This window comes from Aulonocara stuartgranti, assembly GCF_965226115.1.
Source record: "Aulonocara stuartgranti genome assembly, chromosome: 4".
In the NCBI taxonomy this organism is placed as follows: Eukaryota; Metazoa; Chordata; class Actinopteri; order Cichliformes; family Cichlidae; genus Aulonocara; species Aulonocara stuartgranti.
In genome coordinates this window covers 31,244,947-31,366,842 of record NC_138942.1, presented here as the reverse complement: position 1 = coordinate 31,366,842, position 121,896 = coordinate 31,244,947, and the positions used below count along the sequence as shown (strand labels likewise).

General features: G+C 40.8%; 6 protein-coding genes across 12 annotated transcripts; 4 read left to right on the top strand and 2 right to left on the bottom strand.

Moving 5' to 3' along the window:
• Positions 1-1,299: 1,299 nt before the first annotated feature.
• Positions 1,300-9,804, bottom strand: scpep1 (serine carboxypeptidase 1). Its single transcript, XM_082530750.1, has 13 exons — positions 9,670-9,804; positions 9,325-9,464; positions 8,088-8,177; positions 7,845-8,000; positions 7,634-7,708; positions 5,620-5,692; positions 5,405-5,442; positions 4,856-4,984; positions 4,069-4,153; positions 3,788-3,901; positions 3,535-3,672; positions 1,646-1,809; positions 1,300-1,536 (listed from the first exon to the last, which is right to left on the bottom strand). Exons 1-13 carry the CDS (start codon positions 9,728-9,730, stop codon positions 1,474-1,476), a joined length of 1,326 nt encoding a protein of 441 aa, XP_082386876.1. The 5' UTR covers positions 9,731-9,804; the 3' UTR covers positions 1,300-1,473.
• Positions 9,805-9,864: 60 nt separating this feature from the next.
• Positions 9,865-18,909, top strand: coil (coilin p80). Of its 2 annotated transcripts, XM_082530749.1 has the most exons (8): positions 9,865-10,923; positions 11,022-11,341; positions 12,319-13,300; positions 13,397-13,486; positions 16,363-16,410; positions 16,546-16,615; positions 16,921-17,009; positions 18,357-18,909. In XM_082530749.1, the coding sequence occupies exons 2-8, from the start codon at positions 11,091-11,093 to the stop codon at positions 18,402-18,404; spliced, it is 1,578 nt and encodes a 525-aa protein (XP_082386875.1). In that variant the 5' UTR covers positions 9,865-10,923; positions 11,022-11,090; the 3' UTR covers positions 18,405-18,909. The 2 variants fall into 2 exon arrangements, with proteins under 2 accessions (XP_082386875.1, XP_082386874.1); XM_082530748.1 differs by having other exon boundaries at positions 9,865-11,341.
• A 530-nt stretch (positions 18,910-19,439) lies between these two features.
• Positions 19,440-37,255, top strand: rab11fip4a (RAB11 family interacting protein 4 (class II) a). Of its 3 annotated transcripts, XM_082530745.1 has the most exons (15): positions 19,440-19,879; positions 25,366-25,453; positions 25,906-25,994; positions 28,597-28,742; positions 28,852-29,013; positions 29,728-29,862; positions 30,742-30,777; positions 31,023-31,131; positions 31,465-31,568; positions 31,813-31,953; positions 32,641-32,722; positions 32,953-33,090; positions 33,220-33,366; positions 35,158-35,301; positions 35,382-37,255. In XM_082530745.1, the coding sequence occupies exons 1-15, from the start codon at positions 19,727-19,729 to the stop codon at positions 35,496-35,498; spliced, it is 1,791 nt and encodes a 596-aa protein (XP_082386871.1). In that variant the 5' UTR covers positions 19,440-19,726; the 3' UTR covers positions 35,499-37,255. The 3 variants fall into 3 exon arrangements, with proteins under 3 accessions (XP_082386871.1, XP_082386872.1, XP_082386873.1); XM_082530746.1 differs by lacking the exons at positions 19,440-19,879; positions 25,366-25,453; positions 25,906-25,994 and adding an exon at positions 26,608-26,803; XM_082530747.1 differs by lacking the exons at positions 19,440-19,879; positions 25,366-25,453; positions 25,906-25,994 and adding an exon at positions 28,105-28,210.
• An 861-nt stretch (positions 37,256-38,116) lies between these two features.
• LOC309705308 (uncharacterized protein) lies at positions 38,117-51,413 on the top strand. 4 transcript variants are annotated; one of them, XM_082531046.1, is made up of 7 exons: positions 38,117-38,401; positions 40,658-40,953; positions 41,048-41,294; positions 43,265-43,354; positions 45,940-46,146; positions 46,235-46,369; positions 49,777-51,413. In XM_082531046.1, exons 1-7 carry the CDS (start codon positions 38,267-38,269, stop codon positions 49,942-49,944), a joined length of 1,278 nt encoding a protein of 425 aa, XP_082387172.1. In that variant the 5' UTR covers positions 38,117-38,266; the 3' UTR covers positions 49,945-51,413. The 4 variants fall into 4 exon arrangements, with proteins under 4 accessions (XP_082387172.1, XP_082387171.1, XP_082387170.1 ...); XM_082531045.1 differs by having other exon boundaries at positions 38,119-38,401; positions 46,238-46,417; XM_082531044.1 differs by having other exon boundaries at positions 38,119-38,401; positions 46,235-46,417.
• A 7,639-nt stretch (positions 51,414-59,052) lies between these two features.
• On the top strand, positions 59,053-111,298 carry igf2bp1 (insulin-like growth factor 2 mRNA binding protein 1). The gene is made up of 15 exons (XM_082530967.1): positions 59,053-62,083; positions 63,217-63,277; positions 96,867-96,915; positions 98,579-98,630; positions 100,927-100,990; positions 101,305-101,598; positions 101,920-102,054; positions 102,170-102,292; positions 102,457-102,592; positions 102,827-102,949; positions 103,062-103,178; positions 103,375-103,449; positions 103,559-103,690; positions 103,805-103,918; positions 104,683-111,298. The coding sequence occupies exons 1-15, from the start codon at positions 61,909-61,911 to the stop codon at positions 104,836-104,838; spliced, it is 1,806 nt and encodes a 601-aa protein (XP_082387093.1). The 5' UTR covers positions 59,053-61,908; the 3' UTR covers positions 104,839-111,298.
• Positions 111,299-116,055: 4,757 nt separating this feature from the next.
• Positions 116,056-116,406, bottom strand: prr15la (proline rich 15 like a; the record flags this gene model as incomplete). The annotated part of the gene is made up of 1 exon (XM_082529282.1): positions 116,056-116,406. The coding sequence occupies one exon, from the start codon at positions 116,404-116,406 to the stop codon at positions 116,056-116,058; it is 351 nt and encodes a 116-aa protein (XP_082385408.1).
• Between the last annotated feature and the right edge of the window lie 5,490 nt (positions 116,407-121,896).

Here is a 121,896-nt window from a genome sequence, read left to right as displayed (position 1 = left end):
TGCAACATCACTGGAGTGCCCAAAAGCACAAGGTGTGCAATACTCAGAGACATGGCCAAGGTAAGAAAGGCTGAAAGACGACCACCACTGAACAAGACACACAAGCTGAAACGTCAAGACTGGGCCAAGAAATATCTCAAGACTGGTTTTTCTAAGGTTTTATGGACTGATGAAATGAGAGTGAGTCTTGATGGGCCAGATGGATGGGCCCGTGGCTGGATTGGTAAAGGGCAGAGAGCTCCAGTCCGACTCAGACGCCAGCAAGGTGGAGGTGGAGTACTGGTTTGGGCTGGTATCATCAAAGATGAGCTTGTGGGGCCTTTTCGGGTTGAGGATGGAGTCAAGCGCAACTCCCAGTCCTACTGCCAGTTTCTGGAAGACACCTTCTTCAAGCAGTGGTACAGGAAGAAGTCTGCATCCTTCAAGAAAAACATGATTTTCATGCAGGACAATGCTCCATCACACGCGTCCAAGTACTCCACAGCGTGGCTGGCAAGAAAGGGTATAAAAGAAGAAAAACTAATGACATGGCCTCCTTGTTCACCTGATCTGAACCCCATTGAGAACCTGTGGTCCATCATCAAATGTGAGATTTACAAGGAGGGAAAACAGTACACCTCTCTGAACAGTGTCTGGGAGGCTGTGGTTGCTGCTGCACGCAATGTTGATGGTGAACAGATCAAAACACTGACAGAATCCATGGATGGCAGGCTTTTGAGTGTCCTTGCAAAGAAAGGTGGCTATATTGGTCGCTGATTTGTTTTTTTGTCTTTGAATGTCAGAAATGTATATTTGTGAATGTGGAGATGTTATATTGGTTTCTCTGGTAAAAATAAATTGAAATGGGTATATATTTGTTTTTTGTTAAGTTGCCTAATAATTATGCACAGTAATAGTCACCTGCACACACAGATATCCCCCTAAAATAGCTAAAACTAAAAACAAACTAAAAACTACTTCCAAAAACATTCAGCTTTGATATTAATGAGTTTTTTGGGTTCATTGAGAACATGGTTGTTGTTCAATAATAAAATTATTCCTCAAAAATACAACTTGCCTAATAATTCTGCACTCCCTGTACTTAAAGAACTTTCATGAATGCTTACCTAACAGAGTTCAGACTGTTGAAGAATAAACTGTTTTTGCTTTATATGCAGCATTTCCATTTGTTTACACGTTTCAATAAATCACTGCATCCGTTTCCCCATTTCATAAAATGAGGGGTGGCTCAGGACTCTGTACTGTACAACTGTTATTTGACACTCTGTACAACATTTAAATAAAGACAACAAAGTAGCCTTTATGAAACAAATGTGTCTTTATTGCTTTTTATTGGGTTAAAATGTTACACAGTATTGTAATCAACTGCACTTTGGAGTTTGTTTAGCAGGGAGTGAAATTTATATATTTTTTAAAAATAATGTGATCATTATGATTGTCAGTGCACTTCCAGCTTGGATCAGAGAAAGGTGTTCAGGCCTGCTGGGTGATCATCTTCAGCATCTGCAAGGCCATAGGTCCCTGATCTGAAGGAATCTGTGAGGACAGATAAAAAGGATGACATTTTATGTTAAATATTAATATTAATAAAAAGAAATGAGGTTGTGTTTATCTACATTTCATCAACTGACTCATTCTAGCTTACCATGTGACCAGCTTTGAGAATCCAATAAAAGGCAAAGTTCTTAAAAGTCTTGCAGAAAGCTCCAGTAACGCCCGGGGTGGCAGGATCATCGAGGGGAGTCCACTTAAGCTCGTTAAAATTACGAATCCCCTCCCACTTTAGCTGCTTCACCCACAGCTCCTGACCTGTGAGAAGACAAAGATCCAGGTGATTAGACTCAACAGGGACATATACAGGGTGGGCCATTTATATAGATACACCGTAATAAAATGGGACTTGTCTGGTGATATTAAAGTCCTGTTTGTGGCACATTAGTATATGTGAGGGGGCAAACTCCTGAATATGGGTGGTGACCATGGTGGCCATTTAGAAGTCGGCCATCTTGGATACAACTTTTGTTTTTTCCAATAGGAAGAGGGCCATGTGACACATCAAACTTATTGGTAATGTCACAAGAAAAACAATGGTGTGCTTGGTTTCAACATAACTTTATTCTTTCATGAGTTATTTACAAGTTTCTTTGTTCACAGCCATTGACATGTCAGAAAGGTTAGGAGTGGATCGAAATTGTGTTGATATCTGGTGAACGCAGTAACCGGGTCATTGCAGCAGATTTCAATGCAAGACATCCTACGAGACCACCCATCTCCCATGCTACAGTTAGCAAACTGCTTGCTAAGTTTTGTGAAACTGGTTTAGTGTTGGATTTGCCAAAATGTGGACGCAAGAAAACTGTCACTAATGAAGAAACATCAGTGGCTGTCCTAGCTTCATTCAGCAAGAACCCACAGCGTAGCACTCACTGCATGTCACTGGAGAGTGGCATTAGTCAAACATCCCTTCGGCGGATATTAGCTACTCACAAATGGCACCCTTACAAACTCCAGCTACTGCAGCATCTCAACAAGGATGACCCAGATCGGCGCACAGAATTTGCAGAATGGGCAAAACAAAAATAGGAACAGGACCCTCAGTTAACGCAGAAGATTTTGTTCAGTGATGAGGCAAACTTTTATGTGAATGGTGAAGTTAACAAACAAAACCACCGCTATTGGTCTGACACTAACCCACATTGGATGGATCCCTCCAAGACTGTTGGAACAACAAAAGTGATGGTTTGGTGTGGTATATGGGGTACAACGATAGTGGGTCCATTCTTCATCAATAGAAACGTCAAGGCCACTGGATATTTGAAATTGCTACATGATGATGTGTTTCCCTCTTTATGCACTGAAGCTGGCACGTTCCCTGAGTTTTTCCAGCAAGATGGTGCACCACCACATTATGGGTGCCAGGTCCGAGCATTCCTAGATGAACAGTTTCCTGGAAAGTGGATTAGTCGTCGTGGGCCAGTTGAATGGCCCCCGAGGTCTCCCGATCTGACCCCCTTAGACTTTTATCTTTGGGGTCATCTGAAGGCCATTGTCTATGGTGTGAAGATACGAGATGTGCAGCACCTGAAACTACGGATACTGGATGCCTGTGCTGGCATTTCTCCTGCGGTGTTGCTATCAGTGTGTGTATCAGTGTGTGAAGACAAGAGGGTTGCATTGACAATCCAACACAATGGGCAGCACATTGAACACATTTTATAAGTGGTCAGAAACTTGTAAATAACTCATGAAAGAATAAAGTTACGTTGAAACCAAGCACACCATTGTTTTTCTTGTGACATTGCCAATAAGTTTGATGTGTCACATGGCCCTCTTCCTATTGGAAAAAACAAAAGTTGTATCCAAGATGGCCGACTTCTAAATGACCACCATGGTCACCACCCATCTTGAGGAGTTTGCCCCCTCACATATACTAATGTGCCACAAACAGGACTTTAATATCACGGTGTATCCATATAAATGGCCCTCCCTGTACTTGGTGCGTCACCCATCTTCGTGATTTACTGAGTAACTAACCCATAGTGTCCACAATGAGATCAAGCTGTCCATTGTAGACTGTGACTTTAACTCCAGCAGTCAGCAGCTGGTCAACTATGTCCACCACTGGCTTCATAAAGTCTCCTGCCATGTTAGTGAAGACCTCATCAGCCTGACCTGAGGTCACAGCAAAAACAGGAGAGGGAACAAGGTTTTATGATGTTTAGTATTTTCAAGCATCTAAAATGAAAGGACAAACAGTTCCTTGATCTTTCACTTCAAGAAATCGTACCTCCCCATGTGACATTGTCAGGAATGATACCCAGCTTCTTCCTTATTGGTCCATTCATCAGCTGACTCAGGGACTGGCTGTGGAGGGGGCGAATGTGACGATGTTTCTGCAGACCTGGTATAAAGTAGGAAGAGCATCAGTAGATAGTCATCGAAATTTTTTTTTTACTTTTTACTTTTACTTTACATTTAGACTTAAGTAGGACAGGTTTATTTTAAAATCACCAAACCCATGTGGTCTAGTTTACTAACTAGATGGAATCATTTAGATCAGAGTCTTACTGATAAAGTCCAGCCCTGCAGAAGAGGTGAGCTTCTCATCTGAACTCTGAGTTAGGATGTTGTAGAAGTTGACTCCATTGGTATTCTTAAGGAAAACCAAAAATAAGACAAAACAATACATAAATATGGCAAAAACTACTTTATTAACATTTTGTTTACACAAAAATATAACATATCTTCAGTGTGTATGCTCCTAGCCAAAGGTGACCATATTAATATATAGTTGTACTAATAGTCAGCTCAGTTAAACAGGTTATGCATGTATAACAGAATAAAAGCTAAAAGCAACAGCGATTCCATACACACACTATCTTATAACACTGTTGAAGAGATCATATCAGTTTCCACTATCAGTCAGATATGTACATCAGAAGTTTATGATGTACATAGGCAAACATGGCTTCTCAGCTTGACAGGCTGAAGCCATTTTTATTGGGACACAGATTTGCCCATGAAAACATTGGCCGATGCAGATTCCAAAGAATGGAGTCAAGCAGAGTTAATTCTGCTTCCAGAGCCATGAACAAACTATGGCCACAAGATGGCAGTAACTTCAAGAACAATGCAAACAGGTGAGAAGTTTTACGACAAGGTTGTTTGAGATGAAAGGAGAGATGCTTTCTCTTTTGTATGTTTAAATTAATGTCTGTTGGTAGATTTTACTAGACAAGCACTGCTTGCCCTGATTGCCCCGATGGAACACCACTTCCATAAAGCAATTTAAGATTAGACAATGCATTAAATATCCAGCAAGCATTTTCTCCAAATTATGTAGTGTTGTACAAACCCGCTCTACGGCAGACTCCGTCATAGACCACAGCTCAGTCGCTTTAAGAAACTGGCCCTGCTCCACGGCTTGCTTCACTGCCTCTGCTGCCTTACTGACATCTGCCAGGCCATAATCATCCAGGAGGGACTGCAGACAGAATCATATGGAAGCTCAACACAATGGACAAAAAGACTCTGTGTTACATACACTGTATATGAAAGATCATCGTAGCTTCATAATCTCAACAGTGTCATCATTTTTTGTAAATGATGACACTGTTGAGATTAGATGCTAATTTCAGGTCATAGTGAATGCAAAATGGAGTTCATTTAGTAAGTTATGATCACTATTAGAGACAGAAAGGAGGATAAACTGATTATGCTAAAGGAAAAAGAACCCAATGATAAGTGGTAGCCAATGAGCTCGCAACGTTTTTCAGTCAGATCCATGTTTCACTCATCACATCCGGTTTTAAAACCCCAAGATCCCAATGGTGAAAATGCAGGATTGTACCAACTGGTGACATCAAGACAGGTTCATATATGCAGTCTATGGTGTGTTACTTACAGTGGTGTAGAGATATGGTCCCCATGTCATAACAGAGTCTGTGGATGAAACAAAAGTGTATCAACAGAAATTCACTCAGCCTTGCTTGAAGTTTTACATAAAAGAATTCTCAGTTTTTAACGCCAACAGCAAAAACCTGCCATTTGTTCTCATCCTATGGTTAAAATGAAGTCTTTCTTGGCACATGGTGTTGATACTTAATATCTGATACTGACCCAGTGGTGAAATCCATGAGTCTCCAAGTGCCACACCAGAAAAGTTGCATTTGACTGTCCCTTGGGTTATGGCCTATAAAAAGATGAGAGACACAAATGAATGGTTTTATTTATTTTTTACTAATTTCTACATTGTAGATACATACTGACGACACCAAATATATGAAGCAAGATACATGGAATGATGTAACAAAGAAAAATATTGATAAATAAATATGTTTTATATTTCAGATTCTTCAAAGTAACCACCCCTTTGCTTTGTTGACAGGGCTGCAAACCCTTGGCCTTCTCTCAGTGAGCTTCATGATGTAGTCACCTGAAATGGTTTCACGTCACAGGTGTGCTGTGTCAGGGTTCATTTGTGGAATTTTGTGCCTTCTTATTGGGGTTGAGACTGAGAGACTGTGTTGGACAGAAGTCGTGTTAGTACACAGCTGACAGTCCCATTTGATAACTGCTAGAATTCATATTAGTGCGAGAACCAATCAGCTAAGTAAAGAGAAACAGCCCATCATTACTTTAAGAACTGAAGGTCAGTCAGTCCAGAACATTGCTAACTTTGAATGTGTCCCCAAGTGCAGTCGCAAAACCATCAAGTGCCTTAATGAAACTGGCTCACATGAGGACGCCCCAGGAAAGGAAGACCAAGAGTCACCTCTGCTGCTCAGGATAAATTCATCCGAGTCACCAGCCTCACAAATCTCAAGTTAACAGATTAGAGCTCAGATAAATGTCACACAGAGTTCCAGTAGCAGACACATCTCTACATCAACTGTTCAGAGGACACTGTGTGAATCCGGCCTTTATGGTCAAATAGCTGCTAAGAAACCACGACTAAGAAAAAGCAACAAGCAGAAGAGATTTGTTTTGGGCAGAGAAACACAAAGAATGGACATTAGACCAGTGGACATCTGTGCTTTGGTCTGATGAGTCCAAATTGGAGATCTTTGGTTCCACCCACCATTTCTTTGTGCAAAGCAGAAAAGGTGAAAGGAAGTTCCTACTGTGAAGCATGGAGGAGGAGGTGTGATGGTGTGGGGGTGCTTTGCTGGTGACACAGTTGGGGGTTTGTTCAAAATTGAAGGCACACTGAACCAGCATGGCTACCACAGCATCCTGCAGCGGCATGCCATCTCATCAGGTTTGTGTTTCATTGGACCATCATTTATTCTTCAACAACAATGACACCAAACACACCTCCAGGCTGTGTAAGGACTGTTTGATCAAAAAGGAGAGTGATGGAGGCCTGGCCTCCACAGTCACCTGACCTAAACCCAGTGGAGATGGTTTGGGACGAGATGGACCGCAGAGTGAAGGCAAAAGAACCAACAAGTGCTCAGGATCTCTGGGAACTCCTTCAAGACTGTTGAAAAACCATTATAAGTGACGACCTCATGAAGCTCATCCAGAGAATGCAAAGAGTGTGCAAAGCAGTAATCAAAGCGAAGGGTGGATATTTGGAAGAATCTAAAATATAAAACATCCTTCGAGTTGTTTACTATATAATTCCATATGTGTTCATTCATAGTTTTGATGCCTTCAGGGAGAATCTACAATGTAAACAGTCATGAAAATAAAGAAAACCCATTAAATGAGAAGGTGTGTCCAAACTTTTGACTGGTGGTACAAATGGCCATCATCTGATTTCATACAGCATACCTATCAATTTAACATTGCGAATGTCAGCTATATTTATAAAGCACATTTCATGTTACTTAACTCAATTAATGTGCTTTAAACAGAATATAAATCATTAACAGCTCTAAATATCTCTCTCTCATAAAATATAAAAAAATATGTGACCAGCTAAAAAAATAAAACAAACTACAATAAAAGTTATTGCTTAGTTCTCCAGAAGAACAGGCTTTTTTTTCTTTAAACGTCACATTGTCTCTACTTCCCTTTTCTATCACATGACATCTTTATTACTGGGACTTTCCAATAGCAGGGAGCTCACACTGAACTGAATGCTGTGCAAAGAACAACAGAAAGATCCCAAAATAAGTCACCTCACCTTGCTGAGCTCTAAGGAGATAGCAGCTGCCATCTTCCCTCCATATGACTCAGAGAAAATGTAGAAGGGGATGCTCTGAAAAGAACAGAACAGTACACTTTAGGTCCTTTAATACTAATGTGTTTTGGAGTCACTTTAGACAACGTTTGATGAGCCCATCTTTCTGACAAACAGGCAAAAATAAAAATAAAAAATGCAATAATGGACATACCTGGAACTCAGGCTTTTCTGAGAAGAAGTGTTTGAGCAGCACCAGCATGTCTGAGGCTACAGTGGACACATTGGTAGCATAGGCATCTGGCCTGTCTGTGTAGCTAAAGCCAGTGCCCACAGGGTTATCTACAAATAACAAATTGGCTGCCTGGACCTAAAGGTGACACACACACACGTCAGCATGCTAATCTATTCATTCATACTTTCTTTGAAGCACTCTTCAGTTACAGTAAATCTTTACCCAGCTTGTTTTTCTGGGCTCTAGATCTCTGTTCAAGGGTCCAATTTCCTCAAAGTTGCCAAAGCCAGTTCCAGATCCTCCTGGGCCACCCTAAAACAACACACACACACACACACACACACACACACACACACACACACACACACACACACACACACACACACACACTTGCCATTTAACTCAGCACAAGCCACATTCGTATTAAATGAGCCATTAACGTACACGTCTCTATTACTGTTTGTTTGTTTTCGGTGGCAGGGGGTGGGATCAGAAAAATAATGCAATACAAGGTCATAAAGTGGAAAGTTTAAAATTAGACCATAATTGTTCCTCTTTTGTAGTTAGGAATAAAAACAACACTGCCATTACTCACTCTTACCACCTCTCAGTCTGAGCCCCATTCCATTTTTAACCAAAGGCCTGATCATTTGATCAGATGGGGACACAATCTCTGAACATCACAACTTCCTGCAGACATCACTGTACAGGAAGATGGAATGGTAGCATGATGCTGCACATGTTTGAGAATGCAACCATGCATGTGCTCGATTTGTCACAGACCTGATTGTTAAGCGATTAATGATGCTCAGCAAACAGCTTCAGGGGATTTCTTAGCTTCCTGTGGACTTTATTATTTATTCAATCAGTATTTGCATACAACGGGCAAGACAGACAGTTGATATGGGATGAGAATCACTAAATAAGACAAATACTTGAAGCATTATTAGTCTTGTGGACTTTTGTTCCCCCTCAGAAACATACAGACAAGACTGACCCCCACTTTCCAGTCTTACTCCAACTAATAGTTGAACGCTTGAGTGTCTGGGGATGGATCACTCTCTGTGTCCAGTACAAAAAAAACTTTTGCATGCTTCAACTGAATGAACTACAAAAATATATGATACCCTACAGACAGTGCAGGTATTGTAGGTGCAGACTGTAGACAGCCTACTGCCTAAATGAAAAATAACTTTTTAAGCTGTCAGCATAAGGTCGTGGGGGAAGTTGCAGGCAAAGTTAGGAATTCAAAGTTTAAATTGCTATATAGGTTATTTATTTATTCGTGTAAAAAGAAAATCTCATTGACAATTTATTTGGTCTAAACGTAATGGGACTGATACTAAGCGACTAAACACGCGTAAAATGTTCGTAAATGGGACGAATCGGGAGTTTGATTGAAATGCTGACAACGCTGGAAGCCCAGTTAAGGTGGAAAACAAAAATCATGAAGTCCTACCTGCAGCCACATGACCAGAGGCAGGTCCTTGTACTGGGCTTGTACACTGTCAGCATAATAGAGCCACCAAAACATGTGGGCCCCGTCTCTCACCTCCACATAGTTCCAGGCTTCTTTGCTCCGCAGAGCAGAGGGGAGCCCTGCGCAGAATTCAATCACATCCACTTTGTTAACTTGGTGTTCGGTTACAGTGTGACAGTGTTACATCGTCATTCTACCAGAAACAATAAACCAGTCTGTGATGAGCGATCAAAACGTTACTTTCGTTTTGAAGTCAAAGTGGGAGGTAAAAAAAACCCCGAGAAGAAGTCTGTAAGAGCCTCGTCCACAGTGCGGATATCTTACCTTTAGACAGCACAACGCTGAGTAAGAAACACAAAGTAAAGTCTACTCGGAAGGAACCCATCGTTAAAGTGTCTAGCTGTAAAGGCTCCGCATAATTTCAACTGCAACGAGAAATCACATGACCAAACCCGTGGTCAGCTGACCGACACGTTTTTTTAAATATTGCGTCACAAAGTAAAGTTGGAATAACCTCAGAGCACTGAAGGGAGTAAAGTGACCTACGGACTCTGAAAAACCTCAATGAACATCAAAAGAAAAGAAGAAAAGACGATGAGTTTGATCTAACATTCATTTCAAATCCCAGACACACTTAATTTATCCCCAAGGGGCAATTAACAATTAAAACAGGCACAGAGAGCACTGCACCTCGTAAGACAGACATAAAGCATCAATATAAATGCGCACAGTTCAGACAAAGTGAGCAGTTCAGTTATAAAAGAAACGGCAAGGAGGCAGGAAAGGCTCAGAGTTTAGGTGCAGAACTGCTGTATTGGGATAAAAGTGACTCTCCTACTGTGTCCTACAGAGACATACACGCTGATAATAGCTAGAACCATTTTAGATTTGACTTGTTTCCCCTCATTTTCAATCCAGTTTTTGTGTACTATGACATACTGCAGCCTTAGGAATGGCCTGTTTACAGCGACCTTTTCATTCAGACCATTTCCGACACGACTTTGGCCAAGAGTAGATGGATCAAGGTCTTAATATATCTCTTTTTTTATTTTTCCAGGTCTTGCTGGATTTTTCCTATTTCTAGCAGACATGGATTCCAGAAACTGGTCATCTGATGTAAGACAGTGCATCTAGGCTTGCCACTTTTTCTTTGGTCCTAATGTTTTTCTTTTTCGTTTTTTAAGGAAAATCTGATAACCATGCTGATATAAGTTGTCTATTATGTGTAGACAGACAGACCAGTGGTTCAACTGTGCATTTTTAATGCTTGAATGAGTCATAAAGTCAGTTTTAAGGACTTTAACAAAAAATCCCAAGAAGAATGAAGATAAGCTTTTATTCAAGTCATTTTTCAGTTCAGTTTGAGCTTAGTTTAAAGTTACGACAAGAGCCTCTGGTGAATATTTGGCTGCGATGGAGCTCTGTAATAATTCAGTACTTCCTCCACGCCGGCAGAGGTCAATATTGTAAACGAGGGTATTGACAGCGCCAAACACGTGCGCCTCACTTCCGTTGAAAAGTGATAATTTAAAATAAAAGTCTGAGACTACAAACGAATACGTGATAAGTTGATATGATGTGAGTATAGCTGTCATTACAGAGTTATTATTACTATAATAATCTTTTCTTTGAATAGGGAAATGAAATACATTTGAGTTTGCACTCTTATTTTGAAGAGCGGAAGTGTCGTCTTTGAGCTCGCAGAGGGAGTACAGCAGCCGGTGTGTTTTGGTGCTGTAGCCGTCATGGCTGCCCACAGTAACAACTTTATCCGACTGCGCCTGTACTTTGACTACCCGCCGCCGGCTGTCGTCGGTTGCCGCATGTGCTGGCTGCTCGTAGACCTAAACGTGTGTCGCGTGGTGGCCGACCTGGAGAGCGTCATCAGGGAGAAGTTTGAATTCAGCGGCGGGAGCATCCTCAGCCTGTTCATAGAAGACTGCTACCTGCCGCACACGGAGAGCATCTACGTGGTGCGGGACAACGACAGCGTCAGGTGCGCGTGCTTTGTTAGTTGTAACTTTCAAAGCGCTGACAGATCCTGGCATATTTAATACGAGTTATTTAGTTACAACATGTCTCTAAACACTCAGCTCAGTACCATGTGGACGCTGCTTGCTTGCCTAGCTCTGGGTGGTATGAACAAAAACCTGGATCGTGGCACGGTATATCATGATTTTTTAGACACTTTGTCGTCATAAAGGGGAAAAACGTTAATAAAATACAACTAAAAACATCCTTTCAGTGTTATCTATTCTTAGGCTCTGTTTGCAAAAATGAAATACGCGTATTTGGCACAGGGCTATTGAGTGAAGTGTGGATTTGAAACAAACTTCATGTAGACTTAATTTTCCAAAATTTGTGGCACCATTTATTCTCCTGTCACCCCAGAGTCGAGTCTGTACTAATCTAATTTGAAGTATGCACCAATGTAACATACTTCAAATGACCAACACACCTCAAGTTTGTTAAGTTTAAGTCTTAACATAAGCGACACAATATTTAAATTCACACGTATTCATTTTGTTAGTTCAAAAGCTACAACAAACTAAATGCTGTATGCTTTACAACAGTCAGTTTTTCAGTATTCTGCACTGCCATCTGGGGTTCAGATCTGTGTGGGTTTCCTCTCACAACACAGAGATCTGCATGTTGGACAGACTGCTGATTCTAAATCATGTGTAGGTTTAAATGTGCTTTTGTGGTTGCCTGCTGTTTCTCAGTGTTAGCCCTGTGTCATCAAGAGTGTGTCTTAAGGTTCCAACTTCCCTGTAAGGGTTGGATAACTAGTAACTAAGTAAACAGGTTTGACGTTCATTTCGGTCATCTGTCCGTCCGTGAGAAGCAGGGTACACCCTGGATAGTTTGCCACTGACCTTTTTATTTGTGTCAAGGAAATTTGACATAATAAATCCATTGTATAATGTATAATGTTCAACTATTCCTTTAAGATGTGTTCTGTTTTTGTGTCAGGGTGAAGGTGGGCTGGATGAATGAGTTGAATGGATACAGCAGTCATCCAGATGCAGCAAGTGAAAGCGGCAGAAAGAGACGGCGAGCCACAGAAGACACTGTGCCAGAAGAAAATGGAGTGAGTGTCGAATGGAAGAAGAAAAAGAGGAAGAAAAATAACGAGGACAGAATGACAGACGGTGCCAACCTAGTGGCAAGTGATGACCAGAATGAGAATGTACAGGGAAACCCCACAGAGAAGAAAGAGAAGAAGAAAAAGAAGCCAAAGGAAAAAGGTGCTCCTGCTTCTCCCAAACCAGCTGATCTCCCGAAGATTCCAGCTGCTGTCAGCCGGCTGAGTAAAAGCACCAAGAAGCTCCAAGCATCAAAACCACAAAAAGCCTCCTCTTCAGATTCCAGTAGTAGCAGCAGTGATGAAGATGTCGTACCCAAAAAAACAACAAAAACACCCACCTCCACTCCTGCTCCCTCCAAGGTCCCATCAAACACAAAACCTGCCCCCAAAAAACCTCCACAGTCATCGTCATCCTCTTCAGAAACAGAGTCTTCTCCTGATGAGGCTGCCAGTGTGAAAATCCAGCCCAGAAACAAACCTTTAAAAACCACGGCTACCAGCTCAGAATCAAGTCAGGCTCCTTCAGCCCCGCAGCCTACAAACGATAATCCAGAACAGACCGCCAGCATAGCCGAGCCACCTCATACAGCAGCAAAGGGTTCCAACTCGGACAGTGAAGACGAGATCCAGCTGGTGATACGAAGGCCGCTGCAGCAGCCCAGAGGTGGCATAGGTATTCAGTCTCCTTGGCAAGGTCGCGGCAGAGGGAAAGCCAGATGTGGCGGTGGTCAGGGAGCAAGTGTTACGGGTGGGGGTAGAGGAGGAGCAAGCAGAGGGAACAGTAGCAGCTTTGGGTCCAGCTATAATGGAGCCACAGAGCCGTCTTACCAGAATGATTCACTGACCAACACGTCAGTGATCCTGCAGGTTTGTCTGCATCTGAAGCCTAAAATTTAAGTGTAATATCTGCTCTCAAGTAAAATGAATTAAAAGGCATTCTTGACTTTCTGTCTCCATTTATAGAAGGAAGCTGTGAGTGTACCCAAGCAGGACTACAACTCCATGCCCCTGTTAGCTGCTCCTCCACAGGTGGGGCAGAGGATTGCCTTTAAGGTGGGTGTTGTAAGCTGCAGTCATCTCCAGGTTAAAAATGAAAGCTATCAGCCCTCGTACTGTTGTTCTGAAGGAGTTTTAGGGCTACACTAAGAAAAAAAAATACTATTGATGATTTTGAGAATAATGTCATACTTTTATTTTGAAAAAAAAAGTCTAAATCTGCTGTACCCTCTGCCTTCTGTAGATGAGGTAGTGAAACAGGCTGATCAGCCCTCTTACAATACAGCATACTCCCTCTTTAATGCACAAGGATGTAGACATCGATGACCTTGCATCTGTCCACTGCAAGCCATTTCAATTTGTACAAATCAGGTCAACTCTTCCAAGTTTGCTTTTCTGTGCCTTGTTTTTTCAACATCCTTATCAGCTGTAGTACACTGTTGTAGCTAATATACTGTAGAACACTCAAAATTAGCTTAACTTTGGGGCGGGGGGGACAGTTATCAAAGATTTTCTGTTCAGGTGTAAACTTATGTGAAAAATCAAAATGCTTCACAGACATAAGCCATGAGTTTATCTTACAGTGCAGTATTTTATGTAATGTTTAAATCCAGTGTTCTCTAAGCAAATACACTGTTAGTGAGCCTCTGGGATTTTTTTCTCCTCTGCAACTCTTTATAGAGAAGTCGAAAAAGTGACTGAATAGCAGCAGTTTGCCCTGCCTAGCTAGAGGCTAGCTCGTTAGCTACAGTGGTTCAGAAGCTAACCACTATGGGTAGCAGTCGCTAAGAATTAGGAACCATGTTTTACAAAGATTTTTGTGAACCCATTATTAGCAGCTTTTTATGTTGTTTAAAACTGCATCCACAGTGGAAGCAGTTAGTTTGTTGCCCATGTCTTTGAAGCTGATGGCAGGTCACCTTTGAGTATTTCAGTTGCCTAGGTAACCCACTAATATATTTAAGTAGCTCATAAGTCAATCACCAATTTTCAGCTTTTCTCATAGGTAGTCCTTTAATTGTTCACCTGGAAACAGAGGATTGTTTATCCTGTCCACTTTGGATCACCAGTCAGGGCTCCAGAGTGCGACCAAATTTTTCAGTGGTGCGACTAAAAAAATAATTGGTCGCACCACTGCGACCAACTGTTCGGGTAACAAAAAAAAAAAAGAAATCTCTGCAACTCTCCGTGTGATCAACAACAGACACACATTATGCCCCTATTGTGGACTAAACCAATCAGAGATAGTCAGGGGCGGGACCTCTCAAATTGGCCGTGGTCCAGTTGAAAGTGCAGGTGGAAGTGGGAGGTGAGTAGCTTGAATAAAGTGATATTGATTCATTAAATCCTGAATCGACTTTTAAATATAACTGTGTTTTACCAGAAACGCCAGATTCTCAGATTAAAGCTCACAAAACTATTTCTACAACCACCAAACAGCAAATGAGAGCAGGTACACGGATTCCACACAAAGACGTAAACACAGACCTGACCCGACGCATCAGAATCAGCTTTCTCTTTCTCGGCTTTCTCACCCGACGGCCCATAGACGGATATGTTGTCGGAGCTCAACAATCCTGATGCGTCCGGTCCGCTCTGTGTTTACGTCTTTTTGCGCTGATTCTGAGCTGCAGGTTTTGTCTCTCTCCAACCAAACTTCACCGAGCCAGCAGCAAAAGAAGCAGCAAACTACGCTTCACATTTGATCAATGTCGTCATGAATTCCCTCTGACTTTTGCTGTTTTGCTTCCACCACGATAAAAATCACACTTCATGCACAGCTCTCTCTCTCTCTCTCTCTCTCTCTCTCTCAGTTACTTTCACACAAAGGCATCTGCTGTGATGTTCACAATTCTGATGAAGTCTCACATGTATCAGTACTGATAAATGATCAGAATTATAATATTTCTGACTGTCTGAGGCTAAATTGAATAGAATCAGGACTTTGAGAACCGGAATCGAATGGATTATAGAAATCAGTGATGATACCCAGCCCTAATGAGCAGCCTAGGCCTGACAGAAGTGGATGTAGCTGTGGGTAATAAGAAAAGATGAAAAGAAAGCACTTTAAGCACAAGATTGTTAGTTAATAGTTTAGAAATGAATGTTGTCAGTATGGACTGCAATTTCCCCCCCAAAAAAGTGCACATGTAAAACTGCGGTGTTAAGCGATGCGGTTGAAAAATTTGAGTGCGCCTAACTTTTTAAAGGTGCGCACCGGTGCACCCATGGCAAAAAGTTAGTCTAGAGCCCTGCCAGTGGTTATTTTGCCCATAATTGCCTGCAGTTGCTTGTAGCACACACACCTCCCACCTCAGGTCTCAGCACGTCTTTTATCGGGGAGCCATGGCTAGATGATGGAGCTCAGGTGTGTGTCAAACTCCCCTGACAGGCACCCTGAACCCGCTGCTCCACCCCTCCCCTGCGGCTGAGCCACAAACCACACCCTGCCGCACTCACATTTTTTCAGCTTATTGAAACCAAAGATTTCGGCCATTTCTGCTTCAATTCTATTTTTAAAGATAATAAAATACATCATTTTAGTATGTAATGCTTAAAGGTCAAAGGTCAGACATCAGTGTGTTGTTATAAAAGCAGGGTAATATTATAATTATGAGGGCATATTGTAATAAAATAAAATAAATACATGGCTGGCTGCTTCATGTCAAATTTCCTTGGGGAAGATACTAAGTTGCTCTCTGATGCATTGTAATAAAAACATAAAGCATCACAGATGTATTACAGCCCTCGCTCTTCGAGGGGAGTTGCGCTGTCAGAGTGCTTTTGTTTCCTCTGTGTTATTGTAGCGCCTCTGCCTTACAGAATAAAGCCCCCTTAAAGCGACTGCTGTTGTGATTTGAAGCTATATAAATAATGTGTGAATAAAAAAAGTGAATTGCATTCATTTCCTAATTCTATGTGTTTAAATGCAGCTGCTGGAGCTAACTGAAAACTACACACCAGAGGTATCTGAATACAAGGTGAGGGCAGTCAGTTGTGATGACCTAATCACAACCTTGGAATGATGTTACTAATAAAAGCTTATTTAATAATATCTAATATGGTATAAACTGTCATTCGTACTCTATGACCAACTGTGGTTCTGTTTATATTAGGAGGGAAAGATTGTGAGCTTTGACCCAATCAACAGACAAATTGAACTTGAACTCCTTAATGTCTCTCAAGGTAGGAGATCAGTTCACTGCTGGCATACAATATCATAACTGTGTATAATCATGCCTTTTTAAAAAATAATGTATCATGTAAGTAATTATATCAAAATTTAAAAGACGACTCCTGATGTCTTTGAATTGTCAGCACCTAATTAAACTGGTCATGTCACTGGTAATGATATATAATACGTTACAGCGAAAACCTTTTCATTTTCAGAGAACTGAACACTTTCTCAGAAGAAGTTAAGAAATTTAAGAATTAACCTTCCTAATTTATTTCTGTTTCTAATGATTCCTAACTTGTTGCTTCTTCCAAAGCTTCCGTAGAACCTGGAAAATTTGATCTAGTCTATCAAAATCCAGATGGCTCCGAGAGGGTGGAGTATGCTGTGTCCAGAGGGTCTTGGGTAAGACTTTATGTGCTGTTAATAACCCTCTGAAGCCACAGGTAGTGTAAAAGTAAAGCCAGTGTGGGTGTGCTTTAAATCTGCTGTTTTTTAATGGAGCTGGTCACAAAGTGCACAGCAGATTTATCAGAGCTACTTGAGTCAATCTGCTGCTGCTGAATGTGACACTGATAAGAGCAAAATAAAACCATGAGATAAGAGGCTAAATATATATGTATGGATGCTGATTAGGGTGATAATTCTGTGGGTGTGACCCTTTATCAACCTTTTTACATTACATACATTAGTCAGGGGTGTCAAACTCAAATACACAGTGGGCCAAAATTCAAAACTGGAACAAAGTCGCGGGCTAACGTTAATATTTATTGAAATATATTTATTCCTCCAGATATAAGAATGAATCTTTTCTTATGGACTCAAACACGCTTTGCTGAAAAACTGAATATGGAACAAGCAAAGCTTAATACTAAACAATATATATATTAGCTGTATAATACCAGTAGGCCAGCTCTGATAGTAATTTGGTATGGCTTCACGGGCCAAATGTAATTAGGCTGCGGGCCAAATTTGGCCCGCGGGCCAGAGTCTGACACCGATGCATTAGGTCATGTTACTTTATTATTTATTATTTAATAAATAAATGATTATCCCCCCCCCCCCCCCCCCCCCATAAGGTGTGATTGTTTTAGACATTTCTCTTTTTTCATGAGTTAACAGGACCACATATCACTCGTCTTAGCTGCCAGTCAGTTTGAGATTGATTTTAAGGTTTTACTGTTTGTTTTTAAGCCTTTGAATGGGTAAGTGCTGTTTCGGTTTTTGTAAAGCCTTTACACTCCGAATAGATCAAAATCAGAATACTTTATTAATCCCTGTGAAAATTATGTGGTTACAAGTTTTATTTTCGACCCTCTGGATTGAAACGTGGGTCGCTGGTTTCCTGGTCCTCCTCAAGTCCACAATCATTTCCTTGGTCTTTGTCACGTTGAGCTGCAGATGATTCTGCAGCTCCACAGCCCAGTACTCTGTCTCATTGCCCCCACTGATGCATCCAGCTAGCATCCTACAACCATCATCTGAAGATGGCAGGTCTCTGTGCCGTGGCTGAAGTCTGTGGTGTAGAAGGGGAATAGGAAAGCAGAGAGCACAGTCCCTTGTGGTGCTCCAGTGTTGTCAGACTCGGACACAGTGCTTGCCCGCTGGTCTACATCATCGTAGACACGATTGAATTTATTGTCTTGCATTGTTCTGTTCTCTTAGCTGCACAGCTCTTATTTTTAATTGTGCTGTATAAATAAATCTGACTTGACTAGTCCTTAAATTAACATGTTCACTTTCTTCTCATAGGTGACAGAACGGTGGGAGTCTCTGCTGGAGCCAAGACTCATCATTTAAGTTTGAGAGAAATAGTGAATTCATACGCCCACATAGTTATTTTTTTAATGACCTGGACTTATCTTTTAAAAGCTAAAACATCCAATGGTTTTGATTCTGGTCCATTTAAACTTTCTTATCTGTGCTTCTCTGTTAGCACATTTTTAACAGCTCTGTTTAAACTGGGTTTAGAGATGAAATGGTTTTTATGCTTAAATCAGCTGAAGGGATGAGTAATGATTTTGAGCACTGGGCCACACTGTAATGGTTTTATTTTTTGTACAGAGATGTGACTGTGATAAGTCTTGTATAAACTGTTTTTTCCAATAAAAAAAACTGCATCCTCAGCCACATCCTCAGGGCAAAATTTTAGTGTGTTATCCACAAAATAATATTTTGCATATTCATTATCTGACTGTTTTATTTTGTAACAAAAAGACCTTGCTCAGAATTGATTTTGAAAAAGTGTTTAACCTAAAATGTAATTATGCTGATAATTAACAAAACACACACTTTTCAACTTTAACTGTTGTGATTTTCTTTTTTCCCTCAAATCCAGCACTTAAACGATTATTGTGTTTTCACTGACTGTTGTCATTTTGTTCTCAACAAATTACCTAATGTACGTCAGTGAAGGTTTTCAAGGTGAACATTTCATTCATCTAGATCCAACCGGTGATTTATGTGTTCCTTTAATTTTTTGAGCAGTATTTGTCCGCTTGAAATATTACCGTTTCCAAATAATACATTAATTCTTAAGTTTTCTTATTCAGTTTTCTGGAAGTCAGTCATATACTAAAAATTCTTTTTACGACGTGGTTAGTTCAGAGTTCAGTTATAGTAGCTAACATTTATGTTAATTTGTACTATTTATACTAATTTTGTTTAAATTAAGTCGACTTTTTTGTTTCCCAATGTTAATTAAATATTCTTATTGCTTAGTTTTCATGTGGTAGGCTAAATAGTCTTACATGGTATGATTGAGTATTTCAATCTTGTGTGTCATATAGTTCTTTTATTATTGGCCAAACTGGGCTTCCATACATTTTATACATTGTCGTCAAAAGCGGGAGGAAAGTGACAGCACACCTGGATTATGAATTAGCAACTGGCCTGTGACGTAATGCCTCGTGACGAACTCGTAAGTCGTCGCGTATTTCCGACACTCCTCGCGCCTCTTGAGCGTGCCGTGCTGCTTGTATAACAGTAGCGGTACCAGTCGGTCCGGCGGAGCTGAAGGCTGGGATGGTGATGGCGACCGTCGGAGTCGGTGTCTTGCAGTCCGTTTGATTGAGGAAAACCAGAATATAAGCTGTGTGTGTGTGCAGCGCGAAGCCTGTATAATGGAAGGACGTGCCTTTCCCGAACAAGAACAGCTCCTACAGTTTTTGAGGAGGCTCAAGGAGGTTTTCGACGTCTGTGACGAGGATGCTGACGGCTTCATCCGGGTGGAGCACTTGATGGACCTCGGTCTTCAATTCGGTCAAGGAGACGAGGTGAGAGGCTGGAAGGGACTGGGTAACAAAGGACAAATAGCACATCTGCATTCATATTCGTATAATGTTTCCAATATGGTGAATCTGTAATACGTGGAGCTTTTAACAACAGACAACCTGTCCTGCTTATTAACAGTCACAGGTGTGTTAGAGGTGCCAGCAGCTTATTTGCTGCGGTATGACATAGGACAGGCTACAGGAGACTTGACATCCTCGGTGGTGGCTGACATGCTTTGTCTTGCGTTTCCCATTCACTTAAACTGTTCCAGCCTCACAACATTAGGAAAGCTGAAGACTGACGACAATGGGGGCATTACAGCCTCTGTAAAATTAGAAAGCCTAATAATGCAGCTTTACTGCTTATAGCTACACTTTTATCAATGATGAAGGTCTTCTGTAATCCCCCCTCCCCAATAGGGGTTAACTAATACATCAGTCTCAGTGGCTGTATAAAGTCAGTGCGGGGGAAAACGATTCTGAAATCTGATTTTTGCAGCATCATAAAATACATTGTTTAATACAGGTGCTCTGATTTTGTCAGGATAAGAAACATGTTTGGCTATTTTAAAAACATAGTATTGTACAATATTGTAATATTATCCTAGATACTGACTGTACTAATAGAAGAAAGTGGGCAAATGCAGGATCCTGAGCAGTGCTTTGTTCTCCAGTCTGAATGTTTAGACTGGAGTGAAGAATTTCATTTGTCATTTAAACCTTGATAAGAAACATACAAAGTGAAATGGCTTTACATTCTGTGTGCAAGATCAGATATCAGCGTGTTTGTGTTGTTCCTAAAACACTGTGATAAATGTCGCCCTGAAACCTTCACTGCAGCTAAACAGTTTGTCCACACCTGGGACGAGCGTGTTTAAGGGGATTATGCCAGAAGGCCGAGCCACACGTAGATTTCCACACATAGTTACCGTGATTAACCATCGATGAGCCTTGCTTCAGTGGTCAGAGTTGATCCTGGAGATGCACCATATCTTTGTCATGCTTCTGACCCGTTGAGCTGTCAGGGAGCAGCTAATGAAAAATGTGATGCTATGTAACATTTTATTACAGCCCCAAATATGTGAAGTGATGTAGTATTTTATCAAAGAGTATTTAATATTTTCTGTAGCAGAATTATATAATTTTCCATATTGGATGATGATTTTTGTGTGCCATGATAATAACCCCAAGCAGGGCTATAGTCCCGAACCAGGGACCTAACTATATATATATATACACACACACACAGAGTAGATCTTCAATTTATTTAGAAATATGCTTGTTGTTGTTCAGGTTTACATAAATAAGAAAGCTATATAAATAATAACTGATGACTTTAAGCGGGCTTAGTCTGCAAGTGTTTCCAGTCCTTTGCTGATTGAGTTTACATATTTGAAAAGGTGGAGTGATGTCTGCTTGTGACTGTGGAGTTTGCTTTAAAGTGCAACAGCGGCTGAAAACCCAGGACACATCACTAAAAATAGCTCAGCCATGCTAAAATGAAGCTACTTCCTCATGTCGCTCCTCCCCTCGTGCACTTCCACTCATCTCTGTGCTTTGTCTCCATGGGAACGGGAGCTTCACTAGATCTCCGCAAGTGGATTGGTTGATTATTAAGTAATTAAATGATCTGCTCAGCTGCTCAAAACAACTCAGGAGAACACCAGCAGCTCTGCATTTCTGTTTGTTCCAGCAGCGTCTGTGGATCGTGGGTTATACACACATCCTGTATTATTTCATCATATTTTTGAAGACATATTTCTGTATGTTTTGTGTAGAAATTTACTGCTAAAGATGTACATTTTTATATTTTATCATCTAAAATAAACAAATCCTATTGTGCTCATTTCGACCATACACCTGCATGCCTCTTTATTAGCTATACCTCGTTACTACTGGGTTGGATGTCATTTTGCCTTCAGAACTCCCGTAATCCTGCATGGCATAGAATTATCAAGGTGCAGGAAACTCCATGTTAACATGATAATATCACACAGTTGCTACAGATCCCCTATTCCACCCCATCCCACGCTCTATTGGACTGATATCTGGTGACGGTGTAGGCCATTTAAGTGCAATAAACTCCCTGTCATGTTCAAGAAACCAGTTTGAAATTTGTGACTTGTGTTGCATTCTGCTGCTCATAAAGTAATGCACATGATCAGCAACAACTCTCAGGTACAATGTAGGATTTATGCTCAGTTGCTACTAAAGGGCCAAAAGTCTCATAAGAAAATATTCCCACACTATTAAACTACCAATACCAACCTGAAGGCAGTGCAGGATGGATCCATGCTTTCATGTTGTTTATACAAAATTATGAGCCTACAATCTGAACGTCACGATTCGACCAGGCAATATTCTTATGATCTTCTGCTGTCCAGTTTTGGTGAGTCTGTGTGAACCGTATCCAGACTTTCCTGTTCTTAGCTGGCAGGACTCAGGCCATCTGGCACAAACAACCCTGTATGTTTGGAATCACTTAAATCACATTGCTTTCCCATTGTGGTACTCGATTAGGACTTAAGCAGGCTGTCTTTATCACATGTCTAAACACATTGAACTGCTGCCGTTCGATCTGATCAGATTATTTGCATTGATGTTCAGTTTGAACAGCTGTATCTAAGTGGCTGGTGAGTGTATGTGCATGCAACACTAATGTAGCTTTTTCATTGATCTGCTTCTGACCATAGATAATATAAAGGAGAATGTACCTATAGTAACACCCAGAGACACTAACAGCACAGAGATGAGCATTTCTGTCATCGCCACTTTGGTCTTTGAAAAATAGACGTGATGAGTGAGAGATCGCTCTTAGTAAGATTATGCATGCTTTGGTTAATGATATGTAATTGAATATACTCCAGTTATCCTCTTTTTGACAATTAGAATGATCAGAATTTACAAAATGAACTTCATGTTTTATTCAGCATGACCCAAAACGATTGGTTTATTCTTTTCAATGCAATATGTGAAAAACATGCTCATTTTAATACATAGGCCACCAATACTTCATTGCTGTTGATTTCTTTTTATACATACGAAAACACCTGATATCTTTTCATCTATGTCCACTCAACATGGCAGACTAAACTATTCATCACTTTAATGTGGACACGGCCAACTGGGATCTGGTGAGCTCTCTATTCTATATTTAGACGTTACTTTCTTCCCTCCTCTCACTGTTCTCTGAAACGTTGCACATTTCATGTTAAGTAGATGGACACCACTATGTGAAACAAGTGCGACATTTATTAGCACAGAATCCCTCTTGTCGCAGTCGCTGGGTCTAATACGTTTCCTGATTGAAAGCCTGACACTGAATCATTGTTGTTTTCCCCTTTGGCAGAATTATCTTCTCACTGTATGGTAAAAACTATTTTCAGACCAATTGGAAAGGTCTACCGCTGATGTACTGTGTTGTTAAATGTTTGTGAAACACAAAATCTGAGATATGAGAGCTGGCTGGCAAAGAGCACTCCACTCAGAGCTTTTATTTGGGGAAATTAAAAGCAGCATCCATAAACGTAATATGAATCCTTTTAGTTTATTAGCTTCTTGTACTTTTCTTTAGCCATTGAATACAATACTACATTTTATAGTCTTTGTAAAAACATGATATGAAATGTTTCAGCACTCTGAGCTGTATATTTCCATTTTCATCTCTCTTACTTTTTTATATTTTGCACGTTTGCACTATTTTAATGTACCCTGTAGTACTGTATGAAGGTACACGAATGAAAACTTATCTTTGTAAGGTACAGGAAGCGAAGCTAAAAGCGCCCCTAGTAGCAGCGCCCCTCTGTACCTAGTGACAGATCGAGGTACCTGTATAAGTACAATGAGGTGCTATATTTGTGTGGACTTGGTTCCCCAGTAGCCTCTCGTTGTCTTCCTTTGTTCTTGTTATTAGTTTGAGCTTGCAGCAGTCTCGTTACCCTGAGGTAAAATTAAATTATTGATAATTGTGTCAGGTTTGTGGTCTCGATCTAACTTTCCTCACATTTTTCTGATGCTACATAGAAAAAACACCTAATTTAAAAAAAAAGAAAAAAAAAGAGTTTTAACCGTAATTTAAAGATGCCAAAGTAAGTTAGTGGGCTGCATTTCTAGTGTGCTCTGTTGGCTGCAGTCTGTATTTCTGTTTTGAGTATTTGTTCCTGAAGCTCTCTCCTGTCTAACCGTCCTGTGAGTGTCAGATCCACAGTGGCGCTACTTTCTGGTTTTGTACAAAATACTGTTGTCATGGTTTTATTATATACATGCATTGAGTTTTGTTGGCATTGGATGGACCTTTTTTGTCTTTTGGATTAAAGTTGAAAATGAGGACCCAAGAGAGCCTCTCGTGAATTCTAATGCTGTAAGAGGTTTGTAGTGTCTGGTTTCTGCTCGTGTGACATTAAAGAGTCTTCAGGTTTTTGAAGTCAAACCAGATAGACAGCTGCTGACGTTTACATTTAATCCTCTGTGATAACGTGACACTGAACTCCAGGACGTGTCCGTTTGTGCTTCTATAGATGCTGACATAACACAACTTGTCCCACAGTATACCCTCAGCTCTTAACTGGTTATTTTCATCTTTTTTATCCTCACTGAGAAAGCTGAGAGCAAGATCAAAGCCTGTGTCACAGAGTAGTTCCACCACTTTCCAGACCCGGAGCTATAATCCTCTTTTGACTTATTTCATCTTTGTGTCAACAGAACAGCGATCCTAAAAGCTTCTTTACTTTTACAAATAAAACTACAAATTTGTCACATTTTAGATTTTAGTTGTCAGAGTTGTCTCACTCCGTTTGAGCCTCCAAGGGGCCACTCTGACATCTGACAGTCTATATCAGGGTAGTAGTAGTAGTACTGTCAGAGTACTCATTGTTGCATATGAGGATAAACATCCCAGATAATTTCTTTTTTCCAGGAAATTTTTCCTTTACAACATAGATTTTCAATTATTTTCATAAAATTTTTATATTTTTTATTTTTTTCAGTAATGTAGATACAAATAAATAGAAAAAAAGTGTTTTAAGTTCCATTTTGATGTATGAAGATAAAAAAAAAAAAAAAACAGCCCTAATCTAAGGACATCAGTAATAGCTGTGCAGTTTATTATTAATTTTATGCAATAGGATGTTTCCTACTTTACCGTGGCTGGCATCTTCTGGAGGGGAAAACAGGGACTCGATACTTTTTATTCAGTCTGCCACTTTTTCCAGAAAAGTAGGATAAATCTGGAGTTCTTTGTGAAGTCGGCTGTTTGGTTTATGTAATCCGTAGTTACAGGCAGTCTTTGTGAACCTGGACCCTGGTGTCTCTTCAGACGCCTCTAACAGTAAAACGTGGTTGATGTACTTGTGTGAATCGTCTAATATTTTTCTATGCACACCTTTAAGATTTTTGCTGATGTCAGTTAACAAGGGTACGAGTTACCTTCTGTGTTTTTATTAAAGCGGGTTTCCTTTAGAAAAGGCTGACTTTACTTTTGTGTCTTGCAGGTGAAGAAGTTGACAAGGTACCTGGATCCTAACGCTCATGGGAAAATCAACTTCAAAGACTTTTGCCACGGAGTGTTTGCTATCAAAGGTGAGACATGGACTTTGATTGTCCTGCTCTCTGTCATGAGAAGATGTGTGAGCTTTGTAACTTTGTAACCTTGTCACATTTAGTTAAAGCTCGGTAAACTGTTTTCTACTATTTAGTTTTCTTGCTAAGCTAAGACAAACATCTGCTGACCTCACACTTGTGTTGTTTATACAGACATCATAGTGTTGTCAGCACTTTCATGTAACTGTCAGAATGGAAACAATCTGCTCCATACTCTTCTTCTAATGCTACATGGCCCATTTTACCTTGAAAATGACAAAAAGAGTTTGGATATTATAAAATGAAACATGTAAACATTGAAGATGATACCACTTTATTCACGTAGCTCAAATTACAACAAATATTCTTACTGGTTTTATTACAGAGGAAACATCTGCTTATGTTATTTCCCCTCTTATTATTTACTTTCCTCCCCACACTTGTCCTCCTAGGTTGTGAAGAAATAATGAAGATGACCGTGGGTCCTCGCAGCCATGCCTCCAGCCAGCCATCTGTCACAGACAATGGCTATATATACCAGGTGATTGGATCTTCAATGGTGCACATAATTCTGTGGCATGATGTGAAAACACACCCTGAAACGTCTCCGTTAATTCTGCAAATTATTTTAAAGACACTTTTTAAAGTTTTTGTAAACTCAGATGTCAGAGTGAAAGTGGACATTGTTTACATGGAGTGAAACAGCAATAATTCAGCAGTGAAGCTAAGATCATCGATAACTGTTCATTTAGAACAGTGTTTCTCAAGGTTTAGATTTATATTCATAATAAATGAAAATCACGAGGCACTGATTTCTTACCTAAACACCAGAGTTTAAGTGTCAAAAATATGATATAGTGACTGACTTTTCAGAAACAATTTTTTTTATATAAACCTGTACTGCTGGGCTTCCATACAGCTCTGAAGATGCTGCTGGTTCCTAGCATGTGTACTACCTTAAATATATCTCAATTATTTTTGTATCATAAATTTACTGTGTGAAATGTATGTTGCTGTGCGTGGCTGATTATGTCCCTCATAGAGATTAGCCTAACTGGATCGTTGCTTAGCAACAAGAGGATGAGCGAGACAAGAGCGAGAGAGAGCGAGAGAGCCGAGGTGTGGTTTTGTCCCAGCTAAAGCTTCGCTGTGCTTTCTACATTACTGCTGGAGCTGCAGTCGTATTTATTTGTGTCTAAGCTCTGAGGACACTGAGCCTTCAGGCATTGGGAATACAGTAGATTTTTGTTTTTAGCTCCACCACAGCAGATGCATTCACACGTACACACTCATTAGTGTGATTTGTGACTTTGTATTGGAGATGAGTGAGATGGTGTCCACACTTATTTGGTAAGTTGCACGAATGTGTCAGACTAACTGATTTCTAACTTTTTGAAAGAGAAGATTAGTCCAATAAAGGAAAAGCACACAGACTGGCACAAAGCTTAAAGTTGTTTTTCATTTTATGTGGCGTTTCTGTGTGTGGATGAATTGGGATATATTATGTTATTTTGTGTGTATATATATATAAATATATATACATATGCTCCCACACCCCTTCATCACAGACAAAGATGTGTTTAATTAATGAGTGAAAGGTGGGTAGCAGTCCCTCAGATGCCATATTATGTCTGTCTTGTGTCTTTATATGTGAACATCCACAATCCAGCAGAATCCTAAGTAAGAACAGAGTATGGAGCCACTGCTTTTACTGGTAATGATGAGAAACTTGACTTTGTGTGTGTGAAAGAGCGCTTGGGTGTGACCTTGTCATGGTACTACAGTGGGGTTAAGCCAGACAGCAGCATGATTTATTAATAATATACTATCTGGGGCACGCTAACTCCCACATGATAAATCAGCCCAAGACACTACCTCAAATACAACTTCATCATATTCTGTTCAAATCATGAGAGCAGGTCAGAATACCAGCTGTACTGCTGTTTCTCTCTTAAAGCCGTCGCTTTGTGTCGCTGATTTAAACTCCCCTCTTTGCTTTAGTGATTTCTGGGGAAAATGTTTGGCTCACACCTAAAGCTAACCTTAATGCTAATCACAAAGGTCCAAACATTGGATATTGTTAGTAATATCCAATGTTTGGACAATTAAAGTCATCTTAAATATCTTGAGATCAAACTTAAACATCTGAAATTCTTTGAGTTTGTACGTCTCATACAGTTAGTATGTGATGGGGTATTGAAACAACAGTAGATTACAAGCAGAAACATTTTTAAATTTCTATTTAAACTGTGGTTTAACCCTTAAAACTTCATTGTTTGATTAAATCTGCTAAAATAAGCACAGGAAGGCAAGACTGATTTCTCTAAATAGCCTTTTAATAAATGTAGGCTGACATTCCTGGATCTTATTGCTGGATTCGTCTAAATGCAGTGGGATTCTTTCTAGTTTGAGTTTTTATTGATAGTATTTAGTTTTCTGTTTGTGTTGTTGCTGTTAATTCCTTTGTAATTTAAGTCTTGTCATTTTTGCCTTAATTTTTAGTTACTGGTGACCCTGAGCTTATTTTGGCTCCTCGTGTCTTATATCTAGTTGTCTTTCCCTTTTGTTACTTTATTGTGTGTGTATTTTGGCCTGTTTTCTTCCTTTAGCTACTTCCTGCCTTTACTTTGAAAGGTTCAGTTTTCCTGCCTCTCTTATTACCTGATTATTCTCAGCTGTGTTTTGTTCCCCAGCTGTTTTCATCGCCCCTCTTCACCTTTTGTGTTTTTACACACAGTGGTTCATGACAGTTTCCTTGTAAGCAAGATTATAATCTTCGCATTTTTTATTTGAAATGTATATTTCTAAGAACTATATATTAAGATGCTGATGATCCGTTGTTCAGTGTAATCAGTGACTAGGCACTGTATCGGACTTGTATCTCATGCATGATTTTAGCTGTTCTTTGAATAACTGTTTACATGTGATTTTAGTAAACATCTCTGTGTGATGATGTGATTTTGAACTCAAGGGTTTCTGCTTTGAAATTGAAAAAAAAATGTAAAGTTAACTTATAATTCAATTTGTCCTGTTGAAGCGATGCCTTGTGTTGAAGTGTCTAATGTGACTGTTACTTCTATTTCTGAAGTCCTGTAAAGTTCGATTTTTAATCCTAATTCACATAATTTTTCTTGTATGTTCAGAATGGTGAGGCAAAGCTTGGTCCTCCAATTATCATGTGTACACGGTCCTACCAGGAAAGCACGTGTGCTGATGGCGAGTGCGACATGGACAGCAGCACTGAAAATGGCAACAGCTCTGACTCGCTTCACCCAACACGGCAACGCAGGTCAGTCATAACCAGTCTGAGTTGGGACTTTAGGAAGACTTAGAATTTCTTTTGATTGTGGGTTTGTTTTTTTCCCCTTTAATTGTTTTGTTTTGGAATGCAACCCTAGCCGCCTGATTGGCTCAGCGTCTGCGCCCGTCATCTCTAGAGAGGAGCAGTTTGAAGACTACGGTGAAGGGGAGGATGTAGATTTTACTCCCAGCAGCCCTTGCCCTGAAGAAGAAACACGAACAAATGGTTTCTCAGATCTTGGATCCTCGCTTCCCTCCAGGTTGGTGTCTGATGAGAAGGAAGCACTCCCTTAATCGTATGCACACGCAGAATTACATACAAACATATCTTAAGACCCAGTTTTCATGCAGAAAAAGACAAATCAGACTTTTTGGCTGTTTGCTTGTCCTAAAGAGAAAAGCACAGGGCTGTTAACAATGGGCCTGTTTGATTTGAATGCAGTGCATTGTTTTAGACAGTACTGCAAGTTTTCTGAACCATGGCTTGAAAAAGTAGAGCAGGGGTGTCAAACTCAAATACACAGTGGGCCAAAGTTCAAAACTGGAACAAAGTCGCGGGCTAACGTTAATATTTATTGAAATATATTTATTCCTCCAGATTTAAGAATGAATCTTTTCTTATGGACTCAAACACGTTTTGCTGAAAAACTGAATATGGAACAAGCAAAGCTTAATACTAAACAATATATATATTAGCTGTATAATACCAGTAGGCCAGCTCTGATAGTATTTTTGGTATGGCTTCACCGGCCAAATGTAATTAAGCTGCGGACCAAATTTGGCCCGCGGGCCGCAGTTTGACACCTATGAAGTAGAGACTGGAAGACATTTCATTGACGCATGCCAATGTGCTCTGCAGACATTGCAAATATCTATAGATAACAGCAAGAAGCTGACTTTCACTTTTTCAGACATGCTTATTTATATTTGATTATATATGTGGACATTAATCAATTCATTCTTTATAATTCCAGTGCTGGCCACACCCCTCAAAAGATGCGGCAGCTGTATAACAGTGAGCTGCTGGACATCTACTGTTCGCAGTGCTGCAAGAAAGTGAATCTACTCAATGACTTGGAGGCTCGACTGAGAAACCTCAAGGCCAACAGGTGGAGCACACATTCACTGATGTTCATTTCTGGGAGTGACCTGGAACTGTCTTCATCCTAAGACTGAATGAATTTCAGATTTTTAAAAAAGAAAAAATGGTGTGTGTTCATCATTGGGGTATCACACTACTCAGCCTTGAGCCCCGGGTCCAAGAGGACCAACGTGGCTACCATGCTAACCGTGGAACACCTGATTACCCTTTCAAGACAGGGAAGCACTTCCGAGTATGAGGCCTTCATTTTCAGTGAGAAAACGGTGGATTCGACCCTCTGGGATTAGATAGAGATGTTTCAAGTACGCTGCAGTCTTGTTCGTAAGACTGATGGTGTAGCATCAGTGCTAATGCAGGCAGGGAGGAGAGAGCTTAGCCTAAAAGATCAAGCTTTAATTTACCAGTCAGTATAGCACATTCGTACAGTTATCTATTTTTTTGGAGCTATTGGTAATGGTAATGACTCTTGCTGCCTCAGCATCGCCCTAATGTCACAAAGCTTGGATTAGCTGTCTTAGCCATCCAGCTAAATCCCCTCTTATTCATTCTTGGCATCAGATGCTGCATCCACATCAAAGGGTGAGCTCGAGTTGTTGCTATAGCAACTGTATCCCAATGTGGCGGGATGACTGGTTGTGAGTTTTTGTCTTGTGTGCGAACAGCAATAGAGCTGAAACAAGAACACTGTGGTTAAAACTGTATCGTATGGCAACCACAGAAGAACATTGTTTGAAACCACTGTGTGAATGAAAGCAGAGGTGTCATTGCACTAATTTTACTACCAGCAAATAGAGTTGTAGCAAAGGCTTTTGGATTATTAAAATGGATAGTTGAAGCCTGTGTTACTGTCAGTATGTGTGACTCGGTTCCTCTCCTGTTTTTTCAGTCCTAACAGGAAGATTTCCAGCACGGCATTTGGACGGTGAGTGACCTGACGTTCTTACAAAGCGCCTTTTTAAATTCTTGCTGCTCTAAATCATCTGTGCACTGTAGATATCATAAACTGTTGCTTAGTTTTGGCATCTTTCTCGTTACAATATAAAAAATGCAGCCACTGAAGAACATGGTGGTAGTAGACACTAATGCAAAGCATATACGGGATTTACATGTTTATGCAGTGTAAATATGATGTCTCCTGTTTCTCGGGTGTTTTCTCTCTCCCTGCAGTCAGCTGTTCCAGGCCAATCACAGCGTGTTTGGGTCCAGTCAGGGCAGCAGCACAGAGGATCTGTTCACAGACAGTATCGACTCCTGTGACCTTGACATCACAGAGAAAGTAAACACATAATAATCTTCACCTGCTGGTTGATCCTCTAGCTCATAGCACATCTCCAGAGCAGAACAAGGACTACTGTCACAAACTAAGAGTCTAACTGGTGAAGCAGCAGCCTCGTTTTAGCTAATGAAAAATAAAAACAATGCTGAAATAAATTGAAGTCTGTGAGGTGGGGAAAATAGTGTTAGTGTGTAGGAGGATGGATCAATTTAAAACGGGCGATTAATCTCCTGTTAACAACGAGCTGTGTAGAGGCATACTGGGAATGTCTGTATGCAAATGAAGAAGATGCTCTTTAACCTTTAGGCCTTACCTGTGTGATGTGTCACTCAGGTCAGCTACCTGGAGAAAAAGGTGACCGAACTGGAAAGTGACAGTCTGGCCAACAATGACCTCAAGTCTAAACTCAAGCATGACAACACCCACCTTGTGCACAGGTAAGAATACTTGAGCTGAGTGGGTGCTTTGGCTGGGTTTGGTTCCTGTACAAAAAGGCGTGGTGTTTATTTTCATACAAATAACATTAATTGCACCTGTTTGATCATTCTTTACAAGTGGTGCAGATATGAGATATATGTGATGTGAATTAGTCCATAGATCTTATATAAACCTGTGCAGCATTTTGGTTCTAGCTGACTAGTCTGTACCAGTCTGAATGACCTCTGTGTTTTTGCTTCCAAGGGTTCATGAGCTAGAGGAGCAGGTGAAGGATGCAGAGACAAAGTCTGCAGAGAGTCTCAAAGAAGAGGTGAAGAAACACCGGGAGGCTTACACCAAGATGGAGAGAGATAGAAACACAGAGATAGAGCTGCTCTGTAACAGGTAAACTAACCAGCAATTTACCTGAAGGGAAGTTTCCCCCATAATCCAACTCCTAAACAGGCTGGTGCTAGATTTGGCTCTGATACAAGATCAACTACACATCTGCTGTTAAGGCAGGCATTCTGTAACCATAAACTACCACAGACACTGATTGGCTGTAGGTCTCATGAAATGAAACTGCTGTTAGCCTTGTTACCCTGCCGTTGCCTGCTATTAAGACAGGAAATAAGGAAATGTGCAGCGCAAATTTACAAGCTGCTGTGCTGATCAAAGACGGTCAGCGTTCTGGCACTTTAAAAACACCAAGCCTTACTCATGTCTTTTAACCTCCTAGGGCCTGGCGTCCATATATGTGGACATCACATTTTGGGTTGTCAGGCCCTTGTAGAGCCCTTGTGCTCTACAAGGGCCTAATATCCGCTTACAGGGACATTATACTGCCACTTCTATCAACATTTAAAACAAATGTCCTCATTTTTGGATCTCATTTTTCTCAGAAACAAAAATCTGGTAAAAAAACAATACAAAACAGGTAATTCTTTTTATATTCATCAGGTCTCAATCAGCCCAAATAGCAAAGAGAAATTGAAAATGCATGCCATGAAAGAGTTCAGGTCTTAGGAGGTTAAAGTTCACTGGGGTACCTGTGATACCAAACTAAAGCTGTTTGCGTTTGTTCACCCTAAGGTTACAGCAGTTAGAAGAAGAGAATACAGAGATGAAGTTGAATGTGTGCAGACTCAAGTCTCAGACTGAAAAAATGGATCAGGTATGCTGAAGTATCTTCCTGTGTCATCATGATGTAATCCTTTTATTATTTTATATAAACTTCATGAGTAGTTTCACCTTGACAAGCTTTTTTCTTTTAGTTTGTCTGTACTCATCTTGGTTGCTGCTAGGTTTCCATATCTCAAATGTTGCGAATTTTCCTACATATATCATAAAAACATGAGTGTTTCTTTTTCTCAGCCACTGTTTCCTGACTTGTGTATTTTGCAGGAGAAGCAGAGGGTGACAGACAAACTGGAGGACACTAGTTTGAGGCTGAAAGATGAGATGGACCTGTACAGGAAGATAATGGACAAGCTCTGGCAAAACCGCCACGAGTTTCAGAAGGAAAAAGAGTCCATGCAGGAGGTGAGACACTCCTCCCAGGCAATCATTTCTATGAAAATAACTTCATTTCCCACTGTAGTCACCAGGTAAGATAAGAAAAGGTTAATGTGGAACATGTTAGAGTTGTTTGACCGACTGTTTTGTCTGCAGCTGATTGATGATCTCCGTCGGGAGCTCGAGTATCTGCAGTTGTTTAAACTGGAGATGGAACATCCTGGGAAAGGCAAGGGGCTGTCTGAGTTCAACGCCAAAACCAGGGAGATGGAAATGGAACATGAAGTGAAGAGACTGAAACAGGTCCACACAGAACACACTCATCCTTGTTCTTCCTCATTGCAGAAAAGACTTTCTCTTCTACTTTTAATTCCACAATGGTCAGATTTGGGTCATTTCATTTATTTCTATTTAATCCACACAAAAAATAAATTCTTGAAACATGCATATATCCAAACAAGGAGCTGCTTGAGCCCCGTTAATGTGTATTGGGAAGTAGCATACTGAAGTAGAACTCCCAAACCTGTGTTGATACACTGATGGATCGCTCAGTCCTGCTAACTTTACTTTGCTGTGTAAAAGTCCCATTCTGACCACCTGTAACGTGCGCTCCATTTCGTAACTGCTCTCACATCAATTTCGGTTTCAAACTTTTATGTTTATGTTGAGCTGCAGAGAAGCCAAATATTAGTCTTTAGTTGTAAAGTCCACAGCAAGCCCAAAGGCGCTTTGTCAGGTCAGAAATGCTCTCTGTTGTGTCCTTGTCTGTTTTTCTCTTCCCAACAGTCACAGGGTAATCTCCAGTGTTGGGCAAGTTACTTTGAAAAAGTAATTAGTTGTAGTTACTTTTTTGAAGAAGTAACTAGTAACTTAGTTACAATATTATAAAAGTAACTAATTACTAGGAAAAGTAACTATTGCGTTATGGTTAACCCTCTGGGGTGGCTGTTTTTGACTACTTTTGATTTTACCGCTTTAAAAAGTGTTTACCTCGCCTTGTTTGGTATCGTTCTTTTCAGCACAACCTCACATGTCTGAATTTACAGTTTGTTTGTTTTTTCATTTTGAAATACTGCATTAGCACAATTGATCCGAAATCAGACAAAAAACAGTAGAAAAAAAGTTGCATTTTTTTACTGTAGCAACCACAAACGAATCATTTTCATAATTTGAAATGCAAATATACATTGTAAACTTTACAAATCTATGCACAAGTTTTGCAAACCACAAAGTTGTATGCAGCTATTTACCTAAAAAAAAATTAACCATTTCAAACTATTTACAGAACAATCAGGTGTTCTACATCAATCTAGATGCCACACAAACTATTTGTGCAAAAATAATTTCTGTCCACCATGAGATAAAGGAGAACATCACAGGCCTGATACCTGCAGGCCTGACAACAGGTGTATCACTCGTCCTGTTTTCTACCTGGAGACAGCGTTTATACTGTTATCTGCCTTTGGTGGCTTTATGGCAGCAACTCATTGTTCTGACACACACAGCAAAACTATCCACTACACTACACACTAACTGGGATTTGCTATGTCATCTTAAATTGGTCATGTGATTGGTTTAACCATGACTGCTCTATTCTTTCTCAGCCAATCAGCAGTACCTGTGCGATTGTTCTCCCCCCCCCCCCCCCCCCCCCCCATATCTCCCAGTAAGCTGAAGACAGCTTCAACAGTCTGTGTTGAAAAATAGTTACTGAGAAAAATAACACCGTTACTTTTAACGCCATTATTCCCATCACTGGTAATGACCATTCATTTGGGCTACCCTGCATTTCCCTGTTAATACCCAGTTTTGCCAAACTGGCATTGGCCAGCGGTGGTTTCATACTTGATTAAATCATTAAAACAATATTTTCATGAAGTAAAAATCTTCCTTTCAACTCAGAAAAATTGAAGAGAAACCCAAGTGTATGTGATGTTTGGAGGGAGAGTGAGACATACACCCACAGTCAAAGGCAGGCAATCCTAATCACATGTAATGGATATGGCTCGGTTATATTTGTGAGATTTTTCAAGCTCACTGCTTTCTCAAATTCACACACACATCGAGTCAGGACCGGGTCCTTTGTGTCTGTAGGAGAACCACAAGCTGCGCGATCAAAACGACGACCTGAACGCTCAGATTCTCAGTCTGAGCTTGTACGAGGCCAAGAACCTGTTCTCCTGTCAAACCAAGGCCCAGTGCCTGGCAGCTGAGATTGACAACGCTTCCAGAGATGAGGTTGGTCTGTTACTGCTGGTTGGATGAAATGGTTATTCTTGATATAACTGCGCTTGTAATGCATTCCTCTTCTCGCTCAGCTTGTGGATGCTTTGAAGGAGCAGGAGGAGATCAACCTGCGTCTGAGGCAGTACATGGACAAAATCATTTTGGCCATTCTTGACCACAATCCTTCCATCCTGGAGATCAAGAATTAAACACAATGCACATTTGTATTAGTGAAGCTGTGCTGATCTACCGTTACCTTTAGTCCGTAAAGTTGTAATCCATGACATTCCTGTCCTGGCTGAAGCTGATGGAGCTGCTTACGCTACAGACAAACACATTCGCATTGTTCACTCAGTGATGTTTTTTTTCACAGATATTGTGCACGTTTGGTCCCCCCTGTGAGATGTAAATCTTAAGCTGCAGTACAAAATGCAGGAAATGTTCTGTTGGTGGACATAAATATTTTTTCCTGCTGAACTGCAGCAAACAGTTCACATTAAAGCTTTCCTGCATTTCAGCATCAACTCTTTGGGTATCATTGCTTTTACTTGGAAGGTGACACTAACCCTGGATATTTAATCCCTTTAATGTGTGACCACTTTGAATCTGGTAACACATTTTAATGTGTGGATGTTACCACAAATTACTGATAATGCAATAAATGGGCAGTGTTTGGTTTGGGTACAATCAGAATCTGATGTCACTAAAAAGTTAAGGATTACAACTTTACATTGCAGCTAACATTCTGAATGTTTGACACTTGCACACAAATGTATGTACATTACCACAGCAGCTGGTCTCCACATCCACCCGAAGTAAACTCCTCTTTATAAGGAATCACTGTAGAGCAACTTTGCCATTTTAATCTTATCCACCGATGTTTATCACTGTATGTTTGAAAGTACATAAAAGAAAAGCATCTTTCCTGTATGTTATGTAATTTGGACAACTGTCTTTGACTCACAGGCACCAAGTGGAAAACAGATTTAAGAAGTGAAGCAAATAAAATGGGAAGGTGAACCGTTTCTGTAGTAAAATCAGAAACGAGTTGTTCTGTAGAGATTGTAGATAGCTACACAGTACATGAACACTGATGTAAGCCTTTCTGGTGACACTCAACTTTTCAGTTCTTGTGATCATTTGATTGCGTTTCTAACCCTTTAATTTAGCTGTTTGAACACAGCCGAATGTTTACATTGAACCATATGCTTTTATATCGGTTTTCAGTAGTAGTTCCAAATGTTAATGTCACTAACTACATGAAGCCTTTGCTTTCTGAAGACTTTTCACTATAGAGATATTTAAAGGTGCCAATGAACAGAATTATGTGCCAAATCATTTGTTTTCCACAAATAATCTAGTAGATGAAGAGCATCATACTGCAGAGCTGGATGGCTTACATGTACTTGTATATTAGCCAAATTAGCATGTGTATCTATGAATCCAGAACTGTAACATGCATTTATTAATAAATGTGTAGAAATGTGCGCACATCATAAAAACTGCAAGTCCAGATCGTGTCGTGCTGTTCTGATCTGAGCTTATTCCAAATTTTCTCACCAAATATGAAAATATTCAGGTTCAGGAAATTGTATTTAGCTTTGCAAGGAAATGAATACATGTGACACATGTGGTGAAGCTCGAGGATTTTAACAGTGTGAACTAATGATGTTCTTTGCATTGAATATAGATTACAAGAAAACTCTGTGGGGCACCTTTAAAATCAGGTTCTGCACTGTAGCCCAACTATGAAAGCACATAGCACGTGATATAGTAACACACTTGTTTCGTAGGCAAAGTTTATATACCTGGAACAATGATTTTAAAATAGGGTGTAAACATTCTTGTTCTGTCAAAATTCACATGTTCACATTGATTTCTTTTATTTTTGTACCACACATGGAGCAATGGGTGACTAGATGTGTAAATAAAATCCATTCGCTTAGCACCACAAAGTTGGTCCTGGTTGCTTATTCGTAGTCTTCTTGTCTTGTTACTGGGTACAAAGTAACAAATATGTTAATGCAGGTGTGATGTCATGTTGTACACAGAATGATAGGAATTCTGTCCAACCTCAGTTGGGACATACATACAGTCACTTTAATATATTTAATGAAGTCATGTGAATTATTAACTGGGGGTTTGTCCCCACGTTACAGCGTTGAAATTTGATTCCTTTTGGGTATTCTTTTTCTTTTTAGCACTCATTTTTACATACAGGAACTGGTCACATGTAAGCATATTTAAGCTCTGTGAAAGCTGCAACTAAGTCACCATATCTAAATAACAGGATTTATTCTGAACAAGTTTGGGCATTAATATCATTTGGTCTTATTTATGTTGGAGTTTCAATAGCAGAATCCCTTAAAAAATTGTATACATATTAAATGGGTTCTGTTTTCCTATTTAAACTATGAGGGATCAAAATTACTGGAAATTACTTGTAGGCCTGTAACTTGGACCATTTACATACGAAGGTAAAATTTAGTGTGGCTTTGTTAGTTTTAGTAAATAAGTTAATTACGTTAAATGAAATACTGTCATGTTTATTACTCAAAAAGATTCAAAGAAACACTTAAAAAGTATTTCTCATGTAATTATAAAACAAGTCCTCAAAAAGTTGATATTGTTTTGGCAGCTGTTGGGTCATTTCGTTCTCAAAAAATTACACACACTGCATTATGGTAAAGATTTTCGTCAGCATCCGATGTGTAAATAAACTGCTCGCTTAGTCTTAAAACCATTGCAAAGAAAATATGAAGCTTTGGTTGAAATTTAGCGTCTATGCGTTCATTTCGCTGTCATACTCCGGTCCAGGAGGCGGCAGTAATGCTCCATACGCTTCAATATACCCGCCGCCAAAACGCTCATTTCACAGAAACAATATTTTTCTTTTCGGAAGAAGATCCCGACAAAGCGGCCCTGTTTCTTTTCAGCTTAAAAAAACAAAACATAGTCGAAAATCTGAAAACCGACGATGTACGCTCGGACAAATACCAGCAGCACACATGGAGACTTCCAAGATAGAAACGGGGTGAACTATGTTACATCGACAGAGTCTTTCGGCCACTGCTCTCAATTGTTCTGGAAAAAGGACCCCAACGACTCCGGAGTAAGAAAGCCAGCAGCTGCCATCACTGTTAGCTAGCGACCATGGGTAGAAATAGCTGCACCAAATAACTAGTGGAGCGACAATTTTACAGCTAAGCATTTAGAGCAGCCTCTCTGTTACACGTGGGTTTTGGTTGAGTGTCTGTGGGTGAGCTGAAGCTGCAGGCTGTGTCACAGAGCAGCTTCGTTAGCATTCGGCTAACGTCATGCTGAGCGGTTTCCGGCCTAGTTTGACTCATAGCTGCAGAGCTAAGTAGCTAATAACTCGTTCCTTTTGAATTTCGTTTCTGTTACAACTCCACAAACTGTTTGGCGAAATTGGACGTTTATGTCCACGCATGCTGTCATGGAAAGAGAAACACCAAGTGACTACCTGCTAGGAAAATAATGATGGAGCAGCTAAGCACCGCGGTTAAGCTAACTTCTCACAACACTGTCTCAGTCAAAGCAGAGTACGCTTAGCCAGCAGCAGTCTTTGCACATTACGACAAGACTGGAAAAACAGTTTAAATGTGTAGACTTCTACACGTTAATCTGTCTTTGGTGTAAGACCAAAACAAGCGTGCATTTCTGGGCAGTGGAACCAGTTTTACATGTATCAGGCCTACAATATTAGCGAGCAGCGCAAAGTAAACACGGCTGGCTACCTCGCAGGAAACGGGAGCGGAAGACGCCCCGCGGAGGACTGCACTTCATTCAGTCTCCGACAGATTATCAGCGACCACAACCACACTTTAATCTTTAGAATCGAAACATAATAGTCTGTGGGACGGCCTGCGGGGTATGAACCGTTGAGTTCACTGTAGCTCCCATAGCGTCCCGTAGCGTTTAGGTCCAAGGCATCTGTTGTGACTTGTGGAAGTCGTTCTGCGGTGTGTCACTCTGTATTCCTTCCCCTCTCTCCCTTAGTGTCCAACAGTGTAAAGTGGACACACCAGCATGATATTTGTCTCACAGTGTATACTCTTCCACAGAAGCTCCTTAGGAGTTGATATGTAAAAACAATAAAACGCTTGCTGGTGTGTTGTCACGTAGCATCTCAAACATGTAGTGCCAAATATGGAAGTTTAATGTTTACATTTCTGTTTGTCCTGATGTTTTAGTCACTCTGGGGGTGAAAAAACAAGTTGTCACACAAGCAGACAGTTCTGGTGTTCATCTCAGACTCTTACAACTAACGTAGTGAATTTTTTTGGGATGCACTAGCTGTAAGAATGGTCATAGTGATACTGAGCATTAACATCATCATTTTGCTGCTGTAATGTGTGCGGGTTTTTTCTTTTTTCTTTAATTACCCCCTTTGTGGCAGGGGGCAAGGAAAACTTGATGTGGCACAACAGATAAACAGAGAGTCCCATTGATAGATGACATCTTATTTGGGGATACACATTAGAGGCTGATATTAGGCCTGTGTTTGAACTGTCAAAGCATCACAAGCGTTGATTTATCTAATTACTCCATTCTGCTCTATGCTTGGTGTCAGTCTAATGAATGACCTGAGGATTTTGAGTTGTTAGTGTCTCCACAGAATCTGTGTGTGTTTGGTTCTAGTGTTTCTAGGCCCACAGTGTAGTTCTACATGTGGTACTGCAGTAGTTTTTCAGAATTTACTCTCAACATACTGATTGAACTTATGTGAAGATACGTATGCGTGAAAGAGTAAAATTATATGTATTAAATACATAATAAGAGTCGTTAGCTGTCATTTAATGCAAATATAATTAAATGTTGCTTAAGTTTAATACATAGTAATAAATATTTAAGAAGGGCTGTACCCTTTATTTGAAGTGTTTAGATGTTCCCACTAGGTACTGAAGCTATGTCAGATCTGGGCTCTGATTGGCTGGAATTGTGTTCTAGCAATTTTCTTGTGTAAAGCTTTGTCTCAGAACTGTCTATCATCCCAGATATCCACATATCACACCAGGCAGCTGCATGTGCAGGTTTGTCAGGTGTTTCAAGTGGTCAGAAAGAGAGAGGAGGTCAATGATGAATTAAATATCAAGACTATCCAGTGCTATGAACAAGTGTTATGATTGAATTTTTTGCATGATGAATTCATTTAAGGGAAGAAAACCTCGCCCTGTATAAGAAAGTAATTCACAGTCAGTGGTTGCGCCTTGGTAGCAGTGACTGCAATCAAGCGTTTGCACTTATCGATGAGTCTTTTGCGTTGCTGTTGAGGAATTTTTGCTCATTCTTCTTTAATGTATGAATGTAGTTAGTGTTAACATTTCCTTTAACGTTACCGTCACAGCCAAGTTCAACGATCAGCTGGTGCGATCAGCTTCCTTCATCCTCAGCAGCCCTCTCCACCTCCAGCCTCTCCTCAGCATCGCTCTCCAGCTCCAGCCTTTCCTCAGCGTCGCTCTCCAGCTCCAGGCTCTCTATGGAGTCCCAAGCACCAGCACCGGCGCCGCCACCAGCAACAACAGTGTCAGACGACATGGAATCAGACGAGAGGCCGTACGTCTGCGACCTGTGCAGCTGCGCCTACAAACACGCCAGCTCCCTGCTGAACCACAAACTCACCCACAAGACCGGAGACTTCAGGTTGGGACGTGAGGCTTGTTTGCGTAAATGCATGAAACATTCTACTCCTTTCCTTGTTACTAATGTTCACGCCATTTTCAACTCCAAAACCCAGGTGCGACTTTTGCAGTAAGCCCTACACCAACTACATGTCCTTGCGCAACCACATGCGAATCCACGGTCAGAAGCGCTACATGTGCGACCTGTGTGGGAAGGCCTTTCGCCTGGCCCGGTACCTCCGTAACCATCAGAGGATCCACGACGATGGGCCCAACCGCTTTGACTGTCCCTCCTGCTGCAAGAGCTACAGAACCATGTTAGAGCTGGCTCAGCATCGCTGCAGCGCTGCTGTGTCCAACCAGGTAGGTCTGTGTTTCTGATGATAGCGTGGGCTTAACTGATGTGACTAACACTGTAGTTCTCTCGAAGCCGTTTTTTGTGTTGTATTTGAAAGAAATGTAAAATGCAGCTGCGTTTAAATGTGACTTGTTTTGCTACAAAAACACATCCCACTGATGAGTGTGTCTATTCTACAGCGTGATCTAAAAGAAAAAGGCTCAGTGTTTTCCTGAAACACCTGGGTATCGTAGTTGTTAAACTTTACTCACAGGAGGAAATGTAGTTCGTTAGGGATTATTTTCAGTGGTAAAGTAATTACACAAGTAGAGCAATATAGAATATCATTAAAGGGAAGTCTGCTTTCTCTTTTTTCCTAGCATGAATTAATGAATACACAGACTGGTTACAAATTGACCCTTTGACCCTTGTGTTGATGTGTTGTGGGAGTTGTGCATTTTGGGTCCATTTGTCCTCTTAACTATAAGGCAGCGGTCCCCAACCTTTTTTGGACCACAGACCCGTTTATGTCTGACAATATTTTCACGAACCGGCCTTTAAGGTGTCGTGGATGAATACAACAAAATAAAACCAGTACCAAAAAAGAAGAAGATTTATTCATAACACACGGGAAAAGACCCAGGGAACCGAGTTAACGATAAAAACTATAACAAAATAACGATAAAAACGGTAAAACACCCTGAAAACCATACATTTCCCACTCGATCCTCAACTCATGGTACCAAACGAATTATGGACCGGTACCGGTCCATGGCCCAGGGGTTGGGGACCACTGCTATAAGGGACACTGCACATCAATACAAAGCTGTTCTGTGTGATCACATTCATGATAAAATGCTATACCATCATCAGAGAAACTAACAGTTATTACAGCTTAGCTTTTAGTTGGTCATAAAGTAAGTTTACCTGCATAAGAGTGAAAAAGCCAGACCCTGCTAGCTCAATGCACTGATGTAATGTGAGCTCCATGTAAGCCAACCTTATTGTATCTGCTGGGTCCTCTGTTACAAACTCCCAGCTTTACTATGCACATAAAATACACATTAGTAAACCAACTGTTCCCAGTAACTAGTTTGTGGAATAACATCGCACTCATTAGCTAACCTCTTAAAGAGTAATCTTGCAACTTAGTGTCGTGCCTCACGTCATCGATTAAAAGACTCAAATGATGAAGCAGCAGCAGGGAGATCCTGACTTGAAGCTTTGGTATGCTGTAGCTTACACTTTGCTAACAGAGCTAGCATCTTTTTTAATAAAACATAAAGAACAATATGAAAGATTATTTATATCATTTTTTTTTACCCCTTACTCCCCTTACGTTCAAGTAGCTCTAGAGCTCGATAGAGATGCTCCTGAACAGACAAAAACACACTTATTGTCTAATCAAACAAAACGTATGTTATGTTGTTCTTCACTCATGTTACAGCGGTTAACCTTTAACATTAGCGATGCACTCATTTAAAGCTACTGACGCTTTATCTGTTGTGTCACACCAGTTTTGCATTGGGTGAATATTTGAAGTGAAGAGTAATGAAGACTTTAATTTTTCAGAAAATGTGTTATGTTTTTTCTTGATTTTGCTGGAACAGATGTGGGGGTCAATAATATATATATAATAATATATGTATGTATATGTATATTAGTGGGAACACTGGCATGTATGGATGTTGATGTGTATGGCTAGGACTTTTTCTACACTGAAGTGTGTGTGCATGTAATACAGTGTAGTTTGTACTGTGTTTTCCTTCCTCTCTCCACTGACCTGCTTGGGAGAATGTTTATCCAGTCTTCCTGTAGTGGAAGTGTGCCGCGGCACTAGGGTTAGACTAGGGTTAGGCTGAGATTAGGGAAAGGCTCAGGGCTCAGATGACAGAGAATGAATACATTTCAGCTGATTTTCCTAACAAGTACAGTAATACAAACTTATATGTGTGTGTCTGTGTGTGTCTGTGTGTGCATGGGGCTGGTTCATAAGAACCGATTCAACTGCCCGTCCTGCTTTAAGAGCTACCGAACCATGCTGGACCTGGCCCAGCACCGCTGCAGCGCCGCGGCCAAAAACCAGGTTGGTGTGAGCGTGAGTGAGCATGTGTGTGAATGTGGCGTGTGAGGCAGAATCGGCAGTTTCAGGGAGAACCAGCGCATACGGGCATTTTAGATTTTAGATCAAATTCCTGATGCAGCCTGCTTCTGATGTACGCGCGGCTCTTTAGTAAAAAACCATCACAATGTTCTTTTTAGATCGGATCTTTTTTCCTGGCGCTGTCTTCACAGAATGTATACTCTACACTTTTGGATTCCATATTTGGAGCTTGCTGTTGACTATAACATCTAAAATCTCTTAACAGAAATATTTGAGTCTTTTTTTTCCTAACACTTGACTGCTGATATTTGAGATGGAGTGCAAGGTGGCCAAAGTGGATAACTTCAGCTAGTACTAGCATCAATGTTCGAACTCTCAAACTAAACCTTAGTCATGGGACACGTCTCAATCCAATCAAAAGTAGAGACGGTGACCAGCAGGCACAGCCTTATGGGTTCTACTTTTTTTCCACTTATTTTGGCGTGCAGGTGTGTAACAATACTTCTTTGACCATATTTAAGTTGAGTTGACGTCAGTTTACTTAGCAAACCTTTTGACTTTTTTGTGGAGCTGTGAGATCAGAGGTAACTGAAAAAACAGCACAAGTGTGGAACAGTAAAGACTACTGCAGTCATCTTCTTTAAAAAAACAAAACAAACCAGCAAAAATGAGATCCAGTGCAAACCCTGCCAGGGAGAGCTAACACATCCACAAGTCTACCCCAGCTTTGCACAGCTGTTTGATGAATGGTGAATATTGAGCAGCATCTCTGCTTGAAGTGTGCATTGCTTGTAGGGATGCAGTGACGTATCAGCAGATTTTAACAAGCATCAGCCGGTATCAGTCCTGGAAACTGCAGAAAAGAAAGAAGCAAATTAAGGAAACAAAAAAAAATATATTGATACCAAAAGAGGCCATGAGCTAAATTATTATTTTAAACAACTTCTAATTTTGCTGTTCTCAGACCTGTGGTTTATTTACTTTGGTCTGAATCAGTTGATATGTTTGTGTACTTGTAGCGTTTTCCCACAGTTTGGTTTCTTTTCATACACAGAAAACAGCAGGCGAGCCAAAATGTGTCACTACAAACCACATCAGGATGTTCAGCCTGCCAGATATGTCTGAGGTCTGTGCAGACACAAGTAAAAACAGGAAGTTGGTGTTGAATTGTGGACTAGTGGATAGCTCCTAATTTACTTAATGGGCAAAAGTGTACTGGACACCTGTTGCATCCAACTACCATAACTAGTAGTTGGGTTGAGGTCGGATCATGTTTTAACCATCAAGGTAACTGTTCTAGAGTTTGATGGAACAGGGCTGAGACCAGCTACTCCAAAGGTCCACGCCTGGAATTATAACTGTCTTTTTGCACAAATAAATAGCATCAAAGTCAAACACTGTCCAGACTTTGGTTTAAATGGACTAAATCTGAGAGTTTGTGAAAACGCCCTATCAGTGCATTGATCTCTAGTGCTTTGCAGCTTGTAATGTATTGATTATACGTGTGGTTTTCCTGCTGTGGAAGGCCGCATTTTGAATATTTAGTATGTAGCCCAAACTGTAATTTAGCACAGGCTACATTAAGCTTTCAGACAAGCTCAGTCATGTCGATTTAAATTTCTGTTACTGATTAGAAAATCAGCAGCTCAGGAAACATCTGGCTGTTAAAGCTGAAGACAGCTGCTGGAGCAGCAGACGTCAGCGGGCTGAAGTCACGCAGCTTTGTTCCTGACTGGCTCACCTTTATCAGCTGGGCTAAATTCAGTGCAACAGTTACTTTGTTTGTACTTACTGTTGCCATGGCAGCACAATACAGAATCCCAATGCTACATTATTAAAAACACATTAGTGTTTGTATTTCTAAATACTCAAACATACTTTAATACTGCCCGAGTCTCATACGTTCGCATTTGTTTTCACTTCCATGTCACTGCTCTGTATAACAGTAGACAAAAGTAAATATGAGAGATATCCACAAAGATGAGAAGGTTGTAAAACAGACAAAAAAATCAACCAACCACAAATTCCCATAAAATAGCTCGTTTTGTTAGAGGTGTGAGGAGGCAAAGGTATGGGTGAGAGGGATTTATGTGCTGCTCAGGGAAACCGTCAGAGAGCATGTTAGGTTTAAACTAATGTCAGCAGAAATCCTGACGCTGTTGGGGTTGGAGGACGGCACGATGAGACGACGGTGTCTTCCGTGATTAAATGACAGAGACGAGATTGGAGTCGACTGTCCCGTTTTAGGAGCGGCAACCTTAATAGAAATACTGAATTTCTGTTTGAATGTGTGCGTGTGTGTGCGCGCGCGTGTATATGTTTGTGCGTGCGTGCGTGGGTGTGTAACTTTACCACTTCATCTTCATCATATTAATAGGTTTAGACAGGGCAGTGAAAGGTGTGAGATAGATGTGGAAGAATCAGGTCTGAACAGCACAAGAGGTTTGAGACCAACCTCGACAGTAACATCACATTCATCTGTCACCTCTTCTGTTTAACAGCGTGTCTAACGACAGGTACAATCACCCTTTCCTGTGTCTTTCCCTCCTACCCTTGCTTCCATCCAGTCCAGCGGTCGTCGCTCCAACTTCTCAGCTACACCTCGTCGCCAGCAGCAACAACAGCAACAGCAGCAGAATAATGCTAACTCTATGATGCAACCGCATGGTGGACATGGCCAGCCGGAACCTCTCCCCTCTCACTGCGTCTCACCAATGTCCCAAGGAGGGCAGGGTGGGGGCGTGGCTAGTCAGTCTGTTCCTGACCCCCACCAGGTAATGTCAGGAGGAGCTCTGGTGAGCGATTGTTTCTTCGTAGCTCTGTTGTTGTCGGCGTTTACGTCGAGCTTTCTTTGTGTCTCAGCAGGGCCGCCCCAGCTCAGTGTCCTCTCAGGCCAGCCAGCAGAACATGAGGAGCTCGTCCTCCAATAAACACGTCTCCTCGTCCAGTGCTACCCCGTCCTCCTCCTACTCCCTTCTTCAGCCCCTGGTGCCTGAGGTAAAGGAGATGAGCTCAGGATACACTAGGCTGAGCGCCAACCCCATGGTATGAGAGAGCACCGCCACACACTCGCTGTTTGCTTTCTGCTGGCTAGCTGCCTTTCCTCTATCTTACCTAATAACACCAGGAGAGAGAGACTAGTGCTATAATACTCTCTCTACCAGGAGCTTCTCCTCACAGGTCTTTCTCACTCTTGACAAAGTCGCAGAGAAACATTTTCTGTTGCTATTGGGAAACAGTTTCATCTATAAGAGACAGAAATGAGTTTCTGTTATGATAAAGGTGGCAAGTTCGTGGCTTCCTCTTTGCAAAGTGAAGCGGACCGTCTGTCTGCACAACGCCAAATTAGTGTCGGTTAACTGTACGTGTCATTTTCAGCTGTGTAAGCAGAACTGCGCAAAGCTACCACTGAGCCAGACTTCAAGATGCTCTCCTTCAGTGTCCACTCTCTGTGAAGTGCTCGCACTGGGAAAGTTCTGTAGCGGCGAATCCGTGACCCACGCTGGATCTTAAAGCGCTGTCCGAAGAGAACAACTGTAGGCTTTTAGAGTTTATTACTGGGTAACAGGAAGAAGTTCTCATCGTGCCAACGATGGTTGAGTCCCGTGTCAGAACGCTCAACTTCAGAAATGAAATGAACAAGTTTTACAGCATGGTACAAAAATGATTTGGGTGTCTGTGAATAGCTTCCCCCTTCATAGCTGTACAGGGTGTGATTCAGAGCTGACCTTTAGCTGACCCTCTGCTCAACGTGGTCACTTGTAACTTAGGTTAGGATGTAAAACTCTAAGCTTTCTAATTTAAGGAAAATTATTAAAAGAATCCAGGTAGTTTCACAGTCTGTAACCTCACGTACACAGGCAGTGATTCACTGACTCTAGTGTATTATTATACTACATGTTAGTGTTAACTTGGTCTTTACAGTAATGCTGTAACAATACAGGAGTAAAGGGCTTCAGTCATTGCTTGGTTGTAAACAATAAAGCCAGTTTAGTGCTGATCTTCTTCCATGTCCTGTCAGCTGATAAGCCCATCTGAGCAGCACTCCTGGCTTTAATTTAAACCTTAATCATTGTATTGAATCAAATACTGACATTCCGTAAGAAGGATGTTTATTACTAACGGCCTCCAATTATGGTAGAAATTTCATTTTTCAATTAGTCAGCCAGCAAAGAAAACAGGCTAAAATGTGGCTGCTAAGGTGATCCTTTGTCGTGGGCTGTGACCTGTGGACCTTCACTGGCGGTATGAGGCTCTCTAACATTAGTAACCTGGGGCTGTGCCTTCTGCTCTTTCACACCAGTCACCCTGTGAGCTTGTGTTGCACGTTTCCATGTTGTATTTTAGGCTTTACACCATCACATACTGAAACATATTTATGACATCCATGTTCATACAGCAGTCCAAAACTAAGTTTAAAAAAGTTGGACATCTGCAACATAGATCTGTTGCAAACACTTCTAAAAACCCTGGAGGAACATGTTCCGGGTCAGACGGTCAGGACCTGTGAATGAAAGGCAGAAAAATCAGTGTAAAAACAGTTTTGTTAAGTCTTTGTGTAGAAAACCTTTCAAATGTAAAGGTTTTCCTTCTTTGGAGTAGTTTATGATTAAAAGAATAAATGCCTAGTTCTTCTAAACAAGGCATACAAATAAGATTGGAGTATTTAAAATATATTTATGCTGCTATAATTTGTCATATTATCTAAAGAAATGAGAAAACCTGCTGAAGACTGTAGGATTTGAACCCACAGCCTTCTTCTTCCACTTTGGTGCCATTATTTTATTAGACCAGGGGTCGGCAACCTGCGGCTCTTTAGTGCTTATAGTGCGGCTCCACGTGGTTTGGGAAAAGTATTTAGCTGAAGTGTATTTTATTTATGTTAGTTCTTTTTTAACTTGTACTTCTAAATTGGAAGATTATTGTGATTTTGAAATATGAAAATAAAATTATATTCTATTATTTTTTCATCGCTCAAAATAAGCGTCACACTCGCGGAAGCCGGTATACCCGCCGAAACGCCGTGCATTTATCGAGACTTTCAACCCCAGGTAGGCCAGTTATGGATCTTCGGATCCACATTATATCAGCAGCTGTTCTCCACCGTGAACTATGTTAAAAACAAACACCGCTCACGCCTCACAGACGACAGCTTACAGTCCTGCGTAAAGATGAAAGTGACTTCGTAGAGCCCTGATTTGCAGACGCTGTGCGCAGAGGTTCAGGAACAGAAGTCCCGTTGTAAACATATCACGGCAGTGATTGCAGGTGCCGCTCAGGTGCGTCCTCCTCCCCTGCAGCGGCGCTGCAGACCACGCCCCGCCACACACATTAACCAGGTAAAATACATATTTAGGCAGAATTTTGCAAATATCTATTTTTTTAGCAGCATAGTGCTTTTTTTCCAATTATTTTTTTAAAAGCCAGGCCAAGGCTCCAAAAGCCCAAAGGCGATATAAGGGTGGCGGCTCACAACAGTTTTTGTTTGCTACATGGATTATTTTAGTTCAGCTGGGTGTCTTTCCTTTTGTTATATTTCTTTAAGAGTTCAAAATGTGTTAATTACATAAATAAAATGTAATTTTCTCTGTAGCACTTCATGGATTTAAGCAACACACCTTAGTTGTTCACACAAAGCATGAAAGTAAAAAACAATATATACAGTGTTATCTTTAATTTAGATGTCAAAAAGTATTTGCGGCTCCCAGTGTTTTCTTTTGCGTGGAAACAGGGTCCAAGTGGCTCTTTGGGTGTTAAAGGTTGCTGACCCCTGTATTAGACTGTCCAGGCTTAGTCTTTCATAGAGTGGTCGAGTGTTTCAACATGCTGTTTATAAAAACAATAACATCAACAGGACTGACTGTGAAGTTTATTTAACACGGGCTCTTGTTCTAGAACCACCTGTAAGAGTGTTCATGAAGTAAAGCAGTGAAATAACCAAAGATTTTTCAATGGTAAACTAAAATAAAGTCAGTGTGGAAACTAACGAAAACAAGAAACACTGTCGACCAAAAACGAAGCTCTCGTCATTAAATCAGGAAACATTGCCCGTTTCCTTCTGTGTAGCGCGTCCACTCGTGCACATTCCCACAGCAAGTCAAAAATGGAGTTAACTCTCGATACGAGTTACTGTGCCCTGATGGTTTAATTCCACTTGAGTAAGAAGGGAGGATATATATCACAGCAGTCAGGTGTTGTGTTGCAGCTTTTGCACCGCCATTGCTTTTTGTGTTTTGTGCCCTTGCAGTGGCTTTTTCCACCGTTCATGCATCGCTGTGACTTCTTTCCTTTTGCCTTCTCCTCGTACATCCACTGCATTATTCATGACTGTCGTTTTATTTCATCCACCGACTCTTTTTCTGCACCAGTGACACAATTCTTTGTCTCTCCACCTCCCTCTCCAGCCGAAGCACCAGGACACTTTCTCTCTGCCCCCCCAGCGACCCCTCACCACCATCAACCCCATCGGCCACTCCCTTCATCCGAACGGAGCGCCCACACTCAAGCCCTCCCCCGTGCCACGCACCATCCAGGCCATGCCCTGGGAACAGCGCTCCCTCTACAACCAATGAGACACCTGGGGAACCAACACCTCCCTGTTCGCGTCACATCTATGACCACACACCCTCCTTCTCCACCCCGACCCTCTCAGATCCAGCGTCAAGGACGGACGACTGCCGGACGCCTGCCTTTTCCTTCAGTCCTCCTCTGGAACGTTGTTTGGGATTGGGGGAGGGCACCGTTGAGAACTAGTTGAGATTGATTACTGAGTAGTTAGGTTTAAAACGATGTGTTGCCTTGACCCTCATGTATGATCTATGCCATGTACTGGATATAAGTTAAAATGTCTGTCTCCTAATCTGTCCTCACTAAGAATTTATCTCCCTCGTCCTCCTCTATCACCCTAGTTATGAAATATTTATCCTTCCCATTATGAGTAGTGTCTCCCACCACCTTTTCCGTATGTTAAATGAAGCCTATTTTTATTAAGAGTGTGTTCCAAACCCATGAATGATAATGGATTCCTGGCGCCAAGTTGTAAAAATAATTGTTAAAGTTTTTTAAACATAACATCATTTTATTTTATTTTTTCGTCCAATGAGGTTTCTGGAAAAAGTAAGGACGGAGGGAACATGAACAGTTTCTTTGTATTTTTTTTTTCACCCGCCCCTCGGACGAGCTCCAGAACGAACATTGTGTATATTGTGCGTTAGGAGGTGTAATGAATTCCGTTCTCTCAGCAAGGACCACAAAAGAAACATTTCTGCAAAAAACCCATGTCTCCCTGTTCCTGCCCGCTCAGCTCAGGTGTGCTGTGGAGACTGAAGCCACTGAACAAGGACAGTCGGGGCGCTGTTCTTTTAACACACAACGGAAAGCTCACGTTTTTCTAAACTGGTGGTTTGTGGTTATTGTAGTTTTAATAATATGTTGGCTGGGAATCAAATCTAGAAGATAACAGCGAGCCTCCATCCCTTTTGTTCCAAACTGACTGTTACCAGGTTTGTTCCTTTCACTTTGAAGCATTTGAAGAAGTGCTGTATAATTATCACGGTCTCACTTCCACCCCTCTACCGAGAGCTGTGTCTGCTGTAAAGATGTGACATTGCCACCCCCTCCCACCACCACTCGCTCACGCCATCACCAGTGACTTAGCGGTCGCACCGGGCCTGGCTCCCACACACCTCCAGCTCCTGTAGGGAAAAATCAAACACACACAAGACACCACCTGACTCACTACTCCCAGGGTTTAGTTAAAGCCTAGATTTCAGTAAGCAGCCAATCACTTCTGGCCAAGTTGATAAGAATTTAGTCCAATCTGACAGTGAAAGACTGGCTCCAGTATGTAGTTCTGTTAGATTATCTCTCGCTAACATGGTGTTCATTGAAATACCCACAGTTCTACTGACATTGTATTTTCTCTTTTTAAAGTTGTTTCTATTTTTATTCATATGTTTTCATTGTTGCTTTCTCTATCCTTGTAAAGTGTCTTTGAGTATTTAGAAAAGTGCTATACAAATAAAATGTTTTATTATTATCACCATCAGTGCTGCTCTTCTCACAGAGAGGACATAGATGTAAATATTTGACTTGGAAGTAGAATTTCTGCTTTGCTCAACAGCAGCTGTTGAGAGATCACGCTCAACTTTACAGAGTCTAAAAGTTGCCTGAAGTTTTGGAAAGTATTAAATTCTGTGTGACAGAAAAGCCAACCCCTGCTGAAGACTGTGATGCAGCTACAATTGCAGAATAAGTAAGTTTTCATCCTTGTCATCATAGTCCACACATGAGCAAAATGGGACCCGAGGAATCGGACCTGTGATGTAAATGAGGTAGTTGTAATATGCTGCTGTTTAACATCAGTCCAGTCTGCTGTGTTTTCTTAGTGACCTATGCAGGGGTGTGTATATTTGCAAGATGCGGGTTAATTTAAACGATTATGTAGCATTTAGGTGGATTTTTATGTTTGAAATATTCAGAGGTTAAACCTGTGCTCTTTGTAATGCCCAGCAGAGGACTTGTTATATTTCTAAAGACCTCTGTGGAAAAACAGCATTTCATTTCTCTCGTTCTGTGACCTCCATAAACTTTAAATGATGGGTTTATGGATTTGGCAAGTTTATTTTCTGAATTTTGGGGGAGAAAAGGAGAGCAAGGCAAACAAATGTGTAGCTCTTTCTCACATCTGTTTGCTCATCACATCACTGTCTGAAATGCACCCAAAGCACTGATTTATATTTTAATTCAAATAAAAGTGAACTTTTTGAATGAATGGCTAATCAGATGAAGATGCCTGGTCTTCTGCATGGACATGGTCACATGACAAATGGTCTTCAGGTAAGTGTCTGTAGTTTAACAGTTAAGCTACAAAGGTTTTCCCCACAAAGACTTTTTGACTTTGCCAGAAAGTCCTTATGCTAAATCTATGAATTTTCATATAACAGTTCAATACTCCAAGTCATTCTTGTCCAAATTCATACTAGGATTTGATGTCAAATACATCCAGGTGATAACCTTGTCTGCCCAGATGAATGTGAAAACAAGCGGCACAGTGCAGCTTGAATGTTAGTCTGATAAGTATAAGAAAAGAAAATCGTTGAATGGTAAGGTGCTTCAAACCTCAGGTTTGCCCCATATGAAGTAATGGGCACTTTAGGATGTTTGCATTTAGCTTTTTGTGGGTAAAAACTGTCTCTCTAACGTTAGCATGTATTATATCTTAAAGGTTCCAGTCAGTCAGGACTGAAGCCACGTGATAAGAGACCGCTGTACTGGGATGGAAGGACGTTACGTTACTTGGAGGAATTTGTATTTTTTTTTAATATACTGAATTCTAAAAACAAAGGGGGGAAGGCAGATTATTTAAATGGAGAGTGATTAAATGCCTTGGTCGTGAAAGTAGGCTAAAGTTGTACAACAAGGACGTGGGCGTTTACACTGCAGCGACATCTTTTAATCGAATAATCACAATCATTAACGTGATCAATCGGAAAACCGGGAAGCCTTACAGTAAGAGATGAAATATTTATAAAGAGGGGAATGATTTGGTTTATTATGTCAGTCTAAAGTCTGCAGGTGTCGTCACGTTAAGTCTGATCTGTCCATATAGTGTATAAGACTGCGTGCACATGCCGGGAACGCGCATTGTATTCCATCTGATGGAGAAGTGAATGAGCCGGTCGCGCGTCCTTGTCGGACCTCCGGTAGCCTGTGAACTTTCCTGCCGCGCGACACTCCGGCGCGGCTGGCAGTGGATTAATTTCCACTCGTCAGTGGATGGAGCGTTTGCTCCATATGGACGCTGGTCACTGTTGAAAAATCGTTCGCCGTTTCGATGACCAGGCTCGGATTTTTCAGCGTGTGCGGGCCTCGGTGGATCTGACTCCCGTGTTTAAACGGATCCAAATTGTCCCCTTTTCGCTGACTCACCTACAGACCGGTGTGCCATACCTGACCCCGACAACCAATGATGCACGAACCAGGGCGTGTAATATTAGCAGCTGTGTTGGTGCGTTAAACGACTCAAAAACGTGTTTTTCTTTGTTTGTTTAATACAAAATCGAAATATGCGTTGAATATGAGTGGGTTGTTACAAATTAAATTGTATAAATTTTATAAAATAATATTATTTAATGCGTGATAATAATCTAGATAATATTTTCTATAAGTTATCCATTTAATAACGAAGAAATATGACCGCCGAAAAGAGCCGTTTAGAAAAATGAAAAAGTCGAAATCCATTATTTAAATATTTTTTATGAAGAAAAAAGTTTTTTAAGTACTTTATTTCAGGCAAATGATTACGTTTCTGCGTTACTTGGTTGAGACTGTTGCGTCTCGACAGGCCTCCCGGCTGAAGGCCTCGACTTCCTCTTTCAGGCCTAACGACACAGTGCAGCGACCTGAGTCAGCCGCTTGGTGGCGGTAATGGGTCGGAGAAGAGGACAGAAGCCGCATGCAGCAAATTTACTGTGGGCTGTTTTACTTTGCAACCTCCAATCACAAGCAGAACACAAAGCTTATGTCATTTTAGGCTTCATTGCCAAGATTTAAATGCGGCAGTGTGAGATTTAAAAAATAAAATAAAATGTTCGTACAGCATATGAGGCGGGATGATTCTTGTCTAAAGGATTTGTACGGATAAAAAGGAAGTTGACTTAAGAATAACAGTTTTAGAGAGTACATAGTTCCGCCTACATCCTTGTGCTGCTTTTACTTCTGACTTCTAAATCTTGATGCCACTTCATGGTAATTGTAAACACAACATTTCCAAACAATAGCCCACTGCAAGGAGTTTACAGCTCAATAAAACCGCCCATTTCCGCTCATGAAATTGTTCTTATTACGTTATACCGCCTCGTTTTCGGCCGTTTTGTTTCTTCAAATCAGCGGGTTCTTCAGAGTAGACCCCCCCCCCCCTCACTCCATTTTGCGTGCTTGCTCAAAGGTCTCGTCCCCGGGTCTTCTCGTTGTCCACCGCGTGAGAGACTATTATTCTGATCGAGGTCGTAGCCGGTGAGTCCGATACACAAACAGTTAAATTCCCTTCTTCTTCTTCTTTTTTTAATTCGGTCATCCAATCCTGTCCGACCATAATGACTGTTAGATCTAGGATCCGGATCCCCCCTCTGTTTAACCTATTTCACATTAACTAAAATCCAACCAGCCATTTAAATGTCTTTTTGTATTTGACCAGTGGCAGTTAGTTGATTGGAGCTGAATCTGTTTTGGACACAAACGATGCTTTTGATCGTGATAATTCACACGGAGCTGATATTCGTGATCAATGCTTTCATCTCATTTCACGTAGAAAGTCGTTTTCGAGTTTTTGTCCCAAGAAACGTGGAAAAGGCTTCAGTGAGGTGCTCTCAGGCGACATCCTGTTTACTCATGAATTCACACGGCTTCCCATTCAGCTTTAACGAAGTTAGTTAAGTTGCATTAACTTTGGGGTTTGATTTCTCTGTACAATCTTTTCCCGGCTGCTGTGTGGAAACTTTCTGTTTGACTCTGCAGCTCTGTAAAGCTCACTCTGCTCGGTTGTACAAATACAATACTTCGCTTATAGCAGCTGAACACTTCCCAGGAAAAAGCCACCGGGTAACAAGAAAAACTTTACCACAGTTTCATCATCAGACATCAGTGAGACATACACACGGTGCAGATGTATTTCAGCTTTGGTGTGCACGCACAGGTCTGTACTTTTCATTCATTCCACAACGAAACAGTCTGTATTCAGTCCCCTGTGCACAGATTATACAGTGTTTGCTGCCAATCTTGCTTTGACAAATACAGAACAACTTCAGTTATTGTTTCCGTAAAGTTTCAAATACACTTGCATACGTTTGCATGCACGCATACATGTTTATGTCCTTCACAGCTTGTTTGCAGCCCTCTATAAAATCAGTTGCATATTACCACATAATTATACGTGCGTTTGTTTTTCCTTGAAACGAAGAAACAGGATTTCACTCGAACACAAAGGATTTGTCATCATCCCGATGATGATGCTTCTCTTAGTGGCAGACAGCACATCCTGTTTCCATGTCGGCACAGGAAGTGAAGCCTTGTGTCATACGATGTCTCATTTGGTTTTAAAATCCTAAACATGTTTGAAAGTTAACATTTGACCTCCAAAAACGGAAGCAAACACTGACAGCCTGCTATTGTGAGAATTTCAAAATATTATTTCAGTATCACTGAATATTGAAATATTAATTTTCAAGTTTTTTCCACAATTTGAGCAGATAAAAACATTTAGTTTTTTTCACAATCAAGTCTGCCATGTTTGACAAAAACCATAAGCATGAGATTGACAGCAACGCCACGCTACAAATCATAGCAATGAATCCTGAGACTGAACTATAAATGACCTGTATGACACACACACACATTAAAAAAGGGTTTGTGGAGTAAATATTGACCAAAACGCTTCAAATGTATCCTTTTTCCAAATACTAGTTAGTAAATGAAAACGTGTATTCAGGCTCATTTTTTTCAACATGAGTATAAAGTTTTCCCAACTTTTTTGTGGAACTTTTACTTGGTTGCAATAAGCTCGAGTTGGTAGTTTTTCTTTGACCGTTTTATTGTCGTATCTTTCCAATAAGACCTGTTCTCCAACCTTTTTACACTGACCAGTGAGTAAAGAGAAAATACAATAAAAAGCTAAACAAATGTCCTTGTTCCTCCAGGAATGTGGTTTGACAACTCCACTCTGCTGGGAGCGGAGGGGAAGGGAAAACAGCTTTTTTAAATATGAAAAATGTACAAAATCTTGTAGATTTTTTTTAAATTAGGTAAATCCACAGATACAGCAAAAATTTAAATAGTTAGATTTCAAAACATGGACGAGGCCTTCACCACTGAATGATACTGTGAAAACAAAGCAGACAATCAAAACGTGAATTTTCTTCCAGATCTAAGACGTGAAACATTCTTAAATAAGTCGATGACAGAAAAAACGTCAAACTGTTTTTTCCACAGTTCCACGGGGATCTCTTCAAAACACGAGGGGACATTCGGGACAGTTTCCTCCTTTGTGTTTTATTTGAAGCTTTCAACAACTTTTACTTTTTGTTTGTGTGACTGCACACAGAGGAGTCACATATGTACCAAATCTACAGCAATACTAAGGAAGTAAAAATGTTCCTGCGGTCATTTTTCTTACTTAAAAATGATCAAATGAAAACAAGAAGTGATGAGGTTATAAATGGCACGTTCTCCTTCTTTCCCACTGAAAATGTTGCACATTTTATACATTTTCCATGAGTTCCCCTGAAGCCTTTTTCACATTCCTGTCACGTTTCATCGAACATCTTTTTAAAAACGTGCAGACTCTAGTCTGCTTGAGTACTTTTCATTACTTACATTTCTACCTACTGTTTTTGTAAAACAGAAAAAACCAACATAGCAAAGATGGTAGAAATATATACAGCTGATTTGTTTGTCTCTTTTCTCCCCCAGTGCTTGTGGTAAAACCTGAAGGAAACAATACTGGCAGAAGGATGTTTCCTCCAGGTCCATTTAGCAGCCGATGAGGAGCTTTCGGTCATGATGGGTGCCCAGTCGTCATCGCGTCCTTTCAAAATATCCTTTTTGTCTGATCGCTTCTGAGGCTGCTGCGGAAAAAGAAAAGACCAGAGCAGGTCTTCATAGAAGCAGTGGAAAGTAACTATGTACTCAACTTTAGTGCTAAGGATTTAAAAAAGTGTACTTTAGTTACTCTGGAGGTTCATATTAAACGTCCAACATCTGAATGCTTGTTTCATTTTCTCATTTCGAATTTTCTGATATTATAAAGCCATCGAACCAGAATAGATCTGTCAGAAACAAATATTTAAAGGAGCCAACATTTGTTTCTGTGTGTTGGCAGGTGGCGGAGGCACATCTGTAATGAAACAACTGCCTCTTGGTTCACATCTGTATCGCTTTCACTACACTGAAGAAATCTGTGCTGTTTAAGCACGTGAAGCAGATAATACACACAAACAGTGCAGAGTGTGAATGCTGGTACTTCCACATTTACATATTAAGACTCTTCGCTGTCCAGCAGGTCACATGACTACACTGTAATAGTCCCAATCAGCCAGCAGCAACGAGGCCAGAGGTCAGAGCAGCTGGAAAGTAAGTCTGAGGTCATAATTATGAAAAGGCAACACGGGGAAGAAGCAATGGGGAGAAATGCTGAGATGAACAGGACTAACGTGCAGGCTGTGCACACTGATGGTGGATCTCATTAATCCAGCAGCAGCACATCCTCTATCGACTGTGCGTGTGCAGCAGATAGCATGGAGATCATCTGCAGAGATGTGTTTTGAACTGCAGACAGGAAGAGCTGTGACACATGACTGACATGCATGTTTGCTCTGTGCTAACCCAGAGAGAGAGAGAGAGGGCACTAAGAAGGAAGTGGTGGAAGAAGCCTAACTGAAACTCTTCAAACGTGACAGAAACCGAATGACTATTATACAGTGTGAATGAAAGAGTGCTCGCTTTACATTTAATAGCAAAAATGTTACGTATCTGATATTTGGAAATTGGCAAGCAGAGGGCCCGAGCTTTACGAAGAGCATATTTAGCTGACTTTGTAGAGAAAACTGGAATCTGCGGTCAAACTCTGTTGCTCATTTCTGAAAAAAGGCAAATAAATAAATAAATAAAAGCTCAGACCTCATTATTTGATTTTGAACAAGGTCTCCTCTTTTCCTGCCTGAGCAAACTCATCATTACAGTAATGAGGACTGTTGTTTGTCTTTTTGTTTTCTCCACAAAGATGCTGAAACGAGACATTTCCTACCTGCAGGCTCTGCAAGGAGGAGCACTGGGCCTAAAACGGGCACAAAGCAGGCGAGAGGTCCGACTTTTCTTCTTGAACGTTTTGGGCATAAATGCCCTCGCAGCCTCTCAGAACAGTGATTGTGTATTTTGTTTTTTTAAGTGATGAATGAAAACTTCACGTTGGGGATTTTGCAGCTTGCCTTATTCCGACAGCATCATACGTAAAAACACTCATTAAAGGGCTGCTCTGGTTGCTCCTCAGGCTTCATGAAAACACTGAGACAACAACGTCTTCCTGCATCTCTAACAAACACTTTACCTGCAGCTTTTAGGCCTGTGCACATTTGTTAGGCTGGGATTGTTTAGCTGACTGATGCACAGGTTTCCCCCTGTAGCTCAGTGGCACAGAGTGGGCTTTTATAGACACACACACTGATGGTTTTGATTTTTAACAGCGAGCAGATTACAATAATTCCTATTTTCACCTCACACTTAAAGGGTTGCAATTAATGTAATTAGAGATCTAAACTTTCAGTTCAAAGTGGAACGAGGTTCCTGCGATGGTTCAGCTCTGACTGGAATTCGTCTTTTGCCGGCTCCTGACGATCAGGGATACACAGCAGCTAACTGAACTTCCACTGGAATGTGGCTGTTTCTGAAATGTGTCTTCACAAAGTTAGTTCCAAAAATCAAACATCATCATTTGTCCATCCGGGTGATTTTAAAGAACGACTGTATCACCTGCAATGCAGTGATCTCACATTACAAGTGTGGCAGGAAATAAATGAGAGATTTACTCATTCACATTTCCTCAGCCTGTTCCCCTCCTCCTGCAGTTCCTCTATTGCATCTGACCTCCGCCCATCAACCCTTCTGCCTCCAACACACACACACACACACACACACACACACACACACACAGAAGAGTAACTGCAGACAGGATCTTGTGATACAGTTTTTAGAAAGTTTCAGAGAACAAAGGAAGGCATTTGTTGATTTGTAGGAGGAATCTGGTGGTTAGCAGTGAAGTTCATCAACTTAATTACTCTGCATTTTCATTTAGATGCTTCAGCTCCAGGTAAGCACAGGAGGACACTATTATAGTTTTCATGGAAAACTGAATACAGGGGACATACGCTCTGAGACGGCTGAGAGTATCTAGACAGTGTAACAACCCCACACACACTAAAAAAAAAGTATCGTTTAACATTTTAACTCTGATACAATGGAAATTTGGATTTTAGAGGTTTGACTTCATAAAAACAACGTTCACCTCGTCAGCCAAACAAACAATTCTGTTTTTTAAAAAAATGTCCATAAAGCATAAAGGTGTGCGTTTTAATGCTACACAACAAAAACACGAGATTATGTTTGAATCTTAAACAGGCACGTATGGAAGGCCAGGTTTTAGTTCCTGGTCTTAATCACAGCTGAGGCTTTAATGGACATGTGGGGGTTGGGTGGGGGTGTCCTTTGTGCCTTATCCATCTCAGGACAAAACCCACCAAGGCTATTGTGACGTTTCCTGCTGAGTTAAGGTGAACTAAGGCACTATGGCACACTGAGCACTTTAACATTTGTTTTTAAATGCAGCTAAACTCCAATAAATGCTTGTTGTGACTGATGTCTGTCTGTGATTGAGACAAACAGTTGTGGACTTAATCTGACTTTGAATTAAAACTGGTAACAAATTTGTTCTGAAAGGAATATGTAAGTACAGATGTTTTTAACCATCGCTGTACTAAACTAAATGTCAAACGACACTGAGGAAAAAGTGGACACTGATTAAATATATTGTTACAAAATACAGCCAGTAGGCCTAGTTTAAAAAAAAAAAAAGGGAAATATGTGATGTGCTTTTCAGATTTAATGTAAAAAAACAAAAACAAACAAAAAAACCCACTCCTGATGATTCAACAGTTACTGGCGAGAGCTCCATTTCTCTTTGAGGGTTTGAATCCATTTTGTGAGTGGAAGCCATTTTCTAACCAAAGCAAGCTTCACCAGAGTGCCACGTATCCCCCCGGGCGTGTGCAGTATGGCTAAAAAGTCCAAACCTCGTGCACAGAGAAAAGGGGACCCTTTAAAAGCCAAGACCAAGCCCGTCAAAATTAGAAAACCATGAGACGAGACTGGCACAACCTGGAGAGAAGGGAGCCGATATCCACAGCCAAACTCCAGCGTGATGAGTGAGTGGGGGAGAGGCAGGCCTGCATCACGCACTGCCTCCATTTTGAGGAGACATCCACCCAGAGGGGCGCGCAGTGTGCGTGTGAAGCGTAGCGAGCGACTTCGCCATGGTATTACTTCCTGTGTGCGCCTCACACCGAGAAATGTGCAGAAATTGCTGGAGAAGAGGCTAGCGCGCCATGTTCCCGCTGTACTTTAACTCTGGGTATCGCCTGTTGGGAGCCATGACCTCACAGGGAAACTACAACACACAGTAAAGTGTTTAAAGCGAGACGAACTACGAGAGTGTGCCTGGTTGTAATGCATCGACGCCATAGCTGACACATTGTTCCAGTTGGTGGGGAAAAGGACCCTGGCGACGACGTATGAAAACGAGGACATGGGTTTCCTACCATCTTACTACAGCACACTTGTGGCCCCTAAAACAAAATGGAGGCCCCGTCCCGCTGTTTGACAGCCACCATGGGTTCACCATAGGTCATTTATGTAACGTCACGAAGACAACTTCTTTAACTTTAGCACAAATCATACCCATCCAGAGGGCGGGAACAGCAACAACAGGGGTGGGGGTGCTACGCAGTAGAATGAGCGGGCGGTGCCTTGTTATTTAAATGTAAAACGGCTATGGCCACCGAGGCCTTCCACTAGACTGAAGGGTGGAGGAAATACCCCCAACAAAATAAATACCAACAAAGTAGACGCTCACACGCTGTCCGCTATCAGCTTTTAGCTGCAATTCTCCATATTCGCCCGTATTAAGCGCGGTTGTCTACATGTACATCGTGATGCATACCCCCCACCGCTCAGGAAAACACGCAAACTGTACTGTTGTGCACTACTGTACAGCACAGAATTGGGAGTCTCGGCTTCTGTTACCATGAAGGCGCACATACGCACACGCGCTCATCTGGTGAAAACCCTGGGATGAGAGGGGGATGCCCCCTCCCTTCCGCCTTGCTTACCTACTCCAACTACACCACGTGGTTTCCTCTCTCACACAAAAAAAACGTGAATTGGAGTCGACGAGGGGCGGCGTCACCCCTCTGCCGGCAGCAGGCGGATCGCCGAAAGAGGGAAGGATAGAAAACTAGAGAGAGAGGCGGAGAGAGAGAGGAAAACATTTCTCCCGATCTGATCCCGCCATAGTTTTTCCCACTCTTCTGCCATAGACCCATCATCAGACCCAGTCCAACCCACCTCCTCCACAGCGCGATAGAGGCTATAGGCTGCTGCTTTATTCGTCTGTTGGGGCCGGCTGCAAGTCAGGGGGTTTCATTTCTTCTCCTGCTCCACTTATTCAACTGGATTTACAGCAATATTCAACGTTACCACCTGATTCTACTTTTTTACATTTTTTTTATTTGAATTTGTCATCGTGAATTCAAATTTATTTCGTACTTTTGTCCTCTAGCGTGATTTACACTTTCTGTTTGAGTGGCAAGTGTGACAATATCTTGTTGCGCTATTAGCACATTCAGCAGAAACTTTTTGCTGGCTCCAATCTTTAGTTATTCTGGGCTTTGTTTTTGTTTTCTTTTTTTGGGCTCGGGAAAACAATTTCCACAATGCACAAGCTATACATTGGGAATCTAGGCGAAAGCGTGACTGCCGAGGACTTAGGAAAAACCTTTGACGAACACAAGATCCCATACACCGGACAGTTTCTAATGAAAACCGGCTATGCGTTTGTGGATTGTCCGGACGATCACTGGGCCATGAAGGCTATCGAGACATTTTCTGGTGAGTTAAGGTGGACTACAAGTCACCAAAAAAAGCCTTCTCTTATTTCCACCTTTAATTTCATTCATTCTATATATAGGGAAGCCGTAGACGCCGGCGCACAGCCCCGGTTGCATGCTCACCTTCAGCGGTGTATCCCAGTTTTATTATCCGTTCGCCTCCCGAGGCTCCACGCGAGATTAAATAAATACATAAATTCCTGAAATTATTTTATTGGTGTTAGAATAAGGAATATTAGTGTGTGGAAAGCTACACACCCACGGGAGCCATTCAACTTTTGCAGGAGGGGGGGCGCACGTAGTGTAAAGCTATACTGTAAAACACAGCCATTGGTGAAGCTTTCCTTGATATCGTTGTAATTTATCAAAGGAGATTCTAACAGTACTGTGCTAATTATGACACGTGCATTTCAAGCTAATGCGTGCTTCTGGTAGGCGTTTTAATATCTTGCACCCCTGAGCACTGGATAGAGTAGCCTACTCTCTTGTGATATAGGATGAAGCCTTGCTGCTTCCCCTCCCCCTTTAAGCCGGGAGTCCACTATGACAAAGGCAGAAACAAATAAATTAGCCCTTACCAAACCTGGCCTCAGACCAACCCAGAATTTACACAAACCTACCCTGCTATGGTACAGCTCGCTTTCCTGCGTGGCGACAGCTCTGTGGCCCATTTCTCATGGTTCCCTACACATGTAACGTGAGGAGGCAAGGTCGCCATGCCAGTCAGCTCCCTCTGATCCTTCCTGAACCCCCACCAAACTCTCCAAACAACCCTCTCACACTACAACCATGTGGGCTTGAAACCTTTTAACTGCCACTCAGAGTTAAACTGATAAACGTATAGTTATCGCTTGGCATTTCTGAGGGATTCAAGCAGACGGAAAGTGACGTGATGTACACTATTCACTTGCTCCCCGACTTTAGGGCATGTTTTGAGCACTTTCAACATAACTGCTTCTTAGTACTTTTCACGAGTGCTTGGAAGATCACCAGGTTTAATTGGAAATAAGTGAACCGCAAGGCAACCCACACTGTGTTCCCTGAATACAGTAGATTCCCTTCGTAGGCCTTTGCAGCTAGTACACAGTTAGCATTTAGCCACACTTTGTTCTGAACCAGTTTTCCTTTTTTCAGGTAAAGTGGAACTTCATGGGAAACGTATTGAGGTCGAACACTCCGTCCCCAAGAAGCAAAGGTACATTGAGCACTTGTATCACCCCTCCCCCTCCTTTCTCAAAAAGAAAAGGGGAAAAAACCTTTCATGTGTTGCATCACCTTATGTGGGTCTTTCTCTCATGGGGTAATAAGTGAAAACAACGACTTCACTGAATGATTTGCTATTAGTGGGACACAGATTTCGGCCCTTGCGCCCACTTGACGTTAGAAGCCATTGTGAGGCTAGCAGTGGCTAGCTTGGCTGTGTTTGTTGGTGTGGCAGTGTAGCGTGGACCCTCAACTTTGTCGGCCATTGCTGTGGAGCTGAACTGTGACAGCTTTAGCTAGGTGCCTGCCGTTCTGTGCAGTGTGGTTGGATTTTTACTCGTCCTTTTAAAATGCTGCTGTGTTTTTAGAGTGAGCTCAACAAGCACGTAGATATAGGTTCTTCGTAAAGTCGCAGTGTTGATGTGAGCACGTCCTGTGGTTTACTATATGCTCTAGGCCCAGCCTTTTATGTAATTACTCTTTCCTTACACTACAGCCACTACACAATTTCTTTAACACGATTTTAAAAATGCACTGGCACATATGTATTTTATAAATGTATAGTGGTGTGGTTTCACGTGTTGGACAACCTTTCAGTGCTTTAACGTGTGCATGGATAATATTCGCTTTTTGCTTTTATTAAAACTCTTCGGTTTAACGTCCACACTCTGAAAACAAATCAGTTTTTAATGATGCTGGGAGTTGTGACGGAAATGCGGTGTGTTGATTATTTTATTTCGTTTATAGGTTTCTTTTAGAATGTATTTGACGAGGAAATTGTGATTTAATGGAGCTGTTATTTTATTTTTTTAGTTAAATTAATAACACGTCTTTCCAATTAAAACACAGCTGTGCTGTTTAGTAATTGTAGTATTTCTTTTAAATATATAATGCTCGTTTTAACCCAGAATAGGTGCTGGGTGTGAATATTTCACATTTAAATACCTTTTGCTTCACGCCAACTCGGACACATTTATGTGGCAGCCTGATAGTGTACCTGTAGCTGTGGCTTCTTTGTAATTGGGTGAGTGTCAATGAAATTTCTGCGGTTCAGTAGTAGCTCTAACTGGTGTCCATTGTGCTCATTTGACCTGCTTCATTCAAACAGCACTATGCAATTCTCTTATAGCTCATCATTTATGCCCGTAACCTTTGGCACAGATACGAGTTGAGCACAGTTCTCCATGTTCCGCCATTTGGCCACATGTGTGCGTATGTATATGTGTGTGCGTATTCACCATGAGCCAAAATGGCCAGGAAATGTAGAAGATTCCACCCCATTTCCACACTTGTTGCCTTTTAATAAATGCTACGATTTGGCGTAATCACTCTTCGTGGGATTTTGTATGAAAAAGGCCGAATATTTCAAACTGAGCTGGCTTTTGGGGCGCCCGCCCTGCGCCACGAAAGCAGAGTAAAAACGTTGCAACATGGCTGTGGCACACACATCCCAGCAGCGTGGTCTTTGTGTGGATGAGTGGGGCCGAGTGTGGTCACTTATTGCCAAACTCGCCTTACACACGGAGCTAACATGGCTGTAATGCCTTCAGGTGTCTTAGCGGGTGCGTGAAGAGTCCCAGATCTTGACTGTGATCACCTTAAAGAGCCATAATAAAGGTGATTTGTGAGTGGGTGGGTGCGGGGGTACCGTGGGACGAGCTTGTGGCCCTTCGTGGCTTCACAACACGTGGTGCGTCCACGCAAAGAGGAGTTGCACCACGTCAGGCATGGAGGGCAAAATGGCGAAGCCTTGAATGAAGCAGCCACTGTACAGATTGCTCCTTATTCTTTTTTTTCCACAGTGTGTCACTTTGGGTCTCGTCAGCGCCCGGGTCGCCCCGTGGCCTACATCACGTGTTCCAGTGTGTGTGTGTGTGCTTTTCTTTTAAATTTAAGTAAATTTTAAAAAATTAGAAAAATATTAACATGACGGAAAACTGTGAAATTTGTGGAAGCCCTTTCTTAAAATGGCTGTTCGTGTAGTCCGTCAGCCAGAGCTAAATTATCCAAATTATGTCGCAAAATGATCGCGTTTAAATATTTATGCAAAACATCTGCTCATCTCCAGCATACAAGCGTGTGCGAGCTGTTTGAGCAAACGCTGATTTTACGAAATTATTTTGTAAATGTTTAAAATCCTCCAGTTGTCAAACAAAGACTGTGGGGCAACGAATCAGGCGTTTTCTGGCGACGTGCGCATTTGGGCAAAAACACTCAAAATAATAGATTCCAGCATATATTTTATTTTTATCTACTTTCACTCAATAAGCTGCTTGTTTTGATACCGTTTTGAATGTTTCTCATTTATTGTGATTCTAACGTGGAAGTAAAAGGTTTCGGGGGTGCTCGCGTTTCTACACGTGTTTAAAAGAAAGTTGCCAGAGTACATACGTTTAAACGTCTTAAAACTGCTCTCCTGCAGTTGCTTCTGAACCTCAAGGAGGGTGTGTGTGTGTTTGTGTGGGAGTGGCGGCTGTTCTGAAGGAACAAGCCCTTTGGGCTATTTGAAGGAGGTGGGGTGGGGGTGTCAGTCCCTTAACTAAAAGAATGAAGGTTCAATTCCTTCTTTATATTCCACAAGTCTCAGTGCAGGGGGCGCTGGCCCTGGCTGTCCTGACCTCTGACCGTGTTTTGAACGGTACCTTTTGCGTTTGTGTGTATGGACGTTAAAGATGGACGAGTTATAAGTTTCAGAGAGAGCTGTTTGGTTACTGTGTAAGGCTGCAGAGGGTTTGGCAAGGTGGAAAGCTGGGGTTGTATAGCTACAGGAAGAGGAGAGGGGAGAGAAGGGAGGGGAGTTTTTGTGTGTGTGTGGGTTCTCAGAGAGAACAAGCCTCCCTCTTTGGAGAGGGGAAATGTATAGAACGCTTGCTGTTGGCGTGAAGAAAATCAGTGGTGACGCCCACCAAAAATCCCGTTAAACCCAGTTGAAATATAAATGGCATGGGTAGGTGTGTGTGTGTTTTTTTTTCCATCTGTTACCCATGCTCTGCAAAATTCTGTTGCAGCAACCTGGCACTTAAAAAAAAAAAAAGTCTTGTTGGATGTCACAGGTAAAACGAGAGCTGCTACAGATTATAGGCTAGCTTATTTATTGTGTTTCTTTTGCGTTTTTTAAAGTCTTTGAAGTCTTGTAATAATTGTCTTACACTGATTCTACAAGAGATGTAGTCAAACAAAATATTAAAATTAGCCTTTGATTTTAGGTGCATTCCTGCAAAGTTCACATTTTTTATTACACTCCCTCTAAACATTCGCACGGGCAACTTGCAGAATATCAGTATCAACTGGTATTAGCCCCGCTGTCTGACATCAGGAAATATAATGGTATTTACAGACGCCATTGGCCAATACTTAGTTGTTGGGTCAGTATTATGCAAACAATTGTACTTTAAAACAGATCGATTATTTATTTATTTTCCACTGAAGACTTTTTCTTCCTTGCACTAAAACTATAAACAACAAACAAAGCAAAAAGAAAAAAAGTTGGAATTTTGAATAAACATAATTCACCCATAATTAGTGTGTGGCTAAAAACCATTATAATAATTATTATTATTCCCACTTTGTAGTATCTTTGTATGTCCTTGCTTCTAGAGGCAGGGTTTAGTGTCTGATTCTGGTATGCTGTGACCTTTGGCACCAAAATGTTATCTTTAGCGTTCAGTGTGCTAGGATTTGCACCCCGCCTTCACCGCGACATGAGGCTATTATGCACAGCACACCAAAATTTTGTAATTTCATAATTGTGGGAATTAATTCCAGTCTCCTTTGAGTCTCGACTCATTTTTCCATTTGTATCCAAAAAGGAAATGATGATGTTGGCTCCTTTCAAAACAGGAGAAATTGCATTGGAGGCTGCAACCTGTTCTACTTTCTTCATGCATTAGTCTTCATGTGTTACAGCTTCCTGTTTGCATTTCCTTCAAAAGGAAAAAAATGCATGGAATCCTGAAAATACTGCTGCACGTGAAGCATGCCAGCATATCTGCTGTCATTGTTTCACTGTTTAGGAATCTTTTTTTTAAATAATAATAATAATTATTAATTTTCACTGAAAACCTCTAAAAGAGAAAAAGATTCCTGCGACTCATAGACTGACTGATAGATCACGTCCAAATAACATCACAGTGTTAGCAGTTAAATGGCTGGGAACATCCTCTGAAATACTGATATCCTTCCATTTTTCTTATGAAAGTGGCTTCAAAAGCTAAATGTCATTTCCTCCCTTTCTGTAATGGTGTTACACATTTTGTATTGGCTTTTTTTTCTTTTTAGCAGCTGAGTGAAGTTACTGTACATGTTGTGTCCCCCCACTTTTTTTCCCTTTAATGGATGCAACAGCTATATTCTAGATATTTTAGGCACCATTTGTTTGTCCATTCTTGTAATTGAGTTTGACGTATATAAAATCATCTCCACAACAAGCTTGGCTGTAAATGCTTTTGTAATAAACCTGCTATCTGGTTTAATGGGGCACTGTTTAGCATGCAGTGTCCAAGTCAGAAGACGAGGAAGTGGTTTTAGATTTGACCCCCCCCAACCCAACAAACAAACAAACAAAAAAAAATCTTAACACTTTCCCACTTGAGTTGTTTTTTTTCTCTGAGGTGGACAAAACAGTTTCCATGATCAAAACTGCCCTTCTACTTCTGACGAGTCTAAGAGGTCTGTCAAAGTTTGTGCATCATTAGGTGATGTTGTCTTCATCGCATTAGTGAATCCCAAACTCCCTGGCTTGTAACGTTTAAACGTCCCCCTCCCTGGCCACTGTGTCAGGTCTTCTGGGGAGATGTTAAGACCAAAGTCAGAATGTCCTGAGTCTGCCCCAGACATCTAACGTTCAAGCCACCGTAATTAGATGCCTGAACTACCTTAACTGGCTCTTTCTGCTGTGGATGAGCAATCGCTCTACTATGAGCCCCTCCCAAGTGACAGCACTCATAACAATCTCTAATGGGCCCATTTCACTCAAGTTTTGCTGCACGCTAAAAGTGATGTCACATCCGGTAGTGCTCGCTGCATTTTGGCATCATGTTGGCTGGTTGTGCAGTCCTCAGTTTTTTTGAAGACATGAGTGGTTGATCATGTGACCATCATTTTAGGGGGAAATGTTGCAACAGTTTGAAAAGAGGCGATTTTCTGTGGAAAAACTTTTTTGTCTGAGTGTTGACATCTGTTTGGAAAATACTGCAGGACTAGTACTCATGCCCTCAGCACTGGTATAAATGTTATGGAGCTATGGTGACGTCACCGTTTGCATGCAACACGACCAGTCCAGTGAGCGTTGTGGGCTCATTAGGATGAATCTGGACTTCCCTTGGAGGAAGTTAATTTTTGCCATTGTATGCATTATCTTGGTGACTACCCACAGCCTGTGGCCATAATCCACAGTTTCTCCATGACGCTGGTGTCTTCACCACAACAGACTGGTACAGCCTCTCCTGCAGACACCAGTCTGTCCATCAATTTTCTGTCTTACTCTTTCCCCACTCATGAACACGACCCTGAGATACCCAAGCTCGACCTCGAGGAAGCAAGTTGTTCTGAACCCAGAGCGCACAATCTATCCTTTTCTGGCTCAGAACCATGGCCTCAGACTTTGTCCCACCTGCTTCTAAAGTTTGAATCTCTTGGTGAAGCTAACATGTAGTGGTGTGAAAAAGCTTTCGCCAAAGCTGGAATTTTTGGTATGTTGCAGATCACTGCTCTGCTGCATAACTGAAGCGGATTTGAGCTTCTGTGCACAATCTGACTTCTGGATGTTCTCCTTTAGGATTTTCTGATAGAGAGCAGAATTCATGGTTCCATCAATTACTACAAGTCATCCAGCTCCTGAAAGCAGCAAAACAGTCATAGTCTTCATGCTTCCACCACCATGTTTGACTGTTACGTGTGTATGAAGTGCTGTATTGGTTTTATGCCAGAAGTAACAGGACACTTTTTGACATTTCTTAGCCTACTTCACCTGCCAGACAGGTTCTATTTAAGCAGTTCCTAAATTTAACAAGTTGTATTTCCAGTAGTCTGAATAAATCTTAAGCAGGCCTTTCCCCATCGAGAGGTGATGACTGTGTAAAACATCTCAATTTTATTCTCCCAAAATTATTCAGAATGTCTGGATGGCCCAAGTTTACCAGTTTCCTCCACAGTGTTTAATCTCTGGTCATTTGTAGCCTCGTAGGTAAATTTGCTAAACCAGCCAGTATTCTCTTCTCCTTAAATAAACGAATGGTTTGTCCAGCATTTGGATCAATAAGGTACATGAATGCAAATGTTATATTTTCTACATGATTGTAACAAAATTGTATGGGCAGTGAATGGAGTACAGAGAAGGAATCAATTAGTGACATTTTATAACTCCATTAGCATCCAAAAATGTGTGTTATGAGTTTGTAAACTACCGGTAAGCCCAGAAAATCCTGTATACGTGATGAGGCTGTAGGTTTTGTACCACAGTTAAACTCTGTTCATAAAAAGCAGTGTTTAAAATATCAGATGCCTGAATATCTGCTGACAAAGCTTTGTTGGAATAAAGATCTTGTTTATCAGTGAACACTATGCTATCGAAACATTCAAGTTTTTTAGCAGATTTCTTTGTTTTTTCTTAGCTATGAAATGTATGCAGTGTGTGTAAATCTTTGCTCTGTTTTTCACCTCTGTGTAATTTCCCTTGCTGAAGCTTTGTGCCTTTTCCCCCATGTAAAGTGTGCCGCAGCTTTAAATGCACCCAAACGATCATGCATGTGAGGAGCTGGATGTGTGTGGCTAGCACTTTCACACAGCAGTACACAGAGCTGAAGGAGAGAGGCGAGCTATGGTTTTATTTCCTCCTCTCTCATGGCTGGCAAAGGAGGAGGGGACAAGTGGGCGGAGGGAGCAAGAGGGGTGCGACCAATCGTCTGGTAGCAGCACTGTGCCTCGCTCACCCACATGCACGCTCTGACTTTATACTTTATCCTCGCTCTCTGCTCTCTCTGCTCGCTCTCTGCTCAGCGTGTTCATGGTCTCATTGTGCTGTTTTGGTTACTCTCTGGTACAGTGTGCTCGTTTCGCCCTCTTGTTTTTTGCCGTGATCCCCGAACCATTTCAGCCCCGTCTGCACAAGAGCTGAGACCGGGTAAGGGAACGAGGAGCAGACAGACAAACCAAAAGGATCCAGAGAGAGTCACAGGAAGGAGGATGAATGTGGTTTAAATTTTGATGTCAGCTGAACTGCATTGCTCGGGGATGTTGGACAAACAGTTTTGAGGGATAGCTCAGTTGTAATCTGATTAGACAGGCTGCTGCTCTGCAGTGGTTGATGCACTGAGAGGTAAACCGTGCATTCAAACTAAAAGAATAGCTGTGGATAATTTTGAGACGGCATGAACAGATTCCTCAACTCAACTGCAGCTACGTGAAGGCAGATGAAGGACAGCATTTGTCTATGCCAGTTACAACTTCGCAGAAACAAGAATAATCCTTTTACTGTTCTAACTGGCATTCATCAGCAGTTTTATACTTCTGTTCTACTGCAGGGAGATAATGTCCCACATACTTGTGTAATTCATTTTTTCCTGCAATAGAGACAATCTGCTCCTGAAATGCAAATTATTGAAGCTACAGTTAAAAAAACAAAAACAAAACATTCCGCTTGGCAGCAACAGTCTTAACGTACATCAGTACTACAATTCCTACCACTATACTACTACTAGTAATTTGCCGTCTTACTCAAATGGAAGCTTGCAGTATAAACAATTTTCCGTTTGCTGATTAAGTCGGATGTAATTTCACAGAGCTGCTGTTGTGTGCGTCTAGTGCAGTCTGTACTCTTCTATGAAAAGTATTCCAGCATCCAGACTGGGTGTATTGTGGAAGTTTATTTTCGGCTGTGTTCTGTATTTCATTAGTTTTGCAGTGAGAATTGCAAAACATTAATGAAGGTATTTAGTCATTGAGGGTCACTGTAGTCGCACAGAAGCACACAAAGAGCTGCTCTTTGTTTTTCTTTCAGGTAAAAATGTTTTGGTGATGCTCATTAAGTTTAGGTTTTGCTCACTGCATTGAAATAATAGGAACTACAGTGAAGTCAGTTTCCTATAAAGTAATGGAATTAAACTGATCTGTTTTTGTTTTTGTGAAAATCTTACCACTTATTATGAAAGCTAACCATGAATAAAAATGTGCTTTATTTTAACTTGAATTAGTGCATAAATGATCCAATCAGACAACGTAAAATCATTTTGCAGTGTGTGATATGACTGTGATATTTGAGTTCTTGCAGTAACTGGTTTCACTTGGTCTACATTTTTGGACCAAACTGGTGTCGTATATATTCATGCTGAGTCTTCCTATCTGTGTGAAAGCTTTGTTTCAAATGGGTGTTTGTGTTGCCGGAACTATTTAATGGTTTTATCCCGTTTAGTTATTATTTCTGTCAGCATACATGTAGAAATGGTGTTTTGTGCAAAGTATTTCGATTTCAAATATTTTACTCTGTAAAAACAAACTGTACTGATCCAACTATTAAAAGGTTAATTTCTACAGGCACAAGTCTGTGATATGAACTGGTCTGTTTCCTGGCCCATGACTGCTTAAAATCTTCTGTGGAGCATTGTCAGATTTTTGCTGTTTGTTTCTAAATCCAAATGTAACAAAAGGAAAGAAGCAGCATTAGCAGTGTTATCTGAGCAGCCTGGGCAATAGAAATGGTTACATGTGAGCTTAAGTGAAATTTAAAGATGTAAGAATGCATTTTCCTCTACTTTCTTATTTTGAAAGGCAAAAACAAAGAAACTTAGCTAACCACTGGTTCTTCATTTCTAAGTCTATAAAAGAGAGAAAAGACATTAAAACTTAAAGAACAATATTAATGTAGAATGTAATTACAAAGGTCCAAGCCAAAATAAGGTGAGGAGAGGGTGTAAAAATGAAGGGACGAGGACAGTGGAGGCACGCGTGTAATGTAGGTGAAGGGGTAAATGAGATCTGTCTCTTTAAGAAGACCCCCACCTACCCCCTCCACCCCATCTTTCTGATTGTTTCTTCTGTCTGGTTCAAACCATCTGTCCTCTCCCTACATTAGTTCGTGCACACACATTCAAGGGGTGGGGGGAAGAAGGAGTGATCAAGAAAAGAAGACAACGAAAGTAGGAAAGGGAGGAGGGTTGTTGGGGCCAGGGGTCGGGTGTGCATGGTGGATGGGGCCCCTCATGTTTACGTGTGTGTGTGTGTGTGTGTGTGTGTGTGTGTGTGCGTGCGTGCGTGCATGTACCTGAGTCCTGCCTCACTTGCACACAGTAATGCCATTAAATAGGACAGATTTTTTTCCCCCCCCATTCTTAGTCACTTGCTTTTTTCAGTTTTTCTAAAAAACTAAAACGTGCACATTTAAGCCCACACTTTGGTCGAACGGGTACTGAAGTTGTATGAACTGCACCTATTATTCCTCCAATATGTTAGTGCTGTATATTGCATATGATTACAATTGTGCTCTATTTATAAAATAAAGGAAGAAAAGAGTAAACTATTTAAACCATTTCACAAAGATTTAGAAATAATTGTCTGCAATAAAATCAATAAACTGAAAACTAAAACAGAAAAGTCAAGTTAAATAGAGAGAATGCAATTCTGCCACAAGATTGGTACATCTAGTCTGTAGTTGTTAAAAATGTTGTATTTATTCTCTTTAAAGGATTTTTACAGCACTGTAAAGAATTGCTTAAATTGTACTATGGCCCGTTATTGACTGACAATATTGTCAATGTGTTTTTTAACCTTTTTTCATTTTTATTTCTTATATGACATATATATATTTAGAAGCTGACTGCTTAGGCTGAAAAGCTAAAGCTAAGCTAAAACTTTACCAACTAGTAAAAACAAGCCACAAAACCAGTGCTAACCAAATATAACACATGCTTTTATTACAGATAACGCGTTTCTTTAGCAAAGCAGAAGCTTCCCTGCAAATATTGGCTAGCCAGGTTGCTAAAGCATTTGTTCTATACATCAAGTGGTAATCTGTGTTTCTTGGTGTTTCTCAGCTTTTGGTTGAATGTGGAAGCACTAAAATAATGTTTTACAGGATGTAAGTCACTGTCATGTATTTTGAGCTGGTGTTTTCACCCCAATCATTTCAGGGTGTTACAAAGCTCAGTCAGCATTAACCCTGACAGCAGACAGTTACACAAATAAAAATACAACACCACAGAGAACACAGTTCAAAAATGCTGTAAAATTGCAAAAAATCCTACACGTTGGAATTGATTTATAACATTTAAATACAAAAACTGGTTTAATTTTATAATTTTTTGCATAAAACAATCGGAGCCACATTCATTTTAAATAGGAACTGTGATTTCAAGGGGAGCCGTAGCATGAGATCAGTTATCTGCAAAGGCGAATGACACTTTCATGTATTTCTAACAGGTCAGAAATGGAGGTCTTCCTTCGTGCTTATGCAAGGAAACTGAACTGCATTGATTGCAGACATTTTCCTTCAGCTCCTCCACTTCCGCTTCTGTTTTCCGAGAACAACAGGCCTCTTGTATAAACAGTCAGACAAAGAGCACAAAGCTTCACTTAATCTCCCGACCAAAGTGGATTTTACGTAAACCAACGAGTAGAAATCCATAACTTTACAGCACAGTTTGGATGCTTTTAGTTTTATAGAATACGTACATCAAACCTCTACGAGGAAAAAAACTAAACTTAAAAAAAACCAAACCCCTCCTTCAAGTAAAAATTTTAAACAATTACCCAGCTGCTGTAAAATGAGGTGTTGAGAATGGTGACCTAATCTGAATCAAACTGAATCTTTCTTACTATTTCCTTAACTTCTTAATTTTTTTAAGTTAATGAATTTTTAATAGCTTTTTATGGCCTTTTACAAACTTGAGCTCCTCACCAACAGGCGACAAAACCCCCGTTCATGAAGGGGATGAAAACGTGTCTGTGTTTGCGTGCGTGTCTGTCAGATGGAGCCGAGGGAGCTGGGGCCCAACGCCGTTGCCCGCTAGATCTGAATTCTTGAAATTTTTGTCCGACAGGACACACGTTTGTGGACAGGAGGCATCAGCCTTGATGCAATTTGTCTTTATCTTTTGCTTTTTTTGTAGGGGGCATTTTATTTCTTTAGAATTGGGCAAATAGTCTCAAACATTATCACAACACAGCATTATATCCAGTGACACAACATAAGAGAACCATCACGTTCAGTGTAACTAGCAAGTGCTCCAGCAGCGCTCGGTGGAGTCATTTATTTACATTTGGGTCGTACATCACCACCTACTAGCATCTCCTCCTTTGTAGCCGGGTTGTACTTTAATGTGTTTCTGCCTCTGGTGAAACGTGCTTGTTGCTTCCATCTTTAGGATCAGTTTTCCTACACATTTTGCAAAATGCAGTGCTTCCTGGGAGGTGTTTGAAGTAGCTCCCTTTTAGGTACTAAATCGTCAGTGGCTGACATGAAGCTTTCAGACATGCCCAGGCTTTTCTCGCTGATCTGCACTAGGGAGCATAAAAGCACGCTGTTGCTATAGCAGCAATATCACTATCACACTTTTATATCATGAAAAAATGTACAGTGGGGCAAAAAAGTATTTAGTCAGCCACCGATTGTGCAAGTTCCCCCACTTAAAATGATGACAGAGGTCAGTAATTTGCACCAGAGGTACACTTCAACTGTGAGAGACAGAATGTGAAAAAAAAATCCATGAATCCACATGGTAGGATTTGTAAAGAATTTATTCGTAAATCAGGGTGGAAAATAAGTATTTGGTCAATAACAAAAATACAACTCAATACTTTGTAACATAACCTTTGTTGGCAATAACAGAGGTCAAACGTTTACTATAGGTCTTTACCAGGTTTGCACACACAGTAGCTGGTATTTTGGCCCATTCCTCCATGCAGATCTTCTCGAGAGCAGTGATGTTTTGGGGCTGTCGCCGAGCAACACGGACTTTCAACTCCCGCCACAGATTTTCTATGGGGTTGAGGTCTGGAGACTGGCTAGGCCACTCCAGGACTTTCAAATGCTTCTTACGGAGCCACTCCTTTGTTGCCCGGGCGGTGTGTTTTGGATCATTGTCATGTTGGAAGACCCAGCCTCGTTTCATCTTCAAAGTTCTCACTGATGGAAGGAGGTTTTGGCTCAAAATCTCACGATACATGGCCCCATTCATTCTGTCCTTAACACGGATCAGTCGTCCTGTCCCCTTGGCAGAAAAACAGCCCCATAGCATGATGTTTCCACCCCCATGCTTCACAGTAGGTATGGTGTTCTTGGGATGCAACTCGGTATTCTTCTTCCTCCAAACACGACGAGTTGAGTTTATACCAAAAAGTTCTACTTTGGTTTCATCTGACCACATGACATTCTCCCAATCCTCTGCTGTATCATCCATGTGCTCTCTGGCAAACTTCAGACGGGCCTGGACATGCACTGGCTTCAGCAGCGGAACACGTCTGGCACTGCGGGATTTGATTCCCTGCCGTTGTAGTGTGTTACTGATGGTGACCTTTGTTACTTTGGTCCCAGCTCTCTGCAGGTCATTCACCAGGTCCCCCCGTGTGGTTCTGGGATCTTTGCTCACCGTTCTCATGATCATTTTGACCCCACGGGATGAGATCTTGCGTGGAGCCCCAGATCGAGGGAGATTATCAGTGGTCTTGTATGTCTTCCATTTTCTGATGATTGCTCCCACAGTTGATTTTTTTCACACCAAGCTGCTTGCCTATTGTAGATTCACTCTTCCCAGTCTGGTGCAGGTCTACAATACTTTTCCTGGTGTCCTTCGAAAGCTCTTTGGTCTTGGCCATGGCGGAGTTTGGAGTCTGACTGTTTGAGGCTGTGGACAGGTGTCTTTTATACAGATGATGAGTTCAAACAGGTGCCATTCATACAGGTAACAAGTGGGGGACAGAAAAGCTTCTTACAGAAGACGTTACAGGTCTGTGAGAGCCAGAGATTTTCCTTGTTTGAGGTGACCAAATACTTATTTTCCACCCTGATTTATGAATAAATTCTTTACAAATCCTACCATGTGGATTCATGGATATTTTTTTTCACATTCTGTCTCTCACAGTTGAAGTGTACCTCTGGTGCAAATTACTGACCTCTGTCATCATTTTAAGTGGGGGAACTTGCACAATCGGTGGCTGACTAAATACTTTTTTGCCCCACTGTATACCAGTACTATTTTGAATGATATGATAGCCTTTCCTATGTGATGCAAATAACTGTATTAGAAAGACTGAAACAGTAAATTAGACCTGGTGTGTTTTAATTGGAACCCTGCTCATGCTGAAAGGGTTTAATTTCATTTATTTTTAGTCTAATTTGTCTAGAAAAGTTTGCAGCCACAGTGTTTTGGAAAGCAAAATAGTGATGTAGAAACTAATTTTTAAAAAACATGCTAATGATATAAAACATTCAGTTAAATTGCAGATTTTCTTTTAAGTATCACAATTTCCACAATTCATCATTTAAGCAATACATCTGTTAGATCCTGCAATTCCCATAATGCAGCTGAACAGAGTTGTCATTAAGAGGTCACAGAAGACATTTCACTGCTGTTTTCACGGGCTAGTAGTACTAGTAGCGGCATGTCAAATAATCATTATGTAAAATGGGCCTTGCCTATTTAATAAACATATCTGTAAGAACACACATGAGAGTGAGTAGTTTAGAGTCTTGTGTCTGCAGACCCTCAAGAAATTCAGTGTATAAATATTAAAATGAGAATTTAAAATGTCAAGAAAGTGAAGATCTACTGATTAATAATCAGAGGACTCGGACAAATACACGCATTTGTCCCCAGTCCTCTGATTATTAATTTAATAAGATTGTTGCGAAGTGTTAAACACTTCTCAGTGTCTTGTAGTGATGGGGTTTCCCTTGGTGGTGTCGGTGGGGGAACCAATCAGAACATTTACACCACTTTTCCATAATGAAACTCGTGAGCTCCATAATTCAGGAATTATGTGATTTTGGGTTTTCTATTTTTTTTTTTTTCTCAACCTTTGATAGAAGACTAAACTTGATGTGTGGTCTGCTCTGTTTTTTTTTTTTTTTCCCTCTCCTTCTTCTTCTTTTTAAATATTCTTTGGACATTTTGGCCTTTATTTGATAGTAGAGCAGTGAAGATGTGGAATACAGGCAGCAAAGGGCCACAGGTCGTACTTGAACAACTCCAGCCATGTGCAGTATAGCTGCCTGCTCACCCACTGAGCACCACGGAAGCACTGAGCTCCCATTGGTCTCCCCCTTCATCTGTAACTAATTTAAGGATTCTTAACTTTTTAAAATTGAACATTAATTTGAAAGTGTTTTTTCTGCACTCCACTTTCTTGTATTTCCTCTTGCCACCAACCAGCCGCAGTAAGTGGGTGTCCTGTCCTGTGCCTCGTTCTGAGAGGGGCCTTTTCCTGTTAAAAGGGAGTTTTTTATGGGCAGAAATCTGTGCCATCAGAAACTGAATTTGAAAAAGTTAAATTTGAATTTTAATGGCTCGGATTGAATCTGAATTGTAACTTGAATAAATGCTTTTAAAAACTGAATATGAATTAGCCTAATTTGAAATTCAATTTATTGGTTTGAAAATGATCAACATTAAATTGAATTTTATATTCTGAAAATGAATTTATTTGCTTTGAAACTGTATTTTATCCTTTAAAAGTTTAGCTCTCGAATAATCTCAGATTCACTTCACACCATTCAGTTTCAGTTCTACAATTCAGTTTTTTGGGACTTACACCCGGTTCCGGTTCAAGAGTAATGAGCGCAGATTAATAGAACTACGTTTTACTAGCGGACCGAAAGTGTTACTGACGGGAATCTACAGCATCTTGAGCTGAATTAAGACTTCAGAAGTCATTCGTCATGTCGAATGACCAGCGGATAAACTCTCAGGTTGGTAATAAATGTATTACATGTACATGTATTACTGTAGCTGCCTCCACCAGTGTGTGAATGTGAGAGTGAATGAATAGTGGCATTGTAAAGCACTTTGGGTGCCTTGAAAAGTGCTATATAAATCCAATCCATTATAAGAACAAGCGTCACGTTAACAAATGATAGCCGTACGGTAACTTTTATGCTTCTTGTAGCTGTTAGCTAAAGACGCCAATTTAGCCTAGTTTGCCCTGAATTCAGCTTTGACAAACAAATATGATCGACTGTTTCTAGTAGAATTGCAAAGTTGTCATCTTGTACCCTGTCAGAGCCCTGTATGCTTGCAGAGACCCCTACAGTAGGGAAACATGCAAAACGGTGTCCAAACCTTTGTATTTTAGCTTTATTTATGTCTTACACAGCATCCCAACTCTTTAGCTAAAGTTATTAAGTTAGCTAAAGTGAATAGTTTTCAGCCATTTGATTCATGTTACAGCAGCTCATGAGTGAATGAACATGGTGCAATAAAAGTATTTTAGAAGTATATGTTTCCAAATACATACATTTACTTAAATTTACTTGAGTAGGGTTAGGGGTTGCCACCTCAGCATGCAGTCAAGTGCTATACTCTTGCTAATGACCTACTAATTGTATTCAGGTGTGTTGCACCAGGGACGCATGGAAAAGTTGCATGACACCGGCCCTCGAATATGACAGGTGTGGTTGAACTGCATGAAGACTCTGAAGTTTCTCTTCTCTTCTGGCAGGACAGGAATGTAACCTTGTCCTGTGAGCCACCGTAAGGATGTACTTAAAGTAGAACTGGACCATCACCGGCCGCAGGCTCTTCACCTTTTCAAAGACAAAGCAGTCATTTAGATAAAATATTAGATATTGTTTACCTGTAAATGCACAAAGAGAATTTAGAAATGTAATTATTGTCTGGGGTCTGGAGTGTGGGGCCTCCCTGCTGCTGCGGAGTCGAGGCGGTCTGCTTCTCCCCACCCCAGGGAAAAGGGTAACACCCCCTGGGTCTGGGTGCAGTTTCCCCCTCCGGGGGCAAGGGTACCTAGACCCAGTTCTTAGAGTACGCTTGGGGAGTGTGATCGTGTGTACAGTGTCTCTCTATGTCTGTCTCCACGTTGGTTGAGTGTTGAGTAATTGCATATGAGAGCATGAGGGTGGGAATGGATGTCTGTATCTGTGTGTGCCTGTATGTCTGTGTCCATATGTCAGGTTGGGTATCAGACGCCACCTCTCTGGGGACATCTTTTAACATCTTGGTCTCTTGTGTTCTGAGGGCCTCTGGATGTCTGGAGTTTTGATCTCCTCCATACCTGCTTCATGCCCTGGAGGACGGGGCTGTGGCTCCCCCACACCCTCTAGCAGATCATTACATGAAGGAACCTTTTAAATACAAGCGCGCTCATGCTCACAGGTGTACACACAGGTGCTCACACAGATAAGAAAAAAATAAAAGAGAGGAAAAAAAAGAAATGTAATTATTGTCAAGAGTGAACAAGCACTGATAGTGTAATCTACAGCTGTGGCCAAACGTTTAGAGAATGAGAAGTGTTGTTTGTTTATTTACAAAGTTTGCTGTTTCAGTGATAGTTGTATATCATATCACTTCAGAGGTGATCCAGTAATGCTGCACTAATGAATTAGACTAACTATTCACTTTAGCTAAAGTTATTAAGTTAGCTAAAGAGTTGGGATGCTGTGTAAGACATAAATAAAGCTAAAATACAAAGGTTTGGGCAGTCGATCATATTTGTTTGTCAAAGCTGAATTCAGGGCAAACTAGGCTAAATTGGCGTCTTTAGCTAACAGCTACAAGAAGCATAAAAGTTACCGTACGGCTATCATTTGTTAACGTGACGCTTGTTCTTATAATGGATTGGATTTATATAGCACTTTTCAAGGCACCCAAAGTGCTTTACAATGCCACTATTCATTCACTCTCACATTCACACACTGGTGGAGGCAGCTACAGTAATACATGTAATACATTTATTACCAACCTGAGAGTTTATCCGCTGGTCATTCGACATGACGAATGACTTCTGAAGTCTTAATTCAGCTCAAGATGCTGTAGATTCCCGTCAGTAACACTTTCGGTCCGCTAGTAAAACGTAGTTCTATTAATCTGCGCTCATTACTCTTGAACCGGAACCGGGTGTAAGTCCCAAAAAACTGAATTGTAGAACTGAAACTGAATGGTGTGAAGTGAATCTGAGATTATTCGAGAGCTAAACTTTTAAAGGATAAAATACAGTTTCAAAGCAAATAAATTCATTTTCAGAATATAAAATTCAATTTAATGTTGATCATTTTCAAACCAATAAATTGAATTTCAAATTAGGCTAATTCATATTCAGTTTTTAAAAGCATTTATTCAAGTTACAATTCAGATTCAATCCGAGCCATTAAAATTCAAATTTAACTTTTTCAAATTCAGTTTCTGATGGCACAGATTTCTGCCCATAGTTCTTCTTCTCCACTGTCACTAAGTGTTTGCTTGTCAGGGCCATGCAATTTGACTAATTCCTGGAATGTTGTAAGATGTTAAAACGTTTCACTCTTTCTGCTTCTTCACTTGATTCATTTCTGTGTGAAATTGAGCATAATTTGCAAAAGTTGTTGAAATGCTCTCTTCGGATGAATGTTCGTGCCACATAAATGCGTTGCAGGCAACTCTTTTGCCTTTGATCAGCAAAATGCGTTGACGGGCTGCTCGGTCTATATTTAGACTCAGAACAATGGTTTTTAAATTTCAGTGTTTTGTTTTGTTTTTTTAAGGTTTGTTTTTTTTTTTTTTTTTTTTGCCTTTTAGCCTTTATTGGATAGAGACAGTGTGGATAGACAGGAAAACAGAGAGGGGGAGGGAAGATGTGCAGCAAAGGGGTGGGTGGGACTCGAACCTGGGCCTACTCTGTCTATCAATGCGACATATGTTACCCACTGAGCTAAACTAGCAACCTTTTAATGTGACTCACTGACTGTGTCCAACATGGCTTCACTATGTCTGTCTGTCTGCGACTTGAGTTTCCACTGCTGAGAATCTGCACGAGTGCTGGGTTCATCGCATTCAGAGTGAAAGGAATAAAGAGCAGGCAAAAGCAAAAGCCATTGTCCTTGGGAGAAGGATTGGTTTTTTTATTTTTTTTATTTTTTTATTTTTGTGTGTGTAAATCGTGATTCTGTGTCGAGGTTTACGACCTATAAATTTATCCTAGGTATCCACCAATCAGCATCAGTGCAGAAATTCTGTATCAGCAACTTTTTTGTTGACTAATATCAGCAAATGGGATGACACTAACCAATCTTTTGGCCAATAATGTGCATAAATAAATGGTTAAAGACATGATGAAGAGCTGAAAACCTTTTGTGCTTGACACACTGTTACTATGACATTTGTCCCTGCCACAAACAGGAATAAATGACTGCAAAAGGAATAAAATATCACTATCACAGTTATCATAACGATAACAAAATAACGCTGAAAACCGATAAAAACCCTGAAAACCATATATTTCACACCTGAGCCTCAACTCTCGCGGCCCAGTGCCGGTCCGAGGCCCGGGGGTTGGGGACCACTGGGCTTAGGAACTCGGAGAAGCCAACATTTGGTCAAATCCACTAGTGTTTTCTGCAGTATTGCTCCAAACTGCAGCAGCAACTCGTGGCTGACAGTCAGGGGAAGAGGGATTTAGTAGTAGTAGTAGTCCAGGCTTCATTGTCCAAAGGATGACGGTGGGGATTTGTGATCATCTCGCTTTTGATGTGTCAACACTGTGATTTATCGAATCATCCTGTGGCTTGATCCCTGCTGTGGACACATAAATCTGGGTGAACTCTTAACCCTGAGGGTTTCTGGACATCACTTTGTGGGAACTTGAGTATAAATGTTAGTTCAGTTTTAAATGCATTGCCTCTGAATGAACGTTAAATGAACTGAAATACATAAAGCTTTTTCCTGAGCCACATTATAGATTTTGATTGCTTTCTGTCAACTTTGCTCTTCTTTCTCCTTTCAATCTGCCGTTCTCAGAGTTAAAATAGAAGCTATGCCTGCTGGTCACATGTCTGACAGACAGGCATGCGGTGTGGCCGCGCACATGCATATGCACACTCGCACACACATGAGCTGCAGAGGGAAGAAGAAGGACTGATAGAGAAAGAAAGAGGAAACCCCTCCCCCAGCAATAAAAGTGTGCTATGCCTCTCTCCCTCCTCCCTTCACTGAAGTGGGTGTGTGCAAGTCTGGGGGTGTGCCATATCACATCCACTGCACTAGCTCACGTGGTGCTGAGGCATGTGTGTATGTGGAAGGAGGTGCCACGGTTGTATGCTGTGATGTTGGGTGAGAACCTTCGAGAAGATACTGTGAGAGTTTGAGGGGTCTGCACAGGTCAGAGTCGCTGCACAGTGTCGTCTGTTATTCTGAAACTAAATCAAGCAGGCTTCAGTTCTTCTGTCAGGGTGATGGAGAGTTGCCATGTTCATGGGCACTACGAGAGCGTATTTATTGGCTCTGCATTTCAGCAGCATGTGATGGTAAAGCTTAGGGAGTCTCAGGCGAGGTGTATGAGAGATGATCTTCATTGTGTTGGTAATGAGTTAGCAGGGAAACGGCTGGCAGACTCAGACTAAGTGATGTGACGACAGCCACTGCCAGGCTCCTGCCATAAACTTTACAGTGTTATGATGATGAATGTTTACCATCTTCATGTCTTTGTTCTTGACTGGACTGGCTTTCATTTTAAGACGAGAAAAAACGTTTGTTTGTTTTTTTCCTCTTAAAATTATTTTTAAATGAAAGAAATCTGTGATAATGTTATAGAAGATGTGTATGCATTTTCTAATTTGTGTTAGTTATTTCATTAGTATTTTCCTGCATATTTATTCATTTTAAAATTGTTTTAAAAATCTCACATGTTGCTTTTCTTATTTTATTTTATTTTTGAGTACACTGCCTAATTAATGCAGCTGGGTTTTGTTACATTTGCAGCATGAATTTGTATTTTTACAAATCCTTTTCATTCACTTAAATCTGATGTAGCTGTTTGCTACCAGATAAGGTTTGTATGAAATACAACATGAAGACAAGTGGTTTAAATAAAGTTGGAATGAAAGCTCCCCTCATGTTTCACAATAATATTTTAAAAAGTGTTTCATAGTGACGATTAGGTGTCACTCTGCAAAACATTGTGTGTGCAGCAATTTTTCCTTTTTCCCACCGTGCTCGCTGAAGCTCTGTTTACACTTTACTGTTTTACACCTGGATTTATGAAGCATGACTTAGTTTGTACACGAGAAACTTAATTACACATCTGAGCCTGGATAATATTTGCACACAAAGGGAGAGGTTATTTTGTTAAAACTGGGTGAAGAGTTTCTCTTTTATTTTCATATTAAACTTTACTTGGCTTAAAAATTGTGATAAAACAAAAATTCAAAACAAAATATCATTAAAAACAGTTATTATAATGTTGTTATGTGTTATTATTATTTGTTATAATAATAATAATAATGATTATTATTATTTTTATTAAAACAACAAGGGAGTTAAATTGAAAGCTTTGGTAATATTTAAATATTTAAATTCAGTACATGTAAAGTGTTGTTAATTATCTGTCACGTTTAAAAAATAAAGTTGAGTCTAAGGACTGAGCTTTGATGTTGTGGGAAAACAGTTTGAAAGATTTGTTTGCACTCTGAACTCTTACTGCTGTCATGTTTGTCAGACACAATCTGCTGAGCACCACAGTCACGTCTGGGTGAGCCGTGCTGCATGCAAATGTTAACAGTGTGGGGACGCAAAACCAGGGATTTTATTCCTGTGAAAGTATGATAACGATGTGTTTTGTCATTACTATGTTTATTGCAGTACAGTTTGCAGTTGTAATATATTTATGTTGATATTCTTGATTAGTTTTCTCCTTTTTTCTCCCTGAACTGCTCATTGCAGTGACCACAGACCTAAAATTCTCATCTCAATATGAACTCAACTCCACGTTGTCAGTGTTTTGCTGGCTATGCTATAGAAACTTGTTTCACTGAGGTCTGAACAGCAGTGAGGAGCTCGATGACTCACTCGGCCCTCTGCTGTTCAAAGCTGGAAACTCAAGGAAGGAAATCCAAGGCGGTGAGACAGGAGAAGTGTGTAGTTCGTGTTAGTGTATATAATATATATATGTATATAACATACACAAATTTTTTTTTTTAATTAAAAAAAAAATTGTCTGTGTGTGTGTGTGGGCGGTGAGCAGACGGGCCCCTTTTCTTGCTGCTTTTCTATAGGCTACTCTTGGCCCCACCCTGTTCCTCACAGATTCAAAACAAAGCAGAGGCTGACATCACTCTCTCTCTCTCACTCGCTGTCTCTCTCTCAAGACAAAGCAGGAACTCCCCTCCCTTCTTACTCCTTCTCCCCCATTTTGTTTTTGAAGCGGGGAGAGGCAGAAGCTGGGCCCTCGTCCACTTTCTGTTTGCTGTCCACGAAATAAATCCTTACAAAAATGCAAAACTTGGTAACTTGTTGTTTCTGTCTCTAAAATATTAACATAAGAAGAGTCCGTTTTCTGGACATATGATGGCTGTGTTGCCTTTAAGGAATGAATATGTGGAGTGTTTGTGTTTTATGTGTTTGAAGTCTTCCAGTTCTGGACTAGAATTATTGTCCTGACAAATATTCTTTAATGAACAGTAAGAAAAAGCTCTGTGTTCTTACCCAGACACAGCTGCACAAATGACTCGATAAAAGTCTGTGGAGAGAGTAAAATCTGGAAGCTTGTTGAAGTTCCTAAATGCGCAGACGCACTCTCGTTTCATTATTTTATGACAGAAGATTAATGCTGTTGAAAAAAAACTGAACCCCGAAGCTCTTGCTCAACAGTGCTTTACCTTCACAGCTGAAACCAGTGTAACAAATCAAACAATCATGTGTCGCTTTCACTCGTTTTTTCTGCACAATGTTTGACTGTATGTTTAGACAGTATAGAAAGCTGCAATGTTAAAAATCAGCTGATGGCTTTTTTCTTTAGTTCCCTGCTGACTGTGACAGGATGAATGGGCTGGACTCTGTATTTTTGTTGAGAGACATGTTATGAAGAAAGAATCTGTCTGTTTATAAAATACTAAGACCTACTCTTCTAAAAGATTATAACACAATTTTTCCTCAAAGTATTAATTTTTTTCCCTTCATATTCATGCGTCCCATTTTCAGCTTTCCCTGAAATTCCACCTTAAATATTGCTCAATTATTATTATTATTATTATTTTTAAATCATAAACATTTGACAAGTTAAAATAAATATGTGAAGAGCAAAGTGAATCCTTAAATTCTAATATTCGATTTTGGTATTTGTTATCTCTGGTTCACAGAAGTGTGCCCTAGTTTTAGACCTTTTATTTTTTTCCTTTAAAATAATGTAAACTTGGCTTTCTTTGTAACATCATCAGCTCATGTTGTTTATTTTGTAGAGGTGAGGGGATCCAACATGAACAAAAAAACCGTACTTAAAACCAGTTTGTGAGTTGACATTAAAACTGTTTGTTTGCTGTTTGCAGGTGAAAAATAGGCAGGCCTTTACTCTCATTTTGTTCTCTTGTCTGCAGGGAATCTTAATTATTCCTTTTTCCTTCTGACTGTTTTGCAACACATTTGTTATAAAACGTAAAGAAACTGGAAACAGTAAAAATATTTGCCTGTTACTTTTTTTCAAGAAATAAAGCTACCAAAAATCAGAAAAATGTAGTAATTGGATTTAGATGGTAACATTCTTCTTGATTCTTTAACCAAGATTTTTGTTGGAGTTAAATGTCTTTAATTGGTCCAAGAACTATTGTTCAAATCTTTCAATATTTTCCCGACCGTCTCCTGTCATTAAAATACATGTTATGAGCAACAGCCTGCCGTTATCAGGTTAACATGGCGGTTCACTCATATATCACAACTACAGTCACCTCAAGGCGCTTTATATTGTAAAGACCCTACAGTAACAGAGAAAACTCGCCATGTTACAGTAATTTAATATTGTCATATTATTGAGTTGTTCCTCGTGTTCAAATTAAACCCGAGAACGTGGCTCTACGTGACAATCTGTTTTCAGCCGCATCACAACTTTGTCGGTTGAGCTACGAAAAAATAAAAAAATGTAGAGATGCGGTCATACAGCGGCTCGTTCTTTTAAGTGTTAAACTCGAAGCGTTCATTCGGGACCTTAAAAAACCCTCTACAACCTTTACTCAGGTTGGAGTTTAATCGTTGCTGTCGGCTGCAAAAAGCAAACAGAAGCCGACACTTTTTGTTTCTCCAATCCTCGCGGCCACACAAACCCGAACAACAACCCCCAAACGTGTCCGCTATATCAGCCGCGAGCACTCGTGGCACACATTCTATAGAAGGCTGTTAGCCCCCTCCTCCCTCGCGCCGCTGGAGTAACTTCAGAGTAGTTTTTAAGCACTTTGTGAATGGACATGCGCGTTCCCCACTACACAGGCTGCGCGTGGAGGGGAAGCAGAGCGTTCGCGCGCGCTCACAGTGAATCCCTATGTTCAGGTGATTAAGACGAGATCGGTGTCTGCACGCACTCCCGGCCTGCATATTAGTTCCCGTAAACATTTCGTGGCGGACTTATCTCCGACAGTATGCGGAGACTGAGAGTAAGGCACCTCGCGGAGGGATGTGTTAAAGGGGTGAACCGTACTCACACCACAGCCGTGTTTTAAATATTACTCAACTGTACAGCTTATAACAGGACTGAATCAACTGTTATGGTGGTAGCTGAGAGATAAAACAGACGTATGAAGAAGCCCACAACCCAACACATCGCCTGCATGATCCCATGTTCATGTAATGGCGTATGTGGGCTCCTCGCCCTCCTCCTCTCATGTGCTGTATGTGCTCTCCGCTGTCATGTGACTGCACATTCATTGTAGTAAATGGGCGTTGCCTGGTCAACATGGCCGATGACTGGTTCTCACATGTATGTAGTCTATAGTATTATTTGTGTGGGGGGGGAATACAAGGAAGGAATATGCTTTTCTATTGAAGCCGCAAACCTGGCTTTCTAACACCTGTGTTTATGCTGGATACCATTTCAGGGCGGACCGTAAAGCTCTCTAACTCGACAACAACGCCAACGTGTGTTTTGTCTCCACGTCGCGGGTTATCCGTGGAGACTTTATTACAATCAGCAGGAATGGCGCACAGACATGTGACCTTACAATCTGAACATGAGGAGCACCTCCGTCTCCGGCCTCGTCTCCCGTTTATCAATAGGTGACCGCTTTCTGATAAACTGTGCAACAGTGTAACACGCGAGGTTACTCCCTGATCCCGCCTGTATCACTGCGCAGACTGCATTTCCTACTATAGGTTAACGCCACTGCTTGGCTGTGGGGCCGCAGTTCCTCCGCCTGGTACAATGGTTATATGACACGGCTATAGGAACACAAAATGGCGAGAAGAGGAGGAGGGGCGGAGGCGCAGAGGGGAGAGCTGGTGGAGGTGCTGAAACGCCAACAGCTCATGTGATTATTATTAATAATATAATTTTAAATACAAAACCAAGGTTTAGACGAATGTTAAACGCAGGGATTATTTTAAGCGTAACGGGCTAACTCGTTTTCACAGAGGCTGAATCACACCTATATAAACGGCACACGTTGAATATTAAATAATTTAAAAAGTCTGATTTGGTAAGTTTGTCCACGGTAACAATGTCACAGGCCTAACCCTGAGATGGAAGCTGTGCCTATAGACCTCAAATACAAACGGCCCACCTAAACAGCGAGGCGCAATTCAACTTCTCAAAATGGAGACCCTCGCCTCTCCAAAATGGAGACCTACCGCACGAGCAGCGGGCGGGGTCAGAGTGGCGAACAGAGCCTGAACTTTGACCCGTAGCCTACTGCTACACCCTCCCCCCTTTTTAACCTAAAGGAATTCCCAAACGGAGGCCTCTCTCGCCAACACGTTAAATTCAAAGTTCTCACAGGCAGTGAATCAGTTGTTTTTCAGTTTTCTCTCTTTTATTCTGTTCTTGTCTCATGAGTATGTGAAAAGTGTAAAAGGGAATAAAGAAATAAAAGTAAGAAATAAATGTTTTGGGGTTTTTTTGGTTAAAGGTTATTTTCAGTTTTCAGCAAAGTTTTTGCATATTAATTAACCAAAGTTAATAACTCTGTTATTATAAGTCGGGGATATTTACGAGTAACACACACATATTGTGCACCTTCGCATGTAGCTGTTGCACCGTCGGCTTCCTCCACAAAGCTCGCGCTGGACTTAGATTTAAGTTGTGGAACTGGGTGTTGATGGACCAATGAGAGTGCTGTCGGTGAGGGAAACAGCTTTTCCCCTATAAATCCAGGCAAATCCAGAAATGGTGACAGTTATGTTCTCAGACCTGGACAGTTCTCCAGGTCTGTGTTTAATTTTGCACAATATTGTTTGTTTTTTATTTATTAGAAAAAAATGCTGACTTGGTATTTTAGAGAAGAGAAGTTCACAGATGTAACAGACTGGATTCAGCTTCCAAATATGCTGAAGATGGGGAGTGGTACTCATCGTGGGTTTGCTTACTTATTTGGAAAACAAAATCAGTAACTAACTTATTGTTTACACACCGTTAAATTGCCAGACATCATGAACCCATTGAGAGCATGCGGTTTTCTGCCTTCTGTAATTCCACGTGGATTTACTCTTTAGGAGATGTTCCCTTCTTTTCTTTTACAGTTCTTTTCCACACCTGTGCATTAACACATATTTCCAGCTGGTAGGTGACGATCCTTTCCACTGACTGATATGCTTCACTTGTCTCTTCTATCTAGCACGGACAGGCTACGGCTTTATTCTCCTTACATTGCACCACCCTGGGGAAAACTCCAGGGCATGGAGGAAGGAGGAAACATACAGAGATGTAGAAAGGAGTGGGAATACGTATGGAAGAAAAGGATGAGACACACCTGGGCCTGGTTTTCCACACCCACAGTGAGGCAAACGAGATTTACCGGAGAGCAGATTTTCATTCTACTGGCTTTGGCATATCGCTCGAAAAGTTCTGGAAAAATATGAAGGCTCTTCAAAAGGAAGCACCACTTGTTTGCTTAATAAAGACTGAAAATAGCCCACTGTGACTGTTTTCTCATTGCAGTCTGTGAGGTTATTGTGTTTAAGTGAATTTATGATGAACCAGATTTTTAAATTCAAAGGCCGATCCACCTTTTCTTTATCTCACCTGACCATCGATGGTCATTCCGCGTCTATTTAACCTGCCAGCTCAGCGCTTTGAGGAGCACTGTCTTTGAAGGGTAACCGGGCAGAGAAAGGATGCAGAGGTGTGGACTCGAGTCACATGACTTGGAATCGAGTCAGACTCGAGTCATTAATTTTATGACTTTAGACTTGACTTGAAAAAATGTTCTAAGACTTGTGACTTGACTTGGACTTTTACACCAATGACTTGGGACTTGAATTGGACTTGAACCGGTTTACTTGAAAAGACTTGATATTTTACCCCAAATATAAAATTTAACATGCATATTATATGGAGATTGAAAATGTGACGTCATTCACGGGTAGAACCGCAAAGGATTCTGGGAACTCGTGGCAAGCGGTACTAGCGCACGCAGGCTTTCAATTAAAATCAGTCACACAGCGATAAAAAGAAACACAAAAATGTCAAGAAGCTGTTGTATTATTAACTGCAATAGCCGGTCGCATGACAGCCACGGGAAGCCGACGGGTAAAGAGATCGGTTGTTATCGGATTACGTCGTTGAAGAGAAATTGTTCAAGCCATGTTTCCGAAGTAACAAAGAGGCGACTGGATTGCAGCCATTCAAAGATCAAATATAACGTCCTAGAACACTCCAGCTCACAGGTTAGTCTGCTCCAAGCATTTACACAAAGGTCAGTCTGCTGTTGTAGTTAATGCGTCATTTTTCTTAACATAATTGGTGATATAGGTTACAAGCAAGTCTGGCGCTGAACAGAAATTGTCGCGCTATGCTCCTGTGTTTATTGTGCATAAATAGTAAATTGTCCTGACACAATATTGCGTTTCGCTTCTGTTATTATGGTACACTGACAAAAACACATACTTTTATTCACAGGATAAAACAGGTTTTTTGTATCACTAATTGCCCAGTACGATTACAGCATACAGTATTATTGTCACTGCTACATTTCTGTGATGCTACCAGAAATTATTTCCACTACTAATTAATTACCGTTGAGCTCAAAGGTTATATTAATAAACGGTTAACGAATGTGTATTTATGAAGACGATTTGTGAGACTGGTAAACTTATGATACGTACGATGGTCTTTCGTTCTACACGGTGCATTTCAAGGTCCTGCACCCATCCGTCGGTAAACTGTACCTGGGCTTGTTGCAGTGACCGGAAGTTACTAAACTTCATGATCGTATGCGCTCACTCCAAGAACCGTATAATTATAAATATGCATATAAATATGCTAAGATGAGATAGCTGACTTCATGTAACTAGCAAATGTTTTCCAGGCTACGTTGGTGATACAGTTTTTTTTAATGTGTATGATATTTTTGTCATGCGATTTTAAAGCCGGTCCTACAACCGCATCCAAGAATAACATGCAGCTTATCTCAGAACTGTCGGTGAAAATTATTCTTGGAGCTAGGTTTAATTGAGCTGCATTTTAAAGAGGTGCAATTTCACAATTTGTGTATATTTTCTAAGTTCACTATTTTGTATGTGTTGAGAAAAACACAGATTTTAAAATTACATGGTCTAATATTTACATTTAGCATATAACTGCAACATTATTTTTTCGTTTGTTTTTTTTAAAGACTCGAAAGGACTTGAAATTCAAAGTTTCAGACTTGTGACTTGACTCGGACTTTTACACCAGTGACTTGAGACTCGACTCTGACTTGCCTGACATTACTTGAGACTTGACTTGAGACTTGAGGATAAAGACTTGAGACTTACTTGAGACTTGCAAAACAATGACTTGGTCCCACCTCTGAAAGGATGGTCTCCATCTAACTGATGGATGTACAGGTGGGACTGGACGATGGGTCTTTGGCCGGTGACAACGTTGGTGGGCAGATTGGGCCATGGTGTTTGGTCGCCATCATCCTCTCACTCCTCACTGTTAGCGATAAAATATTCATCCACGATTTTAAGCCGGCCAGATAGCTCTTATAAAATATTAACCCCCTGCACTTCTGTGCCCTTGTGCCAGCAACCAGCTTTGCTTCTTGCTAGGGGATATTTGAGTGTTGTAAGGGTTTTGTAATGGAAGCAGGTAATGACTTCTCTCTACACAATGGTCTCAAATTGTGTTCATGGGCTTTGCCAATCAGTGGTTACACACCTAGCCAAAAAATAAATTCAGTCACATATTAAAGAGATTTATTTTGTACAATAAGGCTACAGCTAGTTAGCTTAATTACAGCATATCTCTGTCTGGAAAAAGAGTCGCGCTTGTTTAGACCCACAAAAAAATAAATGTTCAGTTCTGTGAAAGTTAGCCACCGCGGTCGCTAATAATGAAAGGTACAAACAAAGCAGTGAGTGTCGTTATTGGCTAAATAAAGTGCAAAGATGTTCCAGTTTGTATAATTTAGCTGTTTTTATTTTAAACCATAATAATTTTCCAGGTTTTCGTTTCTGACTATTTCTCACATTCATTTCCTTTAACACTTTTGAAATTGTAAGATTTTTGATTATCATTTTAAGTTAGACTTGAAATTAAATACATGAATGCATGAGTTTTAAGGTTTCAATTTTTAAAAATGTGAATTAAAATGGCGAATAGAAAGATTCAGAAGCATTTCTTTTAGGGGAACTTTTGGCACTTGCGATCTCCATTTGGAAATTCCCAAAAAGAAAAAGTGGAATTGTTGGCTGCTGTTAAACCTAAAAATGTATGTTGTGTTAGTGCTAGAGAAGAGAACTGTGGCTGTTTGATGTCTCATCCAGATGACAGACATTTAAAGTTGTTTGTGAGCTGCAATTGAAAAGTGTTTAGGAAATTTCTTGTGGTGAAGTCAAACTTGTGGCCTGTGTGGCCACAGGTGTTAATGCAGTCACCTTTCTCACTCATTATGTGTTAACAGACCTCTCTGCTGGAGGTTTCTTCTTTTAACAGGTTTCTTCCTGTTAAAAGGGAGTTTTTCCTTCCCACTGTTGCCAAAGTGCGACAGTGGGACAAAGGGGCTCATAGCTTGCTAGAAGCTTCTTTAAGCCATACTCGCGTCTTTTGATTTGTTTATTGAGCCTGTTCGGCTCATTTGTGGTTTAGTGGTTTAGTAGAGTGATTGTAGGTGAGGTCACTCTGCAGAAAGCAGTTAATGCTCAATAATAAAAATGCAGATAAAAGACTTTGAGATGTATTGATGAGCACTTGTAGAGTAATTGGCACCATTTGTATGCATTTAGTTTTCCTATTACTGGGAGTATTTGTTTGACTGAGGTCAGTCCAGCTGCATCATCTTAATATTTATTGGACTCATTCTAAGGTTTGTTATCTGCAGACTTTAACCAAACTTTGTTTGATTTGATTTGACAAGAAACCATTCTGAACCCACATGCTGAAAATCTTCGGTCTTTGACCATGTATCCTTTCTTTTTACACTTAAGACTCTCCAAATATGTCTCATTAATATAAATGCTTATTCAGTAAGTAAAAATAGTAGCATTTGTCATCTGGGTTTTATTTGCTCTGCTGGAAGAGTTGGCAGTGAAACCTGTCAAACATGTTTTTGTGTCACTGAAAAGTCCCACTGGGAGCAGTAAAACACTGTTGAAACACATGCATGCACACATCACAGCCCTGACTGTGGGTGACTTTACACTTTGTGGCTTTGAATGCTGCCATGTTAGATTGTGTGTGTTATTACATGTATGTGCGTTTTGTGCTACTCGACTGCTGGGGACAGTTTTCATTGATTTTTCAGCTCTGAGCCTCTTTCTTTCATAAATGAAATGAAAGGAAACACTGCTGCTTGCAGTGCCATTACACACAGCGTCTCTAAAGTTCATTAAGCATAACTAAAACCACTTGGATGATTTCTGATGTTAACAGGAAATGCTTTGCCTTATTCATAGAGGGTAAAACAGTCAAAGTTATTCGTGGTTAACTCATGGTCTACAGTGCTGGGTGAACACTGTCCTTTGACTTCTAACAGCAAGATAAATCTAACGCTAAAATTAAAAGTAAAATAAAAAAAACCAAACCTGTATATTCTGAAATGGAAATTTTGAAATACCCATTTCCAAATTTGTCGATTAAACTATAACTATGAATGAATGTTTCATTGTGGCACAAGCGTCTCCCTAAGCAAAACAAACTAAAAGTAGACTGAATTATTACAAAAATGCATTTTTGTTTAAGTAACGTTTGCCTCTTAAAACATTTTCATGTGTCTCATGAAGTATGAGTGTAATGCTAGAAATACTACATGTATACGTCAGAGACTAAAAATGTGGTATTAGAGATGTGAAATGTTGGCGAGGTCCTAGTTCGAAGAGGGAGAAGGCCCAGTCTCCTCTGCTGTCGTCTGCTTCTTGGTACCAGAAGTATCTGATCAACTGACTGTAACGATCTATTAGCAGGACGCCAGTTAAGAGTTCAGAAAGGTAAGAAGGTCCCAATCTAGTTAGTGAGTAAAGCAGTAGTAAAGATACTTTTGTGACGGCTAGTTTGCCCTTTGTAGCCTTGTAACCAGCAGCATACTTCTCACATCATCAGTGAAGCTCTGAACAGGCGTTGGAACTATTTTGTGTATAGCTGCCTTGATGGTGGACACGATGACATTTGGGGGACATAGAAGGATCCAAGAACGGGATTGTTATTGAGTTCCTGTTGTACTTTTTGCTGTGAAAGTGTAGGACGTCACGTTTACACCCACAGACCTGCCTCACTGTGGTATTGGAGGCTAATCTGAAGAGCTCTGACCCTCGGCCTTTGACCCCCCCCCCTCTAGAGCAAAGACCTTTTCCTCTCTCCTCTCCTCCACCACCTCCTTGAGGACCTCACTTTTCATTTTTTTTTGGCTTCTTTCCTTTCTTCTTGTCTTTCTCTTTGCTCCATTGTCCTGCTGGGGACTGGAGCAGAGCTTGGATTTAATGCCTTCACAGCTGAGGGAACCTCATCACCTTCAGGTTTTATATTCAACCTTGGGCATTTTCAAGCTGCATTGACAATGGGTTTCCATCTTTGCGCATCAACGCGGACTCGGGGCGGGGGGGGGCGGGACGTCTCAAAGCAGATTTCTTTCTTGTTTCGTTAATTTATGTTTATTTTAAGCTGTGCAGTTTGACACTTAAATTAGTCTTGTGCACTTAAAATTGCCTTTACTTTGTTTTTTTTTATGCATATATCTGTAGCTAACAACAGTCTAGTTCAGCATTATTGTTTTCACTACTTTGCCTAATGACAAAACATATATTATAAAAATAACATCTTAATTTTGTGAAGCAGCTGAACAGATATGTCAAAGGCAGGCAAACCCACATGTAAGTAAAAAAGGTGATACTTAAAACTGAAAAGATATAACAGATGAGCGATGTAGCACATAAGTAAATGTGACGCATTTTGTTGTGCTGTCCATCCGCCCACCCATCCATCTTCTTTTCCCGCCCATTCTTAACTTGTTGCCATGGTTTCAGCCAATGGTGTAGGCTGTTGGTTGGCAGGTGGTGACGCCAGAGGTCAAACAGGTTCAGTGGCCGTGGCCTGATGGGGGGTTGGGATATATTTGTCTGTGGGGGTGATGGGTTGGAATGACAACGGGAAGGATAATGAGGGGCTAATGTGTTGATAAAGTTGAACTTTGGTGTAGTCGGTGGTGTTTAAACATGTAACATTTGGACAGGTCTGTCCAAAAAAAAAAAGTATTTATTTGGGCTGGAGATGGTGACGTAGCTGATAGCCAAGCGCTCATCGAGGATCAAAAGGGTTTTTTCTTTCTTTTTTGGTGAGGTGGGGGAATGGAGTATGGATGGAGGATGTCAGGTATTCTATATGTACAAAAGGCTATTCATCTGTGCTCCAGCCTCCTGGGGGGTTAGGCTGGCGTTTAGTATGGGGGTTGGCCGTTTAAAGCTATTGATGCTCAGTTGGGTGGGGTGCATGGTTCTTAAAGACGGTAAAGATAGAAGAATGATTGGCTAAAGGTTTTTGAGTTACTTAGCCAAATAAAATAACCATTCTAACATTAAAAGATGCCACTAGCATGATTCTTTAATATAAACGGCTTCATTAAAAGTGAAAGATGTAGCAGATAGAGTAGTCTTGAGTAAGGATGAAAATGAGGAACCATCACAGAGGGGGAAGGTTCATGCCTGTGGAAATCTATCCACTGGTGAACTGGTTAAAGAAGAGATGTGGGCAGGAAAACCAGATCTGTTCACACATTTTTAAAAAAGCTGATACAAATGGGTTTATTCGAGGGGAAAATGTGTCGGACTATGGTTCTCTCATTGTGTGTGGGTGGTGTGGCTACTCTTCAGGTCGAGGTGATATAGGACAGATCTATATGAGAAATGCAGAGAATTTCCCAACTGGCTACCTCAAGTCTGACATGTTCAGATAGAGACGATTTAAAAAGCTTTGTTTTGAAAATAGCATGTAGGTGAGTTTGGCAGAGTCAATATTGAGTCATTGATGAAAAACTAAACCGTTGCAGAATGGAATTTCAAACCTTCACTGTAATTAGTATTTCAGTTAAATTGCCATGTTTATTAGCTGCAAACTTGCTTTAATCACATAATTAGTTTTACCAATGCTGTCTCCTTCTGGTTTAATTTTCCACTGTTGTAAAATATGGTTGGCAGTAGTTTCAAAATACTTGGTTTGTCTTATTGTGAAGCTCCATCCACTGACGTGTGGATGAGACATTGATGCAGACTTGGAATCATTTTGGCTGGTCTGTTATTCCTGGGAAGGTTCACCACTGTTCCAAGTTGTCTCTACTTGTGGATAGTAGCTGTCATCATAGTTCGCTGGAGTCCCACAGCCTTAGAAATGGCTTTGTTTCTCCGCTGTTCTTGGGTTCATTTAAGAGCTGTGTGTGTGTGTGTGTGTGTGTGTGTGTGTGTGTGTGCATTTTACCCCACTTTGGGTGCCACAAATGTCGTGAACTGAACACTATCGGTCAGTCTGTACACACCTCCATCCATTTTCTTAACCACTCAGCTGGTTTAGGCTCATTTTTGCAATAGGGTCCATGCCCTCTGTCGCAGGGCAGGAGGCAGGGTACACCCTGGACAGGTCGCCAGTCTGTTGTAGAGAAACCTAACTGTTCGCTGCTAGAACAGCAAATGTGCATCTTTAGATCTGTAGCTCACAGGGCTTGTTTCTAAGTGATATAAACGTCTTCATCTGAACTAATAATAGCAAAGAAGGTTGGTGCACTGTTTCGGTTTAGTGTTGGACCAAAGGCTATCTTGCTTTCATCACCTGTTTGTCACTCAGGACACGTTCTGGCTTCATTCAGCAGCTGCTTCTTCCTGTCACTCTCTTGTATCTCTGAGTCTCTCTCTCTCTCTCTCTCTCACACACACACACACACACACACACACACACACACACACACACACACACACACACACACAAGCATTATTTCATTCTCTTGAAACTTTTAAAAGCTTCTTTCTGTTTGCAAAGCGTTAATATTTCCTTAAATCTTCTTCTCTCCACAGAACCAGGAAACTCCAGATCAGAAACATTCCACCTCACCTGCAGTGGGAGGTTAGTTCCCATTTCCTTTATTTTTTTTTTAAGGTTATAACGTACAAATTTTATGGCTGACACTTCAGATGGCCACATCACATTACAAATACGTTGCTTGCTTATGTGTAAACTGTTGCCCAGGTAAAAGGGAAACAGTGTGTGCAAAATGGCCACTACTTTCTCTCCCATCCAAGATGGGTTTTCCAGGTCTGTCTGGCAAAAAAAAAAAAAAAATTGAAACAGGAGTCGTAGGTTCGAGTCCCGACTGGGGCATCTGTATGAAGTAAGATTCCTAGGCTAGACTAACCCCATGCTAACCAAGCCTACCTCAGACATGCCCGGATTAACAATGTCTGTGTCAGGTGACCCTGATGAGAAGTGGGCTACTGGAGCAAGAAGGCATCGGTGGGAAAGAGACAAAAATAGGGCACTGTTGGAATGCTACATGAATAGGATGAGCTAGGCAAGTGGCTCCTGGAGAGCCCAGGAAGAACATCTAAGATCTCTGTGCAGAAGAGCGCAGTCGTAGGAACAGCTAAGATACTGTGCCGAACCCTCAGGCTCCCAGACCTCTGGTAGAGACTTGAAGCATATATATGTGTGTATATAATGCAAACAGAAATGGAATGGAAAGAAGAGTGCAGAAGGCACTTTTAGGGCAAAACTACAGACTTTTCTTCCCCTGTTAGGCTTTAAATCTGTTGATTCATCAAACATGACTGACTACAGAAGAATGGAAAGTGGAAGGATCACTGTTCCCTACATTTGGTGTGTAGCTCTGTGCACTTTCATTGTTTTTGTGAGGGCGTGGCACACCCGTCTGCCTCTTCTGGCAAGCGAGCGCCTGTGGGAGTGGCTCCATGTGTGCATGTGCGTATGTGTGCGTGAATATGAGCCAGACTTCTGCCTTTGTCCACGTGAGGGCAACGTCTCAATGCAAAGTTGACTGAAACGTGCTTGAAATCAACCTTAATAAACATCCAGAATTTACAGGCGCGCATGATTTAACCTTAGAATCACAGTTTTTGGGGTCAGGCATTTACGACATCATCATCTATGTATGAATGTAAAATAATGAAAGTTCATTAAGTATGTTGGGTTTAATAGTTTTCTGTTACATTTAAGTTGAAAAATTTCAAAGGGGAAAAAAAACAATTCAGCTTTATCCTGGTAAATTTAGAGCTTTAAGTTTGTGTAAATATGTGAACGTCTGTCTTTGGGGTGGAGTTGGGGAATCATGATGACTCGTTTCCTTTAAAATCTCCTCAGTTATTACTGGTGTGATCTCAGGTTATATTTACATGTTTAACATTTGTAGCTGATTGTCCAGCAGCCTCATTTTATTTCTCTCTCAATCTTTTTCTGCTAAATTTATCTTGATTTTTCACAGAAATGAAAACAAAGTCATTTTGTTGTCAAAGAGTGACCAGCTGAGTGGTGTTATTCTTCGTTTATTGCGTCTTTTGCTCCTGAGCTTGCAGACCTGTCAACAAACACATAAATGATGAAATATCTTATTTAAGTGAATGCCTGTCTTATATTACTCTACACATATGTTTGTGAAATAATCATTTGTGCTAACAAAAAGATGTTTTGAATTGAATGACATTGTCTAGGATTTCCTTAAAATGGTTTTGTGCTGGGATTTTATAGTGTTCCCTTCTCTCCGTCTCTCCATCAGGTGCTGGATGGACTCTTGGGCCAGTGTGGAACCGTAGAAAACTGTGAACAAGGTGAGATCTCAATAAACTTGAAGCACATTTTATTTTAGTACTTGTTACTTATGTTTTTTATCTCCCACATGTGTCATTAAATAAAAATATCTGGCAGTTAAACTTCTCCTTTTGCGCTATTGTTGGACAGCATAATGCTTTGCTGACACCTAGTGGCAGCACATTGGTAACTGCAGCTCAGCTGAGCAAGTTTGTGGTGAAAAGTGAACCACCAAAAACCTTTTGGCAAAGAGGTTTCTGCAGCGTATTTGCAGGTTTGATTTGGCACAGTTCTTTGACCTGGTGTTAAATCAGAGTTTAGACTTTACAGTCGCTCCTAATCTCAACCAATGATGTAAGGTGACTGTGTTCAACACTGCACCGTGGATTCACAAGATACTTTCGCTTGGCCCTCATCTTAAACCCACTGGTTCAGTTCCATTTATTTTATATTTTCACCATAAATTATTCAAATGAATAATTAGTATTATCTTTTAAAGATTTTTACTAGAGCTCAGGGCGTTCCTATCAATGATCCAATGCTCAAAAGATATTTGATTAATTCAGATTGTCACGTTTTACATGATAGCGTTCAGTGTTGTGGCGTGAAAACCAGTGATTTGATCAAAGTGGTAGGTTATTGTTAATGATCTCTTGATTATTGTAATTAATCAAGTCTTTGCTTCAATTGTTTAAAAAGTGGGCAAAGAGAAAAGCTTCTTTTTTTAATGATGATGATGTAGAAATCCAGTTAACACTTTCCACACAGATTAAACCCCTGCATCATCACTTTTTGAATTCTCAAGCACACTACCAATATATATATTATTATTATTATTATTATATCAGTTCTTGAACATTAGTGAGAACAAGTAGATCTAGCAGGAATGTCACTGTTGAGGTACTCCATGGGACAGAAGTAGAAAATGCTGGCAGTATCATATAACCGACTGGCTAACTGTGGATATTAATCACTGATTCAATTTGAGCCTGGACCAGACAGCATGCTATTGATCCATAAACCTTAGAGTATGTGGTGCATGGAAAAAGCACAGCAACTCTTTCTGCATTAGCTGCTGGTAACATATATTCTGATCTTCACCTACAGTACCTTATAGTTACAGCCATATTATGAAAACATTAACCTATGTGTTAGTGATGCACAGTTACACCTGTACTCACTGCAGACACTTTTTTTGGATGCTTGTTATTTCCACGATTTAAGATGAGATACTCGAGTTATTCCAAAAGTTCAGAAATGACTGCGGGTGCCAATATTCATGCTTTAGAGAGCATATCTAGGATTGAGTCATTCAGTTAGAGTACACAAAAAGGCTTCTGTCTTCTAAACCATTTTGGTGTTTAGTTGTTTTTAAAGAGAACCGTAACTCTCTGTGATGTGCTTTTTAAATGTAGTAGCAAAACACAAAGAACCTTCCTGTAGCTGTCAGATGAGCAGAGATGGTGCATGACCGTGATGATTAAGGGGGTGGTTTTCTTTCTATGTGTTACATGAGCTAGTACATGAAGTGGATACTTTGTTCTATTCGGTTCAGTTTTATTTAATTATACAGCACCAAATCACCACAACAGTTGTCTCAAGGTGCCCTATATTGTAAGGTAGACCCTACAATAATGCATAATGAGAAAAACCCAACAATCAGATGGCCCCCTTTGAGTAAGCGCTTTGGCGACAGTAGGAAGGAAAAACTTCCTTTTAACAGGAAGAAACCTCCGGCAGAACCAGGCTCAGGGAGGGGCGGCCAGAGAGAGCCAGAGATTAATAACAAGTGTGATTCAGTGCAGAGAGGTCTATTAACATATAGTGTTAATACTAAACCTGTTGCAGCATAACTAAGGGAGGATTCAGGGTCACCTGATCCAACTATATGCTTTAGCAAAAAGGAACGTTTGAAGCAACCCGCGATATAGTGAAGGACCACTGTAAATGACTGATTCATGTGTGTTTTCACCCCTTTATGTAATGTTTTTTGTGCAATCACACTGTAAGTGGCCAAACTTACCTGTTTAAATGCAGTTAGGCTAGTGCAAAAAGTATAGTTCTGCCAATGATAAATATCCATGTTGACCTAGGAGCTTGTAATCACCCATGTCCACCAGTGATAAAGGAATAAATATGTCATTGAATACACATGAAAAAGTAGTTTTTGATGACAAAAGCACACGTGCACTCTAGAACGCTCTGAGAGACGTGCACTAATGTGTCACACACATCAGTCAGTCAGCGAGGATGCTGTTTAACCTGGTAATGAAACAAGTTACAATGTATTCAGACTTCCTCTTTTCTTTCTTTCAGTCAACACAGATAGTGAGACCGCAGTGGTTAATGTTACCTATGCAACCCGCGAACAAGCCAGGCAGTAAGTTGCTCATCTTAATATTTTTCCATCTCTTGTTCTTTCCACAGTCTTTTGAATTTTGGTCCATTTTGTGTATAACAAACCGCTAAGGTGTGTGTGAAAAGTTGAATCATGACTTTGTGTAGCATTTGTTGCAAAATCTACCTGCAAAGAGTCTGTTGTTATGCTCTAATTAATTATGTATTGTATATATATATATATATATATATATATATATATATGTATGTATATGTTTGTTGCGGTGACCTCTTAAAACTGTGCCGTGTCGATAATCAAAGTAAATATGACTTACTGCTGCTGTGCTGGGTCCTCAGAGCCATCCAGAAGCTGAATGGATACCAGTTTGAAAACAATGCCCTGCGTGTCTCCTACATCCCCGATGAAACCTCTGAACTGGAGGGAGGCCAGCGGGGGCCTGATAACGGCCGGCGACCTGGCTACGGGCCCCGGGGCGGACCCCGCGGTGGGTCCCCAAATTCTGGGATGCCCTCCAAACCTCCACATGCCGACATCCCTCTGAGACTGCTGGTGCCCACACAGTACGTTGGCGCAATCATCGGCAAGGAAGGAGCCACCATTCGTAACATCACCAAGCAGACACAGAGCAAGTGGGTAACAGCGTGATGGGTTTATTTCACACTTAATGTATGATCTGTAAGATAGTTTGATGGATGGATGAGAGCATTCTGATATGAAACCTTTTCCTAAACACTCCAGATTAAATGTATGGTTTTAAATGCTCAAATTTAAAAGTTTGATATCTATTGCTCTTAGAAAGAAAAATCTGCTTTCATAACTGTATCGAGACACTCTGGTTCTTGTTAAAAAAATGCTTTTTTTAACATTTTAAAACTCTGCTTTTGAGCTTTTTCCCTGTGTCAGAATTGACATACACAATTCCATGTGTGCATTTCTTTCTGTTGCTGCAGGATTGACGTCCACCGCAAGGAGAATGCGGGTGCTGCTGAGAAGCCCATCAGCATTCACTCTACCCCTGAGGGCTGCTCAGCTGCCTGTCGCATGATCCTGGACATCATGCACCAGGAGGCCAAAGACACTAAGACGTAAGTTATCATAGTGATCCAGCACAGTAACAACCTAATGCAGTAAAACTGATCCTGGAGCTGATGAGTTCTCTATAGCAGCAAGCATGAAAATAACAGTGGGTTCCACTTGCAGTGCTGATGAGGTCCCTCTGAAGATCATGGCTCACAACAACTTTGTTGGGCGGCTGATTGGGAAAGAGGGACGCAACCTGAAGAAAATTGAGCAGGACACGGATACCAAGATCACCATTTCCCCGTAAGACACACACCAACTTGTGGTTGTGTATTAGCTGAGGTGAATGATTTATTGATTTAAAGCACAGAAAGACGCCTCACTGCAGCTCACCCATGAGCGGATAAAATTTCTAGTTGAGCCACATCAGTGAGTAACACCTCGCCGTGTGCCGTCTCTGTGTGCAGTCTCCAGGACCTGACGCTGTATAATCCAGAGAGAACCATCACAGTTAAAGGCTCCATCGAAGCCTGCTGTCAGGCTGAGGTGGAGATCATGAAGAAGGTCAGGGAGGCTTACGAGAACGACATCGCAGCGATGAATGTGAGTGCACGCTCACAGAAAACTGGAGGGGAGCCCAGCGACGGACTTTGAACTCTGTGAACTTATGATAGCAATATGATGGCGAGGCTGTTTGAATCGTATTCAAATAATGTCAGTAGTACAGCACAAGTACGAGAGATGTGCTTTTTTTCTTTGTGTTGGTTCAACACTAGAACCAGCCCACCTATTGTAACTGTCATTGCGGTTTCTTACCTACGCTGTCCTTCTCTGCAGCAACAGACACATCTGATCCCTGGCCTTAACCTGGGTGCTCTGGGCCTTTTCCCTTCTTCCTCCAATATGCCCCCACCACCACCTGGAAATGCAGTTGGTGGCACCCCCTACGGCTGCTTTGGGGTAAGATTACCTGAGAGATCAACTGATTATAGTTTTCTTTCTTTTTTCTTTTTAAAAGACTGTTGCTATTTATTTAATGGGATTTTCTTGGCTTTGTTTTTTTTTTTTTCAGGCTCCAGAACAGGAGACGGTCCATGTTTACATCCCAGCACAGGCGGTGGGAGCAATCATTGGAAAGAAAGGACAGCACATCAAACAGCTGAGCCGCTTTGCTGGAGCCTCCATTAAGGTGTGTTGATAAACAGATGCATCTTGTAAACACTTTTCAGGGGAAAAATACTTTGTTTGCATCTGCAGAAAGGTATTTTGAAAATACTAATATTTCCTTTTCCAAATACTGCTAGATGGTGAGGACTACAGAGCATTTACACTTCTCAAACCAAGATCTCAAGATTTGAATAATGTATTTCTTGTATCTCCTTCAGATCGCACCAGCTGAATCTCCAGACTCCAAAATGAGGATGGTGATTGTGACAGGACCCCCTGAGGCTCAGTTTAAGGTAATCACTGATAGTCATTTACCTCTTTTGTTTGACATAATATCCCTGGTTGGTGGAACAACTGGTTGTTGAAAAGTGTTAACCTTCTTTTGTTTGCCCTCTCCTCCAGGCTCAGGGCAGAATCTATGGCAAACTGAAGGAAGAGAACTTCTTTGGGCCAAAGGAAGAAGTCAAACTTGAGACTCACATCAAGATGGCAGCTGCTGCTGCAGGAAGAGTGATTGGCAAGGGAGGCAAGACGGTAAGCCACAAAACCGTATACGTTGGTGTACTTCCAGTAGTAACATATTCTGCACATCAGGGTGCTTTAAGTAAGGACTGTTGCTGCCGCACTAACCAAGTCTCGTGTCTCCAGGTGAACGAGCTGCAAAACCTGACAGCAGCTGAGGTGGTGGTTCCCAGAGAACAGACACCTGATGAAAACGACCAGGTCATCGTCAAGATCAATGGGCATTTCTATGCTAGCCAGGTACACCTTTACTGTTTTGTAATGTGCTCATATATCATGTTCTCAACAAACTGTTCTATGGTTATGAACTATGAAGTATCACTACTGCTACAATGACCTTTGTAATGTGTCATTTTAATTGTTTTGACACATAATTAGGTCTCAGTTTTTGTTTGCAGGTATTTTTCTTTGACTCTCATAATCCAAAAAGTGTGAGTGTGAGACAAATTCAGTGACCACTTCTAATTAGCAATGATGGAAAAAAAAGAAAAAACCTCTCTGATTGGTTGAAATTTGAACTCACATCTAGGTGGTGCTAATGGTTACTCAGTGCCCTGTTGCGTATTTAACACCTCATACATTATAACACATTCATGGCTTAGTCATATTTATTTTATTCAGCACTGTATGCTCGCTATGCTAAGCTATGTTAGCTTAGCTACCAAAAAGATGTTAGCATTTATAAGTAGCCAATGGCATGTGATTGTCTTCCTGCATTTATGAGGTTAAGTATCTGTGCTAACATTGATTCATTTTAATGGTGCATATGCTCATGCTGCTGATACTCAGAAAGTTCATCTTCTTGTCATCCTTGATTGTCTAAAATATCATTTTTGTGTACTTGAACTTTTTCTTGATGCCTTCTAAAAACCTAAAATTGACCAAACTCTGAAGTCGCAGTTTTGTCTGCTATATCTAATGTGTTGCTAACTTTGTCTCCCTGCAGCAGGGGAAAAAGGCGTAACTTATGCAGCTCATCTTCTCAACTCTGCTCTGTCTCCTAGCTGGCCCAGAGAAAGATCAGAGACATTCTGACCCAGGTCAAACAGACACAGAAAAGCGGAGTTGGCATGGGCCCTGGCCCTCACTCGCCGGGCTTCACAGAGATGGGCAGACCTACGCAGGGACTGACTCAGGACCACCAGCCACGCAGGAAGTGAGGGGTCCCCGCACCCTTCTCACATGCCGCGGGGCCCCTGCCTGACGGAAGGACAGACAGACAAATGCACGAACGGATAGACGGACGGATACATGAGAGCGACACACGGACCCAGCGAGAGACAGGGAGAGATATAAAGAGGGAGAGAGTACGCCCAATAATCACAGAGAAAGACAAAGAACAAAGACGAGTGAAATCAAAAAGATGAAACAAATAATAAAAACAGGATTAAGAAAAAAGAAACAGAACAGAGATCAGATTCCAGGCCAGAAGAGAAACTGAGTGAGGATGGTGAGATGAGGGTAAGGAGGAACATGGAGAGAGAGGGTATAGTTTCCTCCTAGTGTGCCTCGGTATGGCTGCAGCCAGCTCCTCATCTGCTCTAACTTTATGGGATCCCACCCAGATAAGTCGAAACAACATGGCCGACTTTATTCTCCATGTATGGATGAAGCAACGCTATGGTGGGTTCCGATTTATAGCAGATCTGCGTTTCCCAGGCACACTAGCAGGTGCCTTCTTGTCCTATCGCCTCCAAGAGACCTCTCCAACCATCTGCAGTCAGTCCTATATTTTAAAGGTGGTTTTTTTTTAACATAGAGATATATGTATAGAAATGTTTTATTCAGAGCTATTATTAATAGAATGCAGTGAGGTGGAGCTGGGAGAAGGAACAGGGGAACTGCTGTAGTGGCACAGGAGGATAGGTGCGGGGTCTGGCACTGCCTCGCCCGCCCCTAACCTACTGGCCAAATGAGAGCGTAGAAGAGGGGCCGCAGATGTTAACACTGCTCTTTTAAAACCTTTCAGGATAGTAGAGAGATTAAAAGGAAAAAAGAGAAAATATGAGGTTGTAAATATATAATCTTCATGTAAATGTAAAAAAAAAAAAAAAAAAGCTGCGCCTGGCCGCCTTGCCTTTCCTCTTTAAAAAAAAAAAACGAGGACGTCTTCTCTATTTTTCTTAGTCCCTTGCCTGTACTGTGTAGCATCATTTAGCCTACAATAAGGCTCGGGGCTGGGGAGGCACTGAAGATGCCCTTCCAATATTTAGCTATGTGGCGGAAGGCGCGGCAAGAGACAGTAACGGGAGTGGAGGTCGCAGCTGGTCCTGCAGTTCTATTGCAGCGGCTTAGACCACGTGTTAGATTAAAAAAACAAAAAAACAACTGCCAGCAGCTGTGCTCGCTGGCGAGCGACCTGCACCCCAAACGGCATATTTTATATATATTATATATATATGATATGTGAGTTAGCCCGGCCCCTGGTGTGAATGTATTGACGGCTTTGCTTAACAAGTATGAGTAAGTGTGTCAGCGACAGACATTATGCTCATTACGTTTGTGCAGAAAGTCAAGGTCAGTCTCGGACGGAGAGTCGGGTGCTTCAGCCATCCCTGCGTTTTTTCTCTTAAATAAAAATGCCTTTAATGTCTGCAGTGATGAAGGCAGTCCGAGGCTGATCTTGGTCGAGCACGAAAAGCAAAGTCTTCCAAAGCTCCTTGCCTTGAGCTCAGCAATGGTAATGTCGTTATGAAGGGAGCAGCTTCCTCGTTCTCTCTCCCTGTCTGCTGAAGGCCTGTGGGCGGAGCCTCCAGACCCTGCCTGCGTATGATAATGAGGGGCGGGGTCGATGCTTGGACGCTCTCGCCAAGATTAGAACAGATTAGAAAAGAAAAAGAAAAAACCTACCTCAGGGTAAAGTTACCTCAGTATTCCTTTTTTTTGCTTGCTGGTCTTCTATATAATAGGAAAAAAATTGCTGAGAGTCCTGAATATTTTTTTATTTTTTTAAGAAAAATTATTTTTTTTTCTTTTTAGGTATTGAGTTATGGCTTTGGTAGTTTTTTTTTTCTTCCTTTTTTGTGTTTTCTGGTGTGATGGTTGAATGAGTTCAGGATGACAAAGATGCTGTTTTCTTTTTTCCTAAGTGGAGAGAGATCGGTCTGCTGGTGTAGAGAAGAAACGGGTCCCATTTTTCCATCTTTTGGGGGGAAACATGCTCGGTCTTCCTGACGTGTGAGTGGAGCCTCTGTAGTCTGAAACAGAGAAATGGCCAAAAGGGAGTTATGTTTAACTCGAGAGAGGATCCTCAAGTGCACATGGTGACCAAGCTCGCCACCGGGGTAATCGGATAACCTTTGTGTCATACCCCGTTCCTGTGGCTTCTGGCCTGCCGTGTGCCCTGAAATACCCTCCTCTCCTCGTCTTATTTTGACGACATTGCCACGAAGCGCCAAACATTATGAGACTGCTTTACAGACCTGCAATATTGGCATATGAAAATGCGACCTTTCTCACCTGGAGGTTGGGACTTTAAATATTAGCGGTCCACCTACAGAGTAGCTGTACTGTGTCAGGTGTTTTACTTACACACAGGAACTAGCTCGGACTTCTCTGAATGTGAATATTTATTACCTGTGCACTGACCGTGCCACCTCAGATGCTCCCTGTTGGCTACACGTGTGCTTGTTGTGTGTATGTGTGAATGCAGGCGCGTCTGTGTTCGCTGGTTTTAAATGTTCCTTTTTTTAAAGTCAGGGGATGTGTTTGGGTGATGTGGTTGAGGAAAAAATAAGCAGATAAAAGTAGGATGAGAACCCAGTGGAGAAAATCCACAAATCTTTTAGAGGAAAAAGATGGGAGCTACAGCAACGCAGCTGGGATAATATCTAACCTGTACATAACATGTTCGAAATGTGATCTCTAACCTTTTGTACTTTTGGAGAAAAAAACCTTAAAAATCAAAGTGGGAAAGAACCATCAGACAGAAAGGTTGCGCTTAGCCAAGTTGGGGAAGGATACTGCCAAATAACTGTCTTTTTAATGTCTTACCTGTGCTTGGTACAAGCTTAATCGGCTACCCCACCAGCTCATCAACAAACAGGGAAAAATCTATTCCACCTCGTCTGCGCTTGTATTTTTGCCCAGAGGCGCTAACGTCACAGCTCGACTCTGTTAAGTTTCCACCTCTTTCTAAACCACAGCGCTCCGTTCACAGCCACCAACATGCTATTCAGGATTCATCCCTCAGCCTGCGGGCTTCTGGAGTGGTTCGAACGACATTTTTTATTTTTCATTCTTATTTAGTACAGCAAGCTTTGTTTGGAAGTGACATCTGGGGACGTACTGTTGCACTAATCGATTAAATATTTCAGCAAACAACTGAGAACATCTGATGCAAATCTAAAAAAACAAAAACAGTGGATGGTGAGGAGTCAGAGTTTTCTCCCTTCTTGCTCTTTCACACCACGTTTTCATGCTTTGTCGTTGCTCTTCTGTCCTCTGGTAGAAGAGTGATTTTGGAGTGGGCGGGAATGTAAGGGTCCCTTGCCCTCTCTTGCGCTGGTCTCCATTGTGTTCGTTTTGCTCGCTTCTGTTCAAAAACGTTTTTCTTTATTTTTCCCAGAATCCACACTCTGAGTCTTTATTGGAAAATAGTTGAATTTCACCCCATCTTATTGTTTAGCTTTTTTTAATGCAGAAATCTACAGCTACTTAATGAGACGAAGTACTAACATGTAGCTCAGTATGTCACAGTGACTGCGCCAAACAAACAGGAAGGGGCGGAGTCCAAAATGCAGTATAGAGCCACGTTAAGCAAATGAGCTCACTGAGAAGGACTTGAAGTATTTTAGAACTCAGGTGAAGTTTCACCTGAACCCTTCTTGTCTCGTTACGATAGAGAGACGACAGTACAGTTTAAACTGAGGCGCGCCCGTGCCGCTCGCCACGCCCCCGTGCCGCTCGCCACGCCCGCTCTGTAAGTAAGAATGTAGAAAGAATGGCTCACACAAATTGCAGCCGGAGACAGAGACAAAAATCATTTATTTCTTCATTTTCATCTGGTTTTCCTCTCTGTTCTGTTTTTTTTATTGCAATTTGAGTGATTGAGCCAATAAGTTGTATCAGCTAGTGGACAGAGTTTGGTAGTGAGAGGTGCCACGTGGTATAAAAACAGTATCATTGCCAGCACGCTAACATTTGAGTTAAAACCGACACGGTTTCTAACATTGTTTAAAGGACCATACCAGTGTTTCAGACATGTTTACCTGTTGCTTGTGTGCTTGTTATGGCTGACCATTTTCGACAACGTTTCCCCACTGGTTTCATTTCACTTTGATATAGAGCTCCAAAAAGAAAGGCAAACCTACTGACAAACAGTTATTTGGGGCATCCAAAAACATCCTCTCATAAGTCTAATATTCATAACAGTCCCTGTTCTTGTTATGACTTCTGGGAGAAGGTTTAGCTGTTTGCGCCACCTTTGCCCGTCTCTTGAGCAAGTAGATGGTGAAACCTCATGTGGCTTGTATGAATTAGTCACTGATGTCATTTTGTAACCTATAAAAGATTCAGCCCTAATATTGGTTCCAAAGTCACATTTTCACAACTTACCAGAGCCAGAATTTTGCTTTTGTTGCTACGCGATCACAAAGTTGATGCTGTGGGCCAAAAAAGCAAAACTGTGAGCTGAAAGAAGCTAAAATGCTCCTGGTGATGAGTCTTGGCTGTGTCACACGTAGTTATTTGAGTTACGCCTGTCGTACTTTAAACCCGGCATGCTTTAGAACATGGTCAGCACTGATGAGAAGCACACGCAGTAAACTGGCAAAACAGATCCTGACTGGTATTGCCCCTTTCCGACCGAAAGGAAATTCCGACTTGAGTAAACTTATCTTACCTGATCAAAAAACAGACAAAAGACGCACACACACGCACACACACACACGCGCACATACACATACTGACTCCAGGATGGGCAGAGTTTGCTCTAAAACAGCACAAACTCCTCCATGTTGTGTCCCTAACACTTCCCCACCTCTTACCCCTCTGTCCGTCAGCAGGAATGGGGCTTTGACAATTCAGAAACAGAATCTGACAGAGGGACTCCTTTCCCAAGAAGGAAACACAAACAAACAAAACAAACAAACAAACAAACCTCTTGACACATAACTAGGAACGCTACCTCAAAACACAAGCAAACTCAGCTAGAAGATTGTCTCTTGTTGGTTTGTTCAAAGAAAAAAGTAAGAGCGAGCAGTCAGACAACAAAGTGACAGTGTTTTAGTACAACCCCCCCCCCCCCCCCCCCCCCCCCATTTCTTGGACTTTATTAATTTATTTTTCAGCTTTTTGCAATTGTACCTCTTCAGCTTAGAGATGGGACTGTAAAAGTAAATGCAAAAAAAATAATAAAATAAAATAAAAAATACATGAATAAAAAAGAGAAAACACACACACACACTCACTCTATGGACACATTGTGATGCAGGGTGACATGAGCCAGACGGGATGAAGATTTTCTTCATGCGTAGGGAGGAAGTGAGCCAGTCATAGCAGGGCGTCAACTTGTTGACCTGGGAAAGGTGTTTCAGTTAAACTGCTCAAAGCTACCGATGCTACTCACTAACCCTACTTCACATCACAGCTTAAGACAAACTTCAGTTCTTCTGCTCATCTCGCTCTGACCACACACTAAAATTACTCGTAACCCTCCCTCGGCTCTGCCCTGCTGCTCACCTCCCAAATCAAGGGGCACAACACCTATAACCATGTAATTATTTTGTTGATCTACCTCTTAGGAAAAGGAAAAAATAGATAAATGGTAAAAAAAACTTTTGAAAAAGGACACAAAATAACTAAAAAAAACAAACAAAAAAAGTCATTTGAAAGAAATATAGGTAAATAAATAACTGGGTAGTGGCATCTCCATATACTGTAGTGGATAGTCTATTAAAGGAAAAAAACGTACTTCTTCCAAAGATGATTTTGTTTTCTTTCTGCATTCTGACTTGTATTTGAAATGGAATATTAAGGAAATTGGGAGATGGAAACTCTTGCCACCAATTTTTAATTTTCTTCTGTAACAACCCAGCATAAGAGATTTCTTTATCCAATTTGCATTTTATGTAGTTTGTTTCATTAAGCTTTCTTTAACTTCAAAATATTCTTTTGGTTGACTTTACATTTTTCTCTCTTCTTTATGACAGCAGATTGAATCTCTTGTGTTTGGGTGCATTTAGCATTTTCTTTCTCTCTGTGAAAAACCTACATGAGTTAGTGCCCTGCAAGGACCTTCTATGCCGACTGATGATTTATTTTCAATTCCAATGAAAAGCAAAAGGACCTGTTGTTTTAGCTGATAATGTAGGTGTAGCTGGAAGGAGGGAGGTCCTCTGTACTGAGCTGGATCTAGAATAATCACATTTTGACCTAACCTCAAATTAATAAAAAAAACCCATCTCACTGTTGACTGCGCAGCCTGAGGCGACTCCTTGCTCATCAGGAGTGTCAGGTCTTCCCTCCTTCCAGCAGATGGCACCGTTGGTCTTTACAGTATATGGACTTTCACCTTCTGCCTGCCTGATTCCTTTAGTCGTCATCAACACTTGTTTTAAACTCCTTGTAAACAAAACAGAGCATAGATATGAATGTGTTATTAAAAGACGAGAGAACTGACCTTCTTGGCTTTTTGTCTTTTTGTGTGGCCTTCACAAAATCTGACACATTATACAAAGACAATGAATGATTTGTCTAATGTGGTGAGATTTTGAGGATTTTTACAGCTGTTCATACCTGCGCAAAAGCCTTGAGCCATTTAAAAAATATAATTTATATTTCATTGTGATTTCTTTTTTTTTTTTTCTTAAGTGGTCTTCAGCTGTAGTTCTCAAGGCATTCTCAAAATTGTTTGCTTTTTCATTGGACATTGAGGTTTGTTTGCTAGTCCACTTAACACCAACCTATGAACTATTCAAGTATAAAAAAGACACCTAACCCAAATTTTCTCTGCATAAGAAATGGGCAAAGAACCAATTTTAAGTTGCATCTTTAGGTACTTCTAAAATAAAGTGACTTCCAAGTGACTTCTTCAGTCTCAGCTGACTGCAGGTTTCCCCAGTAAACGGTGTCTTTGAGAACCTTTGACCTCACAGCCTGTTGTTCATTCAGTTGACTAGTTTTAGTCATTCTGCAAGTGTACTGTTTATAAGGTTGTAAATAACTTTATAAATAACTTTTATTACATTTAGTTATTTGTTTACAATATTTACATGTTTATTATATACGTATTTTACTGCTATTACTACTATTTTGGAAAAAAAATCAAAGTTGAAATTTTCAAATGTCTTTACAATGTTGGGTAATTACCACAAAATAATGCTAGAATGGCTGAAATAATGTGATTTATTATTATTTATGATCCTTCATAAATTGAGTCTGGAGGTGTAGACTTGTGTACTACATATGTACATGGTTTCTAGCCATGTACATAAAACACAATTAGTCATAGCAGCAGTGTCCGTCTCTGCTGTATTGATGCAGAGGGCACGAGTTTGTGGAAGCAGCTATGTATTTTTGGATTAGGATTGATATTAAGTTTGTGATAATGATTCAGTTTGGTATGTAATTACGTTCAACAACAATGTATTTTTGACTAAATTATTATTTTTACGTCCTTTAATGAAATAACCCTAAAAATTGACAGTACCTTTTAAGGAAGGGAAATGGGCACAAAAGGCTGAGGTATGCCTTATTACACATAATCTGGAATGAAAATCAGTGGGAACATCAGAGCGATGAATCCAACTTTGAATTTTTTGTTTAAAATTCTCTTTAACACACAGAGGTAAGGAAGAGGGGGAACAGCAGTGTCTACAAATGTAAAACAGATGTCTATAGATGCTCATGAGTGGGGATCGTGTCATAATTGATGGAATTATGAGCACAAATATTGATCCACTTGAAAACATCTGATTGCCTTTAAATTTCGGCATGATAATGAACCCAAACTTACTGTCAATGCAATGAAGGCATAGCTGTGCTGAAAAAGACACAGTGGAACGCTATCAGTGACACACTGACCTCCCCAGAGTTCGGATCTCACCATCACTGAAGCAGTGTGGGATTGTCTTGGCAGTGAACAAAACAAAAAACAGACAGCAATCAAAGAAGAACTTCAGAACGTCTTACAAGAACCCTGGAGAACTACTAAAAGCAAGACCAAAGATCGTCTACGAGAGTTCAGGCTGTGCTGAAGAATAAAGACGGTCATGCTGCCTTTTCAAGCTGCATGCATGTTTGCTCATGTTTCAATAATCTGCTGCAAGCCTCACCAAATGATAAAGGAATGAGGTGCAACAACTTTGTTTAATTTTAATATTTTCTACATTTAAATATCTGTAAAGACTTACTGTTATACCTGACCTCCTGTGTACATATTAAAGGTGTTTAAACTAAAAATGTCAAATTTACTCTTCTAGACATGAAGGTTATGCATAAGGTCAATAAGGAAGCTCTGTATTCACTCATCTCTCTGCTCTCCCAGCTGTCCGACTGCTAGTCGAAACCTTTACATCACTTCCTACGTGTAAGACTCGATGCTTTATTGCTGTAGTCCAGTCGTCTTTCGTCCTACCTTCTTCAAGTCAATCTGAATACTTTAAATTGCACGTCTCATTCTCTTGCCTTCAGTCTCTCTCATGTGTCCTTCAGCAGTGAAGGACCTTCCTTACACTTCTTTTTCTTCTTCTTCTTCTTGTGATTTTAAAATGCTGCCAAATTATAACACTGGATTCATTATACTGCTGCAAAACCAAACATGCAAATGGTCCGTTTATTATGCCTTTAACCACTAGCGGGCATAATTTTATCAAACAATGTCACACTCTTTATGACATTTCATTTTGTATAACTTTTTGAATAGCTGTCGAGGACGATTCTGTAAAAATAAATAAATAAATGAATAGTTGCACAGCTGATAGCACTACCCACCACAAAAGCAAATCATTTGGGGGTTAAAAGTTGCAGGTTTTATTCATATAGCAATTATTTATATTACAAATGTATAATAGCAATGCCAAGTACCAAAATCAGGTGATTACAGTCGAATCAGTTGCAGAATTGAACTGAATAAAGAACTGAAGGATACCATCTTAATATCACACAAAGTTAAAACTAAACACTACTACTGAACAGACTAAAAGTCGATGTTTGCAGTGTAGATGCTATAAAAGAAATGAGCACTTTTCTGAAACAAGCTTCTTAAGTCAATTGCAAGCTCCTTTTTATTCTATTTTTGTGGACACAACACCTTTCAGGGTTGCTGGCCTTTCTTGAAATAGAACAATAGAAAGAAGAAGAAAAAAAGACCAGCAGGGCTCACCTGTTATATGCCTTTAAACAGGCAAATGTTCTCATGAAAACCAACGATGAGCAGCGGCTGAACAGTGAAATTCTATTTTGAGTTAAACAATGGCACCCTCTAGTGGGCGATTCTAGGAAAAGCGTGTTTCTCCAGCTAAAATGATAAGGCAATACTTGAGTCAGAGTTGGATGTGTTCCTCTGTTGGATAACAAATGAGATGAAACGAATGTGTGGGTGTCCGTGAGCACCTCAATAATGTCTGTTCAGCATGCTCAATGTTCTTACTCCAGGTTTGCTGGTTTAGTAAAATACATGAAGAAACATGATTTAAACTGGAACTATTTAGACACTCCTGCTAAATGAGCTTTATCAACACCCCCCCGCCCAGGAAACAAAAACAAAAAAAATCACACACAAACTATATTGCTTAACAGATAAACTATAGATCTACAAAGAAAAAAGGAAAACATGAAACAAGCATTCTTTACTGCTACACATTGGACAAAAATCAGGACATATTCAAATTCATTGCAAGGACACAACTGCCTCGTGGTGTCCAGTGTCCAGAAAGTTGTCAGACAGTCACGTTTCTTCTCAATTCTAGAACATTCATACATGTGTATCACACCTGAAATATGTCCCGATGAGTTTGGAGAATTGGTCGAGAGCGAAGCTCAACATGCTAGCTATTCACCACAACTTATCGCACCAATGACATTAAAATTTTCCTTCTGTTTCCTCACTACTCGGCTGCATCTTCTCCCTCAGTGTTAGATCTGGGAAAGAGTACGCTGGTTTCACTTAAAGAGCTTTATGAAAAGGGTAAACAATTTAAGTGAAAAAGCTTCATAAATTGTTACTAATTACTAGTTAACCCCCCCATAATTTACAAGTTCCTGCATTTCATTTTTATAGACATTAGCATCAGTGACTTCTAACATCTGCCTTCAAACTTCTGGTTGATATGGTCAGTTGTGGAAATTCAGAGGTGAACGTTCCCCAACATTTAACTCAGTGTGAAGAGTCTGAAGTCTGAAGAGTGTGGGGTCATTTCTTTTTAAAGAAACCATGGTGGATTTCAGTCCTGTAGCCACTAACTTTACTGGTTCCATTGTTTGACCCAGTAGTTCTGTTGTGCTTTAATGGTGCCAAATTTTGATTCTAGTAGAATTTGTTTTGTTTTATGTCAATAAAACCATACAAACAAACAAAAAATTGATAATTTTGTTTGAAAAACAGAAACAAAACAATGTGGTTCCACATTTCTATTGGAAAGAAGTAATATCCACATATTGTTTTAGTTTGTTGAAATCTGAAATATCTGCTGATAAACTATAACGTGGTGGTAAAAGAGAAAAAGAAATTCTTTAAAGCCAGTCTGGGAATTCTTATTTGAACCAGTCATTTGATGAAGTGTTTCTTTGTGCCAATTATCATAGTGCAAAAGTTCAACTATAATTAAATGCATTCAATGCAACACATAAAGGAAAAAAGAGAGAAAACTTTTCATGGATATTTGATCACCGGGACCTGAAATGATATTAATTTGAAAAACTATTTATTGCACTACTAGTATCACCACTCAGTGGGTCTGGTTTGTTAAAGCATTGAACTAAATATGCTATATGACACATTTACGCTGTCATAGCTCGTGTTCTATCCAGTTTCTGCTTGGAGCCTGAGTTAAAGACACATTGCTGTGTAGATACAGTCCATGTGTGTGTCTGAGCTGAACTGTAGTCCAGGTGATCCAGTGGTGTTTATAAGGTGATGAGGCAGGGTTTCGACTAAAAACAGAGATTAGACTAATGGACTAAACAGTTGTTCAAATCCCTGCAAACACTTTTTGTCCTACTATCAGCAGCATGTGTTTGACAATCACCAAAGCTGAAAACAGACTGAAAGTGCCTCAAGATACAGATCTACCAGAGATCCTTGGCTGGATTTTGTGTTGTTTTCCTTTCCTTCTTGTTGACTGATTGGACCGTTTGAACAGGGTATGTATTTTTTTCTCTCATAAATGCGTCTGCGTTAGTCTTTACATGTTTGTGAATCTTCATCTGTGTAATGTTCACTTCTCAGCCTTCTGGTTCTCATCCCTGGCAGGGCCACTCCCAGGAAATATCTCTGGGTTTTCCGCCAGTGTGGCTCTCACTCTTTTCTTCTCCTTAAACCTCCCAGAATGTGACACTTTGACGTGACGCCCCTTACTGGCTGTCGTCTTGTCCACGATCTTCCCCAGTCGGGCTTCCAGCTGGGCATCTTCTGTTTGGGCAGCAGCTCCTGAGGCTGCACTTGAACGATGCTGACTGCTGGGTGAGTTGGACACAAATTCTGGAGAGATTTCATACAAAACCTTTGGTTGGGATTTTTTTCTCCTCATAAAAGTGAGCTTCCACCAGCCTGTCGATGACTCTGCCATGATGAATAAAATGTGGGGTGGAATAAACCTTAAGAGAAGAAAAAAAATTAATTAGGATGGCTATAAGAAAACTAGAGACTCGTTAATTTGTTATAAATAATTGTATTTAATAAGAATAATGTGCATGTGTGGGTAGTAATTTCTGTTTATATGTGTGTTTGACTGTGTATCTAAACACTTTCTGCCCATGGCATTGTTAATATTTCAGTGTAATCCAATAGTTTCCACATTTCGTGGATACGGACATACTCATATTACTATATGTGCGTGTGCCTGCATGTCTGTGTAAAAAAAGCTGAATAAGAAGGCAAACATATAGGAAGTCATTGTGATTAATCCCCAGTGGGTGTGTGTGGGGTGTGTGCATGTCTGATGTCAAATGATATGTTACAGCTTTATCGTGTTCCTGGCTGTTTGTTCAGTGTGATTTTTGGAGTCATGATGAGCTGACAAACGTGACATGTGCGCTGTAAACTTCATACATACAGTGTGATTAATCCATGAATTATGGCACTAGTAGATTAAACAGTAACAATCACAATAATATTAATAATAACAGTAATACTAAACAGAGTGCAGGTCTATAGTAAATCTTACTATACTTTACTGTTAGTAAATAACCATTCTGGCCCAGATTGAAATATTTACCTATAATAATGACTGATTGGATTTGCTGTTAAAGTTACAATTGATATACTTAAGGATGGGAATTGAGAACCAGTTCTTATAGAGCTTTGGTTCCCAGCAGTTCAGTTCCTTGGAATTGTTAGTCTGCCTGCTTATCAGATCTACTTGCACTTCGCTAGCCAAGAACCCAGAGTGATATTAAAAGTGACCAACCCCAGCCTAGCAGCCATGCACTGGACTTCAACAGCTAACAAACCGATAACCAGTCAGGTAGCAGCCTCCATTTCTATCTGTTCAAGTTTCTGCAGTAGAATCACTGGAAGTCTCAGTGGGCTTGTTTTCATCTGTGTTTTGTGTCGTCCACATTGTGTTAATACCCAAATACTAAGATCATATGTGTGTCCTCATTAGGGAAGAAATAACCCCAACACTGATCCCGGTAAACCTCCAACATGCACAAACATTTTTATAACGTATCTATGAATCTGATTGGCAGCTGTATCTAATAGTTGTTTGATAGATGTTACCTCCACTAACTGTACTCGCTGAGGTGAACCCCTTGACCACTTGTGTGTTTTTAGTGCAATAATCCCTATATGGGCCTGTGTGTTGTACCCATACAGTTTATTAATGTATCTTTTTAACTAAACTTGGTTGAAAATATGGTCACTTCATATTTCAAAAAGAAAACTAACAAGTTAATTTAATTACTGTACCTTATTGGGTAATACAGTAATATAATGCATTACTGTATAACAATTGTGTTGATAGCTGCATTACAAAGCTTTTCAATTCTTTGCATGATGAAGGGTTTAACGAAAAACACAACAAGCGCTCTCTATAAGCATCTACATCGATAACATGCTAACAGAAAGCTAACAGAAAGCTAGTCAGGAGCTCAGAGGGATGACAAAGCTAAGTGACCCCAGGCGAGCAGGATAGCCAACTCTCAATACTTTAAAAGATTCTTCTTCCTTTGTGTGTGTGTGTGTAAAAAAACAGTGTGACAGCAAGCTTGTTGCATTGTCGTCTCTATTTCTACCTGCTCATGTTTTTACAGTATAATTGCAGTTGCAGTCACTTTGGTTGGTTTGCAGCTTGCTGTGCATTGTCAGCCTTGTGTTTATACTTAATAACTAGATGGAGGAATTGAACTTGCTGTGAAGTTTGACCATCCTGCTGTGAAGCCAACAGTGCTGCCCTGCAATAAACCTGACATGGCATTTTCTTATCATTTAATCTTTACTGTTATACCTGCTGAAAATTAGCACGCTAATACTCTCATGTGTAACTTTAGACAGAGAGAAGCTAACTCCTTCCCATGGCACTCAGTGTTTATGCAAAACTAAGCTAATTTTCTTTTATCTGTGACTTTATTCTGTGTTTTGCATACAGGTTTGAGATTGGTACAGATCATTTATCCAATTCTCAGCAAAGCAAGAAATAAATCCAAACTATTCTTTGGCTTCAGTAGACTCTGATTAAAACTATGCAACAATATGTGGACAGTACAGGCGATATAGTGTTAAAGTCTCCTACATGATCAAATGGTTCCAGTGAGCATAATGATGGGCGTACTGGGCGGGGCAAAATACTATTAAATTTAATATAGGTAAAAGGGGAAAAACAGGAAATCACCCAGCTTGATTCACATTGAGGCCCCTTTTAAAAAAAATAATGTTCTATTATTTCGGCTTTAAAATGACCTATCAACTAAAGATCACCTAACTCTCCCAGCTGGCATGCAAACTGGCTGCAGGCCAGCTCCTGATCGCCTTGTGGCCTGAGGCAAGTTTTTCTCTCAGCTGAGCAAATAGAAACTGACCACATTGTTTTATTTTGTGTTCCATTTCTTTTCTACTCGCTCACACACATGCCCTCTCTCTGTTTCAGGAGCATATGATACGCTCAGCTAACTGACTGTTGTGGAGCTTCTTTTGTCTCTTTTGATGTAGGTTCTATTCAGCTTTGAAGTGATAGCGAGCATCGACGTCTGAACCACCGTCTTTGAACACCTTTTAACTGCGGCAGCCAATTTCCTGCTTGTTGTTTAAATTTAAATCTTCTCTCTTTTTTTTTGTCGGCTTAAACACGTATTTGTCACACAATTCCTCGATGCGTCCTCACAACCGGTAGCTCCGAATTTAGGTTATTCTTCTCATCAGGATAAATTGCAGTAAGCTTGGTGAGCCTCTGACTTTTGCTCTAGTGTGATCATCAGATCACATCCCTAATTATTCACATATTTTAAAACTGTCATCTGTAATTTATGCTAAATAACAAATACTGAGATGCTGAAAGAGGATGGTAAGCGTGGTAATGTTAAATTCAAGGCTTTTCCATTTATCTGCATTTGTGGCAATTCTAGAGTCTGTTGGGGCCCTAGGCAAAAAGTAACAGGGGCCCCTCCAAGAATTTATCACCATTGTCTGATGAATGCTGGTCAGAGGGGCCAGCGTTGGTTGTTTGATAATCATCGGGTCACAGCCTGCAGTGGTGGACACACTGAGAGGTTTAGTTTTGTTAAATCAGTCAGGTGGGCCCTGATCAGGTCTCTCCAACTGTAAGCTTCACACAGCCACTGCTGCAGTTTGTCTGCCTGCTTATTTTCATGCAGCACCTCTGTCTTTAAGGAATAACTGGCTGAATAAATCTTGACCTGAAAATCCACTGGTCCTGAAAAAATGGGGGTAATTTATCAAGCTAGCTGATGAGATTAGTGAACTGATGTCACAGATGCACATTGTTAACCAATAAATGTTGCTGACTAAGATAATGGCGGCCAAAGTCCAACTTGAGGCCTTAAAACAGGAGACCAAAGACCCGTGATTGTGAGGATTCTCTGCCCTGTAATGTACACACAAAGTAGAGATTCATGCATTTAAAAGCAACTTCGTGGCACCAAATGGTCAAAGTCCACAAAGGAACCTTGAGGTAAAACAGTTCATCTAGAAGGGATCCTCTGCCAAGCTCAATGCTGTGAGTTTCAAATTGAAAGAAAAGGAAAATTAAGATTGAATGGGTTCTTCCTTTACTGATGCTCCACAATGCTCTATTCAGTTTGGCTTGGTGTCTGTTGTGTTGGCTGTTGTGTTGTAGGAAGAGCAACTGTCCTGTTAAATAACAAAATCATACATTTTTAGAAGATTTTTTGAACAGATTGGATCACTACTGTCACTGCAGATATGATGGTGCTCTGGGTGTAGTCTCTGCATTAATAGCCATAATGTTTACGATATGTGAGTGTGTGTGCGAGAGAGTATTGTACCTGGCAGGTACTAGACCAGAGTAGTGCCGTCAGATGATCACACAAAGCAGACATTAAAATGCATGTGCTTACAGCCACACTGTAGTTTAACAGCTCCAAGGAGCACATCTCTACAATCCAAGAACGCAAATGTTTTGTACAATCAATGAGCAGATTTATAGATGCACATATGTTATATATGTCCAGTAAACGTTGGCAAATTCAATGACAACTGGACTTTATGTGTGTGGATGAAATTGATAGCCAGCCTGAAAGGCAGACGTACCTAAGAAACCAAAAACCCACAGATCACTGATGAATGTAACGCTTTTTTTAATGTATTGAATTAATCCAACTGGAACTTTTAATAGTCAAAGATTGAATGCAGGGTGAGAAAATGTCCGAAGCTCAGAAACATTTCCTGATTAATGCCTAAATGCTTACTAACAAAAAACGATGTTCCTGCAATTATCAGTGTTAAATAGCTTTGGGATAGCAGGGGAAAAACAAATGCGTGGTCTGAGCTCACACTCTTCTGCCTGTGGAAAACCTACAATGCCAACGTTTTCTCACATTGTTGGGTTTGTTTGTGTAAAAGTTAAGTCAAAACGTATTTTGGCAGTGTTGAGAAAATGACAATATTTGATCATTAAGTGAGAATCTGATACGGTGCTAATTTAAATAAAAAATTAAGCATTAACAATGTAGCCAAGCCTTGCTTGGAATTAGATGAAAAATAGAAAAAAATATTTGAAGAAAAATCTTTTTCTACTTCTTTTTTGTTTTCTAATCTTTATCCTGTTTGTCAAACATTAACTACTGTAATGACATTTGATAAAATGTATTACTTTAACAACGCAAGGACTTTAGAGCTGCTAACACCCACATGACAACGGCCACTTCTATTTTTTAAGTCTTCAGAAGGCAACGCGTACATGGCAACAATGCGCTGCAGCTGTCATTTTTTCAAATCTCAGTTTAGATATTTTATTAAAGGCAGAGATGATTCTGGACTCACCTGCTGTAGTTGTGTTTAGCAAGGTTCCCAATCACTTTCCAGCCTCTTTACTCCAGAATTTAGGCTTCCAGGCACAAAAGTTCAGCGTTCACTGTCCTGCTGACCTTTGTTTCACCGCTCTCTCAGACAGAAAGTGGGTCTGAGTTTACAAGGCCCAAGTTAATCATAAGCTGTCTTGGCAATCTGGCAGAAACATGGAATCTAATGTTTCACTTGACAGTTTTCAATCCTCGTTTCTTCATACAAGAGTGTCCGCAATCCATTTTGTTCCCGCACAACTACCCTAAGAAAGATTACACCTGCATCAGGAGGCCGTGTGGTTAAATGAGGACGTCTGACATCATCCACCCCGCTGAAGGTCTCTCTAAAAGGCTCCAACTCACAGACGATACAAGAACGAGAGCTAACTCACTCGTTCAGTCATGTCTTTGTGTTCATCTCTGTATTTCCTCCTTTTTTTCTGTTCACTGCTCTGTCTGTCTCTTCTCAGGTGGTGCATTACAGGTGCTGCAGTTGGCCCCTCCCACTGACACACACAGACTGCACTGTGTGTGTACAATATTAACCACATTTCACTTCCTGACCTTAAACTAACCTT

Excerpts from the sequence above, each read along its gene's own strand:
- scpep1 (XM_082530750.1), bottom strand. The coding sequence starts at position 9,730 with ATGGGTTCCTTCCGAGTAGACTTTACTTTGTGTTTCTTACTCAGCGTT. Across the intron at positions 9,465-9,669 it reads CAGCGTTGTGCTGTCTAAAG|GGCTCCCCTCTGCTCTGCGG; the intron begins GTAAGATATCCG and ends AATTCTGCGCAG. Across the intron at positions 3,902-4,068 it reads TGCAGGGCTGGACTTTATCA|GTCTGCAGAAACATCGTCAC; the intron begins GTAAGACTCTGA and ends ACTTTATACCAG.
- coil (XM_082530749.1), top strand. The coding sequence starts at position 11,091 with ATGGCTGCCCACAGTAACAACTTTATCCGACTGCGCCTGTACTTTGAC. Across the intron at positions 13,301-13,396 it reads ACACGTCAGTGATCCTGCAG|AAGGAAGCTGTGAGTGTACC; the intron begins GTTTGTCTGCAT and ends CTCCATTTATAG. Across the intron at positions 13,487-16,362 it reads GGCAGAGGATTGCCTTTAAG|CTGCTGGAGCTAACTGAAAA; the intron begins GTGGGTGTTGTA and ends GTTTAAATGCAG.
- rab11fip4a (XM_082530745.1), top strand. The coding sequence starts at position 19,727 with ATGGAAGGACGTGCCTTTCCCGAACAAGAACAGCTCCTACAGTTTTTG. Across the intron at positions 25,995-28,596 it reads ACAATGGCTATATATACCAG|AATGGTGAGGCAAAGCTTGG; the intron begins GTGATTGGATCT and ends TTGTATGTTCAG. Across the intron at positions 32,723-32,952 it reads AGACTGAAAAAATGGATCAG|GAGAAGCAGAGGGTGACAGA; the intron begins GTATGCTGAAGT and ends TGTATTTTGCAG.
- LOC309705308 (XM_082531044.1), top strand. The coding sequence starts at position 38,267 with ATGTACGCTCGGACAAATACCAGCAGCACACATGGAGACTTCCAAGAT. Across the intron at positions 40,954-41,047 it reads CACAAGACCGGAGACTTCAG|GTGCGACTTTTGCAGTAAGC; the intron begins GTTGGGACGTGA and ends TCCAAAACCCAG. Across the intron at positions 41,295-43,264 it reads GCGCTGCTGTGTCCAACCAG|AACCGATTCAACTGCCCGTC; the intron begins GTAGGTCTGTGT and ends CTGGTTCATAAG.
- igf2bp1 (XM_082530967.1), top strand. The coding sequence starts at position 61,909 with ATGCACAAGCTATACATTGGGAATCTAGGCGAAAGCGTGACTGCCGAG. Across the intron at positions 103,179-103,374 it reads TTGCTGGAGCCTCCATTAAG|ATCGCACCAGCTGAATCTCC; the intron begins GTGTGTTGATAA and ends TATCTCCTTCAG. Across the intron at positions 103,691-103,804 it reads TTGGCAAGGGAGGCAAGACG|GTGAACGAGCTGCAAAACCT; the intron begins GTAAGCCACAAA and ends TCGTGTCTCCAG.